The sequence below is a fragment of the Delphinus delphis genome, chromosome 6 (genome assembly GCF_949987515.2).
Source record: "Delphinus delphis chromosome 6, mDelDel1.2, whole genome shotgun sequence".
Classification (NCBI taxonomy): domain Eukaryota; kingdom Metazoa; phylum Chordata; class Mammalia; order Artiodactyla; family Delphinidae; genus Delphinus; species Delphinus delphis.
Window position 1 is genome coordinate 20,402,129 of NC_082688.1, and position 105,218 is coordinate 20,507,346.

Below are 105,218 nucleotides of genomic sequence, written 5' to 3' on the forward strand. Positions count from 1 at the left end.
ACTTGATGAGCTCACCTCTGAGCCTGCTAAGGTTGAGTTATTTACTTGCTGTCCAACTGAATATGTCAAGTGAACGGTTGAATACACTGGACATAAGTACAGGAAAAAATACTTAGGCTAAAATATAGATTTAGGAATTCCCAGTGAAGCCATGGCATGGATAAAAGATACCAAATAGAATGTTTAATGTGAGAAGAAGGCTCAGGAAAGAACCAAGAAGAATACCAACAGAAAAGACAGGTAGAGGAAGAAAGGCTACAAAGGGAGAAGGAAAGCCAGGCAATGTATTAAGAAAGAGACAATAGTCAACAATCTCAAACACTGTCGAGAGGTCAAGGAGGTTAATGACTGAGAAGTGTCCATTGGATTTAGCAACAAGACAATCATTATTGACCTTCCATCCCAGAATAAAATGCTGGGAGGCAACAGCTCCACATGAATGAAACTGTACCAAATTCACTCCAAAAGGAAAAATACCCTGGGCTCAAAGCCAGAGAATATTCTTGGGTCAGGTTTTTTTCTTGTCCTAAATTTAACCAGCTGGAATGTTTTGTTAAGTGGTATTTTTTTCACCCTTGAAATGAAGGATTTGCCTTTTAAAAGTATGTCTGCAATTAATCTTCAAGGTAAAACACAGTATCTTGGGTTAGTGGTTCTCTACAGGAGCAGGTGCTGGTTGCTGTAAATACCACTGAGAAACTTCAATTTGCCTCAGCTATAGAAGCCTTTGGTGACCTAAATACACAAATAGCGTCTAAGTGGGAACCAAGAAAAAAAAAAACCTCAAGATTTCAAGTAAGCTGAGAGATATTGTTTCAAAATAGAAGAGAACAAAACCTTCACTGCCAGAGGAACGTGAAATAGTTAGTTGAGTCCAATGATAAGGGCCAAAGACTTGACAGAAAAGCAGAGTCACCTGTCTCTTCTAGAATGGCTCAGTTTCCTTGTAGTTATGTTGGAAGCCCTTTTAGCCTCTTCAATAAGCACCCGTTTTCCTGACCTGATAACAAGCAGCTTGGCTTGGCATAGTCAAGGGCTCCAGAGGCCCTCAAAAAGTTTTCCAAACTTAAAAAACAATATAGGGGCTTCCCTGGTGGCGCAGTGGTTGAGAGTCCGCCTGCCGATGCAGGGGACGCGGGTTCGTGCCCCGGTCTGGGAAGATCCCACATGCCGCAGAGCGGCTAGGCCCGTTAGCCATGGCCGCTGAGCCTGCGCATCCGGAGCCTGTGCTCCACAATGGGAGAGACCACAACAGTGAGAGGCCCGCGTATCAAAAAAAAAAAAAAAAAAAAAAAAAACAAAAACAATATAAACTTCTGCCTCCTGCCAAGATGGAGTAACATCTTGGGACTGGACCAATCCAGGGACTGGATTTTCCCTCTCACCTGAAACAACTAAAAGACTGGACAAAATATATGAATCAACAGTTTTCAAGATACTGGACATCAAGCAACAAAGGGCGGTGATCCCTGGGAAACAAAACCAGCAAGGTGAGCCGTACGACTGCTGCAGCTCCTTGCCTGGAGAGACCAACTCCAAGTCCTCAAGGCAGCTAGAGTTCACAGGATAGAGCATCAGAGAGGAAAGAGCTGCACAGAGAGCTTCAAAGATCTGCAGAGGGTCTCCCTTCAAATCTTCAACTAAGTGCTAATGAGCTCATAGGTGTCAGGAAAGTACCTTGAGGCTGGGGAAGGAACCACCAAAAAGAACTAGTGGGAATAATCTTTCCCAGGCTCTCACAGGACCAGGATTAGCTCTTATTCTCATCAGCCAGAGTGGAAAGACCTTCTAATTCATGGGGCATTGGGTAGGTACTCAGAAGGGTTTTACCCCAGTTGTGGGGAATAATTAGCCCTAGACTAAATGATGCTCTGTTCTCATCTAAAAAACCCTAAAAGCAAGACCCAAAAAGATCAAAAGCTTTCTAAGTAACCAGTGACAAAGAGAAAAATCTTGAAAGCAGCAAAAAACCACATTATATACAGAGAAACAAAGAAAAGAATGACATTGGACTTACCCAAAATATGTACCTGAAGACAGTGAAGCAACAACTTTAAAGAAAAAAACTGTCAACCTAGAATTCTATACCCAGCAAAAACATCTTTTAAAAATGAAGGCGAAAATAAAGATTTTCTCAGACTTACAAAAGCTGATTGAATTCATCATCGACAAACCTGCACTACAAGAGGTGCTAAAGTCTTTCAGGCAGGAGGAAAACAATATCATATGGAAAGCTTGATCTACAAAAGGAATGAAGAGAACACCAGAAATGGTAACTATATGGGCACATATAAAAGAGGGTTTTTTCCTATTATTTAATTCTCTTTAAAAGAACACTATAGATGGACCTAGAGACTGTCATACAGAGTGAAGTAAGTCAGAAAGAGAAAAACAAATACCGTATGCTAACACATATATATGGAATCTAAAAAAAAAAAAAAAGGTTCTGAAGAACCTGGGGCAGGACAGGAATAAAGACACAGACGTAGAGAATGGACTTGAGGACACGGGGTGGGGGAAGGGTAAGCTGGGACGAAGCGAGAGAGTGGCATTGACATATATATACTACCAAATGTAGAACAGGTAGCTAGTGGGAAGCACCCACATAGCACAGGGAGATCAGCTCGGTGCTTTGTGTCCACCTAGAGCGGTGGGATAGGGAGGGTGGGAGGGAGGAGATATGGGGGTATATGTACAGCTGATTCAATTTGTTATACAGCAGAAACTAACACACCATTGTAAAGCAATTATACTCCAACAAAGATGTTTAAAAAAGTAAATAAAGTGAATCAAAACCGTTACTGTTCTCATGCTGCAAAAAATAAAGAATTTTTTAAAAATTAAAAATTAAAAAAATAAAAGAACACTATAACTAGGATAATAAATGATTAAAACTAAAAAAAACACCCAGAGGGCTTCCCTGGTAGCACAGTGGTTAAGAATCCATCTGCCAATGCAGGGGACAAGGGTTCGAGCCCTGGTCCAGGAAGATCCCATATGCCGCGGAGCAACTGGGCCCATGCACCACAGCTACTGAGTCTGCACTCTAGAGCCCACATGCCACAACTACTGAGCCCACGCTCCTAGAGCCTGTGCTCCACAACGAGAGGCCACGGCAATGAGAAGCCCGCGCACCGCAACAAAGAGTAGCCCCGCTCGGCGCAACGAGAGAAAGCCTGCACACAGCGATGAAGACCCAATGCAGCCAAAAATAAAATTAAATTAAATTTAAAAAACACCCAGAGCTCCCTGCATCCTGGAATAAATTGTTACATGTTGCCTTGTCTAAATTCTGATGAGGTAACTGCAAGAAGCAAACTCCAGGGAAGCTATTAGCAACTTAGCTTTTGCAGTCAGGTGGGAATGTGGATTCTACTTATGGAAGAAAATAATATGGATGTATTTAGTATAAAATGCAACAACCACAGCTGAGATCTGTGGCTCAGATGGATGACACTCAAGCTTGAATATAAAGCTTATGTAGACCAAAGCCTTTTTCTGGATCAATGTAAGGTGATGATGAACTGTCTTCCAGTGGACAGTAGCAGATCATACAGGGACAGAGGTCATGGCATCTAGAGATCCCAAACATTCTCCAAGAGAATTTCCTTGGGAACTAGGGAATATATCTAGGTTGGTTTTACTGGAACTGTAACTGAGAGCAGTGGCATGTATTCCTTTTGCTTCCAGATTCTTACCAATCACCTTGGACGCCTTTTTCTGCTCCCACCACTTACTGAAACTGTTCACTCAGAGGTCATCACTGACTTCCATATTCTGAATATCATTTGCCTCTTCTCAGTCCTCATCCCCCTTGCCTTAGTTTTCCTCCCACTTCTCTGAAAATTCCTCTATTTTATGGCTCTTCCTGCCTCCTAGTGAAAGTATGCTACCCAGTTGTGCCCTTCAGTCTCCCTCCTTCCTCAATATTCTCCCCCTCTGAGATCTCATCCACTCCTACTTTTACTCTCAGCTACCTGTTCTGATGATGACTCCTGGATCGCTCTGCAACGCCAGGGCCCAGGGCCACCTCTGCTTTGACACACGAACCAAAAATCTCCTTCCTCTCCGCACCCGCCCTCCCCCCAACAGCTCACCTAGACTGTAGCCCTAATTGTCTGCTTTCGTATCTTTCTACCCAGCTAACTGTGAACAATTCTAATGCAGCGGCTGAGATGTGTCTTCTTAGTAGCTGCTACTGCCCAGCCTAGTCTGGCACACATTTTAAAAAGGCAAATCTTGCCAGGGAATTCAGATCTAAATTGGCATATAAAGTATAGACTGTGAATAGTCAAAATTACCCTCAAATAAGCCTTTAGTCACCCATAAAACGCACATTGTATTGTGAATCAAAAGGGGAACAGAAAATTCACCTTCTCTGTCTTGCACTCCCTCCGGGATGTATTTTCACTGAGTGCAGAGCCAGAACAGCCCCCGCCAGCTGCATGATAGTCTGTCACTCCCTCACACTTGTGCTCCATGTTTGAGCCCCACACACTGACTGAATTTCTGTAAGTGAAAAGCATAGATAGCCAGGACTCCACTGAAAGGTTTGATGAATGAATTCCTTTATCTTCCCTTAAACTGGTTCTTCCTTTTAACTTCACAATTTCTGATGACAGCACCTCACTGTCAGGCTGAAAATTCAACTCGTCCCTCTCCCTCACTCTTTCTTTCCACTTTCCAGCTTCTTAATTCTTCCTCTGCACAACTTCCCTTTGTCTCCATTCTTACTGCCACATACATGATCCAGGCCCTGGTCACCTCCCATCTTGACTTCTATGACAGCCTCCTACGACACAGAGCTGGTCTCGCTCCAATTCTTGTTTCACTGCCATTAGATTAACATTTTCTAAAGCACTAATTTAGTTCTATCACTCCTCTGTGCAAAAGCCCTCAGTGTTATCAGATAGAGTCCACTCTCTCCAGGCTGGCATTCAAGGCCCTAAACTATCTAGTCACAAGTTATCTCCAGTCCTACATTCCACTCTTCCCAGACAGGAACGCTACACCCCTTGCCTATCCCCCAAACTTTTCCCACTTCCCTCTACCTAAAGGCCACCTCCACAAACATCTCCACTTGCCAAAACTTAATTCAGCCTCAGATGGGAGTACCCAAAGTACCCCTTCCTTCTTACCACTATAGCTCCTTCTTTGTACCACTCAGCTCACACTGCTACATTAAATGTACCCCAGTGGAGGAGATATGTCACTGTGTTTTTTATTCATTCACTCATTCAGCATATGTTATTGAGCATTTACAATGTGCCAGGCAGTCAACCCGGTGGTAAAGATACGCAGTGAAGACAGATGCCAGTCATAGAACTGAGAGTCTGGCAGTGGAGGGTGGCAACGGATGAGCTGTGAGGAAAGGGTATGAGAGGAAAGGGGAAAGAGCGGAACCTCACCACGACAGTGCTCAGAAAAAGCTCCCCAAAATAATAACACACAAGCTGAGATCTAAAGAATGAGTAGAAAGTCGCCAGGCAGAAGGAGGAAGAAAAGAATTTGATAGGTTAAAGGAAGAGTATGGGGGAAGAAAAAGTCTGAAGGTAAGAGAGGACAGGGCTTAATAAAAGAACCAAAAGAAAAAATCTGACTGTAGCGCACAGAAGGAGGTGAGAGTTGAGGGAATTGGGGCTACCGAAAACAAGTAGGGCCCAACCAGGTCACAGCCCTATCTTGTAAGGCTCGTAAAACAAGCAAAAGAGGTTGGGTTTGACCCTGAGGGCAAGGAAGAGTTTTTTTGTTTGGTAGGGTTTTTTTTTTATTATTTTATTTATTTATTTATTTTTGGCTGCTTTGGGTCCTCTTGCTGCACGCAGGCTTTCTCTAGTTGTGGCGAGCGGGGGATACTCTTTGTTGCAGTGCGTGGGCTTCTCATTGTGGTGTCTTCTCTTGTTGCGGAGCATAGGCTCTAGGTGCGTGGGCTTCAGTAGTTGTGGCACGCAGGCTCAGTAGTTGTGGTGCATGGGCTTAGTTGCTCCACAGCATGTAGGATCTTCCCGGATAAGGGATTGAATCCATGTCCCCTGCATTGGCAGGCGGATTCTTAACAACTGTGCCACCAGGGAAGTCCCCAAGGGAGAGTTTTAAGGAAAGGAGTAACATGACCATATTTGCACATTGGAAAGACGGGAGAATGAATGGGAGCAGGGGTTGATGCAGTGACCCAGATGAAAGAAGATGGAGGCCTGGACTAGGGTAAGAGCAGAAGGAACAGAGAGGAGCATAAATTTGGATTCTATAGCTAATAGGATTTGGTGATTCCCTGAACTCAAAGGGGCCATGATAGGAAAAGGTCAGAGATGATCACATAGCCTAGACCATTGCTTTGCACATAATAGGTGCTCAATTAATATTTGTGGACTGAATGAATGAACAATAAATAAATTACTGAATGAACAACTGTACCAATGAATGAGAGGCAGAGAAGAGTAAGTTATTTTTGGAGATCCTTTCCAAGGCAGAGCCATCATTAGAAGTAATACAGATGCAAGAAAAAAATCCAAATTTGTTGGTTTACACCCTCCCTATATTAAGCAGGGGAAATCTCATCAAGATAAATTTAGGAGACACAAAGCAATATAAGCGCCTCAGATAGCCTTTGATGCTTCTACCTGCCCAAATGCTGCCTCCCTGAGTCTCTGCCCAGCTGATGATCTGTCAGGACCATCAATAGTCCCCAACTTCCCCAAATCCTAGGCCTCTGTGCATGTTCCAGAATTTTCCACACTCTTGAAATTGTTCTTCTAATGAGAATCTAAATTGTTCAAAGGCTGATTCATTCATTCATTCATTCATTCATTTACTGAGTGCCTACTACATGCTGGAGCTATAAGTTGGGGCTATAAGCATGACACAACAGACACAGCCCAATCCCTCCAGGAGCTTCCAGTCCCCTTGAGCACTTAAATTAGATCACTTATGTAAAGGGTGAAATGTAGCTTTTCCTCCATTTACTCACAAAGAAGTCTCTTTGGCTGTGTATACAGACGCTCTCAGAAACAACCAGAGGCCTCCAGTCTTAGAAGAATATCATTTTCATAATGTAATATCACCACCTAGTGGTCTCAAACAACTTTACCATTTGCTCCAGTGAAACTTCTAGCTATATTCCTATGAATGACTCCCCACCATCTCTCCAGAACATTTCCTTTCTCTATCAAGATAATCTAGGGGTTGATCCTCTAACATATAATAAGTACTTAATATTTTTAAAATAAATGTATAAACAGAAGAGCAAATTAATTTCATACCTTAGTACCTTATAGCAATTGAAAATTTATAATTTTTTTCTCCCACATTCTTCTGGATTCCAAAGAACCTCTAATCATTTTCATCTAAAAGCAAGAGGCATTTCTGTCCTTAATTTAGCGAGCAATTCCTTTAGGCACATTTGAATACACTGATTTTTTTAAGGGTCACTGCCACGGTGAATGAAAACCCTGACTCCCTCCCTCCAAAGGGAGCTTTCTGTAATCCAAAAACAATGAAGAACAGAGTCTGTTACCCCAGATGTCAGGACCAATAGCAAAACAAAAGACAGCTGGCTCTGCAAGGATGAGAGTGTGGGCACAGAATGTCTGAAGATGCTTTCACTGACTCTGCTTCTGCACACAGGTCAAACTGGGCCAGGTGTCATTGGGAAGTATGCTCAGAAAACCAAGGCGAGCAAATAAAGTGGCCTATCCCTAGTAGAGATCACACAGAAAGTAGAAAATAAAAACAACAACAACAACAAAACAGAATCTAGTTTCTTAGGAACAAAAGTCTCGCCAGACAGTACTCAAACAGACCAAGTCTTAAGTCCTCCTGTCTGCTCAAGTGCGTAGAGCAGATCTCCAAGCGATTCTGGCTGGAGCCTCCTGGCTATTAGGCCTCGATTCTCCTGACTCCTATGGCCCAGATGGTGGGGAAACGGCAGTTAGCAACAGTTACCTGGCTCCTTCTCTCTCAGAACATTGGGAGGCTGAAACAAAGGGTTCATGAGGGCTCCTCCCCATCAGTCGATTCTTTTCTACAAGGCCTCATCCTTCCTTTCAGATTAAGATTGTCAGCTGTGCATAAAGAGAGGGAATCAGAGAGGCATCAGAACACAGTGGAAGAGACAAGGACTCAGGTTCTAAGCCCAACCCCCTTCACTTGCTGGTCTTTGATTTCTGGCAAATTACTTAACCTCTCCAGCAAGGCCACCAGGTACTGTTGTGCAGTGGACCAACACTAGGGGTGTTGGTGTTGCTCAAATTGTAATCACCGTAGATTTGTATATTCATTGAAATAATTTTTAGCAGGTAGTAGTAAAGTGTCTTAAAGGGTCCCTTTTTTCTAATTCACCCAAAGGCTCCAAAGGGGCTATCATCAGCCCTTTATTCTGAGCCTGAGTTTCTTAAACTATAAAACAGAGACAATCCACACCTACCTATAGAGTTGGCCAGAGAACCAATAAAAATAGTGAGTATAAAGTGCCTTGAAAACTGTAATGTGGTATGTAGATGATATTTCCCTAAATTCTGTTTATGATTATCCAAATTTGAGGGACTGGCATAACAAAGATGAAACAAGTTTCAGCCTACAATATTTTTTCTCTCTTTGAAAATAGAAGCAAAGGCCAGTATTCAGATAGCAAATATCTTCTCACTCAAAATATGTCATGATTCAAAAGGTAACTCTGGGGCTTCCCTGGTGGCGCAGTGGTTGAGAGTCTGCCTGCCGATGCAGGGGACGCGGGTTCGTGCCCCGGTCCGGGAGGATCCCACGTGCCGCGGAGCGGCTGGGTCCGTGAGCCATGGCCACTGAGCCTGCGCGTCCGGAGCCTGTGCTCCGCAACGGGAGAGGTCACAACAGTGAGAGGCCCACGTACCGCAAAAAACAAACAAAAAAACCAGGTAACTCTGTACTAATCATCACAACTTAAACGAATGTTCCAATTTCTGAGAGTAAATTTACTATAGTTAGACCTTCTCTAAGTCTTCAGATAAAATGAGCAAATTAAAGCTAAGCCCTGCCCATCCTCAACCCCACTAGTGACCATTGGAAATCCAGTTTGCTCAGAAGGACAGGTCTAAGGGTAGGCTAAGGAGAAGTGGAAAAAGTTGTAAATTTTTAAGTTAGCCCACAGGAGTCATTCTGCAATGTAATGTACATTTGAGAAATAATTATTTTCAGAAAAACAGCCTATATAATGCCTCTTGGATTCCTTTCATCACGAAGATTCAGCTAAATATGGTTCAGTCTAGTAACACAAATGATGTCATATAATTTTGATTTGGCTTGGAAAAGATGAAGAATGGACAGGCAGCAGTTTTAGCTTTCTAATTTGGTCTGTTTTGAGACAATGTTAAAAAAAGGTAGAACATTTAATCTGCCTTTCTTGTACGAACTGTACGTAGGGTAACCAATAATTGATGAGGGGTAAGTTCCTCTTTACAAAAAGTTCACAGGCCCAGTCCAGAATTCCACTTCTTACCTCACAGTGCAAGGAGCTCCACAAACAGCTCTCCAGTGAAACTAATGAAAATTATTTTAATTTATTTAAGTCTCTGGAAATGGCTCTAAGTGCACACAACAAATGAAGAAACACTTGTTCAAGAAAATCTACAAAACCTCAGTAAGAACTGCAAGAGTCTACGGTATGTGACCCTAGGCCCACTCCCCCGTCCTTTCCCCCCACTTCAGTGGGACAACTCGACTCCAGACTGCTGCGCCCAAGGATGCAGGGCTCCCTCACTCCCTAGTTCCAAGTCAGAGGGCTACTTTCCAGGAGGAACAGAATGTCATCATTTCTCATCCTGCCCCTAGCTACCTGTCGCTGAGACTAAGTTCTGTGAGTACAGCCCATAGGCAGAGTCTCTCTTCTTCCACCCAGACCCTAACTGTGGGAGGGAAGCTCTACCTTGGGTAGAGCTGCTGAGAATACTGGGGCCCCAACTGCCCTTACCTCAACTCATGGGGCATGGAGCCCAGGCTTTTATTACCCAAATCTAAGGCCACAACAGTGAGATGCCCACGTACCACAAAAAAAAAAAAAAAAAAAGGTAACTCTGTACTAATCATCACGACTTAAATCCTGAGTTTCCTTATATTATTCTCTTTTACGTAATTTTGAAATTTTTCTGTACTAAAAAGTTTAAGGACAAAAACATTTTTAGAAATCCTTCCAAAAACCAAGTACAAGCAACCCTGAGACTCTGAAATTCTGCGTCTTTATGAACATCACTGAAATTTTCCCATAGACTCAGTACTTAGGAACTGGATCCTTAGACTCTTTTAGGTGAATATGAGTCCTCTACCACACAAAGAATACTACACATACCACACAGCACAATGAATGTTATTTGATAATGATGCAGATGCCATCCTCAAAATAAACCATTTCCAGGGAATAAGAGGAAAAGCAACACAGTAGGGGTTCCCAGAGGCCAAATTCATCTTCCTGTAACTAGAAACTTTTCAGTTTCAGAGAGGAGATAAAAGTGACCCAGAAACAGAGAAATGAGTCTTTTGATAAGCAGCAGTTGTATTTAATCACTAAAATTATCCTGGCCCTAATGGAAGAGAAAGAGTCTAAGTTAGAAAGGGGTGGGGCTTTTTCTCCCTCGCTTATTTTAGAAGCAAGTAGAAGTGAATGAAGCAAACAGAATCCCTAAGGTCAGACCCCGGTAGAGGCTCCAGGAAGTAGAAGTCCCCTCTCCTTCCGGCCCTTATGTCCAAGGTCACTGTCCTCAGGAATCCAAGCATCCTGCTCTGGAATAAGGCTGCCCCATGATGCCTTCCGCCTATGCCTCCAGAGACTCTTCACTCTGTGCCCCAGAGGGTTGGTTCTCCTCATCCTCTTCATCAGTGTCCCGAAGAATCCTCAGCAGTTTGAGCTCAGGGTTCCAGCTGTTCTAGAAGTACTGTTTGGGGTCCTCTCTTGGGCTTCCAGCAAAATCTCCATCTGAGTCCTGATGTCCTTGTTAGTGCATTCTATTGCGGATAATTCAGGACCTAAAAAAAGACCCAGCCATTAATTGCACCTGTAGCCTTCTCCCAACTAACTGTGAAAAATCAAGAGACAAAGGAAGGGCTGGAATGTCTTTAGGACCCTTCTGAACCATCCTGGTCAGCACAGGTTCAGCTCTCCCTGTCCTCAGTCACTTACTAAGGTTCCTCCACCCTAGTATCTTACTCTGCCTACCAGGGAAGGAATCCAGGTTTTTCTTAGTGCAGTCCATCTGTGGTCTCTCTGTGGAATCCTGAAATTCATACGTGTAAGGAAACTTGAATCAGGACTTTAGGAAACAAAGGGCTTTTCTAAAAGATGCTTTTCTTGGAGAAATTAATATCTAAGACAGAACAAAATGCCGCCTCCTGAGACTGAAGAGAGAAGCTCGTGCCACGCATTCTTTGACCTCCAGGCTGACCAGATGAAGCCAGAGCCCAGTTTCCCCCATTTCCAGCTGTCAGCTAAGGGTAGATTGCCTCCAAAGGTGGATTCCAAGAATTCCTCCCGTTCCTGTATGCACATGCTGTTCTTTCCATCAAGAGATGGAGTTGATTTCCTCTCCTCTTGAATCTGGACTAGATTTGTGATTTTTTTGACAAATAAAATGTGGCAGAAGTGATACTGTTCCAGTTCCAGGCCCATCCCTAGGAAAGTGCTTTCATGAGATTACTATGCTGTCAAGAAGCCCAAACTAGCCACATGGAGAGGCCTCATAGAAGAGAACTAAGACAGTTTGGCCAAGAGCCCCAACCCAGCCTCCAGCTGAATGCCGCTGCATGAGTGACCTTAAGCAAGACCAGAAAAACTGTCCGGTCAACCCACAAAACCATGAGAAATAGCAAACCAATATGGTTCTGCTTTGGGGTGGCTTGTTATACAGTGACAGACAACTGAAACAGGCCTAGCAGAATGGCCCTCAGACACTCTCACCTGTTTCGAAGTGGGGCCTTCTATCTTCATCTGCTGCTGCTGTTTTTTGTCACTTTCCCGACCTGGTAGAGTTCTGTGACCTAGTGACCACAAAATCAATGCAATTCTCTTCTTATTGGTATTTCATATCCCATTGTTGGACTTCTAGTTGATCCCTAGTCTACAGGTGACTCCCCATCCAGGACAATACAGAACCTTAGAGGCAGGTAAAAGGGAGTTAAGCCCTCTGAGTTCTACGTGTGATTCTGTTGACCTGGGACTGTGACCACACCTATTACAGAATTAGCGATTAAGATAAAGTCTGTATTGAAATATCCAGGATTCCTCCATGAAACCTAAGGGGCAGGTGCCTGTACATCATAGTAGCAAAAGAACCTCTAAGTCTACCTTTTCAGTCTATGAATACTGCTCTTACTTTCTTGTGCCATCCCTATGTACCTATATTGGCTTCTGAAAATGAACATCCTCCCTCCAAAAAAAACTCTAGATCTATGATTCTTTTGTATCAGATGTTTCCCCAACTAGTCCCTAAATGCACTTATTCTTTCCTTTCTCAGTTTCCCTTGCTTTAAATGAACATCTTCCAATCTGCCAGCAGAGGTATGATGGTAAAGGGAACGCTAATCAAGGGCCTCCCTTGCTCGGCACTTGTGTTGGCTCCCTAACAGCACTAGCCCTCACCTTAGCCACACACTGGAAGCACTGGGGCATTCTAAAAACCACCGAGGCCTGGATACTAACACCAGAAACTCTGATTTGACAGGTCTGGGGTGCAGCCTGGGTTTTAGGTTTTTAAAAGCTCCTCAATTGATTTCAGGGCACCGTTAAGGTAGAGCATCACCGACGATAAAGATCAAACATCTCAGCAGGCTCTTCGGCCTGATTTACCTCTCTCCCTTAAACACCTGACCCCACAGCCACGTCAGACTGCTCAATGCTCCTCCCTGCAGCCATGCTCCTCCAAGATGCCTTTACCCAGCCTATTCCTGTTTCCAGGAATTCTCGTCCATACTGGGAAAACTCTCACACATATTCAAGATCCAACGCAAGAATAACCTCAGGACTTCCCTGGCAGTCCAGTGGTTAAGACTCCATGCTCCTAGGGCAGGGGGCACGGGTTCGATCCCTGGTTGGGGAACTAAGATCCTGCATGCCACATGGTGCAGCTTAAAAATTTTTTACAAAAAGAAACCAAAAATCATCTCTTTCATGAGGCCTTTCGCAGATCAAGGAAGACAAGCCACTGCTCTAAGAACACAATTCAAAGGGCCCCCAGTCATCCAAGCAAAGCTGCTCCTATTAGAGGCACCAGGAAGAGGAACAGAGGCACCAGAATGAAACTCGGGGGACTGGTTATCACCCTGGATGCAGGGCTAACCTTGGACAAGTACCTCTGCCCCAGTTCTGTCTACCTCCCATGTGAAGGTCAGGAGCCTTCTTAGATCTTCATGTTAGAAGACACTTTAGGTATCAGAGAGCTCAGTGGGATGGGAGATAAACCAAGAACAGCATCCTTCTCAGGAAACATCTCACCCGAGCCCTCAGTGCCCCAGGGTTGCAGAGTGAATTCTGATGATTAAACAGTTATTTTCACATTACAGACAGCAATGTCCAGTCTATTTAGGGCAGAAAAATCTTCCAAGGTTTAGGGGGATTCTTTCTCCCTCCCTCCCATTCTGCACTCAAGCTGAGAAAAGTCAGAGGGACCAGGGCAAGTATATCCTTCAGCTCAGACATGATAAGAACTCCAAAAAGGGGAATCTCTTATCTCTGGCATGAACACCATAGGAAAAGGATCGCCTGTCAAGAATTAGCCCCTGCCTGCTGGATGGGCTGGATAGTGTGAGCCTCCTGAGACTTTAACCTATGGCTGAGAAGCGGCTGACTCTGCTTGCTTAGAACTCTCACGGCCCTCTGGTGAGGGACCCTGGCTCTTCCCTGCCTTACTGGCCATGGGCCCTCAGGGCTCTTCTCTTCAATAACCTGGGCTAGCTCTTCATCCTCAAACCGCTGCCTTTACTAAAGTAGGACCTGAGGGGAAAGTGACTCTGACTCATGTTCATGGTCATCTCTCAAATCCCCATGTGAAGCAGACACCTGGACCAGCTCGCTTGCTTAGTAAATATTTGATGGAAGGATGATACATGGTAGACCAGCCAAACCAAAGCATTCCAAGGGGAATTCCGAGTGCCTGATAAAGGCAGGTCCTCAAATGATAAACGTGTTCAGCTTTTCCTGTCCTCAGCTAGGTCCTGGGATTCTGTCACTCCCAAACCCATACATTCTCCTTACCACAGCATGGGTCATAAACCATGGCACCTGAACGTTTATGCGAGGCGTTGTGGCTCCCTGGTTCACTCTTGGATTTCTTTTTAGCCTCCTGAAACCAACATGAGGGGAAACTGAATTAGGATTTTTGGAAGTGAAGAAACCTTTTCAAAAGGGGTTTAAAGGGGGCTTCCCTGGTGGCGCAGTGGTTGGGAGTCTGCCTGCCGATGCAGGGGACACGGGTTCGTGCCCCGGTCCGGGAAGATCCCACATGCCGTGGAGCGGCTAGGCCCGTGAGCTATGGCCGCTGAGCCTGCGCGTCCGGAGCCTGTGCTCCACAACGGGAGAGGCCTCAACAGTGAGAGGCCCGCGTACCGCCGAAAAAAAAAGGGTTTAAAGGAAGGAAGTTAGTATCTATAACCATACAGGAACTTTGCATCTACAACCAGCAGACACCAGGGAGAATCCCATCTCTCATACATCCCTTCCTGCTCCAGGCATCACCCACTTGCTCAAATCCTAGCAGGTCCTGGGGGTCCCCTCGCTGCCACTCTACCTGTTTCCCAGTAGCTGTCTTCACCTTCCTCTGCTGCTGCCACTGCTGCTTCCTGTAACCTGGTGACCAGAGAGCCAGCTCAATCCTCTTCTCCCTGACAGCTCCCACCCTTCCGTGGGGCTGCTTGCTGTGCTCTGCTACCCAATGGTGACACTCTCTCTCTGGTCAGGACCAAGCCGGGAGTGGGTGCTTTTTGAAGCTGCAGTTTTCTGAGTTCTACAAGTGACCCTATAAGACTGTGGCCACAAACATGGGACCAAGATCAAGTATAAGAAATGTGGGCTGATGGCGAATGGTACCTGGAGATCTAGCAGCACGAGAAAAACCTACCTTCTGTTGTCAGGTTGTAATATAGTTTCTTCAAATGTTCAGGGTATCTCAATGCTGGTCTCTAGAGAAAAAAAAAAGAAGAAAATCTCTACTGTAGGTCTTTCCCTTTCCCAAAATGTATCCCCAAATGCATTCATCCAACTAGTCAACAAACATTTTTTGAGAAGCCAATGTGTGCAGCATTGTACCAGGGGCTCTGGAGAGGGGAAAGTTGTGGAAAGCAAAATGCAGAAGAAATAGAGAACGCTGCTCTCCTAAAACCTTTCCCTGTACATTTGCTTTCACCTACATACAGCCCAGCCCTTCTATGGGGCCTGGATCCAGAGTGGAAGGATAGAAGAGAAAGAAGAAATAGAATGTTAACTCCTTCAGCCTTGAGGAGAGATGAGTTTGGACTTGCATACAGACTTCTTCCTCTGAGGTTCCCTAGCTCTTACTTGCTGGGTGAGGCAGCGTACAGATAAATGCATCTTAGCAGAAATGGCACTGTAAGTTCGGCTCTTTTCCAGGGGAGGTTTCTTTTTCATCAGGGCCAACTGTGTCTGCATCTCCAGATAAGGTATGGTTTTCCCTTTATCCAGCAAGAGGCTGCAAGGAACAGAGACAGCAGAAAGTCAGCAACAGCTCTTCTTGGCTGAGGAGAAAGAGATGAAAAGGCTCCAAATGTGAAGACATGTCCACTCTGGGCCTTAAAAGGCTGTACCAACAGGTGCTCATTCGGTAATGGCTTTGAGATGCAAGTATGATAATTGTAGCTGAATGGATTAAGTGTTTACTATATGTCAGGCTCATGTGTTTTATACCTCTGAATCGTTACCACACCCTAAGGACAGGTATTATTATTCTCATTTTTCAAATGAGGAAAATGAAGACGAAAGATGCTAACTAAATAGTCAAAATTCACAAAGGCGGTAAATTTCAATACAAAATTCAAAGGTTGTCTCGCTCCAAACCACATATCCATTCTGCCTCCCACTTACCCGTAACTCATCTACAGAAAGAAGAGCATGTCTACCTCCTGGTGGAGGTTTAAATGAGAGAAGATACGCAGTGTGCACAGGGCCTGGCAGATGTAAGTGTACTTAATAAATGGGGGTGATTACTGTCATCACTGCACACTGATAAGTCCAAGAACTCAGTGACCAAGTAGGGTGGCAGTTTTCTCCCCTCCCTCCTCAGAAAGAGCACACTGCTTAGACCCTTCTCAGCTTCTGAAGAAAAGAAGATGCTCTGGTTCTCCCACAGGCTTACATGGTACTTACTCCTTCAGTAGATCCTGAGGTAACATGTCATACTGCTTCCATAAAGGTACGCGTTCTGAACTTAGTTCTTCAAACAAGTGTACTGGGGAGGGAGGAGGCACAATCATCCCTGGAAGTCCCAACTGTGCTTCTGTGTCCCGAGATGACTTGTGTTTCTGGAAGAGAAATGATGGAAAGAACTCGCTGAAGCACTCTCTTCAATGCCACTTTGTCCCATTAGCATTCCAGCTTTCCAGTACAACGGTGCCATGGGAAACTCTTGTTTCCAGACCTACTCCAGCATCCTCACCTCCCCTACGCTACCAGACCCACCACATTTTTCCCAATCTGGCTCTTCAATCCTACTGTTGAATTCAGAAAATACGAGGATTAGCTGTTTTGTGTCATTTTTCCCCCAAAAAGTTCTGAACAAATACTTATTGGCCAACTATGTGCCAGGCATAGGGCTAGGGCTGGGGATTCAGCAACAAACAAAATGGGCCAAGACACTATTCTCCTGGACACAGCAACCTGCCAGCTCTGTGACTTACCCCAGGCTACATTTACCCAATAAATGGCAGAATTAGAATTAGAAGCACAGGTCCATTATAACTTCTAGTCTGTTGAAATTCTATTCCCATCACAATGAAAATTAGCTTTTAATCAACCAAAAATTCCCTCTGAATACCCAACAGTTCCTCCTAACATCTCTTCAAGGTGTTCTTTTACCTTCCTACAAGGAGGAGGTAGGGGGAAAGAGTCTCGGAGTAGAAGATGGTTTGGTAATTATTCCTTCCTTAAGAGGGGTTTTCTTTGGCAGATTTTGTTCATTTAAAGAGAGAATGGGGGGATGGGGAAGATACCTGAAAGGAAAACAAAAATAAACTCTGCGGAGTAATATCATGAAGGTTTGGCCAAAACAGCAAACTTACCCCTGTAGATTTCTTTCTTTTCATCTCCCCATCCTGGCTGCGAATAATATGCTTCTTCTCAGCTGGACTTGAAATAAGAATAACCACAACTTATTCCCAGACATCTTACACAGAAACATCAGGGATATGTATGAATGATGAGCATGAAGATTTCCATCCTCCATCCAGTACTCTAAGACGGCTGGCTGGGAAGCCAGGGGTACCTGCTTCCCAGAGGCTGCTAAAAACAAGAACCCCACCCCCACCTCGCCCTCACATCTGAACTAGGTTCCCCACCGTTCTCTCATACAATCCAGTTACTTACTTTCATAGTATTCATCCAAATTAGTAATTATATACTTAGGTGCAGCAATGTCTATAATGTCTGAATCCCACCACCACCATAAGACTCCAGGAGGAAGGGACAAAGTATTTAGTTCTCCACTGAATTCCACTGCTTAGCACAGAGGTGCTCAAATATTTTTGGCTCTGTCATCTCCCTCCTCCTTCTTGCCTGGAGCACAGATATGATGGCTGAAGCTCTAGCAGTCAGCTTAGACTTTGAAAGCCCCTAGAAAGCACCTAAGAAGATGGAAGCCATGGGCTAAGGATGACGACCCAAAAAGCTAGAAGGAGCTCTGGCTTCTGGTTACCTCATGGAGCTGACATACTAGCCCTGGCCCACCCAACTCTGCGCTTCTTTTACATGTAAGGAAATAAATCCTTAGGGGTTTCTTGTTTACACCATACATATTCACACACAAAATGCATATAAAGAAGCATACACAGGAATTTTTTAAAGAAAATAAAGTCTCACCATCTCTAAACAGTCACTCAAAAAGAATCTGAAAGCCTCAGCAGTCACGAAAGAAAAACCAATTTCTTCCAATGATTGCCAATATTAGCAAGCCTTTGGACCTTCGCCAGATGATCTTCATCACGCTTGCTTTGTACACAAGCTCTATATATATGCTATTTATTTTGTACCAGTGTGCTAGTTCTTAGGGTTGACACCAAAGAGTCACAGCCTTCACTGAAAACTTTTTTACTAGTTGCTGATGGCTAATAAGAAAAACTGATAGTCAGAAGGCATTTGTTTCTTAATCAAACCTCACAAATACATTGGGCCCTATCTTTATGCTATTTACTGTCAGGTAGAATCTTATGCAGGAAACTCCCAAAGCATGAATCTCAAAGTGTACTAACAAGAATTCCAGTGTAGCAAGAGGCAAATACAAGAGACCATAGCCTTCTGCTCTGCTTGACCTCCTGCTTCTTGCAATGAGGTAGCTAAAAGCGAGGTTACAGAGGACTTCCCTGGTGGCGCAGTGGTTAAGAATCCGCCTGCCAATGCTGCGGGCACGGGTTCGATCCCTGGTCCGGGAAGATCCCACATGCCGTGGAGCAACTAAGCCCGTGGGCCACAACTTCTGAGCCTGTGCCCTAGAGCCAGTGCTCCCCAACAAGAGAAGCCATCACAGAGAGAAGCCCACGCACCGCAATGAAGAGCAGCCCCCACCCACCACAACTAGAGAAAACCCACACGCAGCAATGAAGACCCAACACAGCCAAAAATTAATTAATTGATTAATTTTAAAAAAAGAAAAGAAAAAGTCACAGAGAGAAGGTCTGTAGAGGACGATAGGCATTTGTAGAACACAAGAGTTGAAGACTCCCAAGTTCTCGACATGATACTCACCTCATATGCTTCTCTGGGATCCAAATTACATCCATATTTCCTACATCTTGAGGACAAGGAAGTTGTGTCTCATTCAAATTTAGCACTGATAGCTAAGAGAAAGATATAAAGCCTGTGTATGTACCAGGATAAGGACTGAATCATCATGCTAACCAAAAGGTATGGTGGTTCAGAAGATGGTAAGAAAAAAAACATTTCCGATCCCCAAAATATCTTCATACTGCTCCTCCGAGAAACTAGGTATCAGTAAAGGTACTCTGCAAGAGCGAGCACTGGTAAGTGTATAGTGTCCCCTGTCTCCCTGCCACATTAGGGTAGCATTTAGCAACTCCCAACCCCACCTCATAGGAGGATACCTTGGGGCTTACCTAAGGGAACACTACTCATTCTGCCCACTGCACTACAGAGACTTAGATCCCCTGCAGATAAAACAACACGGTCTGGGAGCAGGGAGAGAACCGATAGAGGCAGAAGCAAGTTTTCTACTTTTACAGCCTGTCTACAATTATAGGCATCTACATAAAAGTTAAAGTCATAAATTTTTTCACATTTCACTATTTAGGATCCTAGATTTATAAGGAAATCTTATAAATCATCTAGTCTATACCTCTGGCAGGATTCAGGCAGGGAAAAAAAAAACTATTAAAAATAAGGTTGTCCCCATGAAAAGGAACTAACTGGCTTGGGGGAACAGAGAAGACCTTTTTTGCACCATAAACCCTTTTATGCATTTTGAATTTAGAACCATGCGCGTGTATTATCCTAGACAATTAACTTAAAACTAATTGAATCTAACCCTCTCATTCTGAAGAGGTCAAAGAGGTAAGTGATTTGTACATTCATCTTTTCAAACCCATCTACCCTCTCTTGGTCCCTTACACTCTCCACCACATGAAAAGTGAAGGATCTTATGGGAGAAATATAAGGCATCCAGTAGGACTGCAAAAACTAGTAAATCTCTATTGTAGACAAGTAGAAGGGTTTTTTCCTTCTTAAAATTTAGCTCTTCTCCTAACTAGCTGTGCTTCAGCAAATCACTTCCTATCTGGGCCTCAGTTTCCTCAACTGTAAGATATATGAGATAGACCATAGCAATATTCTTCAAACTGCAGTTGCAACTTATTCATAGGTCACGAAATCAAATTTTGTGAATCACAGCCTACACTGTTTTAAAGTGAAATAGAACAGGATAGAAAATTTCAGAGTATATCACTCATAGTTACGGTAAAGACTGTTCCATGATATTTTGTTGTAAGGTGTATCTCTTACCATAGGTCATAGCTAAAAAACTCTGAAAGTCATGAGTGTAGACGATCGTGAGGCTTATTTTAGATCTGACATCCCGGCATTCTAATGTCCCTGTGTTATGAGATGACAGTGTTTACTTAGTAGCTGAACATGCTCTATGCAGGACAGACATAGGAAATTCTCACCTATGCCAAACTACCACAAATCAATCCTGCTGTGTCTGGGATTTCTAAAAACAGTGTAACATGTAAAGGCATCAGCACAGAGCCCAGCACACAGTAAGGGCCCAATATTAGATAGTGATCATCATCATTATTCAGATTATAGTCATCCTGAATGTTAAATAAAGGCAAATATTTTATTCCCACTAGTAAAGAGAAAATGCTGAGGAAGTACCTTTTTTAATCTGTGACTTACTTTGGGAGATCTGTTAGTACGGTGTATTAAGTCTCTGTCAGGTAAATCCTTCCAAGGCCTAAAAAATGAGAGTTTCCAAACATGAAACAGAGTCACAAAAGACTTAACTGGAATGATAAAATTAGTGCTATGAGGAAAAGCCTCTTACTTATATACAGAAACCCTTGGGCTTAATTCCTACCAAATGAATGCAGGGTCTCAGCATCGCCTTAAGTTTTGTTTGTTTTTCCTGGAACAGCTTCCAGACATTGCACATTGCAAACACTTCACAACTATTTGTTGCATCAAACTGAATTCATAGCCTATGTGCTTCTCTCTCCAACTACAGATAGTTACATCACCATCAATAAAAATTTATTAAGCTACTTTGATGTAGATGTTCAAAAACATGGTAAATAAACAAAATGTGGCGCACAGACATACAATGGACTATTTTTCAACCTTAAAAAGGAATGAAATTCTGAAAAATGTGACAACAGGAGTGAAGCTTGAAAACATTATGCAAGGTGAAATAAGCTAGACACAAAAGGACAAACATTGTATGACTCCACTTATATGAGGTACCTAGAATAGGCAAATGCATAGAGACAAAAAAATTGAATAGAGATTACCAGGGGCCACAGGGAGGAGGGAAAGGGGAGTTATTGTTTAATGGGCACAGAGTTTCTGTTTGAGATGATGAAAAAGTTCTAGAAGTGGATAGTGGCAATAGTTGCACAAGACTGTTGAGTGTACTTGATGCTACTGTACACTTAAAAATGGTTAAGGGCTTCCCTGGTGGTGCAGTGGTTAAGAATCCACCTGCCAATTCAGGGGACATGGGTTCAAGCCCTGGTCCAGGAAGATCCCACATGCCGCGGAGCAACTAAGCCTGTGCACCACAACTACTGAGCCCGCATGCCACAACTAGAAGCCACCGCAGTGAGAAGCCCACACACCACGCAGCAACGAAGACCCAATGCAACCAAAAATAAATAATTTTTTTTAAAAAATAGTTAAAATGGTCAATTTTATGTTATGTATATTTACCACAGTAAAAAAAAGAATATCAACCCTTTACATTTTCATATCATTTACTGTTTTATTTTTTTTAAAACATGTTAAATGTATAAATGAATGAATATTGCAAAGAGGTATAAGATAAAGACCTGACTCCTTGGCCTGATTTATCAAGTCCTCTGAGACACAGGCCCCTACTTTTTACTCCAGCTCCCCAGCCTCATCTCTGACCATTCCTGCTCTCTGTTCTAGACACGATGAGCTACTTTCCTGATATGTAAACAGTTTCCTCTTGCCTCCAGGCCTTTGCATGTGCTATAGTCTAGAACTCTCTTCCCATGCATTACCCACCTATAAGCCCCACTTTACTAGGCTGCTCTGCTTTCAGGTCTAGGCACAGATGTCATCTGTACAGAAGACAGTGCCCTGGGCTAGGAGCCCTACCTGTGTGCTTCCACATACCAAAGGGGCACTCCTCTCACCACACACATCACACTGAATGGTTCTTTGTCTCCCCAACTAGGCTGAAAGCCCCTTGGAGGTAAAGACCGTATCTTGTTTACCATAATACCCCCAGCACACAATAAAGTGACCCCACTAAGATATATTTCTGAATTCAATGAGCAACTAAGCAAATGATGTCATAGTCTGCTTTGACAGGCCCTGACTGCAAGAAGCCACCATTTTCTCAGCGTTCAAGTCTTAGAAAACCAGAAAGTAGTCCTACCCTCTCCTATACTACCTTTTAGCCTAACAGAAATCATCAAGCGCTGCTTAAATCAAACAGGAATAAGAAACCACTATAAGGGCCCCCATTAGTGTTTTGATTCCAGGCAACAGGGCCTTTGAATTTTAAGTCTACGTTTTCCACAGACACACGTCCCTTAGTTTCCAACATCAGCAAGCTCTAACTGGGTGCCTAGACTCTGCAGGAGATTCAAAAGGAAACCACTACTTCTGCCTTCGAGAGCTTACAAGTAATTTCATACCTAAAAATAAAAGATAAGAAAAACAGCATATATGGACACAGTTTTCTCAAGACCCACAGAAGCTGATGAGATCCTCCCTGTTATGAGCTGAATTGTGTTCCACAAAATTCTTATGTTGAAGTCCTAACCCCCAGTATCTCAGAATGTGACTGTATTTGGGGACTTCCCTGTGGTCCAGTGGGTAAGACTCCAAGCTCATAATGCAGGGGGCCCAGGTTCGATCCCTGGTCAGGGAACTAGATCCCGCATGCATGCCGCAACCAAGAGTCCGCATGCCACAACTAAACAAGTCTGTGTGCTGCAACGAAGATCCTGTGTGCCACAACTAAGACCCAGCACAGCCAAAAAAAAGTAAAAAAAAAAAGAATTTGACTATATTTGGAGATAGAGTTTTTAAGGAGATAATTAAGGTAAAATGAGGTCATATAGGTGGGCCCTAATCCAATATGACTGGTGTGCTTGTAGGAAGAGATCAGTACACAGACACACACAGAAGGAAGACAATGCTAAGACACAAGGAGAAGATGGCCACCTACAAGCCAAAGAGAGAGGGCTCAGAAGAAAACAACTCTGCCAATACCTTAATCTTGGACTTGTATCCTCTAGGACTGTGAGAAAATAAATTTCTGTTGTTTAACCCACAGTCTATAGTACATTTTTTATGGTAACCGTAGAAAACTAATACACTCTCCCCTCTTTCAACCAACTCCTACAAGACAAGTAAGAATACTTTCTTGGACTTCCCTGGTGGTGCAGTGGTTAAGAATCTGCCTGCCAATGCAGGGGACACGGGTTCGAGCCCTGGTCCGGGAAGATCCCACATGCCGTGGAGCAACTAAGCCCGTGCACCACAACTACTGACCCTGCACTCTAGAGCCCACAAGCCACAACTACTGAGCCCACGTGCCACAACTACTGAAGCCGGCGTGCCTAGAGCCCATGCTGCTCTGCAACAAGAGAAGCCACCGCAATGAGAAGCCCATGCACCACAACGAAGAGTAGCCCTGCTCGACGCAACCAGAGAAAAGCCCGAGCATAGCAACGAAGACCCAATGCAGCCAAACATAAATAAATAAATAATTTTTAAAAAAAAAATAAAAAAGAACACTTTCTTTCTGTTTCCCACTAACTATTCATCACTCCTTTAAGTGAGGGTTTGTTTGGGTTTTTTTTGCCACGCCATGCAGCTTGAGGAATCTCACCTCCCCGACCAGGGATTGAACCCGGGCCACAGCAGTGAAAGAGCCGAGTCCTAACCAGTGGACCACCAGGGAACTCCCATTAATGTTTCGTTTTTAATCTAGCTTTCTCAAAGTCTACTACATGAGCAAAGGAAGTTAACCCAGAATTTTGAGGTCATAAGCCCTTTAAGGAAGATTCCATGATAATTTACCTGCGTTGAAATTTGGAGTAAAACTTTGAACGTTGAGACAATAAAGAGTGAGCCTTGGGGAAGGTAAATCCTGATGAATGACCACAAGCAAGTCTCTTGGCCTGGAAGCAGGAATCTGTGATGTTTACAATGGTGAGCACTGGGAGTCTGTCTGAAAGACCAGACCAGAGGAAAACAGGTAACATGTCAAAAGGGAGCCAAACAGAAACAATTCAAGGATCTTGTACGGAAGGAGACAGGGATGGTTAATTCACCTTCAGCATCTGGAGGAGATTTGCGGGAGGAGTCCAGAATTCGAGGGTGGCCCCTCTCAATTCGGCGGAGAGTTGCCCAGCATTGTGGATGCTGACAAACAGCCAGGTCACAGGTAGTTTCATCCCACTGGCTTTTATCTGGCAAGTCCATAGCTACAAATGGTTTAGGACAAAAGCCAATCTTGCAGCTTTCTAGCCCTCTGGAAAAACAATCACCACATAATTAGGGAATACTATACATTAGCCATGCAGTCCAGATATTAATTTGCACTCAAAGCATGAAATATTTCTGTTGAACCATATAGATAAATGGTGGTCACAGGATAATTAGGAGTTGGGTAACAAGCAAGCATGAAATTATCTCAGCATGGAGTAGAGTGATAAGAGTTTGGGTTCAGACTGACTCCAGAAGGTCTCCTAACTGACCATTTAAATTAATAACTGAGTGACCTGAGATTTAACCAATCTGCGCTTCAGTCTCCTCAGCTGCAAAATGAGGATAAGTCTATTTCACAGGATCACCACAACAATTAATTAATGGACATTAAAAGTTCTGGCATAGGGCTTCCCTGGTGGCGCAGTGGTTGGGAGTCCTCCTGTCAATGCAGGGGACACGGGTTCGTGCCCAGTCCGGGAAGATCCCACATGTCACGCAGCGGCTGGGCCCGTGAGCCATGGCCGCTAACCCTGCGCGTCCGGAGCCTGTGCTCCGCAACGGGAGAGGCCACAACAGTGAGAGGCCCACGTACCGCAAAAAAAAAAAGAGAGAGAGGAAAAAAGTTCTGGCATATAGTTCAAAATAAATATTAGCATCCTTTCCTTTTCCCCTTCATTAATCATTAGGGAGAAGATGCCACCATCTCCAAAAAGCCTTATCAAATTATAAGTAATGTACATAGCACTTGAGTATCCTCAGATTTTGTTATACACAGGGGCTCCTGGAACCAATCCTCTGTGGATACTGAGCGACGGCTGAGTCACAGAAGTGCTATAGATGGCTCAAACTTTTGGAAGAGATGCTTCAATTTTCAGTATGCTCCAGTTCTCACTCAGGCGGCTAAAATACCCACCAGAAATGAATGGGTTTGCTCAAACAGCAAATCAGTCGACCCACAGTTGCATCAGAAGCCACTGGCTTTTCACTTACTGGCTGTATGCTCTTGGGCAAGTTACTTCACCTCCCTCAGCCTGTTTCCTCATATAAAGTAGGGAAGGGGAAATCCCTAAGTAGCATTATAGAAGCATTAAATAAAATAATGTACTTTTATGTATGGTATACAACAGGTGCTCAATAAATGTTATCTTTCTCTCTCTAGAAATGTTTTAGGCAATCAGTACCACCTGATCCCTAATAACTTTTTAAGTTATTAACTTTTTAATAACTTTTTAATTATTAACTTTTTAAGTCCATTTCTTTTTTCTTTTACTCAACACATTTATTGACTACCAAATATGTGAGGGGACCTGTTATGGGCATAGAGAACAATAAAGAACAAAATAAGTTCCTGTTCTAAAGTGCTTATAATTTAAACCAAAGATAGCAAACTATTGGCCTGGGATTGCATCTGGCCTATGATTTGTTTTGTTTGGTCTGCACTTTGAGCCATTACGCAAAGATGAAAAGAGTCCATAATGTCCAGATTGCTGGCTCCTCTTAAAAATTAAAATATCTAACAACACAGGGGCCCAATTCCAACTAGATAGCAACTGGCTGGAGCTGAGCACTTCCTGACATCTTTAAACCAGGTGTATTCTGGCCAAGTGGACAGTTCTCCCACCAAACCCTATAATCTCTAACTGAAGCAGTTTCAGTTGCCATTTATCATCTCATATGCTGTTGTTTTTTTTTTATAATAGGGAAATATTTCTCCGTGTTCATGTCACTGTCAAAAACAGGAAAACTATGGGTGGCCTGAAACAGCAGGTTTCAAGAAAAAAAAAGCGTTTCTGCTTTGCGGGAGTGAGGACAATTGCTACAAATGTAATAGGAAAATGGTAGAGCTCAACAAGCCACTGCAGGGACTTCCCTGGTGGTGCAGTGGTTAAGGATCCGCCTGCCAATACAGAGGACACGGGTTCGAGCCCTGGTCAGGGAAGGTCTCACATGCCGCAGAGCAACTAAGCCTGTGCTCTAGAGTCCATGAGCCACAACTACTGACGCCCACACTAGAGCCCACACTCGTACTCCGCAACAAGAGAACCACAACTAGAGAAAGCCCACGTGTAGCAATGAAGACCCAACGCAGCCAAAAATAAATAATTTTTTTAAAAAACCCACTGCAAAACCATGGAAATGTTTTTTTACTAGGAAAGATGCACGATAAACAAATCGATTAACTAAAAAGCAAATACAATTGTAAGAGGGTTTGTTTTTCAATGCGAATATAATGTTACATTATTCTTACAACCGGCTGCGTGTTGCCCTTTTGTTACCTGACCAGCCCGAATTGAGCCCCGAGGTCTAGTCATGCCCATCTCTATGTCGCCAGCCCTAGCACGGTGCTGGCAAAGTAGTGAGCGTTAAAAAAAAATTTTAGGTAATAGTTTTTCTTAATACCATTACTACAAAGTCGAGAGGGCTAAAAACATTAGAGGTGACCATTTGCGCCGGCAGAATTGAAAAAAGATTTCCCGCTTCGTTCCGGAAAAGGGAAGTGGGAGAATGCAGCCTCGGAGGGCCGCGCTTCCGCGAAACTAAAGCGGAAGCCAAGCGGCCGAAGCCCACAGAAAAACGCCACTCTTCGACCCGCGGTGAAGTGAACGACGGGCCCAGCCTCTCATCGGGAGGAGCCCCGCCCCACCAGCTCAGTCCACGCCTCCGTCTCCCACGCTAGCCACCAGGCTGCGACGTCGCCAGGCAGCAGCGCAGAGCACTATGGGAAAGGGACGGAAGCCCAGTGAGCCATACTTCATTTGCTAAGCAAGTTCCAGAGACGGTGGTGGCGTGAAGCAGAGAAACGAGCCTGGGAAGGGACGCCAGGTGCCGGTGAGGCCGGACGGAAACCCCTCGAGCCAAAACCACGGCAGCGTGCAAAGCTCGGAAGCACCAGCCACTGGAGGCGGAAGCTGGGCTGGAGGAGGAGGAAGGTTATGGCGCGCGGGGCACTGTGGGACACTGTGTGGGCAACGCGGGGCGCGACGGAAGCCTCGTTGGGTCAGACCGTGTCGACGCGGGAAGTCCGGACGCTGTAGCTGCCTGAAGAGGAGGTCCGAGGCCTGGGCCCCGGCCGCGGCAATGGCGGAGAGGCCCGAGGACCTAAACCTGCCCAATGCCGTCATCACCAGGATCATCAAGGAGGCGGTGAGCAGCTCCGGCTGGCGGACGGGCCAGGGGCGGACGAGCGGGCAGGGGAAAACAGGTCCTGGACCGGTAGCTTTGCTCACCCGCGCTTTTCTCACAGCTCCCGGACGGTGTCAGCATCTCCAAGGAGGCCCGGAGCGCCATCTCCCGCGCCGCCAGCGTCTTCGTGCTGTACGCCACATCCTGGTGAGGCGGACTGAGCTAGGCAGAGCTTAGCTGGGCATAAGGCGTAAAGAGACCCCCCCCCCACACACACACTTGTTCGGAGTTCGTGGCCTGGAGCCCGCAACCCCCAGGAATTATGTTCTACCTCAGTGGAGGGAGGTTCAGAGCCCTCGTCCAGGTCTTGCAATCTCTGAAACAAAATAAGAAAACAGTAACTTTACTTTAATCCTTTTGTACAGGTAAGGGAGGGACTTACCGTGTCACAAAAATCCGTGCATGCAGGCTTTCTCGTGCCACTTCTGGGTGCTCCTTTTCCCACCCACTCCGTACGCGGCAAGAGGGCATCTGACAGCCCTTAATCTTTCTTCTTTCAGTGCCAACAACTTCGCGATGAAAGGGAAACGCAAGACACTGAATGCCAGCGATGTGCTCTCCGCCATGGAGGAGATGGAGTTTCAGCGGTTCGTGACCCCGTTAAAAGAAGCTCTGGAAGGTAACTACCCTTTCGTTTTCTCATCCAAGTAGATGTTCATCCTGTATGATCTGCTCACCTGGCCCTAAGTCTTTATCAGCTGGGGTGCCTTTAAGTCCGGTAAGCAAAGTATTGGATGCGACTCCGATGGCAGGCACCACCGCATAACTGTTTGTGGTGCTGGGCGGGTTATTTTTCCTTCTGTGCCTCAGCTTTTCCAATTATGCAGTGGAGTTAGCTGCTGCAGTCTGGTTCAGTCTTGCCTCCTAACTCCCTCCCCTTCATCCTTACAGCTTACAGGAGGGAGCAAAAAGGCAAGAAGGAAGCTTCAGAGCAAAAGAAGAAGGACAAAGACAAAAAAACAGATTCAGAAGAGCAAGACAAGAGCAGGGATGAGGACAACGATGAAGATGAGGAGAGGCTGGAGGAAGAAGAACAGAATGAAGAGGAGGAAGTGGACAACTGAGAGAATGGGGAGACGTAGCTCGGAAGGTACCACTCTGAAACGCCGTACACGTTTGTGTGAAGCATTTTCGTGCTGGGCAGAGTAGTCTTAGGCAGAAGATCGAAATAAAAACTGAACTATCATCAGAATTATCATCAAAACCAGCGCTTCCCAGACTCGGAGCATCTGAGTAGCGGAATCCTGTTTTGCTTAATCAGTCTCAAGGTTATGACTTTTTGGCAAGAGAGATTCTGAACAGCTAATTTAATTGGTCAATTTGATCTTTCTTGTTTACTTACACGTATAGTTAGGCGGTTGTTGATCCCCAGTTCCCTCCCACCCCCCAAAAAAGTAATAATAACTTCTATGCTGCCGACTGTGTTCCAGATCACAGAGGCAGCCAAGGCTCAGGAAAAATTGGGGTTTGATCATGGTCAGCCTATTTGATTGTACAGTATTGGGCAATACTAGCTTATTTCAGGTGATCAGAATGGCTTAGCTTTAGGAAATTACTATAAGGGTTCGAGAGAACAATGAAATCTTTTCTATTGTTTCCTCACTTGACAGTAACATTAACTGAATTTTGGTTTCTACAGACTCAGTTGGCTTGGACCCCTTCTATATTGCCTATAGGCATGTTACCTGCTTGGGTGGCTATGTTCTCGGCACATAACGCTTTTAAATCAACAGAGTAGAATTAGTCAAGTAAGGTTGCCAACTCTTGTAAAACAGATGGTTTAGTCTTAAATGCACCTCACTGCCTGCGACTGTACAGCTTCAGGATTTGTTGTCACCTCCTGGAAGGTATAAAATTCCAGGCTTTCTCTTCTTGTAGTCCATCTCCTAGACTTGTGACTTGGCTTTTCATTATTCCAATTCATGACAAGTTCCAGACTTTATTTCTTCTAGGCACAACTTTCTCCCTCTGTGCTTCTCACCTCCTGTCTCTGTTCTGCCTCTCCTCTGCTCCCCATTCCCACTTTCTCTGTCCCTCTTTTTCACACTTCTCCCAATCCAGGAACTTGGATGACCTGCTTAATATCCCAAAGTGTGGTTTCCTCTGATTCCCTAGTTCTAATCTCATGTCTTTTAAAAATGATTTTGTAAACCTCTCTGAACCATAAGGGAAATCTGATGGTGCTCAGGAATCTTAATTCCTCCCCTAAGCCATCCCCTTTAACTGCTTCTGAAGGATCTCTGTTGACCTTTCCTAGTTTTCTCCTCTTTCCATTTGGTGCTTCAAGCACTTTTTTGTTCGTCTCTAAGTTGAGTGCTTGGAGGTTGAAAGGTAGTGAAATGTAGTGTGACACTGTTAATTTGTTAAATGAATACAGTGGAAAGTTTGTTGATAAATGAGTGAAGAATATTGAGAAAATTATAATGCTTTGTATAAATAAAAATTCTTGTTAAAAGTGATGACTCCTCTTTAATCCTTCTTGTTTGTAAGTTTGCTTTTGGGGAGGACCACTGATCATGCTCTATACAGTTCTTGGGGTGTGGACTGAGCCAGACCCTTATAAATATGGGATCCTGCGTCACCTTGGATGACCAGCAGATGCTGCTCATTAACAAGAAGGGGCACTGCTGCTCTTCAACCACAGTGAGAGCTTCCCATGGCTCTGCTGGTTCTATACATGGTAGATGCTCAACAACTCCAAACATTTATTGAGTCCCTGCTGTGTTCCTGGCACTGTTTTAAATGCTTTCAAGTATTAACTCTTAAATCCTATGAAGGAACACCGCTGATATCTCCATGATTTCAGCTATGACACTGTATTATCTCTAGATTACGTAACTGTTTCAAATCATAATTCACAGATAGATACACAAGCCCAACGCTCATTAGGTCCAGTGGCTTTTTCCTTCTCCACAGCAGAAACATCGCTTCTTTTTTTTTCCTGTCTCTCACATTTATATTTGTATGAAAGACAAAGCTATTCAATATATTTCTTATTTCTCCCTTGAAATTTATATTGAGCTATTTCTACAAGTTCTACAAGTTCTACATGTCACAGTATATGTCTCTGGGAAAACAGCATACACTGAGTCCTTCATAGTCGGTTATTGTACAAATGATTTTTTTTTTAAATACACTGAACTTCAGTTTTTTCATCTCTAAATTGGCAGTATTAATACCTACCTTAAAAGGAGAATTTTGAAAGATAACAAGACTTTTAGCACAGTGGCATGTACACAGCAAGGCCTTGTTTTTATTTTTGTTTTTCTCTTCCATACATATTTTCATTTCCCTTTGAATTAACAGAGCAGCTTCAGAATAGGAAAGAAATCATTTTTATAATCTTGTCGAAGATAATCTGTTTTCTTTCATAATAGTAGCCTAAGGAGAATGTAAAGTCTGGATACATACACAGCATAACATTTGTACTCTGTGTGATAAAGACTAATCTCTGTGGCTTCTACTAGACATAGGCACTGTTACCAAGTATTTGATTGCTTTTGGAGCAGAAGAATATTATTTAAGGATTACCAAAATAGTTCAAGTTTAACCTCAGTTTGCTCATTCTATATTAATATATTCATTTCTAATTGTGTAATTTTTTAATTTATGTAATATTGATTTATAACATAGGTTTCTTGTGTACAACATTCTGTTTCTACTTCTGTATACTCTACAACATGCTACCCACCAAAATTTTATTTTCCATTCATCACCATACTGTTGATTCCCTTTACCCATTTTTCCCTCCTCCTTGCCCCTCCCCCTCTGGTAACTGCTGCTCAGTTCTCTGTAGGTTTGGTTTGGTTTGTTAATTTATTTGGAGTTTTGTTTTAGTTTTTTATGTTGCACATATGAGTGAAATCATACGGTATTTGTGTTTCTCCACAGGACTTATTTCACTTAGCATAATAACCTCAAGGTCCATTCATGTTGTCACAAATGGCAGGGTTTCATCTTTTTTATGGCTGAATAGTATTCCATTGTATATATACACCACATCTTCATTATCCATTCGTTGGTGGGCACTTAGGTTGTTTCCATATCTTGGCTATTGTAAAGAATGCTGTGCCACGATGAACATAGGGGCGTATATCTAGAAATATATTGGTTTTTCTTTTTTGGCCGTGCTGCACAGCATGTGGGATCTCAGTTGAACCTGAGCCCCCTTCAGTGGTAGCATGGAGTCTTAACCACTGGATGACTAGGGAAGTCCCTAGAAATATGTCGTTTCTTTTTTTTTTTTTTTTTAACATATCGTTTCTTAATTCGCATGAGCACCACACAGCCAAGCCCTCAAGTCCCATCTGGACTTCTGTGGCTTCCTTTGAGCTCAGTTTCCTGCCTCATCTCTGCTTCCCTTAGCTTCCTCTGTGTACTGCTTGCCAAGTGGATCTTCCTGGAACATTGCTATGTTGCAGTCCCTCACTGCTTTCTGTTAAGTCAAATCCATACCTAGGCCTGTTGTTATTCAAAGCCTGCTTAAGGTGGGCTCACCTGACCTTCTGTAACATGTTTCTACCCCAACATAAGGCTCCAGTCAAGAATGAATCCCCCAAAGAACTCTTCCACACAACCCTAGTTCTTACCAAACTATGACTACCTAAGAAAAACCATGTTTCCTGCGAGTGGGGACTATAACTTAAAACTATAGAATTCAAGGACTGGGAAGAATCTTTGAGGTCATCCGCCAGTTTTTCCCAACCACACCTCTCTCAATCCTGTAGTGGTATCCGGATTTTGAAGTTTCCTTACTAGGCCAAGGTAATGTTTCTCCTCTGTTTTTAAGCACAGCCCTTCATGCTTAGAGATTCTGATTTGGATTTGGAGGGTGGGAGGATTACCATCCTTACCCATGCAAAATTACAAAAAATCTCCTATTTTCACAGATGGGAAATTGAGGCTCATCAGAGAGAAGTGACTTACCACTAATTTATAAAAGCTGGGATTCCGTTCCAGTGGTCCACTGCCTTGCTTCTATTTTTTTGTTAACTAAACTTTATTTTTGAACAATTTTAGATTTACAGAAAAGTAGCAGAGTATAACCATCACCCAATTTGCCCTCATGTTAATCTTACATAACCATGGTACATTTGTCAAAGCTAAGAAAAAACCCATATTGAATTTGGTTAACCAATTTCCTTTTTTGATTGAGATAAAATTCACAGAACATAAAATTAACCTTTTTTTTAATAAAGTTATTTATTTATTTTTGGCTGCATTGGGTCTTCGTTGCTGCGTGCAGGCTTTCTCTAGTTGTGGTGAGCGGGGGCTACTATTCGTTGTGGTGCGCGGGCTTCTCATTGTGATGGCTTCCCTTGTTGCGGAGCACGGGCTCTAGGCACGCGGGCTCAGTAGTTGTGGCTCGTAAGCTCTAGAGTGCAGGCTCAGTACTTGTGGCGCATGGGCTTAGTTGGTCCGCGGCATGTGGGATCTTCCCGGACCAGGGGTCGAACCCATGTCCCCTGCATTGGCAGGCAGATTCTTAACCACTGCACCAATGGGGAAGCCCAAAATTAACCATTTTAAAACGAGCAACTCGGTGGCATTTAGCACATTCACAGCCACCACGTCTATCTAGTTCCAAAACATGTTCATCACCCCAAAATAAAACCTCATACCAGTCAAGCAGTTATTCCCCATGCTTCCCTCCCCTTGCCCCTGGCAACCACTAATATCTGGTTCTTTTTATGCTCTTCACAAGCATTTAGCCCAGTGCCATGTACCTACCTGGAAGGCACTCAATAAAGTGGGAGTTTGGGTTTTTTTTTTTTTACTTTTTACTTAGTAAGTAGAATATACATACTAAAAGGTGCAAATAAGAGTAGAGGTTGATAAATTTTCACAACTAAAGACATCTATGAAGGAATTCCCTGGTGGTCCAGAGGTTAGGACTCCACACTTTCACTGCCAAGGGCCCGGGTTCAATCCCTGGTTGGGGAACCAAGATACCACAAGCAGCACAGGTACAGCCAAGAAAAAAATTTAATTAATTAATTAATTAAACATATCCATGAAAGTAACACTGAGATCAATAAACAACATGACCAGCACCCTAAGAAGAACCTTCAATCTCCCTTCCAGTCACTTCCTATCTCCCCAGTAGTAGTCGCTATCTTGAATTCCAGCACAGGTTAATTTTGCCTGGGTTTGTGCTTCATATAAATGAATTCATACAATATGTTCTCTTGTGTCTGACTCCTTTTGCTCAGCGTTACATTTAAGAGTCATGTCGTTGCATTCACAATACTTTTTATGGATAAGAGTGACAGATTAAGGTAAAATTATATTTTAAAGGGGGGGGGTGCTAGAAGTGGGAACAGGTCTCTCAGTCAAGAATAAGAGTGACATGGGAAAAATAGATTACACCAAACAGCAACATTCTTAAGTTTTCCACCCTGTTTGGGATCTTGGAGGTATCCAATGGTACTAATTATTTTTAGTTATCAATAAACTCAGAGATAGGAGAGGTATTTTGTTGTTGTTGTTTTTGGCCATGCCATGTAGCATGCGGAACTTCCCCGCCCAGGGATTGAACCCATGTCCCCTGCATTGGAAGCATGGAGTCTTAACTACTGGACCACCAGGGAAGTCCAGGAGAGGTGTTATGAAAGACCTGCTGGGCAGGGGATCTAAACTGGGGAAAAAAATAAATAGTAATTACCTCTGTGAGTTGAAGGAATATGGTTCGCAGGCAATGAAGAGAAATCCCAGTGTGGCATGGGGCAAATTAATCTCCTGGCAATTATTTTCCCAGTCTATAAAATGAGGATAGTAACATAGTTGTCATCAAAATTAGGTAAGTGAATGTAAAATGTATGGTACTGTCCCTAACTCTTTAATGCACAAAAAAGCATTACTTTCTTTCCACCACCTTCCTTATTGGAACACAGATCAGAACTCTAGCAGCTGGGAACTAAGCAGTGTCATATTTTCCTAGCATTAAGCCTCTCTGCCTCTTAGACTTGGAGTATAAGGCGGTATAAAACAGGTTTGGGGTACAGATTTTGAGAAATAAAATCTGAGAATAAGTGTAATACAACCCTCTGACATTCTTCACAGTTCAAAGTCGACTTTTCAATAATCCCCCTCTCACTTTCACAAAGGATTTCCTGGGACTTCCCTGGTGGTCCAGCAGTTAATACACTCCCAATGCAAGAGGCCTGGGTTCGATCCCTGGTCAGGGAACTAGATCCCACATGCCACAACTAAAGATCCCGCATGCCACGACTAAAGATCCCGCGTGCAGCAACTAAGACCCGGCACAGCCAAATTAATAAATAAGTAAATATTTAGGGGGGGAAAAAGGAATTAATTTGCTAGGGTATTGATCCTGACCCCTATTTCACTCATCTAATGCTACCAGTTCACCCAAGCCCCATAAGCCTCACCAGAGCCCTCCTGCCCCATCTTTCCCCCACAGACTTTTGCTCAAATCTCTCATTGTACCCATAATAGACAGGTCTGATGCCCCTATCAGACTTGGAGCCTTTCCAAAGTGCCCATGTCTTTCACATCACATCTCCCAAACTACGGTACAGAGTGAGTAAGCCCTGAGAAATTACGCTGGAATAAATTTTCTCTGAAAACTTGGAGGGCAGCCTGGTGCTGAACTCAACAACTTTAAAATGCTCAGTCCGCAAAAATGGACTTAGTTATTGTGTTAGGCACTATGGTGTTGTTTTAATGTCCTTGACATCTAATTATTCTTTCAATAAACAACCAGTGCCAAGTATGCGCTAGGCTGGGAAAAGAGGAGCTATAAAGAACACCTCAGGGCTCTAACCTCGAGGCCGGTTCACACGCAGCACCCTTGCCGCGCCGCTCCTGCGCCCCCAAGTGGGCTCCCCCGGGACTTCCGCAGCTCAGGAGCGAACCTCAGCGTAGGGAGGGGCGGGCCCTTCAGCCTTTCGGCAACCCGATTGGCCAGGCCTACTGACGTCAGTGGGCGCGGCATCGACCGGAGCCGACCTCAGGCCAAGTGCCCGCAGGGGGGATGGCCTGCACGCGGTAGGGGGCGGGCTGTGAGAGAGGGAGCTGCTTCCGGGAGAGCCGCCCCGCCCCCACGTGGGCCCTGGGAGACTAGAGCGCGCGGCAGTGCTGGCGGGAGTGGCGTCTCAGATTCCTTAGGGAGGCAGGTGAGTGGGGACTGGACTCGGGGAGATGGCGGACTTGGAGGCAGGGGCTGTGGCATCAAAGTCTTGTGTCCCCAGACCCAGACTCTGCTGTAATCCACAAGCGCTGGCGGTGCAGCCGGGGACGGAGTCACTCTGGGACTCCTATTTAGGCTCTTAGAGGTAGATTGTTCTGCTGCAGCGGGGTTGAGGTCTCTGCGTGGCCGTTGCCCTTGGGGACCCGGGTCTGGGCTCCGAGTCTCCTGGCTGGGGTCCATTCCCTTGGAGACCGCTTGGGTAGTCTCCATCAGTGGAGAGCCCGAGGTGCCTCGCAGGATGGGGGAGGGAGGTGCAAACAATAACAGCCGCTCTGTGCTAGGATTGTACATAAGTTACATGCATTGGCCCATTCAGTCTTAACAACAGCCCATTGAGGTCTGTTCAAGTCCTTATTTACCAGATGAGGATTCTGAGGTCAGACAGCTGGAAGGTGACAGACACAGGATTTGAACCCACATCTACAGACTCCAAAACCCACACCCATAACCCTCATGCTGCCAACTGCAGCCATGTCCAGAGTCACCGTTCTGCCTCTTTCCTCCCTCACCCCCTTCACCCGGAGCTCTCCAGGAGCCCAGCTCCACTGATAAGCAGCTTTGAAATCTGTACTTAAAGTATCAAGGGGTAATGGTGGACATTGAGGACTTCTCTGCTGGAGACCTGGATTCCTCCCCGAGATCTGCCACTGACCCCCTGCAGGATCTTGGACCAATGTCAGCCCAGTATCACCATCATTTCAATAATATAGTCAGCAAGCTTTAAGGAACCTCTTCGTCAGTACGTTCTAGGAATTTGTGGAACTGGCTGATTCTCCTTTAGCTCCAGAGGAGATTTGGGCTCTTCAAAGCCAAGTCAAGGCCTGGGTCTCCTTCTCTTTAATCCCTGTTCCTAGCACTGGGGCAGGCCCAGAGTAGATATTCAGGAAATGCAGTTTGAATAAACAGGTAGCCAGTTGGCTCCTTTTCAGAACTGCCTGACAGCTGCTGTCCTGGGCCCTTCTGGGGGTTTGGATTTCTCAGCCCTGGCCACCTTCTACCTAGCTGGCCCTCCCCTGCAAGTGGCAGAGCCTGCCATCGCTGGCAGCAGCTCACAACCCTCTGTGCCAAGACCACAGCCTCTGGAATCCTCAGTGGAGCACAACATGGGGGGATCAGGCCCTGCATCTCTTCTCAGCCCCTCCGGGTGGTAGTTCTCAGGGCCCAGCTTAGGTTACTCCCAAGTTGGAGAAGTTACCTTCTAAGGAAGGAGATACTTTCACAATCAATCTGAAATTTTACTAATCCCTCAGTGTTGCCTGTTCCATGAAGCCATCCATCCTTGATTCCCAGAGACACAGGTCCCTCCTATAGCATATAGTCCACCCCTCTACTGTAGCAACTGTATGGTGACTATTTCTCCTTCACCACATAAGCTGCTGGAAGGCAAGGACCCCACCTCAGATATCCTGGGAGACCCTGTGGCCCATCCAGGTTTGAGTGAAAGTTCTCCCTTCTGAGTGTGGTGCAGAGGACACAGCTGTGATCCACTCCAGGAGGTCTTGTCAGCCCACTTCTACTCCTAATGATAGTAAAAGTAGCTGCCTATTTACTGAGCGGCTACTGTGCCAGGCATGCACCTCTTCACTATCTCTGATTTTCTCTGCAGCTTTGCAAGTTTGATAGTATCATTCCCATTTCATAGATTACGAAATGAAGATTCTGCAACCTTGCCCAAAGTCATACACAGAGCACAGAGCAGACCTGGGACTGTTTGACCCTGAAACATTACTCTTTCTGCACTGCCTGCTACAGCCTTCCAGTTAAGCTAAGCTGTTCTGCATCCCATGGTGACTTACCCTTGTCTTCAGTGTGGTGTCACAGGATTTAAGCTGTGGCTTACGGGCTCCCTTAATTTGGGAGAAGTGCCCCTTCCAAGTATGTGAACATCTTCCAATTTTTCAGGGACTTTTGGCAAAGCAAAACCTCCACCTGGATTTGGCTCTGCAAACAGAGAAGCACCTCTGTTGCTCAGGGGGTGTTGTTCTACTGCACAGTTTTTTGTTTATTGGGGCTTCCCTGGCGGTCCAGTGGTTAAGACTCCACGCTTCCACTGCAGCGGGCACGGGTTCGATCCCTGTTTGGGGAACTAAGGTGACACGTGGCACAGCAAAACAAACAACAACAAAAAAAACAGATGTTTGTTTATTAAGCACGTATGTAACAGAATGACTACCTGTGGGGCAGGTGACAGGCCCTTGAGTAGAAGCCAGGAGACCCATGGTCAAGCCCAGCTTTGTACCTGACTCGCTGTGGATGTCAAATAACTCCTGTCTCCTTTCTGCGCCCTACTTTCCACAGCAGAATGTAAAAGATTAAACAGGGTTGGTGATTTTCAACTTTTTTATTTTTTTCAGCACTAATACCCATTTCTCAAATCTCTCTCTGAATCCTAAAATTAAAAAAAAAAAAAAACAGATAAAAGTGGAACTGCCCTAGTAAGGCCTCCCCCTCACCACTCTCTAACCCCCATCCCCAAACCCCCAGTCTCCTCCGGGTGAATTGGACTGCAAGGCCCCTAGGCAGCCCTGCCCTTTCGCTTCTGATAAGCAGAAGGCATTCGCTTTCTCAGCCTTCTAAAGTAAATGTGGGTTTGAAGCCAGTGGAATGCAGCTTTGGATTCCAGAAGCTGGGGGCCTGCTGCTATAAAGGTTCTCTGGAAAGTGAGTTAGAGACCCAAAGACCTACCTTCAAAATATGATGTGACTCTAGAATGACATTGAGCAAGTCAGTTAACCTCTCTGAGCCTCCGTCTCCTTATCATTAAAAGTTAGAACAATTCTCTGCAATTAAATGGGATAATATATATGTGTAAAGTACCTAGGGCAGTGCCCAGCACACAACATACACTCAGTATATTTTTCTCTGATACCCTCCATCTCTCCAAGGCAGAGATAGTATAGGCAGAGCAACGCCTACTGAATCAAGTGTTTATCAGTAGTATGGGGTATGGTAGGTAAAACCCTGTACTCATTGTCTACAACAAACTCAAATTCTGGCTCAGTCACTAGCTGTGTGGTCTTGGGCAAGTGACTTAACCTCTCTGAGCTGGGCTAATCCTTGGCAGACCTAAGAGCAAAATCTTGCACAAAATGGGCACTCAGGACTTTATATCTGCTAAATGATTGCTCATATGGGAGTTGGGACATCTTTGGGGAGGCCTGGCTTGCCCCTGGGTCAGATGATGCGGCTGGCCCAGGGGTGTGGTGGTGGAGTGGATCCTGTGCGGCTCCTGATAACCCCAACCCCGCCAAGGAGGAGGATCAGATGAAACAGGCCCCTGAGCTAGTTGGGAGGGAGCCAAGGGGCCTGGGAGGCTGGAGGACAGGGGGAGGGGAAGGCATCATCAGTGTACTGAAGGACCCCCCACCAGGCCCAGAGAGTGTGCAGCCGTGGGTAAGTCCCTGCCCCTCTCTGGGCCTTGAGGTCCCATTCATACAAGGAGAGATTGGTGGCTCTTTGTTTTCCCCCTACTTGGCTGTTAGGCACCTCCAAAAGGAAGCGTCTAAAACGGAGCTCCCCACCTCCTCTCTCTCCAAGCTCACCTCCCCCCGCCCTCTTCCTGCCTGTCCCTGTCTCCGCTGCCCTCCAGGTCAAGCAAGCTAGCGCATCCGCCCCAAGAGACTGCCTCTTGGCCGCCTTAGGATGGCCCCTCCTCCCTACCCCTCTTGCCCCACAGCCTCTGTCCTCCTCTGCTTCTAGTCAGCTCTGCTCAGGATGCAAGAATTATCTTCCTAAAGCCAGGCTCTGAGCAGGCCCCTGCCCCGCCCCCTGCTCAGAAATCTTCCCCGTCCTAGGTCTGGCCGCCCCTCCCCTCCAAACACACATCCTCGATTGCCTCTTCAGTCCTCAGAGCAGTCCACAGCCCGTCCTCCTGGCCCCTTCTTTCCCCTCCGGAGGGAACATTCTCCCCTTTCCCTCTGCCAAGCCGAGCCCACTCATCCTGCAAAACCGAGTTCTAGTCCTGTCTTCTTCCAACAAGCTTCTGACCTCCTAACTCACATTGGAAGTCATGGTTCCTTCATGGTAGGCTCGGCCTCTCCGAGATGCGCTCAGTCAGCCCGATCCCCTGGGACTGCGGTGCCAACTGGATGAGAAATCATGTGTGCGAGTGCCTAGCATGGCCTGGCACATAGTAGGTGCTCAAGAAACAAACGTTAATGCCCCAGCTTCCGTCTTACACCCCTTATTTGGCATTTAGGGCATATTGTCTTGTACTTCATGTGGGTAAATGTATTTACTGTGTGGCAGAGTGCTGTGCAGGAGGCAAACATGAACTAAGTGTGGACCCTGCCCTGCAGAAGCTCCGCCTACTGGGACGAGATAAGATAAGGCCACAGAGAACTGGTATATAAGAGAGACTGTGATCTGGGCAAGAAGAGATGCTGCAGGGGAGAGGGAAGGAGGGGCCGCCTGGTGAACAACCTGGTAGGACTTGGGGATGGGCAAGTTGTGGAAAGAGCACCAGCCCCCTAGGGAAAGAGGGTGAGCGGAACGCAGCCAAGTGTGCTTGGGGAGCGGCAGGAGGCTCTCGGGCTGGAAAAGCAGCCTCCATGGCCACTCCACAGGCATGTCTGTCTGTCGGCACGGTGAGATTTAATCCTCTTAGTGTGTGTCCGTGTACCAAGGGGTTAACAGTTTTCCCCTAGAGGTAGAATTACAGGAAATTTTTCTCTTTTTGCTTATCTGTACTTTTCTAAAATTTCTGCCATGGCCATGGACATTGTTCATGGAATAGGCAAAGTTTAAGTGGTGGCTAGATCAGGGCTTCTCATAGTAATGTCCAGTCCATCCTAGACTGATTCTTTGATAAAATGCAATGAAAATGAATTAATAGAGACATGTTGTTTTAAAAAAAGAGACCAAATAAAATACAAACCCAGATTTTATATTATTAGATTCAACTTGCTCTGGAAGTTTCTGAAGTTTCATGAAAGTGCCTGTTTATCTTGGTGCACACCGGCAGGGATTGGTGAACCCCACTAGGAGTAGCACTGGGGTAGAGAGCAGGGGAAGCAGGAATCTGGAAAACTCTGCGGGTATGTGACCACCTCCCGGTGCCAGGGACCACGTCTCATGCGCCTCTCGTCGCCCTCACAGAGCTGAGCACGAGACAGACCCCCAAGAGCCCTCAGTTCCAGCCACCCGGCTGCCCTCTGTCCCCCCTGCCCACCATGCAGCCCCAGTCAGTTCTGCACAGCGGCTACTTCCACCCACTACTTCGGACCTGGCAGGCAACCACCACCAGCCTCAGTGCCTCCAGCCTCATCTACCCCATCTTTGTCACGTGAGTCCGCAAATGAGCCAGGTCTCTGATCGGCAGGGGGTGGGTTGAGTGTGTGTGCATGCACGTGAACAGAGCAGGTGTCTGTGTTGCGGGGATAAAGTGGGGCCGTCAGCTTGGAGCTCAAGGTATTGGAAGTGGCCTACTGGGTTAAGGACAGCCATTAAGAAAAAAACAAACCTTGAAGAGAATACAGTCTTCCCATTTGGAAAATAAAAACAACCCTTGCCTTTTTCATCCTGAGTTTTTGCAACAAGACAGAAGCCGAGACGATGTTTTGTTGGCTGTAAAGTTCTGTGTACATGTCAGAGGTGGCAGTCATGATCAGTCATGATAGCACAGCTGATACGTATTGAGGGCTTACTGTGTCCCAGGTACTAGTATGCTAAGCACCGATGTATATTATCTCATTCCACCCTGACAGTATTCATATGAGAAAAATACGGGTATTATCCCTTAGAATGTCATCTCCACGAGGGCAGGGATTTTTGTCTGTTTTGTTCACTGTTGTGTTGCCAGAGCCTAGAACAGTACCTGACACATAATAAGTGCTCAATAAATATTTGTTGAATGAATGAATGAACTGACCCAGGATACAGATGAAGGCCCTGAGGCTCAAAGAGTACCATTTGGCCAAGGTCGCCCAGTCAGTAAGTGGCTGGGATAGCAAGCAAGGACCTTCTGATCTCAGTGTCCAAGTTCTTAACCACTTGACTCCTTCCTAGGAGTACTGTTCTTTGAGTACAGTTGCTTGTTGTCACTGTTATTCTTGTTGTTCCTATTATTATTTCAGGCCCTGGGCTTGGCCAGGCAGGGGAACCAGACACTGGATCCCATCTTCCTCCCACCATCTCCACCTCCATATTCCTTCCGAGTTTCCCAACCATCTCTCCCAGTCACCCCCTCACCACTGGCCCTTCCCACAGCTACCAATCCATAGCCCATCCCCCGCTCTTGCAGGGATGTTCCTGATGACAAACAGCCTATCGCCAGCCTCCCAGGAGTGGCCAGGTAGGAGACGGAGTGGGGAGGGCAGGGTTATGATGGAGGGAGCAATTTCACAGGTGGAGGTGACAGGAAGCAGAAGCAGACCCAGGAGGCAGAAGATCCAGAGAGGCTGACTTCAGCTCAGAAGGACTGTCTCGGGGGGCAGAGTTGTTCCACAACAAAAGAGGCAGCCTCGGTCAGTAATGAGCTACCTGTCACCAGAGGCGCCACAGCAGAGGAACGCTGAACTTCAGATGGGAGGTCAATAACAGAACCTTGAAGGGGCCTTCCACAGCTGAATCCCATAGCTCTGCTACGTGGGGCCTCGGTTTTCCCATCTGTTTGGTGGGTGCATTCCTGCCTCTCCATGTACTGTGAGGCTTGAGCCCTCCTGGTGCCATGTGCACCTTGACTCTTAACAGAGGCGCAGGCCAGAGGCGTGGGGGGACCCTAGCCTGGGACCTGCCTCACTTCAGCCCCTCCATGCAGGTATGGTGTGAACCGGCTGGAAGAGATGCTGAAGCCCCTGGTGGAGGAGGGCCTGCGCTGTGTCCTAGTCTTCGGCGTCCCCAGCAGAGTTCCCAAGGTGACAGATCAGAGGAGGGGTCAGAGGGAAGGGGAGGGGGAGGCTGCGTGAGGATCAGCTGAGGTTGCACGCTGATCACACCCTCGCTCCAGCCTTGTGCTGGCCCTGGGGCCACCGGTGAACGGACACAGCCACTGCCCTTGAAACAGCAGCCATGTAGGATCAGGAAGCTAAGTAGGGCTGCAGCTCTGAATGGTCAAGTCAGGTTTCCCTCTGCAAAGTGGGAACAGTCCTCCCCGTGCCTCCTCATCCAGGGGCTGTCGTGGTGATACAGGAGAGAGCCGGGGCTGTGCCCTGGTGGCTGGCCACCGTGCCTCCCAAAGGCTTCCTGTGATTTTGTCCTTCCGCTTTGTCCTTCCTCTGTCCCTAGGATGAGCGAGGCTCTGCGGCAGACTCCGAGGACTCCCCAACTATCGAAGCCATCCGTCTGTTGCGCAAGAATTTCCCCAGCCTCCTGGTGGCGTGCGATGTGTGCCTGTGCCCCTACACCTCCCACGGTCACTGCGGTGAGCTTCCCTCCTTCCACCAGCCCTGCTGCCACCAGCACTCCCACTGCGGTGGAGATGGGCCAAAGCCCAGGATGCTCCCCCAAACCGAGCTGTGTGTCCTGCAGGGCTTCTGAGTGAGAATGGGTCGTTCCAAGCTGAGGAGAGCCGCCAGCGGCTGGCAGAGGTGGCGCTGGCCTATGCCAAGGCAGGTGAGTGAGCCACCAGCAGAAATGGGCACCCCTGGGTCGGGGAGGTGGCAGGGTGGATAGGAGGGTCCCAGAGTTCTGAAGGCCACCCTCTGCCCTTTAGGATGTCAGGTGGTGGCCCCGTCGGACATGATGGACGGACGTGTGGAAGCCATCAAGGAGGCTCTGATGGCACATGGATTTGGCAACAGGGTAGGGGCAGGGGTGCAGGCAGCACGTGGGGAGGAAGTAAGAGAGCCTGGACCAGACCTGCCCCCGTGTCTGCACCTCGCACAGAGAAAGCAAGGCCCAGAGCTCCAGTGGGACTAGGACACGCACCTCTACTTCCGGCCTGGGTCCTTTCTCTCCCTGTCACTTCACCCTGGGACATCTGGAGGGCTGGCTGAGCCGAGACCCCTATTATCTGCCCATAGGTATCAGTGATGAGCTATAGTGCCAAATTCGCTTCCTGTTTCTATGGACCTTTCCGGTGAGTGGGGATGGGCAGGGGTCTGCTGTTGAATCCCTGACCCGTTAACCCAAAGCTGGAGCCCACCCTGGTGTCTCTGATTCCCAGGGACGCAGCTCAGTCGAGCCCAGCTTTTGGAGATCGCCGCTGCTACCAGCTGCCGCCCGGAGCACGAGGCCTGGCCCTCCGCGCGGTGGTGAGTGACCAGAGCGCCAGCCCCACCCGGCCTGTCCCCCTGTCACCTCGCCTCCCAGGCACTGCCCACACCGTAACTCATCCCTTAGGACCGGGATGTACGGGAAGGAGCTGACATGCTCATGGTGAAGCCAGGAATGCCCTACCTGGACATCGTGCGGGAGGTAAAGAACAAGGTGAGCACAGGGCAGAGGCCAGAGGGGGCTCGGGGAGATGAGAGTGTGTCCACAGATTCTGGGCCCTTTGATCGAGGGACTGCAGAATCTCGGAGTTGAGCAGTCTTCCCAGGAACAGGAATCCCCAGCAACCCCCCTCCCCCTCCCCCGTCCCTGTCCCCGCCCGGGAACCACTGTGGGCCTCTGCGCCAGGGCTCGCAGGAGCCTTTGAACAGTTCTGCTTTAACAGCTCGAGGATGGGCCAGGCCGGCAGCAGCAGTGACTCAGGGCTTGGGGCTCAAGACGGTCACACATTGAGCAGGGAGGAAGGGATACTCCCAGAGGCATGCCCACCCCCACTTCAACCTGCCTGCCCCCCGCTGCTTCTCCCCAGCACCCTGAGCTCCCTCTCGCCGTGTACCACGTTTCTGGAGAGTTTGCCATGCTGTGGCATGGAGCCCAGGCCGGAGCGTTTGATCTCAAGGCTGCTGTACTGGAGGTCATGACTGCCTTCCGCAGAGCAGGTGAGCAAGCAGGGGTGGGAGTTTTTGACATGTGCCGCAGGGACTGATAGGCACTTTGACCAGATAGGGAAATAAAGTCATGAGACAGCCTGGAGTCTCATGCCTGGAAATGCCAGAGATCTAGACAGGCTGGGGAAAAGACATGAAACCGCAGGACAGAATGTGGAACAGTGAAGTACGCAGAGCCCTCTGTTATTTTTTGGTTTTGAGACCTTGGCCAAGCCACTTCTCTAAGTTCAGTGTCCTTGCCTATGAACTAGGGATAAGATAGCTGGTGCGTGGTTGTCGGGAGGATTAAATGAGATGCTACGTGTAATTGGCGTATGCTTGTCACTTCATAAATGGGAGCTGGTTTTGTTGGTAAAGCATACAGTGTGGGGAGGGAACTCACAGCTTACCTGTTTCCCCCACTGTGCAGTCTTATACATTGGCAAACTGAGGCCCAGAAGGAGAAAATGCCTTCCCCGAGGTCACACAACGTACAGAGCTAGGACTCACCAGAACTGAACTCAGGCTTAGGTTGTGACACCCGTGGGCTGTGCCTCTTCATGGTAGCCTTCTTCCCACCCCCGGCCCTCATCTCCCAGAAGGTATTCCCCGAGCTGACACCCTGCCCTCCCCCTGCTTCCCGCTTCTCTCCCAACACAGGTGCCGACGTCATCATCACCTACTACACGCCTCAGCTATTGCAGTGGCTGAAGGAGTGATGGAGAAAACGTGCAAGACCCAAGAACTAGAACTTTTTAACTCCTGAGCCTTGGAGAAGTGAAAACCAAAGTAAACGATGCTTTTGGAACTGTGTGCTCGTGCCCGCTTCCTGCTTACGCGCTGGCAGGCACCCAGAAGCCCTGGGTGTTTCTGCCAGAGTGCCACATCTCCCCACTCACAGCCACATCCTCATGGGCTCTCCTAGGCTTCCCTACCCCTCCCCTGGGTCAACCCTGAGGCTCACCTCTGCCACCCCAGCTCCTTCCTCAGGGGCGGCTTCAGCTTGAAAGCCACCAGGAATCAGGGGCATTGGCTCAGTGGGGCCTGGGAGGAAGGCTTGGAGCATTAAAGGAAAAGGAGGGCAGTTGAATCTTGGACCCTCAGAAGCTCTGGAAAGCTCGAGGCCTCTGGCAGCAGAGCTGGGCACACTGGGACTGAGGCTTAGATTGACACCCTGGGTTTAGAGTTGAGATTTGCTGCGATTCCACTGGAAGGCGATTCCCACACAGGCCAGTGCTTGCCAGGCTGCCTGAGATCTCCTGTTGTTCTCTGAGCCATAACCCCAGAGAAGAATTACTCATTAACGAGCAGAAAAGAATTATTCATTAACAAGCAGGAACACTGCCTAAGGATAGAAATTCGGAAGCAAAGAGAGAGTTCCTGACGGTTGGAGATGCCACCACCAAAAAGGATTTTTACTGAAGAGGTGTTTTTTGAGAAGGTCTGCTTTGTGCCCACACACAATGCTGGGTCCTGGGGGTATAGCAGGACAGACCTCAGCTTGTCTCTGAGTAGAATCTATACAAGGAGAACAGGGGTGACAGAAAACAACAAGAAAACAGACGAGGCAGTTATACATTGTAATAGTGCTTCTAGGGAAAGAAAGGGTCTGAGACAGAGAATAACAGATGATGGGCCTCACTTGAGAAGCCCTCCATGAGGTTGAGGGACAAGGAAAGACCCTTACAGAGGACAGAGGGAAGCAGACACCAGAAGCTGCGAGAATGACGGAGTGCACGGGCTCCTGCAGTGGGAGGGGCTTGGCAGGGCCGCTGGGAGCCAGATGAGGAAGAGGAAGGTGGGCTGCAGGACTGGAGGTTGGAAAGGTAGATCCTGCACCTTGTAGGAAACTTGGGTTCTATTTTGCATCTGATAGAAAGCCATCTGAAGGATCTTCACCAGGACTTGTATGTGTTCCAATTTCCCCCATTCTGCTCCTGTGAAAAAAATGGAGGGGTGAGGGGCCTCCCTCGTGGCGCAGTGGTTGAGAGTCCGCCTGCCGATGCAGGGGACACGGGTTCGTGCCCGGTCCGGGAAGATCCCACATGCCGCGGAGCGGCTGGGCCTGTGAGCCATGGCCGCTGAGCCTGCGCGTCTGGAGCCTGTGCTCTGCAACGGGAGAGGCCACAACAGTAAGAGGCCCACGTACAGCAAAAAAAAAAAAAAAAATGGAGGGGTGAGCCAGAAAAAGCCTGGTCGGGAGACTGTTGGTGACCCCCTGGAGCAAAGACAGTGGCCTGGACCAGGGTGGTGGCAGTGGAGAGAGAAGGAAGCAGAATATATTCAGAATACACTCTGGAGATAGAATAAGATTTTGCTGATGCTTTCACATTGGGGGGATTGAGGGAGGGAATGGGAGGCAACAGATGCCTTCATGGGTTTCTGGCTTGGGCAGCTGGTTTCCATTCATTCTGAGGGTGACGCGACGTAATGTTTCCCCCCAGTGAAGGATCAGGGCCAGCTAAGGAGGTGCCAGTTTGTAAGTCCACCTGCCTGTCTGCAAAGTGACAGAATCCCAACTCTAGAGTCAAAGCAAGGTTAGTTTGGATGTTATAAAATTTGGAATTATATGAGTCAGAAGCAGCTCCCCTCTAACTCCTGCTAGTTTTCCCCAGAGCTGTGGCCGACTTAACTGAAGATCTGAGCTCATTCTGTCCTCAGCCTTTGGGACTTGAAGAGTCACCTAGAGGCCTGAAACATTCATGGGAGATCAGCCATTGATGGGCCTCAGGGCTTGGGCCACACCAGACCCTTCCGCCACCTTGGTTTCTTGGCTTCCTGGCCCCTGGCCCCTGAGCTCATTTCTGGTTAGTGTGGAAGGGAACATCCTTCAAGGCCATCCTACATTCATCATTGCCAAGCACATATGGGGGCCTGGCTCTGTTCTAGGCACATGGAGATGGGAGATAGACACTGCCTTTTAGGTACAAACAGCCCTCAGGGAGCACATAACCGTGTCGAGAGCCCCCAGGGGTAAACTTTGAGTGGAGTGATGATGAGTCTTCCTGAGGAGAACCAAGAGGCGGACCTGTTACCAATGATGTGACAGGTGCTGTGAAGGCCACACCTGGCCTGACCTGGTTTGAAGATCAGAAAATACTTCCCCTAGGGTCTGATATTTAAACCTAGACCTGGAGAACGAGCCACCAAGCTGAGACATGTTTAGGGAAGGGCATTCCCGGCAGAGGGAACCCTGGGGCTAAAATGAGCTGGAAGGCTGGCGTGGCTGGAACACAGGGAAGGATGGGGAAGAGAGGCCTGAACTGAGCAGAGAGACACCAGGGCCAGAGCGTGCCGGGGTTCAGAAGCCATGCTGAAGGAAGAGGGAGAGCCTTCTCATGATTCCCGGAGAAAGGGAAGCCATCTGAAGGCTTTACTCAGGGGAATGAGTGGCTCTCGATTTGCATTTTATAAAAGCATTTTGACAGCACTATGGCAAAGTGCAAATAAGAAATGTGGCCTAGACTGAGTGGTGATGGTGGCGATGGAGAAGGGAATGGATTTAGAAGGTAGTTTAGATGTCAAGGACGAACCTGGCTTGAGCTCCTGGGTGGCTGATAGGCCATTTACTGAGGTGGGAAAGCTTGGAAGGGGAATCCTAAATTGAGCTTGGGTTTGCAATGAGGAAGCTCTATCGACAGAGTTTATGTGACTCTCCCAAGGCCACTCAACAAGTTTGTGGCAGAACTGGGTCTAGAACCCCAGTCACCAAAAACAGCAGAGCTGGGATTTGAACTCACAGAGCCCAACTCCAAGGCCTCTACCCTTACCCACTGTGCCATACCACCTCCTAATAAACTAACAAAATTATGGCCCTAACATTATGCTATTAGAAGTTCCAGTAATGGGGTTGCCTTCAGGCATCATGGTCTATGTGAGTGGCACCCTCTGGAGTCAGGACTCGGCACCTGAGGTACCAGCCTACTGTCTGCTCCACCCCCACCCCTCTATGCTTTGTCTACAAACGCAGTAATGACCAGGCAGGCAGCTGGAGGGATCTGGGTGGTCCTGGGGGGCCTGGCTCCTCCATAGTCCCCGTCTCCTGCTGTGTGCCTTCTTCTTGCTAGTCGTAATTTTATCTTTGGGCAGAGAACTCAGTTTTTAACAATCAACAAGGCATTTTATTCTCAGATTTCCAGGCATCTGGTGAGCATTAAGGGCCTCTCTCAACAAGATTTGATTTTTTTATTTCCCTCTCAGATGTGCCAGCGTGGACGGTAGCTTGTCTCTGGGACATCCTGAAGGCCACCACAAATAGCCGACACATTCCATCGTCCTCACTTTTTGTTTCTCTAAGATCCCTAAAACTGGGCTTCCCTGGCGGCACAGTGGTTAAGAATCCACCTGCCAATGCAGGGGACACGGGTTCGAGCCCTGGTCCAGGAAGATCCCACATGCCGCGGAGCAACTAAGCCTGTGCGCCTCAACTACTGAGCCTGTGCTCTAGAGCCCTTGAGCCACAACTACTGAGCCCGCGTGCCACAACCACTGAAGCCCGCGTGCCCTAGAGCCCGTGCTCCGCAACAAGAGAAGCCACCGCAATGAGTAGCCCGCGCACCACAACGAAGAGTAGCCCCCTCTTGCCGCAACTAGAGAAAGCCCGTGCGCAGCAACGAAGACCCAGAGCAGCCAAAAATAAATAAATAAATTTATTAAAAAAAAAAAAAAGGTCCCTAAAACTACCTCAGTGGGCCTATGGTTGAGGGTCCCCCAAAACAACAGGCATTTTAACCAAACATTTTACTACCAATTTCCCAACTAGGGAAGGGGGAGTCCTGACCTATTATATGCCCCATGTGGACTCTGCCGGCCAATTCCACATATCAGGGCCTGTGACTTATAACACCCTATATTCTACATTGTTCTGGGTACTCTTGGTTGCCAGTGACAGAAACTTAATTCAGTAACAAAAAAGGAAGTAATTGGTTTCTATAATTGGGCTGTAATAAGGTCAAGTGTAGCTGGATCTAGGGTCAAAGGCTCTCCTGGAGACCTCTGTCCCTTCCTAGCTCTCAGATGTGTTTGCCTCAGCTTGGCTTTATTCTAAAATGGGCTTTTGCCACTTAACAGCACATGATCCTTAGATGGTCCTTAATCCCAGAGAAAGATCCTTTCTATCCCATTAGTCACATAGCAAATCTCTGGAGGTCTCTGATTGGTTCTGCTCAGGTCACATAACCAGCCTCTCCGTTCAGTCCCTATAAACAATGGAATGGGAGATGTGGCACCATGATTGACAAGGTCTCCCTCCTTACAGGGAAGGCTGGTGGGATCTCAGGGCTTTTGCACCTGTGGTCGTCCCCTTTGCCAGGAATGCTTTCCCCAAAATCTGTATGGCCGTTTCCTTTTCATTGTTAAAATCTTGGTTTAAGTGTCACGTCCTCAAAGAAACCTGCCCTGACACCCAATTTAAAGTCATTCCCCCGTCACCCTGTGTTAGTCAGGATTCAAGTGTAGTAATTATAACAAAAGCCAAAATAACGGTAACTTAAGATGGAAATACGTTTCTCTCTAAGTAGTCCAGGCTATGTCAGCTATATGGGGTGGTGGGTCACGGCTCCTGCCTCGTTCTTCATCCTCAACACATCTCCGCTTCTATCTCGTGATCATAGATGGAGGGTCCAGTTCCCACCATCAGGTCCTCTTTTCAGTCAGGTGAAAGAGGAGAAGGGCAAGAGGGCATGACGCTTCTTTACAAGGGCCCAACCTGAAAGTTGTACACACCATTCTGCCCTTGTCTGAACTTAGTTACAGGGTCACACCTAGTTGTGTAAGGGAGGCTGGAAAACAGAGCCTGGTGGGGCAGCCCTGTACTCAGCTAAAACTCAGGGGTTCAATTACTAAGGAAGATGGAGAGAATGGATATGCAGGCAAATGGCCATTCCCAACACATGGAGTTTCTTGTAATCACGGAAACAGTGCTCAGACTATCAAAGTAAAGAGGTCCTTAGTAACCTAAGTAACCACTTAGGTTACTAAGTAACCATTCTAATTCTATAGATGAGAGACAGACTCAGAAGGGGACTTGTCCAAATTCACACAAGTCAGTGGCAGACCAAGGCTGGATATAGGTCTCCTAACTCCAAGCCCAGTGCTCAAAAGTCAGGGAGGGATTGCAAGGGGTAGAGGTGAGGGATTGCTTTTAGAGGGACTTTCTCCTTTTATGTATTACCTTAGCTTGAAGTGCATTTTTATATTCATGTATTTTATCTAACAAGGATATATTCATGTGTTATTCATGTAAATTAAGTGAAAACTTGGCCAATACACATGAAAAGGTTTTATCTTCACTAGTCAACGGAGAAATTAAACTTAAAACCATAATGAGATACCACCATACATCTATCAGAATGCCTAAAATTTTTTAAAAAATAGACAATGCCAATTTTTTAAAAATTAATTTATTTGGGCTTCCCTGGTGGCGCAGTGGTTGAGAGTCCGCCTGCCAATGCAGGGGACACAGGTTCGTGCCCCGGTCCGGGAAGAACCCACATGCCGCGGAGTGGCTGGGCCCGTGAGCCATGGCCGCTGAGCCTGTGCGTCCGGAGCCTGTGCTCCACAACGGGAGAGCCCACAACAGTGAGAGGCCCGCGTATCACAAAAAAAAAAAAATTAATTTATTTATTTTTGGCTGCATTGGGTCTTCCTTGCAGTGCGCGGAAGTTGTGGTGAGCGGGGGCTACTCTTCATTGTGGTGCACGGGCTTCTCATTGCAGTGGCTTCTCTTGTTGTGGAGCACGGGCTCTGGGTGCGTGGGCTTCAGTAGTTGTGGCACGCGGGCTCAGTAGTTGTGGCTCGTGGGCTCTAGAGCGCAGGCTCAGTAGTTGTGGTGCACAGGCTTAGTTGCTCCACGGCACGTGGGATCTTCCTGGACCAGGGCTCGAATCCGTGTCCCCTACATTGGCAGGCGGATTCTTAACCACGGCCCCACCAGGGAAGCCCAACAATGCCAATTTTTGAGACTGTGGAGCAAGTGGAATCTCACACGACTGGTACAACCACGTCAGAAAACTTTCTCCATCTACTGAAACTGGACATACACATATGTATAGCCTAGTGATTCCACATCTAGGGATTTACCCAACAGAAATGTGTACACATGTGACCAAAAGATGTGTGCAAGAATGTCCATAGCAACATTTTCTAATATTTGTAATAACCAAAAACTGGAGATAACCCAAATGCCCATCAACAATAAAATGTGGGGTATTCATATAATGGAATATCACAGGAAGGAGAATGAATGACCTGTAACTACTCAAAGCAACATGGATGAATCTTACAACTAAAATTTTGAGCAAAGGAAGCAAGACAAAAGAGTGCATGCTGTATTATTCCATTTAGATACAGTTCAAAGACAAGTATAACCATGAATTTAGAAGACAGCGTAGTGGTTCCCCTTCATGGGAGTAAGTGACTTGGAGAGGACAGGGACACCAGGGTTCTGGAGATGTTCTTTTTCTTGGTCTTGGTGCTGACTGCATAGGTATGTTCACTTCGTAAAAATTCAAGGACATATACACTTCTTTGCACTTTTCTCTATGTATATTTTAATAAAAGTTAAAAAATAAGTAAATGAAATTCGATTTTTTTTCTTTTTTTTTTTGGCCACGCCACGCAGCTTGCAGGATCTTCCCTGACCAGGGATTGAAGCCGCACCCTTGGCAAGCATGGAGTCCTAACCACTGGACCACCGGGGAATTCCCTAAATGAAATTTTAAAGAGAGAGAGATGTGTGTGTGGTGGGCCCAGCCTGGGTTTACTTAGTGCTTTTGGATGAGAATCTCAAGGAAAAAGCCCTCATGTAAGAAGCTTGGTTTCTCAAAGAGAAATAACCTAAGCCAGCAGCCAGTATTGTGACAGGCCAGGTCCCTCCAGGAGCAATCACCAGGCCAGAGTCCACACAGGGTAGATCACAGGATGAAACCCCCTAGGAATTTGTCATCTGCCTTAGGAAGGAAACTATACCCAGGAAGTGGACCCATTTTTGAACTGACGAATCAAAAAGAAGCTTGTTTCAAAATAGCAGGACCTCTCATTGGCTTTCCTGTGACATGTAAGGCTCCCTTTTCTCAGCTGAAAAAGTTACTCAGAGAAAGAAAGGCCTGGAGTCAGGCTCTCCCTTGCCAGCCAAGATCTGAGACTCTGACCTTTGTGTTTCCTCACAGGCCTGAGCCCAGTGAGGGTAAGGCAGTTCTGAATGAAATGAACAGACCAGCCTTGGCATATAGAAGGATATGTTGTTTTTATTTTTAAAAAAAAGGGGGGGGGGGTGGAGGGAAGGAAGAAAGAAGATTGCATGCATATTTGTGTGCCCTAGAAAAATGTCTGATAGCATAACAACCAAAACTGCAGCAATCCCTGGGAGGTGGTTGGGAAATGGGGAGGCCATTGCCCTTGCTCAGCTGTACTTGTCCTTAAGCTTCACCTGGCTGCCATTCAGATCTTTTGCTCCTCCCCTAACTGGTTCATCCAAAGAGGTCCCTCGTCACTGCTCATGAAACCACTGTTTTCTACCTCCATAGCTCTTACCACTTCTGAAATCTTGATTTTTGTCTGCCATGCCATGTTGCATGAAGGCAGGAACCCCGTCTTATTTCTCGCTATATCCTCCGTGAAGAACAGGGTCAGGCACAGAGTAGATGTTCAATAAGCAGTTAGTGAAGGAATGAGGTTGGGCTTTTGCTTTTCACTTTGTACACTTTGTATTTTCAAACGTTTTTGAGATGAACGACAACTTTTTTTTCATCAAAAGAAAAAATAAATCAGCAGGTTACTGCAGAGGACTCTACCCTCAGCAAATTGTCTTGGGTTAAGACAGGTTTCCACCTGAAAGCAATTCCCTCCTAGTACCGACGGGGAACTCAGACCAGAGAGGGGCAGCGCCTTGCCCAAGTTTACCCAGCACTCAGCAAGCCAGACCTGGACCCAAATTCCCCCCTCCCAAATCAGGCTGGTTACCTCCGGGGAGTGGGGGGCGGTGTCCGGATCCTTGGGAGGAGGAGTGGGTCTTCAGAAGGGGCAGAGAGGGTCACGGAAGGGACGGGGAGGGCAAAGGAGCACGGTGAGCGGGGACTAGAGTTCCGGGTTGAGGAAGGCGAAGGTGCAGCGGGAACAAGCGGAGAGGCCAGAAAGAAGTGGAGGGGGCGGGGCGGGACGAGGCGTGGCGTAGGGGACGGGGAGAAGCGTAGGGGGCGGGGCGAAGCGTAGGGGCGGGGCGAGGCGAGGCGTAGGGGCGGGGCGAGGCGAGGCGTAGGGGCGGGGCGAGGCGAGGCGGAGGAGGCCGGCGGAGGAGGCCGGCGGAGTGCTGGGACACGCGAGAAGAGGGTCGCCGCTGACCTGCTGCCCCCTTTCCCGAGCGGGCGTGCGGCTGCGGCTTCTTTCTTGACTGGCTTCCCCGCGAGGCAGGTGGGTCGTGTGCCCCGGGGACTGGCGCGGGAGGTTCCGCTGCATACCGCAGGGGTAGAGATGTCGCTCTAGCAGAAGGCTACCTGGACTTTGGCCTCACCGAACCCTGGAGGTGGGGAGGGAGAGTGAGCAATTCAGGCCTGCAGCCGGAGGCCCCAACTTCGGCTTCCAGAAATGGAAAACGCTGTGGGCCCTTTGTTCTAGTCTTAGCTATGCCAGTGGCTCCCTGCGTGACTCTGGACGAGTTCCCGCCCTTCTCTGGGCCTCCGTCTACCTATCTGCAAAGTGAGAGGGTCTTTGGACGGGTCTCCCTAAGTTCCAGACTGACTTAAATTCATTTCCTTGACAAACTTCCTCTAGGGCTTGTCCCCAGATTCACCAGCCAAGTCCGTCCCTCAGCAACAACTTGGCAGCACTCTGAACTCTGGCCCCTCAAGTTTTAGCTGAACAGGTTGCATGTCTGGAATCAGTTCCCTCTGGGGCAAGAAGCTGCGTCCAGCCTCTAGACTTTAGGCTGAGGAATTTGTTTTCTGTGCACTGGGTCAGTAATCCTTCACTGGCTCTCCACCCAGGCAGGTGTCATCATCTGGGGCTGAGAGAGGCTTTAAGACAGGTAGGAACAGGCTGCTCTGTCCTGCCTTTTGTCCTGGGCTGTACAGGTTCACTAAAATCAGATTTTTTTTTTTTTTTTTTAAATCCAAGTACGTCTAAGCAGTGGAAGGGAGTACTGGCCAGAGAATGTGGAGGTTTGGGTTCTAGTCCTGGCTGTGCCGCTGGCTGGCTGTGACCTTAGGCAAATATCTGCCCCTCTCTGGCTCAGTCTTTCCCGGCTGAACAGTCAAGGGGTGGGTCAGATGGTCTGCAAAGCCTCTGCTGTCTTTCACATTCCGAACAATAGTAATAGCAGTCATAATAACTGTTTCCTTAGCTGAGGCCCTGCCTGAGCTGGCCCCTATCTACCCAAAGCACCAGACTCCTTGCCCTGCCTCAGGGCCTTTGCACTTGCTGTTTCCAGTGCCAGGAATATTTAATCATCTCCATTTCCTGAATAGGCTTTCTCAGATCTCCACTGACACGTCACTTGCTTAGGAAGTTCCCCGACAACAAAGACTAAATCGGGTTTCTGGATTGATATCCTTCCTCATGGTACATGCTGTCTTCATTATGCTTAAGTATTCATGTAGTTCTTTGTCCGATAGCTGTATCCTCTGTTCTTTAATGCCTGTGCATGCCATGAGGCCTAGAAATCTGTCCCTTTCCCAACATCTAGCACATAATAGGTGGAGTGAACAGATAATCTCATTTAGTCCAGCAGTCTTATGAGGTTGAGTCACTGTGCTCTTCTTACACATGAAGAGACTGGGCTTCAGAGAGTGACACTCTTAGGGTCACACAGTGAGTTGGCAGTGTCAGAATTTGAACCCAGTCTGTCTCAGACTCCGAGGCCTGAACTTCCACCTCACTTGCCCTACACTCCAGGATCTTCTGCTGTGAAGACGTTACCTAAGTGCCAGCAGATCTGACCCACGAAGCCTGGAAAGAGAAGACCATCAGGTTCTTGGGCGCGGTGCTGTCCAGCTCCACCTCCCCTAGAGGCCCCCGGACCTGAGCAGAGGTGGAAGTGGGGTGGCCTGGCCCCCCTCCTGCAGACCCATGGCGCGTCGGCTCCAGTTACAACTGCTGACGTGGGATGTGAAGGACACGCTGCTCAGGCTCCGCCACCCCGTGGGGGAGGAATATGCCGCCAAGGCCCGGGCCCACGGGCTGGAGGTGGAGGCCGCCGCCCTGGGACAGGCCTTCGGGCGGGCATATAGGGCTCAGAGCCACAGCTTCCCCAGCTATGGCCTGAGCCGTGGCCTCACCTCCCGCCAGTGGTGGCTGGATGTGATCCTGCAGACCTTCCACCAGGCAGGCATTCGGGATGCCCAGGCTGTGGCCTCCATCGCTGACCAGTTGTACGAGGACTTCAGCAGTTCCCGCACCTGGCAGGTGTTGGAGGGGGCTGAGGCCACCCTGAGGGGGTGCCGAAAACGAGGTCTGAGGCTGGCAGTGGTCTCCAACTTTGACCGACGACTGGAGGACATCCTGGTGGGTCTTGGTCTGCAGGAACACTTCGAGTTTGTGCTGACCTCCGAGGCTGCCGGCTGGCCCAAGCCCGATCCCCGCATTTTCCATGAGGCCTTGCGCCTTGCTCAGGTGGAACCGGCAGTGGCAGCCCACATTGGGGACAGTTACCAATGTGATTACAAGGGAGCACGGGCCGTGGGTATGCACAGCTTCCTGGTGGCTGGCCCTGAGCCTTTGGACCCTGCGGTCAAGGATTCTGTACCCCAAGAACACATTCTCCCCTCACTGTCCCATCTCCTGCCTGCCCTTGACCGCCTGGAGGGCTCACCCCCAGGGCTTTGAGTCTGGCGAGGGAAGCGGTCAGGCCCAACAGACACTGGAGACAGGGAGCTCCTTCCTTCCCTGAGATCTGGCTTTCACCCCCCCACCCCCCGCAGCCTCCATAATGCATTCCGACTATAAAGCAGTGAATGCGGGGCATTCAACCCTGCGCCACTAACCAGCTCCTGGTCTCTGAGATGCTTCATTCCTCACACCTGTGTCCATTTTCTACCATGAGTCCCCCCTCACCTCCAACAAGATTCATGAGGGCTCAACTAGCTTCAAAACCAACACTTTCAAACTTTCTTTTTAGCAGCAGGGCCTTTCGTCATGGGAGAGCTTATGTGGAACCCCAACATGCAAATCAGGAAAAATGAGAAACTGCTAGGGTTGAAGCAGAGGTCCTGGGGCCCTTCATTCAGGCCCTGAAGCCTCTGCGACTCTCCCCTGAGAAGCCTGAGATCAGAGCTTAGTACCTGCGGGTACTGGAGGTCTCGTTTAGGCGTGTCTCACTCCGAAGCCCACTGGCTTGACTGCGAGGTTACAAGTAGAATGGGATCCGTGTCACATGAGGCGTAATGCAGCGGGGATCCAGGGAGAACAGAGAAGGTGTCCTAAGGATGGCGGTCCTGAAGGGCACCCCAGTCATAGGAATAGCTTGGGGGTGGGAAAGCACAGGGAACAGGGACTGGAACACGAGGTGGCAGGAGTGCAGGGAATATGGGGGGAATCACTGGAGATTGAAGTAGGTTAGGCTTTTAAAATTCTATGTCTCTTCCTGCCTTTCCCCCTTCACACACCTCTCTACATCGTATTTACTGGACACCTGTGCCTTGCCCAGTGCCAGGCACAGGGGGTACCACAAGTAAAAAGCACACAAACAGGCATACACAGTGTATGTTCTGGTGCCAACAGGCAGGGAGGACTCTGGAGTGGACCCTGAGCTGGGGGTGGCCTGTAGATGGGCAGAGGGATAAGAGGGGCATTCCTGGCAGTGGGCCCACAAACTGTGGACTGAAGACTGCTGTGGGGAGTTGGACTGGTGGTTGGGGGAGCATGGCCTGGGGGCCTTTGGGTGCCAAGTAGAAGAAATTGGCTTTGACCCAGGTTTGAGCAGAGACTGTGCCCAGGCAAAGGCAGGGAAGCTCTTCTCAGACTTGGCCGAACCTCTTGTGGGTCTGTCTTCCTTGGGCTTGGTGCTGAGGCCAGGCGACCCAACATTAATTCCCAACTGTCAGGCAGTGAGGAGATGGGGCATGAGCTGTGGTTTCAGAACTGCAAGGGCCTCAGAAGTCATGTCAACTGAAAAAGTTGATTTGATCCACCCGGTGTTTCAAGTAAATTATTGAGCAAACTGAAGAGTGGGGAGGGCTCTGGCCCCCATCTTTGTTTTTGTTTTTGGTTTTTTTTGTGGTACACGGGCCTCTCACTGTTGTGGCCTCTCCCGTTGCGGAGCACAGGCTCCGGACGCACAGGCTCAGCGGCCATGGCTCATGGGCCCAGCCGCTCCGTGGCATGTGGGGTCTTCCCGGACCGGGGCACGAACCCACGTCCCCTGCATTGGCAGGCAGACTCTCAACCACTGCGCCACCAGGGAAGCCCTCTGGCCCCCATCTTTGAGCCCAAGAGCCTTATAGGTAAGTTGCAGGTAAGACTGCCTTTGAACTGTGTTCCCAGATGAAACAAAATGGGAGGACCACTGTTCTAAAGTGACCTCCTCAGAAGACAGGAAGGGACTTGCCCTTGGTCCCCGCAATGCAGGGCACAGAACCCTGTCTCCAGGCTCTTTCAGCTGTGTATGCTGAGCTGCCTCCCACCTATACCTGAGAACGTGGATGGGGGTGAGGAAGATATCCCTTTCCCAGCAAACATACCACTAAGATCTGAGCTGGCACCTGGGAGATTTGCCCAATTACCAACAAAGAACATGGAAGAAATTTTCAGTCTTTGAAAACCTTTAATAATGTACATGTTCCCTAAGGCTGGCCCTCTTACTCCCTCAGCCCTTTCTGGCTTGAAGTCCTCACCCTGGTCCCCACATTATGTTAGAGAAGGCATTAGTTGGGAGCACACATCAGCTGCAGTTGGGGAAAAAGCTCATCCCTGTTGCCACGGGTGAGTGCTGGCTGGAGCCCTGCCTAGTCCAAGGCAGCACTGCCGATGGGTGTGCCGCAGCCAGGCTACCTGGAGACAGGGTCCCCTCAGTCTTCCCAGTGGCTATGCAAAACCTGGGTGAGGACACAGCCCTACGGGCCGGAGTCCTCTGGCCAACAGCAGCCTGGCAGGAGTTCTAAATCCCTTCCAGGCTGTCCTTGTGCTAGAAAAACATTTCCTCTGTATGCCGTGTCATGAAAAGGACTGAGAAACACTGAACTGAGGGGATGACGAGCTTCAGCCACAGGCTTTTCTGCCAGAGAACGGCATCTACTGGGGGCAGTGCTGCTCCAGAAGAGTCTACCACGTGCATCCAGTCACCTGTCCGTCCACCCATCCATCCACCATCCATCCGTCCATCCGTCCACTTGCTGGCCAAATATTTATCGCACGCTTACTATGCACCAGGTACCATGCTGGATGCCAGAGAGAAAGTGGTGAACAAGACACCCTCAGAGGGGCAGATGCACAGTGCATTTGGGAAACCAAGGCCCAGGGAGTAGCAGGTTCCCCACAGATACCTGGCTTTTAATGGTTGTACCCAGAACCCCTCCTAAAAGCTGCCCATTGGGCACAGGCAACATCTGGGAAAAAGACACTGGGTAGAAATATGGCCTGAAAGAGTGGTGGGGAGGTAGACCTGGTCTCCCCATGGCTAAAGGTCAGCGGACGATGGAAATGGTCTGGTCAGCCACAGCAAAGACTGGGAAGAGGGGCCCAGGGAAGGACGCGTGGTGGGTGTGGAGCACCGTGCCCGAGCCTGCCTCGTAGAATAGCAGCTCCTGTCCCTGCAAGTCCAGCAGCACCCCCAGCTGAGCTGGGCAGCGCAGCGGTGCCAGGGGCTCATGCTGCCCATCGTGTGAGAAACGGAACTCCTGGTCGTAGCGGGAGAAGACCCAGGAGAAGGCATTGTAGCCCAGACGAGAGTCACTGCCAGAACCCTTGCGGGGCAGCTGGCCTAAGGCCACACCCACCTTATAGGCACAACTGTTCTCGACGTTCACCGTCCAGGCATGGAGCCCAGCCTGGAAGGAAGTGGTGGCCAGGGCATTGGGCCAGTGGTCAAAGCGCTCCGGGCCATCTGCACAGGTCTTGGACTTCTTGGCGTTGAAGGTCAGGGTCCTTTGATCATCTGACAATTGCAGGAAGGGGCTGACAGTCCTCTCGTTGATACGCACGTCCTCCGTGCCTGCCAGAAAGAATTCTCAGACTTGCCCAAGGCCCACCCTCAGCCCTAACCTGGCCACGTAGCAAAGGGCTTCCTCACCACTCACTGGCAGATAAGCCATTTACTCTCTGAGCCTCAGATTCCTCATCTGTAAAATGGGGATCAGAATAGGACTTATCACAGGGTGGATGTGAGGATCAAATGAGATGATGCATGTAAAGTGCCGAGCATTAGTAAGTGCTCAATAAATTGTGGCCATGACCACAGTAGTTATTAATAGTCCAAGACGCTCATCTGTTAACTTTGATAGATATAAGACCCAGAGAGGAGAAGCGAGTTGCCCGAGGTCACACACCAAGTTGGTGGCAGGGGCAAAATGAAGACCCAGCATGTTGTTCCTACATTTAGCATCTAACACTGATCATACCGCATTCCAGTTGGGCATATCTGCAGTTTCCAGATCAGACTTGTCCTAGCGACACGGTTCCTGGAGGCTTGGAAGCATCAGATATGCAGTTTCCTACAACTACCTAAATGGGACTGCTGGCAGATCAGGCACTACTGGACACCAGAATCTAGAGATGAGCTATAGCTTGTACTAACGTTTTAGGGATAACGTGCAGGGAGGGAGGATTAAAACTGAGGAAAATTCAATCCATTAACCTAACCTTTCTGTGAATTGTGAAAATACCACAACGGGCAGTGTGGGAGCTTCCATCTAGCTTGGGGGAAGCCTGCTTTGAGAACCCTCCCACTCGGGGAATTCCTGGAGGCAGGAGACCATGTTAGCTGGCCTGATCAATGTTAAGTTAGTAAGTGAGACGAATCCGGGAAGCTCAATTCTCGCTCAAGATGCTCTCCAGTTGCCCATCAATTATATCTTCTTAAAGAGAAACTAGGTTTCCAAGAAATAATACTGAGCTCTTGCACTAGGGCAGGACTTAAGGAGGACGTAATTTCCAGGAACAAGATTTATCCCAGACCCAAGCACAGAGCAGGCTGGTCTGGAAACAGGGAGGACCTGGCCCAGCTGCCCCAGGCCTGTCCAGAACCTTGACTCCATAGACAAGCCTGCATCCAGTATCACTGGTTGCTTAACCTGAGATCCCAGATGCACCAGTCCCCACTGTGACCCAGCAGCAAACCCCAGACAGACAGAAGCCCAGTTACTCCAACTGGTGCCAGGCTCCAGCAGCTCCTAACCTGAGAGGGACCCGAGAACAGCTGTCGCCCAGAGCTGGGTCAGTAGTGGGCTGCGAGTGCACTTCTCGTTAAAGTTTAACTTTTCCGACTCCTTGGGATCCAAAATGCCCTCTGCTTCCTCCGTCCTTATGCAGGAAAAAAGAAAAAAAAAAAAGAGATTTAGGAAGGTTCTGGAAATGTATCTGGATCAATACAGGATGGGGACAGAAGTCAAATCCTCTTCCCACGAGGGTGACACAAAGAATGGCAGCCAGGCCCCACATAGGAGCCCCCAAAGGGGGGTGGAGCCAAAAGAGAAGGTGGGCATTCCCTCTATGCCCTGGAGCCTTAATTCCAGCAAGGCACACGGTTTACAGGGAGGTAAATACTTGGTGCCAGTATTAGAACTTGTAGTCAGTGTGTTCTATGGAGGAAGCAACTTGCCAGTGTCTCTGGTGAGTTAGCAGCAGAACTGGAAGGAGGACCTGAGCCTCTTGTGCCGTAGTCTTTCCGCTCCACCGACCTGCGTGGAGAAAATTTTGCCTTCCTACAAAACCTATTGCAGCAAAATCTACTGGTGTGGTCAGAAGGTAGAGCCATTCCTCTCCTCTTAAAATGCAAACAGCCCCGAAGGGTCACGCAAGAAGGAACTATCAGTGATCACCCCAACCATAAAGTAGTCATAGCACTTTGCTCCCAATAACTACCTCTATTCAGCTCACAGGGGGGACTGGGTTTTGTTGGAAGGGATTTGGGAACAGAAGATGCTTAGGAGGGGAGTACTGCCATTTATTAAGCAGCCAGGCTCTGGGCTTGCTGTTTTCTATAGAGAATCTCATATGATCTTTGCTATAACCTGGGAGGCAGTTGTTATTCCATTTGACAGGAAAGAACAGAGATTCAGAGAAAGCACCCAAGCTAAAAAGAAGACCTGGATTCAACTGTTGCCTCCATGCAAAAACAGAACAAACCCAGGCTGGGATCCAGGCACCATTCAACATAATCCTTCCCCTGACTTGAAGTAAAATCTGAAGGGGTGTGGGGCAAAGTGAGGGTTCGCCACAGGGCTTCACAGACCTCTGAACTGGCTTCTGAGAAAGCCAGTTTGGGTAGGGAGAAAAAGCTCCCAAATGAGAATGTTTATATTTGCCTAAAGATGTCTTTAACAATATACAGTATGCTTTAGGCCTGGCCTATATAATGATTGTATGCCAGGAAAACAATTAGACTCAAATCAGTGATGTTCTTTCTCTTGGTAGTTATGACATATCAAAGATTAAAATTGTCCTGTGTTTCAATGTACATGTGTGTGTGACGTCTTAAATGTTTTAATAGTCCACAGCTAATCAGCTTATGTATACTGTATGTATAATGAGAACAATGTCTTGTGTTTTCATCCTTTATGAATTCACAATTCTTACCTGTTCCCTTGTCATAACAAAACCAGTAATATTTTCCTGTCTTGACAGCTTGATTTTTAGTAGAAAATATATTAAAAGCGGGGTTCTCATTGCAGTGGCTTCTCTTGTTCCCACTGTCTCTAATCCCAAAGATGGCCTTTGAGCTCAGGCAGCAGAGAAGTGACAGCACACACTCTCTTCCCCAAATCTTGTGGCTCTGTCCATAAACAGAGGATGGGGGGAGAGGGTAGGGCATGTCTCCTCATAGATGTGAGCTCTTTTTTTTAAGACTGACACTGACTGCTCTGGCTTGGGAGGAGCGAGGTTAACAGAGCCCTAGAAAAGCTGAAAGCAGGCTTTGGTTACAAAGGCTCCTTGTGGTCAGGACAAGAGAGGCTCTGTTGCCATCTCCTCAAAGCACTGAAGCTGGCTCTGGAGAATCCCCAGCCAACAGGTGAGGAGGAAATAGGAGCTGGAGTCAGCCGTGCTAAATCATCATCAGAGCAAATCTGAGGCCAGTCGTAGACACCAGAGTCTAGAGAAACAGCTGGTCCAGGTACCTCATGGTACAGAAGAGAAAACTCGTGACCCCAAAGGAGCGGGAGTGAAATGGGGCTGGGACACAGCAGGGCCCTGGCCAGGACCAGTATACCCAGTCTGTGCAGGGGAACCTGCTGCCGTGGCAGGCCAGGGTTGAGCTCAGCCACAGATGTGGAAATAACCTTGGGGGCCAAAACAACAGGTTTTGAAAACAGTACGGTCATCCCTCCATATCCTGGGGGACTGGTTCCAGACCCCCCACAAATACTAAAATCCATGGGGTGTTCAAGTCCCTTATAGTCAAGCTCTCTGTATCCAAGGTTCCCCATCTGCAGATTCAAAAACATTCAAATCCATGTTTGGTTGAATCTATGAATGGGGAAACCATGGAAATGGAGGGCCGACTCTACTTTGAGAGTATGAACCCCCAGTCTAAAGACACAAAGGCACAAAGGACTACAAGCAAATCTTGAACTCTACTAGTAGGTTTGTCAATCATACTATGGGTTTAGCAACTCTCAAACAACATTGCATGTATCACAGGACTGAACAGATGAATAAATATATCGGAAAGGAAAAATCCTGTGGTGTCTGATTGGAATTAGAAGTTATGATACAAACTCAGGAATAAAAAAGTTACATGCACACACACTCCCTAGCTCTGTATGCTGTCCACTGGGAAGGCCTGGAAGCAATGACGCATTAGTAGCAATGAACACACCTAATGGTTCAATCTTGGTTTTTAAATACGATTCCCCACTAAAAAAACCCAAGACACCCTGGAGAAATTAGCTGATTCCAGGCTGAGGCAGGAAAAGAACACGTTGAGCCTAGGATATCTTCTTGTGCCAGAAAGCAAGAAAGTACTCAAAGAATGATGAGGAGTTGTCAAAAGGACACAAGATCTGGCTTGAAGGGGCTCCTACTGGCCAAATCTGAGAGATTTTGAAGATCAAAATTAATAATAGTACTAACAGATTATAATGCACTGAATAAAATAAGAATCAGTGAGTCTATATTGATACTAAATAAGTGAATAAACAAGCAAACTAAGTCCTAGACACAGCAATCAGGCAACAAAATAAATAAATAAAAGGAATCCAGGGCTTCCCTGGTGGTGCAGTGGTTGAGAGTCCGCCTGCCGATGCAGGGGACACGGGTTCGTGGCCCGGTCTGGGAAGATTCCACATGCCGCAGAGCGTCTAGGCCCGTGAGCCATGGCTGCTGAGCCTGCGCATCCGGAGCCTGTGCTCCGCAACGGGAGAGGCCACAACAGTGAGAGGCCCGCGTACCGCAAAAAAAAAAAAAAAAAAAAAAAAGGAATCCAAATTGGAAAGGAAGAATTAAAACTGTCACTGTTTGCAGACGACATGATACTATACATAGAAAATCCTCAAGATGCCACCCAAAAACTACTAGAGCTCATCAGTGAATCTGGTAAAGTTGCAGGATACAAAATTAATATAGAGAAATCTCTTGCATTTCCATACGCTAACAATGAACTGTCAGAAAGAGAAATTAAGGAAACAATCCCATTTACCATCACATCAAAAAGAATACAATACCAAAAAAAAAAAAAAAAGAGTAAAAGACCTAGGAATAAACCTACCTAAGGAGGTAAAAGACCTGTACTCAGAAAACTATAAGACACTGATGAAAGAAATTGAAGATGACACAAACAGATGGAAAGATACACTGTGTTTTTGGATTGGAAGAATATTGTTAAAATGACCATATTACCCAAGGCAATCTACAGATTCAATGCAATCCCTATCAAAATACCAATGGCATTTTTCACAGAACTAGGATAATTTTAAATTTCTTATGGAAACACAAAAGACCCCAAATAGCCAAAACAATCTTGAGAAAGAAGAATAGAGCTGGAGGAATCATGCTTCCTGACTTCAGACTATACTACAGAGCTACAGTAATTGAAACAGTATGGTACTGGCACAAAAACAGACACATAGATCAATGGAACAGAACAGAGAGCTCAGAAATAAACCCACATGATGAAGGAGGCAAGAAGATACAATGGAGAAAAAACAGTCTCTTTAATAAGTGGTGCTGGGAAAACTGGACAGCTACATGTAAAAGAATGAAATTAGAACATTCTCTATCACCATATACAAAAATAAATTCAAAATGTATTAAAGACCTATATATAAGACTGGAAACCATAAAACTCCTAGAGGAAAACATAGGCAGAACACTCTTTGACATAAATTGTAGCAATATTTTTTTGGATCCATCTCCTAAAGCAAAGGAAATAAAAATAAATGGGGCTTCCCTGGTGGCGCAGTGGTTGAGAGTCCACCTGCCAATGCAGGGGACACGGGTTCGTACCCTGGTCCGGGAAGATCCCACATGCTGCGGAGCGGCTGGGCCCGTGAGCCATGGCCGCTGAGCCTGCGCGTCCGGAGCCTGTGCTCCGCAACGGGAGCGGCCACAACAGTGAGAGGCCAGCATACCGCAAAAAAAAAAAAAAAAAGAATGCAAATAATGTTGGCAAGGATGTGGAGAAAAGGGAATTCTTATACACTGTTGGTGGGAATATAACTTGGTGCAGGCACTGTGGAAAACAGTATGGAGGTTTCTCAAACAACTAAAAATAGAACTACTATATGACCCAGCAATTCCATTCCTGGGTATATACCCCCCAAAAACCAAAACACTAATTCAAAAAGATAGATGAGCCCCAACGTTCATAGCAGCATTATTTACAATTGCCAAGATATGGAAGCTACCTAAGTGTCCATCAACAGATGAATGGATAAAGAAGATGTGGTACATATATACAATGGAATACCACTCAGCCATAAAAAAAAAGAAATTTGCAACAACATGTATGGACCTGGAGGGTATTATGATCAATGCAATAAGTCAAACAGACAAATACTGTATGCTATCACTTATATGTGGAATCTAAAAAACAAAAACTGGTGACTATAACAAAAAAGATACAGGGATATAGAGAACTAGTGTTTATCAATGGGGAGAAGAAAGGAGGGATGGGCAAGATAGGGGTACAGGATTAAGAATTATAAACCATTATGTATAAAAAAAGCTACAAGGATATATTGTACAACACAGGGAATATAGTTAATATTTTATAATAACTATAACTGGATTATAACCTTTAAAAATTGAGTCACTATATTGTACACCTGTAACATATAATATTGTATATCAACTATACTTCAATTAAAAAAAAACTAATATAATATTGTATGTCAATTATATTTCAATTAAAAAAATTAATATCCCTGGGGCTTCCCTGGTGGTGCAGTGTTTAAGAATCCGCCTGCCAATGCAGGGGACACAGGTTCAAGCCCTGGTCCAGGAAGATCCCACATGCCGCAGAGCAGCTAAGCCCGTGCACCACAACTATTGAGCCTGTGCCCTAGAGCCCGCGAGCCACAACTACTGAGCCCACGTGCCACAACTACTGAAGCCCGTGCACCTAGAGCCCGTGCTCCGCAACAAGAGAAGCCACCGCAATGAGAAGGTCGTGCATCGCAACAAAGAGTAGCCCCGGCTAGTCGCAACTAGAGAAAGCCCGCGTACAGCCAACGAAGACCCAACGCAGCCAAAATTAAATAAATAAAATACATACATTTATTAAAAAAAACCCTAATATCCCTGATAATGGGACAAAATGACATTATGTGTCCCCTGGTATGATGGACTGAGGACACATCACTTATGAAATATTCCTGCTCAAAATGCATAACCTGAATCTAATCATGAGATAACATTAAATAAACTCAAATTGCGAGATATTCTATAAAACTGTCCTTAGACTCTTTAAAAGTGTTTAGAAAATAAAAGGTTAAGGCACAATTACAGATTTAAAAAGACCAGATGGATCAGAGGGAAAAAATCCAAACACTGTTAAGAACATTCTTAGTACAACTGGCAACATTTGAATACAGACTATATATTAGATAATAGTATTACATCAACATGAGATTTCCTGAATTTAATAAGTACACCGTGGGGGAATTCCCTGGCGGTCCAGTGGTTAGGACTCCGTGCTCTCACTGCTGAGGGCCCGGGTTCAATTCCTGGTTGGGGAACTAAAATCCCACAAGCTGTGCAGCGCAGCCAAAATTAAATAAATAAATAAGTATGCTGTGGTTATGTAAGAGAAGGTCTGTTCTTCGGAGATCCACATTGAAGTATTTAGGGATTAAAAGTCGTGCTTTCTGCAATTTACTCTCAAATAGGTCAGAAAAGAATAAGTTGTTTTATATATACATTAGATAGATAGATAGTCAGACAGACAGGATGACAGACAGGAAAAAAGAGACAGATAAGAAACAGAGAGAGCAAATGTGGCCAAATATTATCAATTAATATTTCTAAGTTCAGGGCTTCCCTGGTGGCGCAGTGGTTAAGAATCCGCCTGCCAATGCAGGGGATACAGGTTCGAGCCCTGGTCCGGGAAGATCCCACATGCCACGGAACAACTAAGCCCATGCGCCACAACTACTGAGCCTGCGCTCTAGAGCCCATGAGCCACAACTACTGAAGCCCTCGTGCCACAACTACTGAAGCCTGTGCGCCTAGAGCCCATGTTCCGCAACAAGAGAAGCCACCACAATGAGAAGCCTGTGCACCACAATGAAAAGTAGCCCCCGCTCACCATAACTAGAGAGAGCCCGCACGCAGCAACGAAGACCCAAAGCAGCCAAAAATAAATAGATAAATAAATAAAATATTTCTAAGTTCATTATACTATTTTGGCAACTTTTCTGTAAGTTTAAAATGTTTCAAAACAAAAAATAAAGATAAAACATTTTTTCAAAAATCAGATCAGCTTGGTATTGAGGGCAGACTGTTAAAGGAAGATGATGAAGATAAAGGAGAAAGAGAAGACTAGCAGAAGCATGGAAAGATTGTAAGGAGATAGCAAATTAAATTTAGGAACATCTGTACTGTGGAATAGTTCAAAGACTTTCCAAAAAGTGAGGTAAATATAAATGTACTGATATGGAAAGATTCCAAGATAGATAGCCTGATAAGTTATAAAACAAGTATAAAACGATCCCATCTACGTTTTCAAAAAAAAATTTTAAGAGGAAAACAGAATCCACACACTCTTCTATGACTAAACACAGGAAAGGCTACAAGACACACATCTAACTGTTAAAACTGATCACCACTGGGAACAGGATTGGGAAGAGGTGATGGAGACATTTTTAATTTTAAATGGTTTTAAACTGGTGAGAAATTTTTTCTTTCTCCCATGCACATGTATTGCTATTGAACTTAAATATAAAAATAAAGAAGAATAGACTGTGCTCCCCAAGTAGAGCTCTGAAATCTCACACACACAGTGTAAGAATTTAATTTCTTTGCCTGGAAAATTACACCCTCTTGGTCACTTCCTCAGGCTCTTGGATCTCAGAACCTTTCAGAACTCAGTTAGGGTCTGGTGAAATTCTTTTATTATTGCATAATTAAAATGAAGTTTTGAGTGGTAATGCAGACTTAAATTTCAAAGATTCTTTCATCAGAGAAAGGGGAAGTGAGGTAGAGAAGACAGTACTGGGTCAGGTGTCAGGTGTGGGTCCAAGCCCCAGCTCTGGGGCTTAGGCAAGTCCCTTCCCCTCTTTGAGCCTCAGCGTTCTCATCTGTAGATGGGGGTGGGAAACCCCTTCCACAGGGTGACTGTACGTTTTTTTAATAGGATAATATTTAAGAAAGCCCATGGCAAGCCTCTGACTCATTATTTATTTCACTGCCCTTCCACATGGGTCTAAAGTGGCTCTCCAAGCTAGGGGCAGGAAGACCCTTGTCCATTGAGCTTCAGGGAAGGTACTCAGCTGCCCGCCATGAGCTTCCTCCCAGGAGCAGCGGGCCTGATGGCAATGGACTAAGTAGAGGCCTAAGGCCGTGGTTTCCGTGACTGCCCAAGCAAATACCGGGGGCCATACTCACCTTTCAAAAATCTCCTGCTCCTTCTGCTGTGAGAAAAGAAAGCAGAGTCAGGCTTGGCACCAGAAACCCAGCAGGCAGTCATCAAGACTTAAATATAATCAACTTGCATGGAGGGCTCCACGTGGACAGAAACTCTAGAATACAAACGTCTACTCCTTCTTTAAGACCCCGCACAAAACTTTATGGATCCTTCTTCACATACCTCCCCCATCAGCGATCCCCTCTGTCCCCTGTGTCCCATGGCATCCTGGGTTTCCCTCAGCTACACTTCAGGACAATCACATATTTACTCAACATTTCATCCCCCACCAAGCCTGTCACCGGCTCAACGGCTAGGACTCTTTCTGAATCTTCTACTGTGACTGTCCCAAGGTTTGGGGCAGAATGTGCTCGGCACATGGAAGCTGTGTAATGAAATAAACGCACAATCTGGGACAGTCACAGAAACCGCCCCCCTTGAACTGCAGCGGGACAGCTTGGTCGTTCCACATTCTCATTTCTCTGCTTGGCACATCTACTCAGATGGAGCACTGCCACCTTAGAACTGCAGATACCTGCATAGATATATAAAATACTTTGAAAGGATATGTACCAGCATATTGGCCATGGTAATTTCTGGGTGTCAGGAGTGAGGATGAGCTCTGTATTTGCAGTGGACCCCTTGTCAGTGCAGTGTTCTCTTCAAGCTTCTGGTCTCTCTCGTCCTCCCCACTTCCTTTAATAAAGCTGTGACTCTTGTCTTTCAGGCATCAGCTTCTAAGTTGCTTAATTCAGGAAGCCTTCCCTGACTACCACTCCCTCAAGGCTGGACTGCAGGGGCCCCACATCCCAGTAGTGCCCTCTACCATAGCACGTATCCCTCCATATCCTAATTATCAGTTCTATACATTTGTCTCTTCCATAAGGCTGTGGGTTGCTGACAGCTGTATCCTATACCTCCACCCCATAGCACAATGCTTAGCATACAGCAAGCACTCAGTAAATATTTGCTCACTATTGAAAGAACAATTACCAAGTGCAAAAAAAAAATCCATATAGTTCTATTGCCCTGTCTCATCCCTTTTCCAAATTATCATTTTCCACCTACTTCCTACCAATAAACATTCTCGGTGTTTTCAGACCTTGGGGGAGTCTGGCCAACTGGCTGTGTCTTCACCCTTGCCTGACTTACAATCAGCTGGAGGTCATCCAGATGGGTGAGCATGTCCACCAGGCTGGTGCGGATGGTGTCGAGCTTCTGCAGTGCCTCGGCCCAGTGTACTCGCTGTGTCAGTATACTCTGATGGGCCCGCTCCTCTTCACCGTGCACCTGTTCCAGCAGCCTCTGCTCCTCGCTCTCACACAGACTCCTCACCAGACCCAGCCGCTGGATGACCAGTTCCCGTGCTGCACTGGCTGTGCTCTGACAAAAGGTAAAATGAGGAGTCCTGGCAGAGCCCCAGTCAAGATTAGGAGGGCTTGGGCTCAGCCGGAAGGAGTGCTGAGATTGATTAGCAATGTCTGCCATGGGTACAGTAAAGGTAGTGCTTAAACCATTCGAGCCCTAAGATTTCCCAAATGTGGTTTGGGGTAAAGAACTTTGAGATCCAGACATCCAGGCCATATCTCATGGAGCTAAGATGACAGAATGAAAGAGCTGGGCAGGACTTACAGATCAGCTGGAATCACCTGCTTTTCACAGTTGGAAATCCCAAGGTCAAGAGACCAAGGTCAGAGAGTCATAGAATTGCAGAGCAGAAAGGACTAAAAAGTCTTCCCCATCAACAGCATGCACATCAACAGTAGTCCAGTTAATACTCTGGCCATGGCTGAGGGCAAAAAGCTCATTACTTCCCAAATCTGTTCATTCTAACTGCTTCCATGATAGAATTCTCACCTTCCATGCAGGAGGGCTGAAATCAGTTGTAAGTCAATGAAGTTAACATGTGTCCCCTAGCAGGTAGCACAGCATCTAGCACAGAGTAGGTGCTCAAATATTTACTGAATGACTGAATGGGAAAGTTCCTTCCAACCAGTAAAAAATCTCTTGGTAGTGCTCACATGCCAAGCCAATGGCAGAGCAGGGGCTAGAACCCAGTTCTGTTGACTCTCAGTCCAACACTATTCCCCTGTACCAATGCCATCTGGTAACCAATCCTCCTCAAAGGCATTGTTGCGTGCAGCTCCTGCACTCTTGCCAGACAGGTGAGAGCAGAACTGTTTCCTTCATGCCAGAAAGTCACAGGTAGCCAGCAGCTCTCCTCATTCCCTGCCCCTGAAGACCTGCTTCAGAAGAAACTGAGACCCACAATTTGCCCAATGGAGAAGAGAGAGTGGCTAACTGAATGGCCAAGTGAACCCAGAGATTCAGACTCCAACTCCAGTGTTCTTTTGAGGCAACATAACGCAGTGGTTAGGAAATCAGGCTGTAGAAACAGTGCCTGGTTTAAATCTTAGCTGTTCCACTTACTATCTGTGGAACGTTGAGCATATTACTATCTTCCCTGTGCCTCAGTTTTCTAATATGTCAAATGGGGATAATAATAGTACCAACCTCATAAGGCTATTGTGAGGATTAAATGAGTTAATACATATAAAGTAAATAGAACAAGGCCCAGCACATAAATATTTGATTACATTAGGTATTGCTCTTCTCTCTATGCCACTTCAGTGCCTTTCCCATGGGTGGGTCTCTGCAGCCACATTTGTACTTTGTGATCAGGATCAAGGACAGACCCAATATGCACCAGATACTCCCAGACAAGAAGCCTGCAGTCAATTTCAACATGTTTCTTGAGTCATTCCCAGAAAAAAATAGCAGAGAAAAAAGAAAACTTTGCTCACCAAAGATATGCCTGAATAAACTAAAATCCCTCCCAGAACAAAACACAGAAGTGCTGGGAAAATAGCTCAAAACATCCTTTTTAAAAGTGAAGCTACAGGGGCTTCCCTGGTGGCGCAGTGGTTGAGAGTCCGCCTGCCGATGCAGGGGACACGGGTTCGTGCCCCGGTCCGGGAGGATCCCACATGCCGCGGAGCGGCTGGGCCCATAAGCCATGGCCACTGAGCCTGCGCGTCCGGAGCCTGTGCTCTGCAGCGGGAGAGGCCACAGCAGTGAGAGGCCCGTGTACCGCAAAAAAAAAAAAAAAAAAAAAAAAAGTGAAGCTACGGCTTCCCTGGTGGCACAGTGGTTAAGAATCCGCCTGCGAATGCAGGGGACACGGGTTCGAGCCCTGGTCCGGGAAGATCCCACATGCTGGGGAACAACTAAGCCTGTGTGCCACAACTACTGAGCCTGAGCTCTAGAGCCCGTGAGCCAAAACTACTGAAGCCTGCGCACCTAGAGCCCATGCTCCGCAACAAGAGAAGCCACCGCAGTGAGAAGCCCATGCACCGCAGTGAAGAGTAGCCTCGCTTGCCGCAACTAGAGAAAGCCCGCACGCAGCAACGAAGACACAATGCAGCCAATAAATAAATAAATAAAATTTAAAAAAAAAAGTGAAGCTACTCTGGCAGCTCGGGAAAGGAAATTCCCTGGAGTCCAAAAGTAGAGAGGAAACTGAAAACTGGTGTAATCAAGAGCTGAGGACTCAACTAGTTGCCCTGAATAGGGCTTGTGATTTACTTTAGAATCTTATACTCATCTAAACCATCATGCAAAAATTAGAGCACAATAAAGACCTCTCTGATCAAAAATGGAAAACTTCTGGGACTTCCCTGGTGGTCCAGGGGAAGACTCCATGCTCCCAGTGCAGGGGGCCTGGGTTCCATTCCTGGTCAGGGAACTAGATCCCGCATGCATGCTGCAACTAAGGAGCCCACAAGCCACAACTGGGAAGCCCGCATGTGGCAACTATGAGCCTGCATGCTGCAACTAAAGATTCTGCGTGCTGCAACAAAGGATCCTACATGCCACAACTAAAGACTTGGTGCAGCCTAAATAAATAAATAAATGAAAATGGAAAATTTCCTATGAATGAGGGAATTATTAAAAGATGTACTTTAACTAAAATATTGGACAACGACATGTAAGACCTGAGGGGTTATTGACTGAAAGCATTCTTATGGTACTTGTATCATTCGGGTTGATTCATTTTAGACATTATTTATTTGTGTTAAAATCTTAAGGGGACCGAAAATAGACTGTAAATAGAAGGTATAACTTTCAAGCTAGCACAGGGAAAAAGGAGGGAGGAGGGGTTGATTAACTCAACAGAAGGGAGGAAAGGAAGAAAAAAAGCATAGAAAACGTAAAATAAAATGAGCCATGGCCACTGAGCCTGCGCGTCTGGAGCCTGTGCTCCACAACGGGAGAGGCCGCGACGGTGAGAGGCCCGCGTACCACAAAAAAAAAAAAAAAAAAAAAAACCCAAAGCAAACATATTACCCTCTTGATCCCATATCCCCCTCCGCTATCATCCCATTTCTCAGCTCCCTTCTATAGCAAAGTTCCTCAAGAGTCATCTAGGCCAACTATCCCAAATTGCTCTTCTCCTATCCTCTCTGAAACCCACGCTAATCAAACTTTCAAGGCAATGCTCTACAAAACTCCTCTTGTCAGGATCTCCAATGATGAGGATGTTACTAAATAGTCCATTCTCATTTCTCACCTGACTTGATTTCTCTGCAACATTTGACACCAATGATCTCCTCCACCTCCTTGAAACCTATTGTGGGACACAACACTCTTAGTTTTACTCCTAGCTCATTGATTGCTACTTCTTGGTCTACTTTGCCTCTTCCTATCTTCTCAATGGTTAAAAGTTGAAGTGCCCTAGAGCTCAGTCCTTGGACCCCTGCTTTTTTTTTTTTTAAGTTGTTTCCACTTTTTATTTATTTATTTGGCTGTGTCAGGTCTTAGTTGTGGCACGTGGGCTCAGTAGTTGTGGCACGCAGGCTCTCTAGTTGTGGCACGCAGGCTTAATTGCCCTGTGGCATGTGGGATCACTCTGCTTCAGCCTCATAGGCCTCCTGGCTGCTACTCCAACTTGCCAGGTACACCCCCACCTCAGGGCTTTTGCACTTGCCTTTCCCCCGTTTTGGAACACTCTTCTCCCAGATATATGATCCATTCCCTCACCTCCCGTAAATTCTGTGCAAATATCAATCTTCTTAACTAGGTGATTCCTGATCACAGCATATGCAGTTACAACCCCCATCCTCAACATGACCAATCCCCCTTCCTGTTATATTTCTCCATAGCACTTATCACCTTCTGATATAGCATATATTTTATTTGTTATTACCCCTCTCCCCTGACTAGAATGTAGGCTTCATGAAAACAGAAACTTTCGAATGTTTTGTTCACTGTGGAATCTCTAGCACATAGACCAACAGTGCTTGGTGTGTGGTAGGTGCTCACAGAGATTTGTTAAATAATTAAATAAATGGCAAAATGTTGTAAGTATTCCCCGACAAAAGCTTCTATTTGACATTGTACTGAGGTCTTAGCCAGTGCATTTAAGACAAGAAAATAAAAAGACTGAGGAAAAAGAGGGTGAGAGAGGGAGAAATCGTCGTGCAGAGAAAAGCAGAGATGTACACAGAAGAGCCGCCTAGACTTCTAGCAGCTTCCTCGTTCCTGGTTCTGGTCCCCTTTAGGTTCTGAAAGACTCTTGTATCAGGGCAAGAAATTCTGTTTCGCTTATGCCAGTTCAACTGGGTTCTTCTGTTCCTTGCAATCAAAATCATTTTTTTTTTTAATTAGGTTGGCCTAAAAGTTCATTTGGGTTTTTCCCTAAGATGGTATGGCAAAGCCTGAACGAACTTTTTGGCCAGCCCAATACTAAAACAGTGCCAAGCCTGCTCCATGTACTTTGGGGGAATGAGGGAGGGATGTGCAGGAAGAAATTCACAGCCCCTGCCCTTGAAGGGCATACTTGAGAGTAAAGATGTAGCAGTGGCAATGAGTCAACTGAATAAAGGATCCGCAGTGAGGTGTTGCAGAGGGATCACCTGCTGAGCGTCAGAAGACCCAGCTCAGAGAACTGACTCTGGCAGGAGGCTGTGAGTCATTTAAACTCTATGGGACCCATTTCCCCATCTGAAAACAGGGATGTTACTACCATCTACTGCATAAGATTGTCATAAAGAATATGCAATGTAAAATCCACAGGTTATTTTATAATACTGGGGCTGAGCACAAAATAATTAAGATGGTAAGGGAATGCTACCCTTCCTGATCCTTTACCTGAAGCAAGTCATCTTCTATCGGAGTCTTTGTACCAAATATGTGCTGGGAATAATCCACTCTGCCCAGATGGCAAAACCAAGGCTCAGAGAGAGGGGAAACCATCCTTCCTGGGCATCCAACTTTGCTAACAGCACAATGAGTCTGTGAGGTTGGGAAGGGACCATAGACTTGTCCAAGCCCCTAAGGCTGAGGTCTTATCCTAGGAGGGGGCCCAGAGGAGGAGGGAAAGCAGAAGAATTACGTACCACTGCTCTCTGGTTCTTCCCTGGCAGGATGTCAGCCACATACTTGGTGATGGTAGCACTCTGTAACTGCAGCCTCTCACACTGGTCCACAATCTTGTTCTGCAACACAAATGACACCCATGGTGTCTTTTTTTCTTCTTTTTTAAACATCTTTATTGGAGTATAATTGCTTTACAATGGTGTGTTAGTTTCTGCTTTATAACAAAGTGAATCAGTTATACATATACATATATCCCCATATCTCCTCCCTCTTGCGTCTCCCTCCCTCCCACCCTCCCTATCCCACCCCTCTAGGTGGTCACAAAGCACTGAGCTGATCTCCCTGTGCTATGCGACTGCTTCCCACTAGCTTGATCCACACTGGTCCATTCACTCCATTCCAGTGACTTTTTTCCTCTTACCCCACCTCAGCCACCCACTCCCACGGTCATTATCTCAGACCTCATCATTATTGAAAACTATACAACTTCCAAAATCTTCATTTCAAGGATCCTGCACCCTGCCCACCACTTCCCATCCTTCTAGATCACGTACCCTGGAATCTCCATTCCAACAATTCAGCTTAGATGGAGTCACCAATACATTAGTCTTACCACTTTTCACTGTCCATCATCACCTTTTGTGGCCCCACTTCCCTCTTTATCCTTAAATCTGGTGGCCCTTTATTATTCTGTCTCTCCTCTGGCCACTTCTGGTCTCCTCTGCTTCTGCTATTCCACCCAGATCACCTTTATCTCTCACAGGAACTGCTGTTAGAGTCTCCTAACTGGGCTTTTATTTTTGACCACCGCCCACCCCCCCTTCCCATTGGCCACTGCCACCTTTGGTAAGGAAATCAGATCAAGTCTCATCCCAGCTCAAAACCCTCCAATGGCTTTCCAATACCCCCACAGTGAGAACTTAGCCAACAAGGCCCTACCTGATGGGACTCTGCATATCTGCATATCTCTCCAATGTCACCTCCTACCACCCCCCACACTGGCCTTCTAACCATTCCAATAACACACCAAATTTGTCCTGACCTCAGTGCCTTTGCACCTGTTGTTTCTTCTGTCTCCAGCAGTCTTCTCCCATATATTTCTTGCTCCCTGACTCCATGTTACCTCTTCAGAAGCCTTCTCTGACCATCCCCACACCCCATTCCCTTACTTAGCTTATTTTTCTCCATTGAGTTTTCACTCTCTGACTGTATACCATGGGTCTGTTTACCGTTTTTGGTATCTGCCACCCCCCCACCTCAGGCACATAAGCACCATGACTTTGATTTGTTCTCTATGTCCTATGACCTGGAAGAGAGTTCCTATACATGGAAGGCGCTGAATAAATATTTGTTGAATGACTAACACCCACTTCCTTGGTCACAAGAGTTTCAGCAGCTCACAGCTCCCGAAGCTGTGAGCATCGGCCATGAAAGCAGGGGAGAGTTTTAGAAATGAAGAAGCCAAGGCTCACAGAGAAGTTACTTGCCCAAGGAGACATGGCCAGGCCCCTGCTTTGCTACTCCATTTCTCCAGGTAACAACTGGAGCCCTTCCAAGCGGCAGTTCCTCCACCATTTCCCCTGAGAGCATTGCCCCAGTTCCATCTGCCAAAGGGCCACTCAGCTGTCTCTTCTAGGCAGCTCTTGCAAATCCTTCCAACCACAATTAGGAATCAGTCTTACACTTCACCGGTCCAAATACACAGTTAAAGAACTGAGTCGACTGGAAGGAAGCTGTGGTCACCACACACCGTAGGACCGAGGGAACTGAGACTAGCTTCTGAAAAGCTACAGGGCAGGTATCCAGAAGGTAAGAGGCAGGTTGTTGAACTGGGGCTGATTTTGCCCAGTTCAGTAACAATCCTGCCCTGGGGCAAAATTTCTTTGCTGGCTGGAGGGATGGGAAGCCTGCAAAAAAGCCAGTCTACTCAAAATTGGAGGGAGAGAGGGCAAGACACATATCCCTCCAGGAAAAGAAGATGAATATGCTAAGGGCCTCAGCAGGATTCAGGGAAGGCGCCCTGCTCCAGGGCAGAGTGCATTGCAAAAGAAGCAGCAGACCTGCCACCCTGGCCCAGCCTTCACTCCTACCACTCAGATTCAGCCTTGATGGAAACTTTTTTTTTTAAGGTTTTATTAAATTCTCACTCCCATTAGCATCACTTCCTCCCTCCAACCACTGAAGCAGAGTTGGTTTTCTCTGGCCTAGTCAATGACTCCCCTGGTTCAGGCCCTGAACAATAGGAACCTTGAAAAAGTTACTCCCCTCTCTGGGCCTCCGTTCCCCCATCTGTAAAATGTAGGGCCGCTGCTTCAAAGGTCTGGTTGGAATGAGGCAACGGATATTTAAGTGCTTTGGAACTTGCAAAGTCTCTATCCATTGTGCAAGTTCATTATACCACATTATCCAAGCTTATTTTCATTATCACTATGGGGAAAGTGGTGACAAGTAGGACCAACCAGGAGCCTTCAGGTGCCATTGAATAACTGAATCCCTCGTCCCAGCACCCTGTCAGGTATGTTTATTACTGTCCAGTCTGAGCCCTCTGGCCTCACAGCTGGGCAGAACTCCAGGGAGAGGTTGGGAGAATCAAGCAGGGTAATCAAATTGCAAGGAAACCCCCAGGGACCACAGCTGGGGTGGAAGGAGGCAGGAAGCCCCATGGTGACTTGACTCTCCAATCTCAGGGGAGGTTGGTGACAGGAAGGTGGCTAGCTTGGAGCCAAGCTGGAAGTGGAGGTGGGGAGAAAGAAACCCTAGGTGAAGGGTTCCAGTAGGAACCTCCCGATATCTTCCCCGCCCCCTCCGTTTACCCAAGTGAAATCGGCTTGAAGTACAGTCCAGGCCAATCCTGAAACGGAAAAGAAACCACCTTACCAGGAAGGCTGAAGGGTGGATGAGGGGAGGGGCTTTGAGTCGAGGGGCAAAGGAGCGAGGAGGGGCCGAGTTTTATCAAGTTACTAACGGGGCGGAAGCTGGGGAACATCTTGTCCCAGGCAACTGGAGCAGTGAAGCCCTTTATTGCCCAAGGCCAGCCCCATCGCACAAAAACTCTAATAAATGCCCCCAAACTACAAGTGAGGACACTGAGGCTCAGAGATTACGAGACTCACAGGGAGGACCTGATGGAGGTGGGAATCGAACTCAGGTCAGCCGGACTCCAGAAGCCACACCCTTAACCGCCTCGTTCTACAGCCAGTGCCACTGCGGAGCCTGGACTCCCGGACCCGCTGCTGGGTCCCCGCTGGGTCTCGCCCAGCGCCTCCCCGCCGGTGCCCCCTTCTTCCAGAGGAGCCCGCCGCCTACCAGCTCCCACGTCAGCTCACCCGCAGCTCTTCCGCGCGCTCCTCGGCCCGGCGGATGCGGTGCCCCCGGCAGCGGCCGCCCAGTCCCGCGCAGGCGGCGCACACGGGCCGTCGTTCAGAGCAGCAGAACCACCTCAGAGCCTGGCCGTGTTCGGGGCAGAGCGACCCCGGCTCGGACCCCGGCTCGGACCCCGGCCCCGGCCCCGGCCCCTGCTCCGGCCCGGGCCACGGCCCCTGCCCCGCACTCTCCACTGACATGGCCGAGCGCCCGGCGCCGCGCGCTCCACCTGTCGCAGGTGGCGGCTAGGCGGGGCCTCCCTGACCCCGCCCCCGGGCCCCGCCGAGCGCCCGGCACGCTGGCCGCGGCTCTTCCTCCTGCCGGGCTCGTGCAGCCGGGTGGGCGTCCGCCCGCACCCCGCCCCCACTCCGGGACAGACCCCGCCCGCTTCAGCAGTCTTTTAGATTTTTTGCTGAATTAAATCGCGTTTTGTGTGTGTTTGTTTTATAATAAACATAAAACACAAAATATTATGTGATTGTAGGAAACTGAGCACTATTAATTGAGCACTTATTAAGTGCTAGGATTTTGCTAAGCGCTTTACAAGCATTCCATCATGTAATACAACAGCTCCTTTTGACAGGCAACTTTAAACAAGTTGTTTAAAGGTAGGTTCTGGTGTCAGACTGTGTGAGCTCAAATCCCATTTAGCTGCTTACTGGCTCAGTACCCTCCAGTGTCTCACTTGCAAAACGGGCATTATGTGGGTAACTACCTCACAGACTTGTGCTGAGGATTAAATGAACTAAAACACAAAACAGTATCTGGAGCTCAGACAGTGGCTGCAAGTGCTAAGAGTCTGCTAATAGTACAAGGAAAGTACTACTATGATCCCCATTTTTATGAGGATTTAGGATCTTGCCGGGGGCGGGGGGGGGGGGGTGGTCACAGTTACTATTTGGTAGTAGTGTGATTGGAACTCAGGCACTTTGACTTGTGGTAATATGATTCATACTTTTTAAATTGCATATCAAGGCCCAAGGAGGAACATCTGTGTTAGGCTGATTTCCCCAAAGTATTTACATCCAAGTTTTCTTAATTTGAAAAAAATTGTTTAACTAGTATTGAAAAAAGTAATGCATCTTTACCGAAGAAAATAGAATGTGCAAATAAGCACATGGATGAAAAACCCATCCCCAGAAGGAACTACTGCTAATAATACCTGAGCTGTCCTGGGGCTTTTTTTCTTAGGATTTGATAACGGAATCTAAAGCCAGAAAGAACCCTTTGCAAGGGATCCAGACCAGTCTGCCTGGGTATACAGGGAGAGTGCAGCTCCCCAGCCCCCAACCTCTACTTTAGGAGGTCTTGGCAGAGGGCTGAGGAGAGAACTCAGCCAAAGGGAGAAGGGGCCAGGCCTCGGGTGACAGAGGGTATTCTGAGTTCAGAAACTGGGCACTTGTAAGAATGAAATGCTAAAGAAACACATCACTACATCCTGCTGCATGTTGGGGCTCAGGCACCTCAACCCCGAGGCCCCTCTAAGCGACAGCTCTACAAAGAGAAGAGAATCCTTCCCTTCTCTCAGCGCCTACAGCTTCAGCCCCAGATCTACACCACTTACAGTTATGGGAACTTGGTCAGATTATTTAGTGCCTCAGTTTCCTCATCTCTAAAATGGGGGTGATAATACTATCTATCCCTGACAGCTGCTTCAAGAATTAAATGGGCTCTTATCTGCAAAGTGCTTAGCTTGGGTATATGGCATATCCTAGGGGCTAATAAAAGTTTTATTATACATGTAAGGATCTGTAAATATACTTGTAGCAAGTTTTCAGGATGAAAATTGTGTAAGATTCTTCAGCTAAGGGGGTGCAGTGTTCCTGGCATGAAAAGAAGTTTCTAGTGCATCCCAGTGGAAGGGTGAAGTCCTTGTAACAGTGTTGCCCTCATCTGGGGATGGAGATGGAAATGAGCCAGACATTGTGGCTAGAATTTTTTGTTGTTATTCTAAGGGCTGAAGCAGCAGAGGGCTATTAAACATAAAACAGAAGGTGATTTTGTGTGGAGGGAAAAGAGACTGGGGAGAGCAGGGGGAGAAGAAGAGGTTAAGGTCCTTGGGGAAAGTGGGGCCCCTTCATTGGGTGTGACCTTAGAGCTGTGGTAACCCTAGGAGGACTGGAGGCAGGAAAGCAGGGACAAAATCCCCAGAAGTGCTCCCAGGCAGAGGGACTAGACAGTGAAAGGGGCTTAGGTGGGAATGAATTTACTTTCATAAAATTAGAATCATGTGTTCCAGCACTCAGGGGCTGAGTAAGACTGGAACTGGAAGATCAGCCCCTTCCCTTAATGTGTATCAGGCCCTGCCCAACATATGTCCCCATGGGAAGCCTCAGGATACTCATAAACTCCCAAGTGGTGGCTCTCAAGCTTTATCAGACTTCAGAATCACCTGGAGTGGTCAGGGGAGAGGGGTAGTTAAGCATACAGACTTCCCAGTAAGATTCTCATTCACAGGTCTGTCATGGACCCAGGAATCTGCATTTGTGGCAGTTGTGCTGAGACTAGGCTACAAATGTGCCCTCTGGCTGCTCCTAGAAACACTGCCCTAAGACGGTGGAGACAAGAAAGAAAAAAAAAGAGGACTGCCCTGGTGGCACAGTGGTTAAGAATCCGCCTGCCAATGCAGGGCACTTGGGTTTGAGCCCTGGTCCGGGAAGATCCCACGTGCTGCGGAGCAACTAACCCCGTGCGCCACAACTACTGAGCCTGCACTCTAGAGCCCGTGAGCCACAACTACTGAGACGGCACACCACAACTACTGACGCCCGCACGCCTAGAACCCGTGCTCTGCAACAAGAGAAGCCACCGCAATAAGAAGCCTGCGCACTGCAACGAAGAGTAGCCTCCACTCGCTGCAATGAAGAACCAACGCAGCCAAAAATAAAATATAAATAAATTTATTTTTAAAAAAAGAGAAAAAGAGAAAGAGAAAGAAGGGAGGAAGGAAGGAAGGAAGGAAGGAAGAAAGAAAGAAAGAAAGAAAGAAAGAGAAAGAAAGAAAGAAAGAAAGAAAGAAAGAAAGAAAGAAAGAAAGAAAGAAAGAAAAGAAAAGAATGAAAGGAAGCAGAAAACATTGCTCATAGTAAGGGTTTTTTGGTTGTTTCAGTGAGCACTGGGGATTGAATATATATTTCATACTGAGGGTCATGATCAAAAATGTTTGAAAGCTACTGCTCTAAGGTGACCTCTGGAGCCTTGGTGGGAGGGGGAGGGCTGAATTTGAACTTTAGGGCTTGCCTAGACAGGACACAGTGAGCAGGGGACAGAGAAGAATGGACACCTTTGTTACATTTTAGTCATTCAACAGATTTATTGCACATCTACCTATGTGCCAGGCCATATTTAAGACACTGAGGATACAATAGGTAAGAAGAACAAAGTCTACTCTCCAGGACAAATAAAACACATGGATATGTAATATAATGTTGTTAAGTGATAAGAGCTACGAAAAAGACTCACGTGATATAGGAAGGAGGGCTTGACGGAGGTGCTGATCTAGAGAGGATGATGGAGGAGGTCTCTTGAAGGTGTGGCACTGGAACTGTGCCCTAGATAAAGACAGCAAGCAAACTGTGAGAATATCTGGGGAAGGAGCTTTCCATACAGAGGGACAAGCAAGGGCAAAATTTCCTTTTATACCATGAACTCTGCTCTCTCCCCTCACCAAAGAACCGTACACAATTTACATTCTGAAACGGTGCTACCAGTATATTTACAGATCCTCACACATGATAAAATATTCATTAGCTCCTACTACATGACATAGGTGGGAAAGTATTTATTTATTTATTTAATTTTGGGCTGCATTGGGTCTTCGTTGCTGTGAGTGGGCTTTCTCTAGTTGTGGTGAGCAGGGACTACTCTTCTTTGCAGTGTGCGGGCTTCTCCTTGCGGTGGCTTCTCTTGTTGCAGAGCATGGGCTCCAGGTGCACAGTCTTCAGTAGTTGTAGCACGTGGGCTCAGTAGTTGTGGCTCACAGGCTCTAGAGCTCAGGCTCAGTAGTTGTGGCGCACGGGCTTAGTTGCTCTGCTGCATGTGAGATCTTCCTGGACCGGGGATCGAACCCCATGTCCCCTGCATTGGCAGGCGGATTCCTATCCACTGCACCACCAGGGAAGTCCGGAACGTATTTATTTTTTAAAAATTGGGATTATCTGTACATTCTGCTCTATAATATGACTTTTCACTTGCTTATGACATTTGGTTTTGGTCTTTTGTTTTTTTTAACTTTTTAGTAGTGAACATTTGGGAAAGTCTATTGGAAAGGACAATTCCCGGCCTTTACTCTCCCGCAGGCCTGCTCTTTAATGGCAGACCCAGCCCTTGACTGCCTGCGTGTCTCTGGTGTCAGGGCTGGAAATCATCTGACTGGGGTCTGCATGGTTTCCAGCAGTGGCAAAAAGACTCTCAACACTGTGACTTCTTTTCTCCTGTGATGTATTCACAGCACAACCAGCCTCAGCTGTCACCTTTAAGAGGGACTCGGCAGCCTGCCAGTGCAGACAGCCTCAGACCACATGTGGTGAAGTCCAGGCCCCTGAGGAGAGAGAGTCCTCTCTGCTCTGGCCAGAGCAGATCCAGAAGGGACCGGATGAGACCAGATCTTGTCTCCAGAAGGCTCTCAGGACCAGCCCACTTCAGAGGAGAGACAATATCAAACTGGGCAAGTCCAGGAGAGAATAACCAGCTCAGGCAGTAAAAAGCCAAGAACTAGGATTATATTTATACAAGGCAGAGTTCGAGACACTGGTAGAGTTAAGCCGAGGGGATGAAAGGTGAAGGGGAAGGAGGGGGTACGTGAGCTTATGTTGCTTACACCCACAGCGTTCCATCTGTGTCCTAATCGGCTGTCCATGCCTGTCCCCCTCTTTCATTTTTTATTCAGAAATACTCAATGCTTAAAAAAAGAAAGAAAAAAATACAACCAGGGGAAAGAAATCTTAACATCGTAGAGGATCACATCCATCCTTATATGCATTAGTATTTGGAGGGTGAGAAGTGAACGTAATGACCAGAAGTGGTTGTTTAAAAAGAAAAAAAAAAAGGAAGAGAAGAAAAAAATACAACTATGCCAAAAAGACTCAATGAGCATCTACTATGTGTTAGAACTGCGGTGTCCAATACCATAGCCACTAGCCACATATGGCTACTTAAAGTTAAAATTGAATACAACTTAAAAACCAGTTCTTTAGTTGCACTAGCCACATTTCAGGTGCTCAGTAGGCACAGGTGGCTTGGGGCCAGGTACTGGACAGTGCAGATACAGGGCACTGACATCATCTTGGAATGTTTTATTGCAGCGCTGTGCTAGACCCCGGGTTAGACACCAGCAATAGATCCAGGTGTAATCAATCAGTCACTGCCCACACAGAACTCCCAGTCACGTGAGAAAAACAAGCAAATGAGAAATTATGCTAGGCTGGGGAAAGTGTGTGGTCTTTGTAAGCACGAAAGGAAAGATGGCCAACTCAGTCTGGAGGAAGACAGGAATGGTAGGCAAGACTTGAGGGTAGAGAGGGAGATGGCCTGTAAGCTGAGGATAAATAGTTAGGCAGAGATAGGTGAGGGAAGTAAGGAGCCCTAGGCAGAGGGAACAACTATGCAAGGATTCACAGGTGACAGCTGAAGAGCCAAGGAGCTGCAAGCAGTTTCGACCATCATAGCGTATAGTATGGGTGGTAGAGGTGGAAGATGAGGCTCAAAAGGTATATACCAAACCTTATAGACCTAATGAAGGAATTTGGATATTAGCTATCTGTTGTGTATAAGAAACCATCCCAAAGATAGCGGCTTAAAATGGCAACTGTTTATTTGCTCACGTTTCTGTGGGTTGGCGAATTGGGCTGGGCTGAGCTCAGCTGGGCTGTTTTTCTGATGGTTACTCCTGGGGTCGTAGCCATCTGATTGCTCAACTGGGGCTGGATGGTCTAAAATGCCATATGTCTGGCATTCGGTGCTACCTATTGGTTGGGCCATGTGTCTTAAACAGGCTTGCCTGGGCTTCTTCCCATGGCGGCAGTGTTCCAAGGTGAGAGCAGAAACTACTAGAACTTTCGAGGCTTAAATTCAAAAGTAACACAATGTCACTTCCACCACATTATATTGGTCAAAAGAAGTTACAAGGCCAGCTCTGATAGGAGAAGCTACAACAAATTTGTGGCCATTTAGATCCATTACACGCTGGGGTGATGTTGGCCTGAACCAGGGCGGTGGATAGAGAGAAGTGGAGAGATTTTTATTTTTAGGATATTTTGGAGTCAGAATTGAGAGGTCTTGGGGTTTGTTCTGGAACAAAGAGGAGAGGGTGAAGTTACAAATGACTCCTAGATCCTTGGCTTGTGTGATTGATGAATGGTGGTGCCCAGTACTCAGAGAGAAAAGAGGAAGAACAGGTTTGGGGGGAAGATAATGTTTCCAGTGTGAGTCATGTCAAGGAGAAGTGTCCTTTAGACAGCTAGGTGGAGATGGGCAGGAGGCAGGTGTATATGCAGATCTAAGGAGGAGTCTGGCTAGAGATACCAGTTTGGGAGTCTCAGGTGCCTTAAGTCTAAAGCATCTTCCAGAGGGGCTGCATCCCCAGAGCATATTACCGGCAGGGATCTGGTAAGTCAACTCTGTGGCTGCACTGAGCCTAGCGCAGGGCAAAGCAATCAGTCTCTCCTGATTGCCAGGTTGTTACTGAGTTTCTAGGGAGAGCCCTCAGCTCTGAACTAGATCAGTGTTGCAAGTGGCAACAGCTCCTGTCAGGCGGGAGGTCTCCTAACAACAGGTCACTGACTAATAAAGTAATGAATGCATCAACACTGAGGCAGCATCAACAGGGGCTAGAGGAACCCTGATGGGGAGGCTGTGGAGGGGATTCCCTCCCTCGGTTGGATGATAGACGCCATGGCCAGCCCTGACATTCTATGAGGGTACATTTCCCTCACCATCCCAACCTCCATTCCCACAGACACCTAACTTTCAGAAACTGCACAAGTCGTCATTGAAGACAGTTCTGCTGGGAGATCAACACTGCAGGAGGCACCTGGTAGGGTGTAAAAGAAATGTTGGCTAAGGTCCTTGCCATTCATTCATTCATTCATTTATTCATTTGTTCATTCATTCAACAAACATTCAACAAGCCCTTAGCAAACCCTGTTCTCTGTACTAGGAATACAGAGATGAATAGACTCTAATCTAGAAGCAATTCGACTGCAACTACAAAAACTTTGTCTTGTAGCTGCTGTCAGTTTCCGGAACTGTCTTCCCATTGGAGCTCAAGAAGTACTGCGGGGTCTCTTTGCTATGGTGATGGGCTATAAAGGTTTGATGAACGAAAGAATGAATGGAATAGGGAAGTGGGAGACCCGGGGAAGTGTACAAAGAGGGATCTCTGCCTGGGTGGTATCAGGGAAAACGCCAAAGAAATAAAGCAACATCTCTATCTGGATGAAGAATAAGTTAAAAGAGGACATTTATTAAGTGCTTTCTCCGTGGCTATTACAGCGATACCCTCTTTCCTTGGATTATATAGATTCTCTGGCAGCGCGGTCTTGGGCACATCGATCCTATTCTCTGGAACCTCGTCCACGCACTGTTGCAGTAAGAAGGCAGGGCGAGGCGCTCTCGGCTAGACCCCGGGAGACGTCAGGCGAGAGGAACGGCGATTCGGCGGCCGGCGAGGGCGCCCGGAGGGTTTTCGCCAGAACTCCAGCCCTAGCGACGCGCGCCTTGTTGCTAAGGGCGGAGGCGCGGGAGGCTGTGGACCTTGGAGGTCGCGGTTGCCCTCCGGCTCGGCGTCCTCCGTCGGCCTCAGCTTCCAGCCCGACCGGCCGGCCGGAGGGTATGGAGCCCGAGGCGGGAGGAAAAGGCGCAGCTGGCGGGAGGGGAGGTGGGAGCCGTCGCTCTCTCTGAGCCGAAGCCTCTTGCCTGACCGAAGAGGGGAGCGGGTTCCCAGGTCCGGCCTTGCGTTGGGTGGCGTTACATCCAGTCTTGGGCAAACACCCCTCCACCCACTCCTACCCCCGACCCCCATCAAAAATAAGCTTTGGCCATACGCTTAGAGAGGGCGAGGGGCATTTGTGATCTGAACAGCCAGAAAGGAAAAACTGCGCACAGGTTGTCCCCAAAACTTGGGGCAACCTTGGGAGTTCTGACCTAGTACTGATTGCCTGACTGACTTTGGGCAAGACGCTGTTATTCTCTGAGCCTCTGTACCATTAGTGGGTCAAATCAGACCGTTTCCCACTTGCTTCTGGTTTTGTTTCTGTTTGAGCTTTGGTTTAAGATTCCTTGGTCTTCCAGAGTGTAGTTTAGATGTGTGCAGAGGGAGATGTGGGGAGAGGGAGGGGGATATGAAATCATCATTTACATGAACAGTGGACCAGGAGTCCAGCTGAATAAGGTCCAGTACCCCATCTTCGCCCCTGTGTGACCTTTAGCAACTCATGACTCTGAGTCCCAGTTTCTTCATGGAAAATGACAGGTGGGTATATTCTGGAATATATCAAGGAATGTTGTACTGGAGAGTTAAAAGAGTGTTCTAAGAGTTATGTTTAGAGTGACCACTGAGGGACTTCCCTGGTGGTCCAGTGGTTGACTCCGAGCTTCCACTGCAGGAGGCACGGGTTGGATCCCTCCTCAGGGAACTAAGATCCCGCATGCGGCGTGGTGCGGCCAAAAAAAAAATAGTGACCACTGAGTATCTCAAAGCCTTTGAAAAGCAAATTGGGGCAGAAATGGGTCCTGGGATTCAGATTTAGAGATTTAGGCCTGATTCCACCTTGGAACCAACAAGGACATTGAGAGCCATATTGAATTGCAGGGTTTCCCAAGTCCTCTGTAGCCTTTACAGGCCTGATATCGGGGACAGGGCAGGGTAACCGCCTGAAGGATCTGTTGTTGGAGAGTTTTAAAGGACTTCATGTTGTTGGGTCCTTAAAAAGCTTCTTGCCAAGCAGACTCTCCCACCTTAGTATTTCATTCATTCATTCATTCATTCAAGAGATATTTGCCTTGCATCTGTTTTCCCAGGCTATGCTTAAAGTGCAAATACAAAAAACGAACAAGACATTATCCCTCCTCTCAAGTATAGTGCATGTTTACAATATAAACCATGGCAGGTAACTGAACAGTATTTTCATTTCTTAGTCTACTCATAATAAATTACAACATGGACATTATTCAAGTACCTATATTTTGTTCTCAAGGTTTTAAATTGCCTTGCTATATAATATCTAACATAATGAACTCTTAGCCTTAGAGTAATCAGTCACTCTGGTCAGGAGACATCATTGGCTTCAGTTTAATATCCTCCAGACTCATTTCCACTTGCATATGTTCTCTGTGTATATTTGTAATGTAAATTTAACCTATGTGTATTAAGAGTAGAATTAATAAGAGTGAAATTGCTGCTTTCAGCATTGCTATCACTGTTAATCTAGTAATCATGCTAGTAGTCATCATTTGTTCCTAACAGTCTGCCAGGTTGAACCAAGAGTTTAGAATGCACTAGCTTTTGCAGAGATGCAGTATAGTATGTTGGTAGGGAGCAAAGCCTCTGGAGTCTGAATGCCTGGATTCAGGTTTCAGCTCCGGCACTTATTTGCAACTTATTTGTAAACTTGGGCAAGTTACCTAACATCTCTGTACCTGACTTTTCTCATCTGCAAAATGAGGATAGTAACAACATGTATCTAAGAGGCTTGTGGAATAGATTAAATGAGTTAAATATAAAGCACTTAAACAGTCCTTGGCACATTTTAAGTGCTATTTTTAATCTTCACAGAAGCCCAATGATAGTTATTATCCCATTTTACACATAGGAAACTGAGACTTAGAGAGGTTCAGCAACTTGCCCTAGGCCACAGTATAACTAATTCAAACCTAGGCCTCATTTCAAGGCTAATGCACCTAATTAAATATTATTCTGACTACTCTATGCTGCTCTAAATTATGAGAATAAGCCATGCTATCAAACAATAATTAGAATTTATTTGAATTCTCTTTTTTTAATAAATTTATGTATTTATTTATTTTTGGCTGCATTGGGTCTTTGTTGCTGCGCGTGGGGGGCTTTCTCTAGTTGCAGAGAGCGGGGGCTACTCTTTGTTGCCGTGCGCGGGCTTCTCATTGCGGGGGTGTCTCTTGTTGCGGAGCACAGGCTCTCTGCTCTCGGCGCGCGGGCTTCAGTAGTTGTGGTTCACAGACTCTAGAGCACAGCCTCAGTAGGTGTGGCGCATGGGCTTAGTTGCTCCGCGGCATGTGGGATCTTCCTGGACCAGGCCTCGAACCCTTGTCCCCGGCATTGGCAGGCAGATTCTTAACCACTGCACCACCAGGGAAGTCCCTATTTGAATTCTTAAAATACGGTTGTTGGGACTTCCCTGGTGGTCCAGTAGTTAAGACAACCTGCTTCCAGCGCAGGGGGTGTGGGTTTGATCCCTGGTTGGGGAACTAAGATCCCACATGCCTCGGGGCCAAAAAAACAAAACATAAAAACAGAAGTAATATTGTAACAAATTCAATAAAAGCTTAAAAAAAAATGGTCCACATCAAAATAGAGTTGTTAAAATGCAATAAAACTGTGTTTCTTCTTTGTAGATGTTGATAATGGAAATTCTGGGCCAGAAATCAGGAGGTCTACCTAGTTAGAATTTTGAGCAAATGATGTTTCTGCCCACTTTCTCCAGATCTTTAAATAAAGAGTTTATATGTGATGATTTTGAAAAGCACTTCCATCTCAAATTCTATGATTCATCTTAATAAAGTATTATTTTAAACAGGAAAAATTGCCTTTCTCACAAAAACAGAAAGCTCTGAAGTAAGCAGTCACCTCTGAAGATTTTTGATGAACAGAAGTACTATGAGTAAAATTAAAATATTTAATGATGAATTTAAATATATCCTATTTTGCATATTTTAAAAATAGTTGTATAATTAACATTATGGTATAGTTTCCCTAATTATTGGAAATGTGCAGTTATAAAATCTTGGAATTTTGCAAAATAGCTCTTCCTTTGTGAGGGAAAATACACTTAATCTCTTTAATTAACAATCTCTTATTTACCTTGTAAATCTCCTTTCAGTGCAAACATATGCTTAGAGAAGAGATTAATTTAAGTGTCTTTTCACTAATTACAGAGATTAGGAAGTGGCTGCCTGGACTATTTTCCAAAGGATAAACTTTACAAAAGTATTGAATACAGCAGCTCACCGAGAAGATCCTACTGGTTTGGGGGTAAGTAATTCTAAAGGTTTTCTTTTCCTTAGAATGTCCCATGAATACACTTCAGATGGAAGTATGGCTCTCAGAAGATACCAGCTAAGAATCCAATCAGTTTTAAGCAGAGCCAATCCATTTATAGCATATGCAGTTTCCAGTGACCTAGATCTATGGATGCCATCTGTCCTTAGTTTGATGACAGGGTTGAAAAATGGGTTAGGTTGGCAGATAGGAAGCCCTGCAACCTCTGTCTAACTACAAACAATACAACATTCCAAGCTTTTTGAAAACTATCCTGAAAATTTTCCTGTGGGCATATTTGTGTTACCTGAAAAACTGGATTCCCCTCTTGGTGGGTGTCAAGCCAAAAGACACAACCAAGCCAAAGAGCTTGGAGAGAAGGAAGGATTTAGTACTTGCAGCAAGAACACCAGGGATATTTCCCAAAACAGTGTCTCTCCGAACAGCAAAACTGGGGAAGCTTTACGATAAGGGTGCATGCATATTTATGAAAGGGCTCATGCATATTCATGAGGGGCTTGAGCAGAGGAGAATTCAGCCTAGAATTGGGGCAAAGGCTGACAGAGTTTCAGCTCTAGTTGGTTGAAGTCATCAGGGTTAGCAAAGGTCAGCACCATCATTCCTTAAGTTCCAGTGAGTCTTGGGGTTGAGTGCTTGAGGGGGTTTTGGATCCTGCAAAATAGCTCAAGAATGTGCCTCAGGCTAACCTTTACCTTCAAAACAGAACTGGGAGTCTTTACAACTGATTTATTATCTCCCTGACCTGGTCAAGAGCAAGCCTTGTGGCCAGGCTTAGATCACAAAATGGCTGAGGCCTAAAATGGCTTCTCTTACGTCAAAGAAATTATGTCTGGTTCCGTTCCTCTGAGGACACTCTGCCCTGTCTGCCGATGCTTGTGCTTGTTATAGAGAATCCTACAATGTCTGAACTAGAAGGGACCTTAGGTTCGCTATTTCACAACAAATGTGTTTGTCACACTGTGCAAGCCACTTGAAGTACAGAGAAGAATATGAGAGTCCTTCCTCTTATGGAGCATATAGTCTACTAAAAATCATTTAATCTGGTGTCCTCATTTATAGATGAGGAGGCTGGGGCACAGAGGGGAGGATAGAGGAGCTCAAGGACACACAGTGAGATGAAGCAGGGCTGGGGCTAGAGCCCAGGGCTCCTGATGCCACTCACAGTGTTCTTTCCACTGCATTTGCTTCTACACTGGTGTCAACTTAAAAAATATTTACAACCTAAAAGTTGAGAGTTATATTTTATTCGGCAGGAATTTTTAGGACTTCAACTCGGGAGGCAGCATCCCAAGTAGCCCTGAGAGAACTGCTCCGAGGAGTCGAGGGGGGAGCTAGGATATATAGGAGTTTTGCAACAAAGGGCAGGTAGTCGGGAACATCAAAAGATTACTGTTAATTAAAGAAAACCATATATGTCAAGTTAAGGAATTTAGGGCTTTTCTAGGTTTGGGAAGATGCAAGAGTCTGGGCTCACTGAAATCACTCTTTTTTTTTGAAGATTTATTTATTATTTATTTATGTGTTTTATTTATTTTTGGCTGCGTCAGGTCTTAGTTGCGGCCTGCGGGATCATCGTTGGGGCATGCGGGATCTTTCGTTGCGGCGCACCAGCTCTTCATTGTGGTGCGCCTGATCTCAGAGAGGCAGCAGTGAGTGGTGGTGTGAAGCGAGATCTTAATTCCCTGCCCAGGAACTGAACCTGGGTAACCTGGATGAAAACCTGGAATCCCAGCCACCACACCCCCTGGCTCTTGCCCCCAGTAAAAAATACATTTCTCACGGAGGCAAAACTGTAAAACAGGTACAAAGTTTATCGTTAGAGACATAGCACAGCAACAAGTGGGAGAGCACACAGAGAAAGTTTGTTAAGACAGAAGCAAGGCAGAGATGCACACCCGGAGAGAAAGGGTGCAGGCATTCTCCCTAATGAGGAGGAGCGCAGTAAAGAGGTGGTTAGGTCATTTATATAGGGCAATTCTTCCGGGTCTTTGTTTACCTTTGGCCAATTATCTGGTTTCTTTTTCCACACGTGACCTGCCTTAGGAGTCTCTAAAACACGTGTGCGCAGCGTTTTTCCAAGATGGATTACAGCCCAGAGGCCTATGGGACAGCCTTAGCATCACATATTACATCACATATTATGGGGTGGTGCCCCCTCCTTTTTTAAATTTTTTTAATTTTTTGGTCTTCATTGCTGTGTGCAGGCTTTCTCTAGTTGCGGCGAGCCGGGGCTACTCTTTGTTGTGGTGCGCGGGCTTCTCATTGCGGTGGATTCTCTTGTTGTGGATCACGGGCTCTAGGTGCACGGGCTTCCGTAGTTGTGGCATACGGGCTCAGTAGTTGTGGCTCACGGCCTCTAGAGCTCAGGCTCAGTAGTTGTGGCTCACGGGCTTAGCTGCTCCGTGGCATGTGGGATCTTCCCGGATCAGGGCTCAAACCCGTGTCCCCTGCATTGGCAGGCGGATTCTTAACCACTGAGCCACCAGGGAAGCCCCTCAACTTTTTTGACCACCAAGGAGGCTTTCTGCGCATGTGCAATGTTTTCCATGCCCTAAGGATGATCTCTTGATCTTTTAACAGGGTTTAGTCCTACTCTGTCCCTGCCATAAAAATGTCCAATGTCTGGTGATTTACCCTATTTCTGTTGCTGGTTTTTATATTGAGGTGCAGATCTCGAAATGTAGACAGGAGTCTGGTCATAAGTGTGTAGTCCGGAGCCCGTTTGTCTTTTGCCTCAGGAAATGTAAATGGGGCTGGTAATGAACGTCCGGCCTGGAGCCCATCTTCTTCTCACCCCAGGAAGTGTGAACAGGAGGCCAGTTGTAAATGTCTAGCCTGGAGCCCATCTATCTCCTGCCTCACGCAGGCTTGTCACTAGTTGTGGCATGTGGGTTTTCTCTTCTTTAGCTGTGGCACGCAGACGCCAGGGCACATGGGCTCTGTAGTTTGGGGCATGCAGGCTCTCTAGTTGAGGCACAAGAGCTCAGTAGTTGTGGCACGTGGGCTTAGTTGCCCCGCCGCATGTGAGATCTTAGTTCCCCGACCAGGACCCGTGTCCCCTGCATTGTAAGGTGGATTCTTTACCACTGGACCACCAGGGAAGCCCCTGAAATCACTCCTGTGATATGCAGGATACTGGGGCCAGTATCCTGTGTTTTCATATCCTGAGTTTCCTCTGGGCTTACCAGTTCACCATAGGCTGTGGCTTCAATCGCTGATGACTGTGACATCCTTTGTTTACTGATATGGCAGGAAATATTCCATTTCTCACTGGTTACCTATTCTTGTCAGGAGGTCAATTCTGGCAACTTTCAAATGTAGGCTGAAATTCTTCTGGAAAACTGTGGTGGGTTTTTTGTTTTAAGTGTTTTTTTTTTAATCTATTTTATTGAAGTATAGTTGATTTACAATGTTGTGTTAATTTCTGCTATACAGTTAAGTGATTCAGTTATACATATATATACATTCTTTTTCATATTTTTTTCCATTATGGTTTATCACAGGATATTGAATATAGTTCCCTGTGCTATACAGTAGGACCGTGCTGTTTATCCATTCTATATATTATAGCTTGCATCTGCTAATCTCAAATTTCCGATCCATCCCTCACACACACACTGCCTCCGCCCGCTCCTTGGCAACTGCAAGTCTGTTCTGTATGTCTGTGAGTCTGTTTCTGTTTCGTAGATAAGTTCATTTGTGTCATATTTTAGATTCCATGTATAAGTGATATCATATGGTATCACTTTCTCTTTCTGACTTACTTCACTTAGTATGATAATCTCTAGTTGCATCCATGTTGCTGCTAATGGCAATATTTCATTCTTTTTTACGGCTGAGTAGTTTTCCATTATATATATGTACCACATCTTCTTTATCCATTCATTCATTGATAGACATTTAAGTTGTTTCCATGTCTTGGCTGTTGTAAACAGTGCTGCTATGAACATTGGTGTGCATGTATCTTTTCGAATGATAGTTTTCTCTGGATATATGCCCAGGGGTGGGGTTGCAGGATCATACTATTTTTAGTTTTTTGAGGAACCTCCATACTGTGGAAAGCTGTGATTTTTAAAGGGAATGATATGGGACTTCCCTGGTGGTCCAGTGGTTAAGACTCTGAGCTTCCACTGCAGGGGGCCCAAGTTCAATCCCTAGTCGGGGAACTAAGATCCTACATGCCATGCGGCCAAAAAAAAAAAAAAGGTAATGATGTGATGGAGAATACTTGGTGAGTTTTAGCTGCTGTTTCTCCCTGTAGACTGTTCTTCCTAGAACTACGTAGGCTGGTCATGCCCATAAGAGACTCATCTCCTAGAATTTCTTTAAGCAGAGCCCCAGAAGAGATGGGGACTGGGTTCTCCCACCTCCACCCTCTGGCATCTCAGGGGACAGCTAGTTGCAGAGGAACATTACCCAGAGTAGCTGAGATTAGGTCCTAGTCACGTACCTTCAGTCCTAGCAGATGTCCACACTGGCCACATCTTCTGGTCTCTTTTTTTTCTCTGTTTCACCAGCAACCAGTATAGGACCTGCACAAATTAGGTGCTTAGGGGGTGTTTCCTGAATGAGTGTATGCATGAGTATCTCTCTTTCTCTTTAGTTCTCGCCTTGTTAGTTGTTGGGGGTGATGCAAGTAAATCTAGAAAACATTTAATAATTCTTTTTATTTGAATATAGTGTATCATCCATTATTGACATTATTTAATTTCTAGGCCAGTGGCTCTCAAAGTTTTTGGCCTCCGGACTTCCTTGCACTCTTAAAAATTACTGGGGACCTCAAACAGCCTTTGTTTATATAACTTGTAGATTGGATTCTACTCTGCCACCTCCTTTTGACATTAAAACTGAGATATTTTAAAAATAGTTACATATTAACTCATTAAAAAATAAAACTATTGCATGTAAACATAAATAACAATTTTACGAAAAATAAACATACTTTTGAAAACACAAAAAATCTTGGTTGGAAGAGAGTGGTATTGTTTTACATTTTTGCAAATCTCTTTACTGTTTGGCTTAAACAGAAGACAGTTGGAGTCTCATATCTGCTTCTGCATTCAATCTATTGCAGTATGTTCTTTGGGTTATAGTATAAGAAGAAAATCAGGCCTCACACAGAGACATAGTTGGAAAAAGGAGTATCGGAAAAAGGAGTATCTCACAGACTCCCTGAAAGGTCTCAGGAATCCCCAGCAGTCCTGAGACCACACTTTGAGAACTGCTGGTCAGGTCATCAGCTGTATTGTCTCATTTAGTGTCACTGTCTCCCACATCTCATTCTTACTACAGCATAACCTCATGACCCTGGCACACTGATTTAGAGAAGTGTCACAGTGAAATTATTTAATAGCAATCTGGCAAGCTAGGAAGGTTATATAGCCTTTTAGAATAACTAAGGCTCTTTTTCAAGAAGCTTTATTACTGGTGTAAATTATTCTCTCTCCCTCTCTTTTTTTTGGCCACACCTCGTGGCTTGCAGGATCTCAGTTCCCCGACCAGGGATTGAACCCGGGACACAGCAGTGAAAGCCCGAATCCTAACCACTAGGTCACCAGGGAACCCCCTCATTATTTCCAAATACACACTCTTAGTATTTATTTTATTATGGCAGAATATATTTACATAGCGTACAATTTATTATTATTTAGTACATAGACAACATTATGCAACCATCACCACTGTCTAGTTCCAGAACATTTTCATTGCCCCAAGGCAGCTTTGTACCTATTAAGTAGCCATTCCCCATTACCCCATCCCTTGGCAACCACTGATCTGCTTTCTGTCTCTATAGATTTGCTGATTATGGGTATTGCATAGAGATGGATTCATACAATAGGTGGCGTTTTGTGACTGGCTTCTTTTGCTTAGTATTATGTTTTCAAGGTTCATCATGTTATACTATGTATCAGTACCTCATTCCTTTTTTTTTTTTTTTTCCACTGGGCCACGCAGCTTGCAGGATCTTAGTTCCCCTACCAGGGATTGAACCTGGGCCCTTGGCAGTGAAAGCACAGAGTCCTAACCACTGGACTGCCGGAATTCCCAGTACTTCATTCCTTTTTATGGCTGAATAATATTCATTGTGGGTATAAACCTCATTTTGTTTATTCATTTATCTGTTGATGGATATTTGGGTTGTTTTCCCCTTTTGGCTATTATGAACAGTGCTGCTATGAACATACATGTATAAATTTTGGTTCGAACACCTGTTTTCAATTCGTTGGGCTATATCCCCAGGAGTAGAACTGTTGGATCACATAATAATTCTATGTTTGACTTACTGGGGAACATCTTAATATTTTCAAAATTAGTTTTGTTTTTGCTTTTGTTTATCTGCTAATGCTGTATTGGAGGATGCATTCCCAGGGCCATAAGAGTGAGGCAGAAAAAGGAGGAAAGCAAATACCTACAGTTTGTCTTTTTCAAAAAAAGGATTTTTACATAACCATACTACCTACCATTATTGTGCCTAACACAGTTAACAGTGTGTATTCTTCTTTTTACTAAACAGGGAACACAACTTCCAGCAGCCACGTGGAATGCTATTCAGGTGCCATCTGAAACGAGCTCTTCCCCAGAAGGTCTCATGCAGGTTCTGTGCAGTGATGGGGAAACTGCAGAGCAAACTCAAATACAGCACTTATAAATACAGGTACAGCAGCCCTCCCGTGAGTGGGATCCCAAGTTTTACGCCGCATTACAATTCTCCACTAAAGAAAGAGAAGGCCCAGAGCCATCACTGATGACCTTCCCTGAACAGTCAGTTTGGTCTGTTTCCTTTTGGATAAGAAACATCTTAGTAGGTAGTGTCTGCAGCCACAGAGAGAGGGGCCCTACATCTTTGGGAATCATCTCTAGAGTGAGCAAAGACTCTGGGCTTCTTCCTTTATCAGATTCCAGTCATTCACTCATTCTGAGCATTTACAGAGTTAATAATACCATTTCTGGTGATGTCAGCATGTCTCCTTTCTCTACTCCTTTTCTATCTTTCTCCTCAGCCTGGCCTGAATTCCTACCATAACCCACACTCTTCTTCCCCTTGCTCCACTGTGCACCCTATACCATTGGGCCCCTCATTTTCCATCCTCTCTTTAGCAGGCCCGATGGATTTAGAGACGAGAGAACTCAAACTAAAGCTTTTCAAGAGTATAGCCCAGCTCACGTGGATACCGTCTCTGTTGTTGCTGCTCTGAACTCAGACCTCTGTGTCTCCGGAGGAAAAGATAAGGTGGGGTGTGCAGTGCTTCCCAGGGAACCAGCTTATTGCAGAGAAGGGAACGGAAGGGAACCCTGCATTTCTAGCAGCAACGTTGAGTAGTGTTAAAAATATGGGCTTTAGAGTTAGAAAGACTGGGTTTAAATTCCTGCTCTGCAACTTCGTATTACTTTGGGCAAGTCTTTTAGTTTTCTTGAGCTTCAGTCTCCTTATCTATTAAATGGGGATAGTAATGCCAACTGCACAGGACCGTTGTGAGGACTGAATGGTAAGACGCTTGGTGCTCTGCCAGACCACCCACATGATTTTTATGAATGACAAGTATCCTTATTCCAGCCCGTCCATTTGTAACCTACCTGCAGACACAGGAGTTATAGCAGCAAAAGGAAACTTCTAGTCTCTTTTATGCCTCTCTTCTGCCAAAATGTCTACTTTGGTGTGCACCGTGATTCCTCCCATTGTCACTAAATCTCTTTGCTTTCTCTCCCTCATATTTGGATCTATTGTAGCACTCAGATCTAGGCTCTTGCTGGCAAAAATGTTGATCATTTTGTAATAAATAATGCCTCTAATTTTCAGTAGCCATTTAGAATCTTCAAATTCCATTTTCATACTGTATTTCCTTGATTCTAAGATGCACATTTCTGCATTTTAACACCTCTGAAATCGGGATGCATCTAAAAATTGACGATATCACCATTTAATTAGCAGCATTTTGTCTTAACATCTATATCATCTTAGACGTATGAAATTTTATATATATGATCCTCACCTGTGAGGGGTAGATAGAGGAAGGGTTATCCTCTGTTTTGCAGATTAATAAACTGGGATTTAATTAGGTCAAGTGCTAACACGCTCCTTATTCCCTAGCAATGAACTACAGAGACTGAGCCAGAGAATGCTCTGAAATCCTGTTTAGGGAGAGAAATACAATAAAATAGAAAAGTATGTACCTGGAAAAAGGATGGAAGGAAATTTTAACAATGATTCTCTCTGGCAGATGGGATATGGATGAGATATTTTGAAATTAAAAAAAAAGGATCTGTTTCACAACAATGTGACTATACTTTTAACACTACTGAACTGTACACCTAAAAATGATTAAGATGGTAAATTTGAGAAAAAAGAAAAAGTATGATACAGTTTTAGGGGAAAAAAATCTAATCCCACGTAGATTTTCCTTCAGGATCTACAACCAGAAGAACCTCAACCTAAATCAGTTCCCCCAGGGGAGTGTTATCCCAAACCCATCAGTAAGGTTCAGAGGAGTGGCCCAGTGGCTTGGGGAGAGACAGAAGAACTCAAAGTAGGGGGGCATAAGGACCGAGCAACAATAAAACCTTGATAGGGAGAAATTAGGTAGAGAATGAGGTAAAGGCTTGTTGTTTCAGTTCAACTAAAATATTCTAATTACTCTCTGCAGACAGTTGTGGCCTATAACTGGAGAACTGGAAATGTGGTGAAAAGGTTGAAAGGACATGAGCGTGAAATCACAAAGGTAATTGTCATATGATTATTATCATGGAGGGAATTTGGAATTGAATAAAGGAATGTCTAATAGCTCTAGGTAGTAAGAGTGATTGAATATTCAGTGTTAAGGAAAAATGCTGGGGCTTCATTTGACGGTGTGAAGCCCTACTCCAGGAAAAGCAAGGCAAACCATTCACTAGCTATTGTTACAGGTATAGGAGACTAAATTTTTGTTTCATTATTAAGCCCTTCATAGCCCGAGTGGGAAATAGAGAAGGCTGAGATTAACTCTCCCTGACCTATCCTAGCCTAACAGGGTCTTGTATTGAAGGCTTACTGAGTGTTTACTATAGCTAGGGAAATGACAAACTCTCCATGCTCAGGAACCTTTTAGCCTAGCTGGGGAAATGTTTAAAAAGCCAACAACAGTTAAATAAAAATTAATTTGTTAAAGAGCATTACATAGTAGACTGACCTTCCAGTGAAAATGGTAATGTCAATTTATATAACTTGCCTATCTGAAGTCCACATAAATGAACTAAAAATTCACAAGCAAACTCCATCATAATGAAACTAGGCATCAGCGACCATCACACAGCACAGAATATACTTACCTACTAGGTACAGTGCATTTGGAACCAGCCTGAGAAAGAACTCCAGGCTCTAGCGCTCTTATCTCCAGCTCTTTTTCCCATTTTCAAGTCCAATGAAACAAACACACTGGAGCTTTTTTTTCTTGAGCAGATAGCTTGTATTCACAAATCAGGCCAGTTCTTCAGTGCCTCTCGCGACAAGATGGTCATGATGTGGGACTTGCAAGGCTCCTCGCAACCAAGGCAGCAGTTCTCCGGCCACAGCATGGTGGTCACTGGATTGGCTGTGAGTCCAGGTAAGGTAAAGCTAGCCGATCTCTTCCCAACACCGTTGTACTTTCTGAAAAGCCCTGTTCCAGGCCTATCTCATGGACCGTCTTCTTGCCACTGTTTCCAAAGACACATCACAGCTATGCACTGGCTCTCGTGACAACACCCTCCTTCTGTGGGATGTGGGGACCGGACAGTGTGCGGAGAGAGCATCAGTCTCCAGGAACCTGGTATGAACTCAAACTTGGTACAGAGCAGGGCAGCAGGAGGGAGCATGGGGTGAGCAAGGGCCTGGGAAAGAGATCAGGAGACACATGACCAGGCACTAGAGGATTGGGTCCTAATTACTGCTCACCCCCCAACTCTCTGTTAGACCCCGGCCTCTCAGGGTTATCGGATTAGATGATCTCTTAAGTTCTTCCACCCCAGAGAACAACTCCACTAGTTTATATTGGAGTTTTAAATGGTGTCCTCACTTATTCCTTCAAAACATAGTTATTCCATATCTTCTGTGGGCCAGATACTGTGCCAGAAGCAGGGTTAGTGACCCAGGGCACAGTCCCTGGGCTCCAGGAGCTCACAGTTTATGCTTATTGTGTGTTCTGTATATGTAACATTATGCAGAGAAATAAGCATGACCTTTTGCTGTATGTGTAATTTGCTCTGCTTATGAAGACCAGTGTTTTCTGTAGCAAACTGGTATATCAACTCCACAGCCTTTGGGGTCAGTCATACCTGGATTCAAATCATGGATTCCTTACTTTTTAGGTGTGCTACCCCAAGAAACTTACTTAGAGTCTCAGTGTCTTCATTTATACAATGGGGAGAATTATATCACCTGACGTGGTAATGTCCTTTAGTGGTTGTCAATGTCAGTCATAGTCATCTTTTCCAGTTTTGAAGACAACTGCCCATGGAAACATGTGCTTGCCCTGTGCCCCTCCATATTTGTGCAGGTTTCTGGAAGAAAAGAAAATCGTGTTACCCTGGGTTGTTCTGAAAACTGTTTCATGTCTGTCCAGCAGGGGCTGCAGGGATAAAGCAAAACAAGAACACTCTTCCTGAACCCTGTGAGGCCTCAAGCTAGGGTTTCGTTGATCTCACTTTAGAACAGGGGCTGCTCTCCTTAGGTGTAACCCAGCCAGCGGTGTTTGGGTTTCAGGCACTCTAAGAGTGCCTGCATGCATTTTGGGGCTCACAACTGGCCCAGCTGCTTCCATTGCTGCTGATAACCTAGGAACTGCAGGTCGCGCATGACTGGTGGGAATCTGCAAAACATAAAATCCCTCTAAGTCAGATGTGCTAGGTTCGACATCTTTGAGAAGTGGTGGCAGAGACGCTATTTAGCGAGATTTCCAGGAATTACAGCAGAGGAATGACATGGTATGGAGAAGTTTTGAAAATTTTGCCTCTTCCAGGTCACTCACCTGTGCTGGGTCCCCAGAGAACCTTATATACTCCAGACCTCTGAAGATAAAACCATCAGGTGGGCTTACTAAGCAGCAAGAAAGTGTTTCTGGTGAAGGTCTGTGGCTCCCATGCTTACATAACCTGTTCCTACTCTGCTTCTCCACATTGCTTCTCCTTCCACCCCTCTGCCCCTCGCCAGTGCTGGGGTCTCTCTGATTTGGGTGGATCATGGATCATGTGGTTGGAGGTTGAGTGGCAGGAGGTCATCTTGTTCTGACCGGTTTCCAAGCAGCTGATTCTGCCAGCCCCCACTGTGGAGACGTGTTCAGAGTAAACTCAGAGTCAGTCACTCACTCGTCCCGCCCCTCAAGCGGCCCTTGCTTGGCTCCATATGTTCTCAATCACTCAGCCCTCTGGTGAAGCCCTCCCTGTGGAAGTAGGGTCAGAATCACCATCAGGCAAGTCAGGTGAAGTAAACCCTTCTTAGACTAGAAAGCATGACCAGAAACTTTGGATCTCAGAAGAGATTCTACTTAGAAAATGGGAGGAAGGAGATAAAGAGGTAAAAATGAGACAAGAGGCAAAACAAAACAGTCCCAGTAGACCCCATGGCTCAGGTTGGCCAAGACCTATAAATCTTCTGTATCTGATTCTGGAATGATGACTGCTCCTCTCCATCATGATAAGTATCTTTAAAAATTTTTTTTAAATCGCAGACACAGAAATATTCTCTTGTCTGTTGAAAGTAGTATCCCAAAGGACCAAATTAACAAATTAACTTGTACAATTAAGATACTTGGTCTAAATTCCTGTTAATTAGATCTCAGAATAGAAAGAACTCAGATGTCATTCAGTTTGGTTATTTCCTGCCAGCTTTGGAGTCTCTGAGATTGATCTGGTTCACGTTGCTGTTTTTAGGTAAATCACGGCGTTCCATTCTGACTGGCCAAGGCGGCAAAGAGCCAAGACTTTGCCGTTAACAAGTTGTTACAGGTGCCTTTCAGCACATTTACTATAAACCCATTCCCTGCTGTAATTTCTTTCAGATTATGGGACAGTCGGGGGCTGCAGGTAGCTCATGTATTTCCCGCAAAGCAGCACATCCAGACCTACTGCGAGGTCAGTGAGGATGGACACAAGTGTATCTCCTGCAGCAGCGGCTTTGGAGGCGAAGGCTGTGAAGCCACGGTGAGAAACTGCAAGGTTCCAGGTGTTTGGTTGCTGATGAGAAATGACTTCCTCTGGCTTCCTGCCTGTACTGGGCTACACAGGCAGGCTCTACTAATGTCTCAGGCCTATTCCAAGTGCATACTGTCAGTGATCCTTTGCATTCCAGACACTTCTTTCAAGGAACCACCATTGCCTAAGCTCTCTGCATTGGTCACAGAAAAGAGGAATGTGATGAAAGTCAAGATAGGAAGGCATTAAATACAGAACCAGCCTGTTAATGTCCCTACTCCCAACAGAGCTTAGAAAGGGGAGGGACTGTTTGAAGAACCAAGTGTGTTCCCACTGTACGTGTGGTCACAGTAAAGGAGTTCAAGCTCTTCGGGAAGTTTGGAGCTCTAGTGTTGGTTGAGGGCCCATCCCATCCCTAACCCATATACCTTTCCTTGCAGTTAATTTCGGGATTGATTGCCTAGGCTCCTCCGAAGTACCTTGGATTTCTTTCTTTCTTTCTTTCTTTCTTTCTTTTTTTTTTGGTTGCACCACACAGCTTGCAGGATCTTAGTTCCCCGACCAGGGATCAAATCCGTGCCCTCAGCAGTGAAAGCACAGAGTCCTAACCACTAGACTGCCAGGGAATTCCCAGCACCTTGTATTTCTAATTGTGAGATATCAGTTTAAAGGCTTATCTATAATCCAAATAGGACAATTACAGTTCCCATTTTATTGGACACTTACTATGTGCAAGGCACTGGGCTGAGCACATTATAGTGCATTATCTCATTTAATCCTTAAAACAACCTTGTGAGTTAGATATTATTATAGTTCCCATTTTACAGATGAGGAAATAGAGGCACGGCAAGTTGAAATCTCTTGTACAAGACCACACTAGTAAATGGTAGGTTGAGGTGTTGAATCCCAGGCTATTGATGTAGCATCTCTTCTCCAGGCTAAGCATTTCCAGCTCTTATAACTGTTCCTTGGATGACATGGTGTCCAGTGATTTCATTATTTTTTGGGCACAATTCCATCTGCTCTTGTCTGTGAGCATTATTCCCCAGGTGTGGTCTGATTTGTATCAACAAGAGTGGGCTGGCAGGACTATCGTCTCCCTAGTTATAGAATCTAGTCTTCTTATACCAAGATTCAGTGTCTAGGCATTACATCGGAAGGTCTGCACCTGTATGTACTTATGAGAAGGTGCTCCTAACTATGGGGCCCCACAGGACCCACAGATGGCAAGAGGCTGTTATAAGGCAGCTCTTGAGCTGTCATAGAAGAACCCCATTCTGTCTCGTCGTGCTACAGGCCTTGGAGCTTTCACTAACCATGATGATAATAATGAAGGCAACAACCCTCTGGCACATCCTTAACCTGGGTTGTTTGAGGCATAGTTGTTGCTGAAATAGTCACCACATGGCTGGATGCTTGGGTGTGTGGATGGGATGGATGAAGATAAGGGTGTCTATGAGGAGGTAAGTGGAGGGAATAGGTGCATCATGAGACGCCGGGGAGAGGATATCAGTGAATGAAGCATGTCTAAAGCTGGAGAAATACGTACGTGTGAGCCAGCCTCTGTCATTACTTTGCAGTTGTGGGACCTAAGGCAGACGCGGAACAGAATCTGTGAGTACAAGGGGCACTTCCAGACTGTAGCATCCTGTGTCTTTCTACCAAGAGCATTAGCCTTGATGCCTATGATTGCTACCTCATCGCATGACTGCAAGGTGAAGATCTGGAACCAAGACAGCGGAGGTAAGGAGCCTGCTGTTAATGCTTCTCAAGGATACATGAAGCCCTACAGGCTGCCTTAAAACTCTTCCTTCCATAGCTCAGCATATACAAAGCCACCCATGTCCTGCCACTGTCCAGTCCCATAGTGGTTAAGAGGTGACACCAAGAGGCCAGAATCTTTGTCCAATCTCTGCTAGGAGCTGTCACCATGTAACCCCTGGTGTCTTGTTGTACAGATTCATTCCTGAGAGCTCAAATGTATTTTGATTCTTTTATTCTTTCTACCTGAAGTTCCTCATCTGGTTTTAACTTGTGATGCTCAAAATGTCTGGAAAAGAGAACAAGAATTGCCATTTTAAAGTTCATCCTCGAGGACAAAAATGAGACCCTTAGCTCAGAGGGCATGAGGTAGCCCCCGTTGAAAAATTTGACGTTTTTCCATGTCAAAATGCAGGGTAAGGATAGTCTCAGAAAGACTCTGCCCTCTCTTGACTCTGCAGCCAAGGTTTGTGGATCGCAGTAAGGTAGTGACACTGTCAAAGCACCAGAGAAAAAAGATGTTTAGGGAACAAGCTGCCCAGAGTCCTCCATGCAAGTGGTGCGGCAGAACCAGCTCCTACTGGCTGATTGTTAAAATATTCAGGAATATTTAATACGGTCGTGGTGGGAGTATTTACACCATGAAAACTGGCAAATGCTATGAATGAAGGTCGTTTTTTTTCCTTCCCAAAAGAGCCAGTTTACCAGCACCCCACTGCCTCAGTGCTATTCTGTCCTGGACACTGGCTTCTGCCAGACACAGGGATAACATTAATTTAGAGAACCTCAGGCCAGATCCCTTTGACAGTCATCTCCCAGAAACTCAGCTCCCAGCAGGGGAGGAATAGGTCGCTCCCTCAGAGAAAAGGTATGGGATCACGTCTAGTGGCTCACAAGCCAGGTGTGGGATCACGTCTAGTGGCTCACAGCGAGTGCAGCCTGGCTGCACCCTCGCCGTGGAGTTGTGGGAGGAGGGGGAGAGCAGCTGTTCTAGATGCAGGAATCAAAAACCTGAGCCAGGGAGAACAGGTGTGCAAGCGCTGCCCTGCCTGCTAGGCATGAAAGTGTAGCTCTTAGACGAGCAGCAAGCCTGCAAGATGCAAATGGAGGAGACTGGGGTCAGCTGGCAGCCTCAGGCCGCCCTTCAGCTCCCCCATCATCCTTTGTCCTGAAGGGAGCTAGACCCCAGGGAGCCAGCAGCTGAAGATCAGTGTTCTTATCTGTTTTCTCTGCGCTGACCCCATGCTTTGTTCTCTGGGCAGGGGGTCTGAGGGTAGCATTTTACACATGGCCTTGCAGTGAGGCCCCAGTTGTCCAACCGTACTTCCAGGTGGCATACGTCTTGTTGGGTCCACGTGCCATTCTCTAGACTTGACGTCTTGGGGTTGACTTCCCCTCTGGTGCATGTTCCTCTGAGGCACACAGTACCTCTCTCTTCTGGGTTAGATGCACATAGCACGTGCTTTATTTCTGGGGGGTTTCTTACA

The 105,218-nt window shown here is 46.5% G+C and overlaps 5 protein-coding genes across 6 annotated transcripts; 4 read left to right on the forward strand and 1 right to left on the reverse strand.

Moving 5' to 3' along the window:
* Nucleotides 1–27,099: 27,099 nt before the first annotated feature.
* On the forward strand, nucleotides 27,100–30,021 carry POLE3 (DNA polymerase epsilon 3, accessory subunit). The gene is made up of 4 exons (XM_060014285.2): nucleotides 27,100–27,523; nucleotides 27,624–27,709; nucleotides 28,063–28,181; nucleotides 28,454–30,021. Exons 1-4 carry the CDS (start codon nucleotides 27,458–27,460, stop codon nucleotides 28,624–28,626), a joined length of 444 nt encoding a protein of 147 aa, XP_059870268.1. The 5' UTR covers nucleotides 27,100–27,457; the 3' UTR covers nucleotides 28,627–30,021.
* Nucleotides 30,022–35,559: 5,538 nt separating this feature from the next.
* ALAD (aminolevulinate dehydratase) lies at nucleotides 35,560–45,460 on the forward strand. 2 transcript variants are annotated; one of them, XM_060014289.1, is made up of 12 exons: nucleotides 35,560–35,700; nucleotides 40,872–41,058; nucleotides 42,016–42,066; nucleotides 42,532–42,628; nucleotides 42,999–43,134; nucleotides 43,242–43,325; nucleotides 43,426–43,514; nucleotides 43,736–43,791; nucleotides 43,879–43,966; nucleotides 44,055–44,141; nucleotides 44,515–44,644; nucleotides 45,293–45,460. In XM_060014289.1, the coding sequence occupies exons 2-12, from the start codon at nucleotides 40,946–40,948 to the stop codon at nucleotides 45,349–45,351; spliced, it is 990 nt and encodes a 329-aa protein (XP_059870272.1). In that variant the 5' UTR covers nucleotides 35,560–35,700; nucleotides 40,872–40,945; the 3' UTR covers nucleotides 45,352–45,460. The 2 variants fall into 2 exon arrangements, with proteins under 2 accessions (XP_059870272.1, XP_059870270.1); XM_060014287.1 differs by lacking the exon at nucleotides 35,560–35,700 and adding an exon at nucleotides 40,093–40,199.
* Nucleotides 45,461–53,896: 8,436 nt separating this feature from the next.
* Nucleotides 53,897–57,952, forward strand: HDHD3 (haloacid dehalogenase like hydrolase domain containing 3). The gene is made up of 2 exons (XM_060014291.1): nucleotides 53,897–54,040; nucleotides 55,520–57,952. Exon 2 carries the CDS (start codon nucleotides 55,694–55,696, stop codon nucleotides 56,447–56,449), a length of 756 nt encoding a protein of 251 aa, XP_059870274.1. The 5' UTR covers nucleotides 53,897–54,040; nucleotides 55,520–55,693; the 3' UTR covers nucleotides 56,450–57,952.
* Nucleotides 57,953–58,400: 448 nt separating this feature from the next.
* Nucleotides 58,401–78,778, reverse strand: BSPRY (B-box and SPRY domain containing). The gene is made up of 6 exons (XM_060014290.1): nucleotides 78,542–78,778; nucleotides 75,236–75,334; nucleotides 69,990–70,220; nucleotides 68,819–68,844; nucleotides 60,954–61,078; nucleotides 58,401–59,771 (listed from the first exon to the last, which is right to left on the reverse strand). The coding sequence occupies exons 1-6, from the start codon at nucleotides 78,776–78,778 to the stop codon at nucleotides 59,245–59,247; spliced, it is 1,245 nt and encodes a 414-aa protein (XP_059870273.1). The 3' UTR covers nucleotides 58,401–59,244.
* An 8,128-nt stretch (nucleotides 78,779–86,906) lies between these two features.
* On the forward strand, nucleotides 86,907–103,906 carry WDR31 (WD repeat domain 31). Its single transcript, XM_069540734.1, has 11 exons — nucleotides 86,907–87,048; nucleotides 89,706–89,802; nucleotides 96,344–96,484; nucleotides 96,931–97,060; nucleotides 98,472–98,546; nucleotides 99,263–99,407; nucleotides 99,511–99,611; nucleotides 100,800–100,867; nucleotides 101,838–101,979; nucleotides 103,551–103,713; nucleotides 103,890–103,906. The coding sequence occupies exons 3-11, from the start codon at nucleotides 96,372–96,374 to the stop codon at nucleotides 103,904–103,906; spliced, it is 954 nt and encodes a 317-aa protein (XP_069396835.1). The 5' UTR covers nucleotides 86,907–87,048; nucleotides 89,706–89,802; nucleotides 96,344–96,371.
* The last annotated feature ends 1,312 nt before the right edge of the window (nucleotides 103,907–105,218 follow it).

Bases quoted from the DNA above. Each gene is read 5' to 3' on its own strand.
- POLE3 (XM_060014285.2), top strand. From the start codon at position 27,458: ATGGCGGAGAGGCCCGAGGACCTAAACCTGCCCAATGCCGTCATCACC. The intron at 27,524-27,623 runs GTGAGCAGCTCC...CTTTTCTCACAG, and splicing joins CCAGGATCATCAAGGAGGCG to CTCCCGGACGGTGTCAGCAT. The intron at 28,182-28,453 runs GTAACTACCCTT...TCATCCTTACAG, and splicing joins GTTAAAAGAAGCTCTGGAAG to CTTACAGGAGGGAGCAAAAA.
- ALAD (XM_060014287.1), top strand. From the start codon at position 40,154: ATGCTGCAGGGGAGAGGGAAGGAGGGGCCGCCTGGTGAACAACCTG. The intron at 40,200-40,871 runs GTAGGACTTGGG...TCGCCCTCACAG, and splicing joins GCCGCCTGGTGAACAACCTG to AGCTGAGCACGAGACAGACC. The intron at 42,629-42,998 runs GTGACAGATCAG...CTCTGTCCCTAG, and splicing joins TCCCCAGCAGAGTTCCCAAG to GATGAGCGAGGCTCTGCGGC.
- HDHD3 (XM_060014291.1), top strand. From the start codon at position 55,694: ATGGCGCGTCGGCTCCAGTTACAACTGCTGACGTGGGATGTGAAGGAC.
- BSPRY (XM_060014290.1), bottom strand. From the start codon at position 78,778: ATGTCAGTGGAGAGTGCGGGGCAGGGGCCGTGGCCCGGGCCGGAGCAG. The intron at 75,335-78,541 runs GTGAGCTGACGT...TTTGTGTTGCAG, and splicing joins AGCGCGCGGAAGAGCTGCGG to AACAAGATTGTGGACCAGTG. The intron at 59,772-60,953 runs GTTAGGAGCTGC...TCTTTCTGGCAG, and splicing joins TGTTCTCGGGTCCCTCTCAG to GCACGGAGGACGTGCGTATC.
- WDR31 (XM_069540734.1), top strand. From the start codon at position 96,372: ATGCTATTCAGGTGCCATCTGAAACGAGCTCTTCCCCAGAAGGTCTCA. The intron at 99,612-100,799 runs GTATGAACTCAA...TGCCTCTTCCAG, and splicing joins CATCAGTCTCCAGGAACCTG to GTCACTCACCTGTGCTGGGT. The intron at 100,868-101,837 runs GTGGGCTTACTA...AATTTCTTTCAG, and splicing joins TCTGAAGATAAAACCATCAG to ATTATGGGACAGTCGGGGGC.